We start from the raw sequence: 144,179 nt of genomic DNA, 5'->3' as shown, positions 1-144,179 counted from the left end.
GTTCTGACAATCTGCAGATTTTGTTAAGAATCTTAACACATTAGATCATTTATTTTGGTACTGTCCATATGTAGCTTGTTTTTGGTCACAGGTCCAGGAATGGCTGAAGATTTGCAACATTTATCTGCATCTAACACTGCAGATAGCATTACTTGGTGATTTGAAAAGTCATAGCCAATCGATCAATAATATAATACTTTTAGCAAAAAAAATGTATCTTTAATTTACAATCAGTAAATATATTTTGATTTGTTAAACACTTTTTTGGTTACTACATGATTCCATATGTGTTATTTCATAGTTCTGATGTCTTTACTATTATATTATTCTACAATGTAGAAAATTGTAAAAACAAAGAAAAACCCTGTAATGAGTGTGTCCAAACTTTTGACTGTGTATATAAATATATACATTAAATTGGAATGGAAATGATGCAGACAATTACACTGATGGAAGCTACAATCTGCAATATTAAAGCTGATCTACCCCCTAAAAAAATGACTGGAATGTATTTCTCCCAGAAGGAAAGGGTGTGGGTCTCATTACTCCAAACATGACTCTGTATCGCTCTGAAAACACTCATTATGGCTGACCTATTTGGACTGTACACGTGGGGGCAGGAGCCCAGGGTGATGTGGATCACTAGTTAATAGCAATGCTCCTACTGTATCTTGCAGAGGTGTTATGACTTTTCTGTCACTCTCCAGAGATGATTTCCCTTTCTTTTTTCAGGATAGTCTATCTCGATCTCGTTCTGGCCTCACTAGTCTCTCTTGCTCTCTGCATATCTCTCCCTCTCCACTCTCGCTGTGTTTTCCTGTCTGTCTGTCTGTCTGCCCGTCCGTCCGTCCTCCGGCAGTGTTCCTTACACTCAATCTTTCTCATTTCATTCTCTCGTTTTGACCCCTCTTACACTGCATTTTTCTCTCTGAATCCCTCTCTCTTTCCTCTACACTTCTGCACCCACATGATGCCCAGCCAGCTCCAACTTTCTGCTTCTCCCTCTGTTTATCTCTCAGCTCTCTCGATCTCTCTACACTTTCTTCTGCTGACTATAAACATGCAGAGCACCCACTATGTACCAAGTGAGTGCACTGTTTTGCTGTCTGAACTTCACCACACATTCCAGCCCACTGAGCTTATGTGTCTGTCACCCAGACTGGACAGACATACAGACAGGGCCTGTGGGACAGGGAGGGGCCGAATGAGGGGGTAGGGGTAGAGGACAAATACAACTCCCTGACAGGACGTCCTTTCAACACCAGCCAGAGAGGGCGAGAGAGAGGGAGGCAGAGAGAGGGAGGGAGAGAAGGGGAAGATAGGAAATCACAACTGCACAACACCCTGTTGGGAAAGAGATGGTGACTGTAGCTCTTTGCCAACATCCAGAGAGGGAAACTGACTGGGGCAACACTAGCAGGCAGCCAGAACATTATAACGTTGCAACTCGTCAGGGTGGGGAAAGACAACTGTGGCTGTCTGGTGTCTGAATTCCATATAAGCCTCTCAAACCTTATGTGTTGACTGAGACCGCAGCAATCACGACGATTGTTCGCCATTCCATGCTAGCTGTTCATGTTGTTTTGACAAAAGACCCAGATAGCTAATTAGCATGTTACTGGCTACCACGGCTAGCCCAGCTAGGTCAGACCTTCCCAGAGTGCGGATAAGGTATTACAGGAATGTGTGTGTACATGCATGTGTGTGTCTGAGTGTGCGCATGTGTGTGTTTGTGTGTAGGAGTGAGAAAGAGAGAGCTCTGCTTAATAGAGTATGTTGGTCTCGTTGACAAGCCTCCTAACCTAATGACAGCCCAGGCTGTTAGCGCAGATCTCTCTCTCTCTCTCTCTCTCTAGTGAGTCTGGTTCTTAGCTTCACAGAGAGCTCAGCAGTTCAGAAACGGATAGAATTTAGACCAGCTACTAAAGCCTACACGGGCAATTTTTGTTAATGTATAGAGTACAATTCTTAGTAGCACTTAATTTTTTACAATGCAGTCAGTATGCACATTGGGCATGTGTAGACATAACTCCTATGGGTCCATATCCTCCCCTCCAACTTCTGCTAGATTCCAACAGGAATCAAATATTCATCAAGAAAAAGCTAATTGAAGTATTAAAACAACCCGGGAGAGTGTACAGCCAGAACTCAATCATGGGCACTTCCACCATATCCAATACAAAATACAAAATACACCATATCCAATACAAAATACAAAATACACCATATCCAATACAAAATACACCATATCCAATACAAAATACACCATATCCAATACAAAATACACCATATCCAATACAAAATACAAAATACACCATATCCAATACAAAATACAAAATACACCATATCCAATACAAAATACACCATATCCAATACAAAATACAAAATACACCATATCCAATACAAAATACAAAATACACCATATCCAATACAAAATACAAAATACACCATATCCAATACAAAATACAAAATACACCATATCCAATACAAAATACACCATATCCAATACAAAATACAAAATACACCATATCCAATACAAAATACAAAATACACCATATCCAATACAAAATACAAAATACACCATATCCAATACAAAATACAAAATACACCATATCCAATACAAAATACAAAATACACCATATCCAATACAAAATACACCATATCCAATACAAAATACAAAATACACCATATCCAATACAAAATACAAAATACACCATATCCAATACAAAATACAAAATACACCATATCCAATACAAAATACAAAATACACCATATCCAATACAAAATACAAAATACACCATATCCAATACAAAATACAAAATACACCATATCCAATACAAAATACAAAATACACCATATCCAATACAAAATACAAAATACACCATATCCAATACAAAATACACCATATCCAATACAAAATACAAAATACACCATATCCAATACAAAATACAAAATACACCATATCCAATACAAAATACAAAATACACCATATCCAATACAAAATACAAAATACACCATATCCAATACAAAATACAAAATACACCATATCCAATACAAAATACACCATATCCAATACAAAATACAAAATACACCATATCCAATACAAAATACAAAATACACCATATCCAATACAAAATACACCATATCCAATACAAAATACACCATATCCAATACAAAATACACCATATCCAATACAAAATACACCATATCCAATACAAAATACAAAATACACCATATCCAATACAAAATACAAAATACACCATATCCAATACAAAATACAAAATACACCATATCCAATACAAAATACACCATATCCAATACAAAATACACCATATCCAATACAAAATACACCATATCCAATACAAAATACACCATATCCAATACAAAAATGCCACAGTCATTTTGGGCGCGCACACAAACACATGCACACAAACACATTATCCCAATATCATGAAACAGTGTTTACATGAAGCCAGAAAGAGTATAGCCTGGCCCTGTAAAGATCAGAGTCGGGTGTTTCTGTCAAGGACACATTACATACTGTATAATAATACATTACAGGACTGGCATAAAGCAGAAGTCTACTGTTAATGTTACTATAGTCACTGTAGTGTCCGCAGAGTGTCCAACAGTGTCCACCCTGAGATTTGAAAGTTGGGAGTTTGATCCCCCTGCCAAGGCTCGTTGCTACAGGAAACAGGAAATGGGCTCCTATGAGCCCTTCCAGCTCGCACAAGCCAAGGCTCGTGCAAGGCTACTTACTTACAGTGACAGAGCCCAAACTCATAAACTCTCTGAGAAACAGACACAGGACGGAATCATGTGCAAGCAAGCCCCCACACACACAGAAACATGCATAGAGAGACACATAGACACACACACACAAATGTGTGAACACAGTCAACTCCAATTTCTTCAACTCCAGAACCTTCCCGCAATCAGCCAAGTACAATGCCACATGGCCAGAAGGAGTTGCTATAGAAACACCTTTCGGTATGAGTCCTACTGTGTGCTTTGTGGTTACCATTCAGGCTTGTGAAATCCAGCCTTGCATTGTAGCGTTGGGACACAACCGGCCGTGCAACTTCAACCCAGTCTCCAGCTGAAAACGTAGGCGAGAGAAAACGTCCTGTCTGACCTTGAGCAACATGATGGCACACAGTCAATCATGAAAAGATCCCTGCATAGTACTTGCTCAATCAGCAACTTGCGGGAACCATTGACAACGTTCGAAATGTTCACGAGCGCGGTATCAGGGTTACGGGAGCATTGAGGGAGGGAATGTTTTTCCTGAGGCCCCTCCATTCAGCTGACTCAGCCCACATGGGCCATGTATGACTGGCTGATTGGTTGCCTGAGAATGCTATCATCTCCCACATAGGTCGTGTGGTTAAAGAGCAACCCTTTTGCTAATGCATTGGTCGCTGTGGGAAGCCTGTCATTTGGAGGTCTGAGCACTTTATGGCGTCGGATCTGATTATGGCTTTCGCAGGAGCTCTAGGGCTGGGAGGAATGCCTCATGCTTTTTGATGACAATCAAAAAGTCAGATCGTTTTCAGTCTCCACGCTATTATAAAAGTTGTTTTCTTTGCATTGGGTGCGATTGTGTGCCCCATGTTCCACAGAGCAATGTTCTGCTTTCATGTTCATGTCTGTCTGTCTGTTTGTCTGTCGGCCTCTCTCTCTGGCAATTTAATTCAATTCAAGGGGCTTTATCAGCATGGGAAACATGCTGACATTGCCAAAGTGAAATGGATAAACAATAAAAAGTGAACAGTAAATATTACTCATTCAAGTTCCAAAATAATAGATATTTCAAGTGTCATTATGTCTGTATACAGCATTGTAATGATGTGCAAATTGTTTGAGTGCCAAAGGGAAAATAAACAAGCATACAGTTGCAGTCGGTAGTTTACATACACCTTAGCCAAATACATTTAAACTCAGTTTTTCACAATTTAATCATAGTAAAAATTAATTGCCTTAGGATCACCACTTTATTTTAAGAATGTGAAATGTCAGAATAATAATAGAGAAAATGATTTCATTAGGCTTTTATTTCTTTCATCACATTCCCAGTAGGTCATAAGTTTACATACACTCAATTGTATTTGGTAGCATTGCCTTTAAATAGTTTAACTTGGGTCAAATGTGTCAGGTAGAGTTCCACAAGCTTCCCATCATAAGTTGGGGTGAATTTTGGCCCTCCTGACAGAGCTGGTGTAACTGAGTCAGGTTTGTAGGCCTGAAAAGCACACGCTTTTTCAGTTCTGCCCACACATTTTCTATAGGATTGAGGTCAGGGCTTCGTGATGGCCACTCCAATACCTTGACTTTGTTGTCCTTAAGCCATTTTGCCAGAACTTTGGAAGAAGGCTTGGGGTCATTGTCCATTTGGAAGACCCATTTGCGACCAAGCTTTAACTTGCTTTAACAGCTCTGATGTCTTGAGATGTTGCTTCAATATATCCACATAATTTTCCTACCTCATGATGCCATCTATTTTGTGAAGTGCACCAGTCCCTCCTGCAGCAAAGCACCCCCACAACATGATGCTGACACCCCAGTGCTTCACGGCTGGGATGGTGATCTTCGGCTGGTGATCTTCGGCTTGCAATCCTCCCCCTTTTTCCTCTGAACATAATGATGGTCATTTTGGCCAAACAGTTCTATTTTTGTTTCATCAGACAAGAGGAGGATTCCCCAAAAAGTACGATCTTTGTCCCCATGTGCAGTTGCAAACCGCAGTCTGGCTTTTTTATGGCGGTTTTGGCGCAGTGGCTTCTTCCTTGCTGAGCGGCCTTTCAGGTTATGTCGATATAGAACTTGTTTTACTGTGGATATATATACTTTTGCAACTGTTTCCTCCAGCATCTTCACAAGGTCCTTTGCTGCTGTTCTGGGATTGATTTGCACTTTTCACACCAAAGTACGCTCATCTCTAGGAGACAGAACGCGTCTCCTCCCTGATGGCTGCATGGTCCCATGGTGTTGATACTTGCATACTATTGTTTGTACGGATGAACATGATACCTTCCAGCATTTGGAAGTTGCTCCCAAGAATGAACCAGACTTGTGAATGTCTACAATTTATTCTTGGCTGGTCTTGGCTGATTTCTTTAGATTTTCCCATGATGTCAAGAAAAGAGGCACTGAGTTTGAAGGTAGACCTTGAAATACATCCACACATACACTCCAAATTGACTCAAATTATGTCAATTAGCCTATCAGAAGCTTCTAAAGCCATGACATAATTTTCTGGAATTGTCCAAGCTGTATAGAGGCACAGTCAACTTAGCGTATGTAAACTTCTGATCAACTGGAATTGTGATACAGTGAATAATAAGTGAAATAATCTGTCTAAACAATTGTTGTAAAAAATACTTTTGTCATGCACAGGATAGATGTCCTAACTATCTTGCCAAAACTATAGTTTGTTAACAAGAATTTTGTGGAGTGGTTGAAAACTTCTTCAACTGTAGATCTTCTTATAATTCTTCTGAAGATTTTTGTTGCTAGGCAACTGTTTTATCTAGCTAGCAATAGCAATCATGTTAGCATATTTACTGAGAGTAGTATTCTAAAAAATAATCAATACTGAAAGTTTCAGATGAAGTTTGTGAGTCAATTACACATGTTCAATTGCTTTCATGAGCTATTTCTCTCACTGTCCTGAGTTTAAGACAAGGGTTTAGCTATCTTGGACTTAAGAACATTTCCAATAACTATATTTTCAAGAATCTAACTTCTTAACTTTTTGCTTAAGGAGAAACATAATTTCCAATTACCTTTTTGAGGAATAGCAACTTTGCTTAACTTTCTTATTGAGTCTATAGTTAAGGAAAAAATAGCAGTTAAGAAGAAATGTCTTATTAATAAGACGTTTTTGTGAATCTGGACCACTCTTGTCTAGGGGACTCTTCTCCAGGTTCATCTCTCGGTAGCTGATGGCTTTGTTATGGAAGGTTTGGGAATCACTTCCTTTTAGGTGGGTGTAGAATTTAACATTTATTTTCTATTTTGATAATTAGCGAGTTTAGGCAGAGGTATACATTTTTTTGTGCTCTAGGGCAACGCTGTATATATGCAATTTGTATTTGTGGTCCTGGAAACTGGACCTTTTTTTGGAACACCATTATTTTTGTCTTACTGAGATTTGCTGTCAGGGCCCAGGTCTGACTGAATCTGTGCAGAAGGTCTAGGTGCTGCTGTAGTCCCACCTTGGTTGGGGACAGAAGCGCCAGATCATCAGCAAACAGTAGACATTTGACTTCAGATTCTTGTAGGACTAGGCTGGGTGCTGTAGACTATTCAAGTGCCGTTAGCCAATTAATTGCTATATATGTTGAAGAGGGTGGGGCTTAAATTGCATCCCTGTCTCACCCCAGGGCCCTGTGTAAAGAAATGTCTGTTTTTTGCCAATATTAGCTGCACACATGTTGTTTGTGTTCATGGTTTTTATAATGTCATATTTGTTTCCCCCAACACCACTTTCCATCAATTTGTATAGTAGGCCCTCATGCCAAATTGAGTCAAAAGCTTTTTTGAAGTCAACAAAGTATGAGAAGACTTTTCCTTTGTTTTGGTTTGTTTGTTTGTCAATTAGGGTGTGCAAGGTGAATACGTGGTCTGTCGTATGGTAATTTGGTAAAAAGCCAATTTGACATTTGCTCAGTACAGTGTTTTCACTGAGGAAATGTACAAGTCTGCTAATGATAGGATTTTCTCAATGTTGCTGTTGATGCAAATCCCACGGTAGTTATTGGGATCAAATTTGTCTCCACTTTTGTGGATTGGGGTTATCAGTCCTTGGTTCTAAATATTGGTTAAGATTCCAGAGCTGAGGATGATGTTAAAGAGTTTAACTGTTGGCAATTGGAATTTGTGGTCTGTATATTTGATCATTTTATGTAGGATACCATCAACACCACAGGCCTTTTTGGGTTGGAGAGTTTGTATTTTGTCCTATTGTTCATTCAATGAAATTGAGAATCCAGCTGGTTCTGGTAGTCTTAAATAGCTGATTCTAATATTTGTAAATGATCATGTACAGTATATGTTTTTGCTTTTTCTTCTTTGTTATAGAGCCAAAAAGATTAGAGAAGTGGTTTCTCTACAAATCTTAGTTTTGGATAGATAACTATTCGTGTTGTCTTTGTGTGTTCCCATTTTTCCAGTAGTGGTTATATTCTATGGATTATTCAATTACATTGATCTGATTTCTGAAATGCTGCGCTCTCTCTCTCTCTCTCTCTCTCTCTCTCTCTCTCTCTCTCTCTCTCACACACACTCTCTCTGACATAGCCTCTCTCTAGTGGTGGTCGGCGGACAAAGCCTCGCCTTGTAGGCCAATATCTGTCTGTCTCTCTGCCAGGGGGTCTCTGTACATCTGACCTCGATGCTAGTGCCCAGCAGGCAAGTACTTGAGAACCACTCGAAGAGGGGGATTCTAAAGGAAGCATGCCAGGATAAGAAACAAACCATCCCTTCAGTAAGCAACTGAAGCACTCAAAGCACCTATTGTGTTGAAGTTAATATGACTGGTGTTGTTCTCATTCACTGGCGGTGATGACGAATAAACAACGTCTATGATGGGGGATAAAGCACATTGCCCCACAGTGATGTTTCTCACTTGTTTGGGGTGAAGTCATCACTGAATGATGACGATCAGTTTGCTGCAATTGATCTTGTCTCCATCCCAAATGGTACCCTATCCCCTTTATACTGCAGTACTTTTAAACAAGGCCCATAGGTTTCTGGTCAAAAGTAGTATACTTTGTAGGAAATAAGGTGCCATTAGGGATGGAGACAAGATCATTTACAGCCAACCCTTGTCGTCATGGCACACTCCGGGTTGTTAAGTGTTGATGGGCCTTGTCACTGCTGGCAATAGTGACAGAGTGTGTGTGTGTGTGTGTGTGTGTGTGTGTGTGTGTGTGTGTGTGTGTGTGTGTGTGTGTGTGTGTGTGTGTGTGTGTGTGTACCCATTATAATCATCAGGCTAACAGGGTCAGAGGAACTTTTAGTCAGAGGGTGTAACATAGACCTGGCATAATGTCCACTATATACCATCATCCATCTCTGTTAAACACTGCATTGATTGGAGCTGTGTTTACAGTATCTATAGAGCACAAGTTGATATCGACTGACTGTTAAACACAATCATATGTAATTTTACATTGTGAAGCAGCATTGACAGCCTGGTAACAGATTTCCATTTACATGGAGTCATGGACAATAAAGTTGTATTTATTCAACACAAAGTGTAGTTTTACCGCTCAGAAAGTTTCAGTTTTTTTTAAAGGATTCCCAAAAAACGAAAATTAACTATTTTAAAGACACACATAGCATTATCGCTAACGAACGACATCCCTGTGCTATTTCCTCGCTAATCAAAGTGGTTTGGGGACTTTTTTCCTCTTTTGGTGAAAAAGATCATTGATATGCCCCCGGTTTCATTTTGCACCCAATTGTAAACAGCTGTTGTCGTAAATATATTAAAGGGGCATATAAATCCAAACTTGCAGAGCACTCGACTCAGGTAATAACTTCCTTATGTTTTACATCGGGTTCCACACAGAAATAGCATAAACAAGAAAGAAACAAATTTTAGCTAGTTTCACTCAAAAGCACGTTTGACGCAAACCATGCATGCATTCAGCACACAATGGAGTCCTTCGGTGTGTGTCCTTGTAGCCTAGTTTCCTGGTATGTAGGGGGAAAACCCACTGTGCCACGGTAAATAGTAATGACTGGCCCGGCTGGAGGGGCTTCACAAGTGTAGCACACCTCACATGACATCAGAGCTGTCTGCTGAGCATCTGCTGTGTTTCACTGCCCTGTTCTGTCTATTACATTACATTACACTACATGAATGCTTTTGGCTCCTCTTCAGCCAAGTGAGTCAGTGGCCCTATCCAGAAGCCCTTAGCCCTTAGCCACTAGCCCCTAGCCCTCTTTGTGCTTGTGTAGTTCTGAAAGAATGGGATTGGTATAAGCAATAACACCCATCCCTCTGATTTAGATCTAACTCGATGGAATTTGACTGGATGGAATTTTCGCCATATTGCTTAAGCCTAGCGACACAAGTGCTTATAGGGCGTAGCAGCTAGTTACAAGTATGTAAGCTACTGAGTATCAGGGTTGGGGTCAAGTCAATTTCAGTTCTAGTCAATTTAGAAAGTAAATGAAACTCCAATTCCACATTTTCCTCATTAAAATGCATTGAAGAGAATTGAAATTGGAATTTCAGTGTACTTCCTCAGATGACTAATTGAAATTGAGTTGACACCAACCCTATGGTGCTATGGGGAGTGTGTATGGGGTCCACATTAAACAGTCGGGTTACAGAGAGAGGCCGGGAATGTCCATGATGGGATCGGGGACAGGAAGCCATACACATGTGTTCTTGGTTCCTCCCCAGCCCTCCTGTAACATGCTTCTTAGAAAGAAGGCTGCGGCCAGGGGTCCTCAAGCTCTGTTTATTGTGTTACAGGGCCTGTATGAAGGGCCTGTAAACAGCTTGTAGTGCGACACATACGGTACTGACAGACACATACGCATTGTTTCATCAAAAACTCACAGGAACACACACATAGAGACCTACGTTAACATACATAACAGACCTACTGGATGAAGTACATTGTTTCTACTGTGCACACACACACACACACACACACACACTTACACATATACACACACACACACACACACACAAATGCAAGACCTCTTGAGACATTGAGTAGGCCCAGCAAATGGAAGTGCACACCCTAAACCAAAACACTGCTGGACGACCGAGAGAATAAAAAAAGAGAAGAACTTTAGAGGGTTAAAAGACGTTCACAGTCTGTCTTCAGATCAGCTGTCTTGAACACACAAAGGCAAGATATACTGTAGCCTATTTCATGATGACTTGTCCTTTGTCCTGCAAACAATATCAATCATAAGTCAGTGACGTGTCACACAAAGATGAGGTCAAGATTCCCCCTTCCACTTGTCATAACTGGACACCGGAGACATAACAAAGGTCAGAGTTCACATGCACCACCCTTGGTAAACCCCATAAAGAGAGGGACTGGTTACTTTGGCAGAAGACATTTTTCAGTGTGTAAATGTACAAGAATGTGTGATGAAGTGCTACATTTGGAATTCATTTAATTTTCACACTCCACCCAGTTCTTATATAAGAAGCCCTCGTAACTGCAGCGAGGGTTCACTGGATAGAACCAAAAACATCTCGGGTTCAGGCCTACTCGAGTTTTCCACTGGCATAAAATGGTTGCAAGCAGTTCGTCTTGCTTTGCTCAGATGTGACATGGGCCAGTCGACATATCTAGCCTTTGTAATCCTTATGTCAAATGTACACAATTGTAAGAGCATGGTTTGTTATTGCTTCAAGGCACAAGTAGTATTGTTTTTTTTTTGTATTCTGAGCCTCAGTACAAAAGTGTCCAATGTGCAAATGAAGCCACTAGAGGATTTCATCACACAGTATGTCCATGGGTTTCCTTAATTATGATTATTTTATTTAAGGGCGGGGGTAGATCCGCTTTGGTGGGGGTAGATCCGCTTTAATACTGCAGATAGATTGTAGCTTCCATCAATGTAATTGTCTGCATCATTTCCAATCCCACCATATATGTTTTTGTCAATTATACAGTGTCTTAAAGTATTCAGTCCCCTTGACATTTTCCACATTTTGTTACTTTACAGACTTATTCTAAAATTGATCAAATAAAAAAAAATCCTCAACAATCTACCAAAATACCACATAATGACAAAGAGAAAACAGGTTTTTAGAAATATTTTAAAATGTATTAAACATTCAAAAAAAACAGTATTCAGATCCTTTGCTTATGAGACTCAAAATTGAGCTCACGTGCATCCTGTTCCATTGATCATCCTCAAGATTTTTCTACATCATGATTGGAGTCCACCTGTGGTAAATTAAATTGATTGGGCATGATTTGGAAAGGCACACACCTGTCTATAGGTCCCACAGTTAACAGTGCATGTCAGAGCAAAAACCAAGCCATGAGGTCGAAGGATTTGTCCGTAGAGCTCCGAGACAGGGTTGTGTGAAGGCACAGCTCTGGGGAAGGGAACCAAAAAATGTTTGCAGCATTGAAAGCCCCCAAGAACACAGTGGCCTCCATCATTCTTAAATGGAAGAAGCTTGGAACCACCAAGACTCTTCCTGAACTGAGCAATCAGGGGAGAAGGGCCTTGGTCAGGGAGGTGACTAAAAACCCGATGGTCACTCTGACAGAACTCTAGAGTTCCTCTGTGGAGATGGGAGAACCTTCCAGAAGGACAACCATCTCTGCAGCACTCCACCAATCAGGGCTTTATGGTAGAGTGGCCAGATGGAATCCACTTCTCAGTAAAAAGCACATGACAGCCCACTTGGAGTTTGACAAAGTCAACTAAAGACTCTCAGACCATGAGAAACAAGATTCTCTGGTCTGATGAAACCAAGATTGAACACTTTGGCCTGAATGCCAAGCTTCACGTCTGGAGGGTCCCTGGCACAATCCCTATGGTGAAGCATGATGGAGGCTGCATCATGCTGTGGGGAAGTTTGTCAGTGGCAGGAACTGGGAGACTAGTCAGGATTGAGGGAAAGATGAACAGAGCAAAGTACAGAGAGATCCTTGATGAAAACCTGCTCCAGAGCGCTCAGGACCTCAGACTGGGGCGAAGGTTTAACTTCCAACAGGAGAATGACCCTAAGCACACAGCCAAGACAACGCAGGAGTGGCTTCTGAATGTCCTTGAGTGGCTCATCCAGAGCCCGGGCTTTAACCCGATCGAACATGTCTGGAGAGACCTGAAAATAGCTGTGCTGCAACGCTCCCCCATCCAACCTGACAGCATTTGAAAGGATCTGCAGAGAAGAATGGGAGAAACTCCTCAAATACAGGTGTGCCAAGCTTTTAGTGTCATATCCAAGAAGACTCGAGGCTGTAATCGCTCCAAAGGTGCTTCAACAAAGTAATGAGTAAAGGGTTTGAATACTTATGTAAATGTCATATTTCATGTTTCCATATAAATTTGCAAACATTTCTAAAAAAACAGTTTTTGCTTTGTCATTATTACACATTATTGTGTGTAGATTGAGGAGAGAAAAAATCTATTTAATCCATTTTAGAATAAGGCTGTAACATAACAAAATGTGTTAAAAGTCAAAAGGTCTGAATACTTTCCGAATGCACTGTATATACATATATTTTCTTAAATATATTTTCCCCGAACCCTTACACCCCTCCTCTAATTGGAGTAAAATAATGGACAACAACACTTAGGATTCTACTTCCAGCTTATACATACTATATACAGTTAACGGACACTATGCATTTTACAATAGTTATCTTTTGTTTGCTTCAAATTCCATCCTTCAGCTACCATCAACCACTCCCATCTATCTCTTAAAACCAAAATGTTTTTATTTCTATTTGCCATATATTTTACAACTGTGATGTTTCATAGAAGTTCTGAACTTCAGATTGTAAATAAAAAAGAAACACTGTTGCTAAAAGTATTATTGTGGTACTGATCGATTGACTATGACTTTTCAAATCACCCAGTAGTGCTACAGTATCTGCAGAGGTATCTCCAGGTAAATGTTCCACTTCTTCAACTATTCCTTGAACTGCGACCAAAACAGAGCTACAGCACTAAAACAAAAATAATTTACATGTTTCATTTAACCTTTATTTAACTAGGCAGGTCAGTTAAGAACACGTTCCTATTTACAATGACGGCCTAGGAACAATGGGTTAACTGCCTTGTTCAGGGGCAGAACGACAGATTTTTACCTTGTCATGATCTAGTGATTCGGTGTCTTCGCAGCAAAAGAGACCTCTAGATGCACTGCTCCAAAAAATAAAGGGAACACTAAAATATCCCATCCTAGATCTGAATGAATGAAATATTTTTTTTTCTTTACATAGTTGAATGTGCTGACAGCAAAATCACACAAATATTATCAATGGAAATCAAATTTATCAACCCATGGAGGTCTGGATTTGGAGTCACACTCAAAATTAAAGTGGAAAACCACACTACAGGCTGATCCAACTTTGATGTAATGTCCTTAAAACAAGTCGAAATGAGGCTCAGTAGTGTGTGTGGCCTCCACGTGCCTGTATGACCTCCCTACAACGCCTGGGCATGCTCCTGATGAGGTGGCGGATGGTCTCCTGAGGGATCTCCTCCCAGACCTGGACTAAAGCATCCGCCAACTTCTGGACAGTCTGTGGTGCAACGTGGCATTGGTGGATGGAGCGAGACATGATGTCCCAGATGTGCTCAATTGGATTCAGGTCTGGGGAACGGGCGGGCCAGTCCATAGCATCAATGCCTTCCTCTTGCAGGAACTGCTGACACACTCCAGTCACATGGTCTAGCATTGTCTTGCATTAGGAGGAACCCAGGGCCAACGCACCAGCATATGGTCTCACAAGGGGTCTGAGGATCTCATCTCGGTAACTAATGGCAGTCAGGCTACCTCTGGCGAGCACATGGAGGGCTGTGCGGCCCCCCAAAGAAATGCCACCCCACACTATGACTGACCCACCGCCAAATCGGTCATGCTGGAGGATGTTGCAGGCAGCAGAACGTTCTCCACGGCTTCTCCAGACTGTCACGTCTGTCACATGTGCTCAGTGTGAGCCTGCTTTCATCTGTGAAGAGCACAGGGCGCCAGTGGCGAATTTGCCAATCTTGTGGTTCTCTGGCAAATGCAAAACGTCCTGCACGGTGTTGGGCTGTGAGCACAACCCCCACCTGTGGACGTCGTGCCCTCATACCATCCTCATGGAGTCTGTTTCTGACCGTTTGAGCAGACCCATGCACATGTGGCCTGCTGGAGGTCATTTTGCAGGGCTCTGGCAGTGCTCCTCCTGCTCCTCCTTGCACAAAGGCGGAGGTAGCGGTCCTGCTGCTGGGTTGTTGCCCCCCTACGGCCTCCTCCACGTCTCCTGATGTACTGGCCTGTCTCCTGGTAGCGCCTCCATGCTCTGGACACTACGCTGACAGACACAGCAAACCTTCTTGCCACAGCTCGCATTGATGTAACATCCTGGATGAGCTGCACTACCTGGGCCACTTGTGTGGGTTGTAGACTCCGTCTCATGCTACCACTAGAGTGAAAGCACCGCCAGCATTCAAAAGTGACCAAAACATCAGCCAGGAAGCATAGGAACTGAGAAGTGGTCTGTGGTCACCACCTGCAGAACCACTCCTTTATTGGGGGTGTCTTGCTAATTGCCTATAATTTCCACCTGTTGTCTATTCCATTTGCACAACAGCATATGAAATGTATTGTCAATCATTGTTGCTTCCTAAGTGGACAGTTTGATTTCACAGAAGTGTGATTGACTTGGAGTTACATTGTGTTGTTTAATTGTTCCCTTTATTTTTTTGAGCAGTGTATAACATTCTATTGGTTGCAAGAATTTTGTATAATAATTTTAAAAGAAAAAGTTTTGAATCCGGTCTTGATTTGTGTATCAGTTCATAAACCATGTGCCATGGAACCGGAACAGTGGCTTGCGAAAGTATTCACCCCCTTGGCATTTTCTATTTTGTTGCCTTACAACCTGGAATTCAAATTGATTTTTTTTTTTTTGGGGGGGGGGTTGTATCATTTGATTTACACAACATACCTACCACTTTGAAGATGCAAAATATTTTTGGGGGTGAAAAAAAAAGAAATAAGGCACAAAAAAAATGAGAACTTGAACTTGCATAACTATTCACCCCCCTAAAGTCAATACTTTGTAGAGCCACTTATTGCAGCAATACTACAGTTGCATGTCTTTTGGGGTATGTCTCTATGAGCTAGGCACATTTAGCCACTGGGATTTTTGCCCATTCTTTAATCTTTAAGTCATACCACAGATTCTCAATTAGACTGAGGTCTGGGCTATGACTAGGCCATTCCAAGACATTTAAATGTTTCCCCTTCAACCAGTTGAGTGTTGCTTTAGCAGTATGCTTAGGGTCATTGTCCTGCTGGAAGGTGAACCTCTGTCCCAGTCCCAAATCTCTGGAAGACTGAAACAGGTTTCCCTTGAGAATTTCCCTGTATTTAGTGCCATCCATCATTCCTTCCATTCTGACCAGTTTCCCAATCCCTGCCGATGAAAAACATCCCCAAAATATGATACTGCCACCACTGTGCTTCACTGTGGGGAAGGTGTTCTCGGGGTGATGAGAGGTGTTGGGTTTGCGCCAGACATAGCGTTTTCCTTGATGGTCAAAAAGCAACATTTTAGTCTCATCTGACCAGAGTACCTTCTTCCACATGTGTGAGGAGTCTCCACCATGCCTTTTGGCGAACACTAAACGTGTTTGCTTATTTTTTTCTTTAATCAGTGGCCAGAAAAATCTGGCCACTCTTCCGTAAAGCCCAGCTCTGTAGAGTGTACAGCTTAAAGTGGTCCTATGGACAGATACTCCCATCTCCGCTGTCGACCTCCTTCAGGTTTATCTTTGGTCTGTTTGTTGCCTCTGATTAATGCCCTCCTTGCCTGGTACATGAGTTTGGGGGGCAGCCCTCTCTTGGCAGGTTTGTTGTTGTGCCATATTCTTTCACATTTTTAGGATGGATTTAATTGTGCTCTGTGGGATGTTCAAAGTTTCTGATATATTTTTCGAACCCAACCCTGATCTGTACTTTGTCCTTGACCTGTTTGGAGACTTCCTTGGTCTTCATGGTGCCACTTGCTTGGTGGTGCCCCTTGCTTAGTGGTTGCAGACTCTGGGGTCTTTCAGAACATGTGTATATATACTGAGATGAGTGACAGATCATGTGATACTTAGATTGCACACAGATGGACTTCATTCAACTAATTATGTGACTTCTGAAGGTAATTGGTTGCACCAGATCTTATTTAGGGGTTTCATAGCATAGGGGATGAATACATATGCACACACCACTCCCTCCATTTGACACTTTTTTGAATTTTTTAAACAATTAAGTGTAATATATATATATTTTTAATAAAGCGAACTGGATGGAATATGGGTAAATATTTGCTAAATAATTTCTTAATTTTCAACTTAACAAAAATAATTGACTGAAACTTGTCACAAATGATGGAGTCACCCATGATTCACCAAGCGATATTTTGAAAGAGGAAGCAAAGGATGTGTTTTCATTTCAGTCTCCTCCATCTCCAATAACCAAAGATAATTGTATGGATTTTTTTCTATTAATAATGTAAAATTAACAGCTGTACAGAAAGTCATGTTAATTCAGGATTGGTGGGTTATCCGGCGGGACGGTTGAGCTAACGTAGGCTATTGCGATTAGTATGACGTTATAAGTAACAAGAACATTTACCAGGACATAGACATATCTGATATTGGCAAAAAGCTTAAATTCTTGTTAATCTAACTGCACTGTCCCATTTAGAGTAGCTATTACAGTGAAATAATACCATGCTATTGTTTGAGGAGAGTGCACAGTTTTGAACATGAAAAGTTATTAATAAGCAAATTAGGCCTATTTGGGCAGTCTTGATGCAAACTTTTGAACAGGAATGCAATAGTTCATTTGATTAGACTAAAATTTACCTAAATTGCACCTGGGCTGGAATAATTCATTATTGCCTTTCTCTTGCAAACGGTTGTTTTTTCTTTGTATTATCTTTTACCAGATCTAATGTGTTATATTCTCCTACATTCCTTTGACATTTCCACAAACTTCAAAATGTTTCCTTTCAAATGGTACCAAGAATATGTATATCCTTGCTTCAGGGCCTGAGCTACAGGCAGTTAGATTTGGGTATGTCATTTTAGGTGGAAAAGGGGCCGATCCTTAAGAGGATTTAATTTGCACTCTTTTGACCTAAATTGCTTTTGTTTTAGAGTTGAGTACTGAATTGCATGGCCTCTAAAGGCATGAGTTTTCTTTACAGTTTGCAATGTTCTCTGCAAATTTGTCACTCTGCATGAGGCAAATGGTGGTCACACCAGATACTGACTGGTTTTCTTATCCACGTTGATTTTCCTATCCACAACGTGGATGGCCGACAGGCGGATACAGTCGATTGGGACGCAGCTTAAACTGACAGATTTTTATGGGGATTTTTTTATTATGCCATTATGTTACTTAGATTGATGCACGGGTGCGTCAATAGACTCTTACTTTTTCTGATGTTCACAAGGATGTTCCCAGAGGGTTTCCCACAGGCAGTAAAGCTGTCACGAATGGCTGATTGCACATAGGCCTTTTTTACTGTACAACTACTTAATGTATATCAGCTTTACCATTTACTTGCTAGTTGTTGTATATTGTGTATTTCTTGCTGTTTGTATGCTGTTTGTATTATCAGAGCTCTGCTGAGTAATATAGAGCTCTGGTGACTTCCAATATATTTATTTATTACACATGAACCCTTTGCTCCAACACCATAAAAACGCAGTGAACTTAGATATCCAAGATGGCTGGAACCTCAAGTTGGGAAAATGTTGCGCTGACAATTGAATACAAAAAAAATTACAAATAATTCTGCTCAGTGTGAGTTGAACTTGAAAAACAATGTTATGTGAAATGAAATATGATTTGCCTTTGCAACACAAATATCTGAGTTATGGATGTCTGGTCCGTTAATTGGACCATGACTGAAACTGGAAAGGAGTCAAATGGGACTCTAAGTACAACATTAACATTATTGGTCTCAAGCAAAATAAAAAAAACTATGGCAACCATCTTAAAAAACAAAACAATTTCCATAGTTAAAACATCTAACAAAGGGATAACGTGACATTTTGGCATCTGAGACTTTTTTTCTACTTACCCATAGTCAGATGAACTCATGGAGGCCATTTTTATGTCTGAGTGCAGTTTTGAAGGACGTTGGCACTAGCACTGGCATTAGCACAATGACTGGAAGTCTACAGGAACAGTTAGCATGTTAGTTGTTCCTTTAGACTTCCAGTCATTGCGTTAGTTGAATAAAAGATTTATAATAATAATCCTAGTTGACTCAACAAATCTTTTTTTACAGTGCACTGGGAGCTGAAAGGAGTAAGTCAACACATGGCAAATGAACTTTAAACTTGATGATGGACTCTATAAAAAAAAAAAACAGTTTGATAAGCTTTAATTATGAACTTGCCCAAAGTAATTGACAACCACACCTTGTAGCTGACTTCAGTAAAAGTGAAAAAGATGTGGCAGGCACTTTATTAAATCTGCACCCTACCCAGTGTAGCTCAGTTGGTACAGCATGGTTAGATTCCCATGGGGGAACAGAATAAAAAAAGTATAAAAATATATGCACGCATTACTGTAAATTGTTCTGATTAAGAGTGTCTGCTAAATGAAAATACCCCAAAAATACATGGGGCCAAACAGTAGCTATTAGCCCACAAAAAAATACAAAAAAAACTGAAATGATACTTACAGAGAGAGTGTGAATTTCAGATACTTTCTTGTCTTATGACATCACAGGAAAGTCCGTGAATTATACAGTTGAAGTCGGAAGTTGACATACACCTTAGCCAAATACATTTAAACTCCTTTGCAGTCACGTTCTCCTGCAGCAGGGTTCTCAAACTAAGATCCTACATCTTTATGGAGCATAAGCATGTTTTGATATTTGGATAAGAAGACAGTGCTGTTGTCGAGGAAATTATAATGTGTCACGTTCTGACCTTAGTTCCTTTGATATGACTTTGTTTTAGTTTAGTCGGGGCGTGAGTTGGGGTGGGTAGTCTATGTTCTTTTTTCTATGTTGTGGTTTTGTGTTTGGCCTGGTATGGTTCTCAATCAGAGGCAGGTGTCGTTCGTTGTCTCTGATTGAGAATCATACTTAGGTAGCCTTTTCCCACCTGTGTTTTGTGGGAGATTATTTCCTGTTTAGTGTTTTTTCCATTCACCTTACGGGACTGTTCGTTTGTCGGTTATTGTTTTGTTCAGTTATTTTATAAAAAATATGAACATTTAATTTCACAGGTTAAAAAAAGAATGATTTAAATTCTATAAACCGGTAGTTGTTTTGGGTTCGAACCGGCTCAGAGCTGGTCGATTGGGGGGAAAAAATGTGGTTCCAACCCCTGACCCATACACACGCATACTGAGAGACCACAGAATGTCAGTGAGGCAGGGGCCCCGTAAGGCTGTGGCTTTTTTACTGGAAAAACAAATGTCAGTCGAGGGAGAGTTGGATTGGACCACCGTGGACCTTATTTGATCCCCCAGCATATGACCACCCATCTTATCTAGCCTTATCTTGGGGCTTGACAATCTCCAGATACAACACATCAGAAGCATAGGATTTTTTTTGTCACACACAAAGACACAGACACACACACACACGCTCCTTTCATCACTGTCTGGCCAAATGAGGCCCTTGAACTTGAGGAGTGAGGTGTATTGTATAGCATGTAGTATCGGAGTCTGACAGCCATGTCTCTAAGACGTCTTATCTTGGGCCTTGTGAAACCGAATTACCAGAGGGACGTCAAATGGCTGAGTCATTACCTGGCACCTCAGCGACCGTTTTGGCTCCAGTTCAGCCCAGTGTGAGATGAATGATGAGGAGATCCCAAGCTCTCTACTGTCTCTGGCCTAGCGTGTGGCTCAAGTCTCGTTCCACCTCATTGGGGCGGCAGGTAGCCTAGTGGCTAGAGCGTTGGACTAGTAACCGAAAGGTTGCAAGATCGAATCCCTGAGCTGACATGGTAAAGAATCCCTGAGCTGACAAGGTAAAAAAAAATCTGTTGTTCTGCCCCTGAACAAGGCACTGTTCCTGGGCCGTCATTGAAAACAAAAATGTCTTAATAACTGACTTGCCTAGTTAAATATAGGTAATTGAAGTTGTGTATCTTAGAAAGGGAAACATGATATCTAGATTATATTCCTTTCTCTATACGTTTAACATTTTACCAATGGATTGTCTGTAGGGAGACAGCTTGGGGGACAAAAGGTGGTAAGTAATGTATAATGTATGCTTAATGTATGTGAAACAAATCAATGTTTTTCCTGCCCTTGTAGAGTGTGTGGTGTTCAAAACGTTCAACCTTAGCCTTAGTAAGGGTAAGAAAAAACACTAGAGTGGTACTGGTTTAAGGCATAGAACGAAATGTAATATAATCATGAATACGGGCTGTAACCACAAGCATGGCCGCGGGAACATGTTTTGGGTTGGGGAGGGATGTTGATGGTGGGGCTGAGTAGTATTCTTCTCCACTCTGCTAAGGAGTATTTTTCACCGCTCATAGAGGAGTACTAAAGGCCTAGTTCACACATTTTGTGGAAGAAAAAGGTGTTGCGGCACCCTCAGCACCCCTACTTCTCGCGGCTACGATCACAAGCTGGCGTTCCCAACAGTGACCTATGGCTGCTTGCCTATTCCAAATGGCCAATTACCATACACAATACATGTGCATTACACATAAAATCGAATGACTGCATGGATGTGCCAAAGCAGCATTTTCACCCCCCCCCCCCCCTCCTTCCTCACAGTGCTATTACACGGTGACATAATTTTGTCTTACAGCATGTGTGTTTTATTTGTGGTCCTATTTAAGTTTTCTGAGCCAGGATCGAGAACCAACCACGGATGTTTGGTTAGAGTGACTTTCCATTGGGTTTTCTTTCTTCTCTTTCTTCTTCTCTTTCTTAAACCCATACTGCTGATGCAGCTCTTTGGCTTTTGCAGTCACATGCTCCGTGTTGGCTAACTTTGCTATTTAGTGGCCTAGTGTAGTGGGACCCTGGCCAGCAGTGGGCAAGATGCCTCTTGAAACGTTCTCTTTGAGCGTTTATGGCTGAATCGTAAAGTAATAACTGAAAGCGATGGAAGCTGAGACCTTCAGCTAAAAAAATCTGGTCTCCTGTTTGGAAGTGCAACCAGAATGGAAGGGAGGACAATGAATGCGTAGATCTTTTGGAGGCAGAGGGTTCCCTTGGGGACAATGTTGAGTCAAATGCTGGAGCTATTTTCAACTTCTATCCTTCCTACTGAATTCAATGGTAACGATATTATTATGGTTTGGCTGCCTTGAGGGTCATGAACTCAGCAAAAAAAGAAACGTCCCTTTTTCAGGACCCTGCCTTTCAAAGATGATTCGTAAAAATCCCAACAACTTCACAGATCGTCATTGTAAAGGGTCAAAAACACTGTTTCCCATGGTTGTTCAATGAACCATAAACAATTAATGAACATGTACCTGTGGAACGGTCGTAAAGGCACTAACAGCTTACAGACGGTAGGCAATTAATGTCACAGTTATGAAAACTTAGGACACTAAAGAGGCCTTTCTACTGACTCTGAAAAACACCAAAAGAAATATGCCCAGGGTCCCTGCTCATCTGTGTGAATGTGCCTTAGAAATGCTGCAAGGAGGCATGAGGACTGCAGATGTGGCTAGAGCAATAAATTGTAATGTCCGTACTGTGGGACGCCTAAGACAGCGCTACAGGGAAACTGGACTGACGGCTGATCGTCCTTGCAGTGGCAGACCACGTGTAACAACACCGGCACAGGATCAGTACATCCGAAAATCACACCAGCGGGACAGGTACAGGACGGCAACAACTGCCCGAGTTACACCAGGAACGCACAATCCCTCCATCAGTGCTCAGACTGTCCACAATAGGCTGAGAGAGGCTGGACTGGGGGATTTTAGGCCTGTTGTAAGGCAGGTTCTCACCAGACATCACCGGAAACAACGTCGCCTATGGGCACAAACCCACCGTCGCTGGACCAGACAGGACTGGCAAAAAGTGCTCTTCACTGACGAGTCACGGTTATGTCTCACTAGGTGTGATGGTCGGATTCGTGTTCATTGTCGAAGGAATGAGGGTTACACTGAGGACTGTACTCTGGAGCGGAATTTGGAGGTGGAGGGTCCGTCATGGTCTGGGGCGGTGTGTCACAGCATCATCGGACTGAGCTTGTTGTCATTGCAGGCAATCAACGCTGTGCGTTACAAGGAGACATCCTCCTCCCTCATGTGGTACCCTTCCTGCAGGCTCATCCTGACATTACCCTCCAGCATGACAATGCCACCAGCCATACTGCTCGTTCTGTGCGTGATTTCTTGCAAGACAGGAATGTCAGTGTTCTGCCATGGCCAGCGAAGAGCCCGGATCTCAATCCCATTGAGCACATCTGGGACCTGTTGGATCGGAGGGTGAGGGCTAGGGCCATTCCCCCCAGAAATGTCCAGGTACTTGCACATGCCTTGGTGGAAGAGTGGGGTAACATCTCACAACAAGAACTGGCAAATCTGGTGCAGTCCATGAGGAGGGGATGCACTGCAGCACTTAGTATCTGGTGTGGCCACCAGCTGCATTGACTGTTACTTTTGATTTTGACCCCCCCCCCCCCCCCCCTTTGTTCAGGGACACATTATTCCATTTCTGTCACATCTGTGGAACTTGTTCAGTTTATGTCTCAGTTGTTGAATCTTGTTATGTTCATACAAATATGTTTAAGTTTGCTGAAAATGAACACAGTTCACAGTGAAAGGACGTTTATGAGGTTGTGTCTTGTTGCTTTAGACAATATGTTTATTTTAGGGTTAAGGTTAGGGTTAAGTTTAGGAGTTAGGTTAAGGTGAGGGTTAGGGGAAGGGTTAGCTAACATTCTAAGTAGTTGCAAAGTAGCTAAAGAAGTAGTAAGTAGTTCAAAAGTTTCTAATTGGCTAAAATGCTAAAGTTGTCAGTGATTAGATTCAAACTCTCTACCTTTTGGGTTTATAGACGTTTGCATTTAAGGCTAACCCATTCACCTCGACCAACCACCCTACTTTAGCTTTTGACTTAAGTAACCATCTGTCTTGTGTAACCATACCAAACGTAACATATCATATTCATTTGAGTGTCCCAGATGTTCATTTACTATGTTACGCCTAGTCTATGAGACCAGGCTGCTGGCCCAGCTCCAACTCTGAAGCCGGCTCTGCTTTCACTCCTGGATTGTTTTTGTTTGTACATTGGGCCGGAGGACGTGTTATTGTATGGCAAGTAAGAAATCTTCTAACGAGACCCAAGTTCTCCAACCCAGCTTGGAATAACAGACAAATCCCAATTCCTTGTCGTCTCCCACCGCCTTTCCATGACCCCCCTACCTGGTTCCTTTATCCTAGGCCTTAAGCCTCGGGCCTGACACGCTGCTCCATTCACCTCCACTTCCTGGCCCCAACAACAAGGTCTTGTTCGTGTTTTTCTGTCTGGAGGGAGAACTGAGAGTGAAGACATTTTATGTCAGACCCAGGTGTGACTCTCATGAAATCCTAACCCTAACCCTCCATTCTCTTTCCAAGAAAAGTAATATACTATACGCAGGGTTATTCAACTCTGACCCTACGAGGTCCGGAGCCTGCTGGTTTTCTGTTCTACATGATAATTAATTGCACCTACCTGGTGTCCAAGTCTAAATCAGTTCCTGATTAGAGGGGAACAATGAACGAAAGGAGTGGAACTGGCTTTGAGGTCCAGAGTTGAGTTTGAGGGTACTATTGGGTGATCACATGGGCAATAATAGTGGAAAGCTCAGGAGGTACGATCATATACTGCAGGCAGGCTTATGGCCACACAATGTTTTGATGTTTTGTTTGCTCTCTAAATCACATGAAGGACCCCCCCCCCCCCCCCCCCCCAACACGCACACTGGACTGGGTTGCACACACACACACACACATTTGACCAGAGGCCATGACTCAGCCTTTAGCTTTTTTAACAGTCTAAGTGCCCCAACCTCAGTGAACCTCTCAACCTCTGATGAGAGAATGTTATTGTTTCAGCCCCTAGTCAACAAGGCCACAGGGGCTCTCCAAAAAAAAAAGAAAAAAAAACATAACTCAATGGGGCGACTCGCCAAAAGCCCTTGACCAAGGTGCTTAGCCTTAGTATCCAGGCATATCAATAGGCTCTGTCTGTGGAATGTTAAAACCAAGGCGAACCTGCAAAGCGAGCCGGAGACGATAGCCACGCAATAATGCAATAACACACTAACGCAGGGTTTCTTAAACTATGGGTCGGGAAAGGTGGGTCACGAATTATAAGAATACTTGGGGGGCAATTTGGATCATGGGAGGAGCCGTCAATTTCTCATTTGGGTCTTGAAGAAAAAATAATAATAAATAACCTACTCTAATGAAAGCCAAGTGACGATGATGAAACTTATTTATTATATAGTAACCCCCCACATCATGTTCACAGTATGGAAACGCGCGGGCCAACAATAGTTCTTGCCGAATTAGAAGGACGTTAATAGTATGCAGGTTACCAAACGTTTCTTTGGGAATGGGGTGCTGGTCTGGTTGAACATTGTAGACTCAAATTGGTTGCCCTAACACTGGTTCTCACTGCGTCGGTGTTGGCACAATCAGAAGGCTTTATATACTCTCCCTGTTCACCCAGTATGAGTGACAAACAAACTCTATTCACTAGAGGCGGTGGAAGCTGGCCGAGAAAGGGATTATTGTTTAATTACTCGAGATAATCAAATTGCGCTCGGAGGACTAGTTCTGCATTCCTTACCATACCTCCAGACCTAACCTCAAGATCTCTTACAAACCATCATCGAGACCTCCAGCAGGCCTGCACCACATCTTCTGACCCATTCCTAAACAGGTGTTTGGGGGGGGGGGGGGGGGGGGGGGGGGGCTTTGTTGAGGCTGTGTGGGTGAATACTGCTAGAGGGATACTGTAACGGCTGTTGGAAGGAGTGGAGGACCAAGGTGCTGCATTGTACATGTTCATCTTTATTATTTGAACTGAACACTGATTAACAACAAACAAAACCGAAACAGTTCTGTCTGGTGCAGAAAGACACAAAACAACTACCCACAAAACACATGTCAGCAAGAGCTTCCTAAGTATGGTTCTCAATCAGAGACAACGATAGACAGCTGCCTCTGATTGAGAACCACACCCGGCCAAACACACAGAAATAGAAACACATAGAAAAAGAACATAGAATGCCCACCCAAATCACACCCTGACCAAACCAAAATAGAGACATAAAAAGCTCTCTACGGTCAGGGCGTGACAGATACAAAATGTATTTGGGTGAAACATTCATATTAGCATTAGCAAATGGGCTTGGGACACGTGTGATGTGTTTTTATTGAGGACACAATGTATCTGGTGGTCGGTTGCGTTGTACAGCAAGTGTGTACTGGTGCAGTGAAAGGATATTGGCTGGTCATGTGTAGTAGTATTAGTTCATGGTTGATTTGTATTTGTGTGAAGGGATTATGTGGTTTTATGCACCTGTTGCTTAGTCTTGTGGGCAACAACGGGGAGTTGTGCATTGCTAAACCAAGATACTTGGCTGTGTGTGTTTGGTTTACAAAGAGCAGCCCTCGTTCAGTTTTATTTGTCAAGTACAGTGAAATGCTTAACTTTCAAGCAGTATTCGATATCAAAATAGTATAACTAATAAAATCTAAAAATATAACATGAGAAATAAGAAATTAAAGAGGAAGCTATATTCAGGGTCAGTGCAAGTACCACAATTACAGTGTGCAGGGATACTGGAGTATCTGAGGTAGATATGTAAACAGTATGGCATGAGCAAAAGTAATGGGTGGGTGTATGGTGGTGGTGGTGGTGAGTGTGTGTATGTAAGTGTGTGGGTGTTAGTCTAAGTGTGTGGAAGTGAGTGTGTGGGTGTATGTGTGTGTCAGTGTAAGTGTAAGTGTGTGGGTGTTAGTGTGAGCGTGTGGGTGTGGGTGTGTGGGTGTCAGTGTCCGTGTAGGTATGATAGGCGGATATACACTGAACAAAAATATAAATTCAACATGTAAAGTGTTTATTTATTTATTTACCCTTTATTTAACTAGGCAAGTCAGTTAAGAACACATTCATATTTACAATGACGGCCTACCAAAAATCAAAAGGCCTCCTGCGGGAACGGGGGCTGGGATTAAAAATAAAAATAAATAGAAATATAGGACAAAACACACATCACGACAAGAGACAACACTACATAAAGAGAGACTTAAGATAACAACATAGCATGGCAGAAACACATGACAACAAAATGGTAGCAACACAACATGGTAGCAGCACAAAAGAAGGTACAATAATTATTGCGTACAGACAACAACACAAAGGGAAAGAAGGTAGAGGCAACAATACATCACGCAAAGCAGCCACAACTGTCAGTAAGTGTCCATGAATGAGTGTTTTGAATTAAGAAAATTAGATAAAACTGTCCAGTTTGAGTGTTTGTTGCAGCTCGTTCCAGTCGCTAGCTGCAGCGAACTGAAAAGACGAGCAACTCATGGATGTGTGTGCTTTGGGGACCTTTAACAGGATGTGACTGGTTTAGATCCCTATTAGTGAGCATTTCTCCTTTGGCAAGATAATCCATCCACCTGACAGGTGTGGGATATCAAAAATCTAATTAAACAGCAAGATCATTACACATGTGCACCTTGTGCTGGGGGCAATAAAAGGCCAATCTAAAATGTGTAGTTTTGTTACACAACACAATGTCACAGATGTCTCATGTTTTGAAGGAACGTGCAATTGGAATGCTGACTGCAGGAATGTCTACCAGAGCTGTTGCCAGAGAATTGAATGTTCATTTCTCTACCATAAGCCACCGCCAACGTCATTTTAGAGAATTTGGCAGTTCGTCCAACAGGCTCACAACCGCAGACCACTTGTTTGACGTTGTGAGCGGTTTGCTGATGTCAATGTTATCAACAGAGTATCCCATGGTGGAGATGGGGTTATAGTGTGGGCAGGCACAAGCTACAGACAACAAACACAATTGCGTTTTATCAATGGCAATTTGAATACACAGAGATACTGTGACAAGATCCGGACACCCATTGACTTGCAATTCATCCGCCGCCATCACCTCATGTTTCAGCATGATAATGCACAGGCCCATGTCGCAAGGATCTGTACACAATTCCTGGAAGCTGTAAATGTCCCAGTTCTTTCATGGCCTGCATACTCACCAGACATGCCACCCATTGACCTTGTTTGGGATGCTCTGCATCGACGTGTATGACAGCGTGTTCCAGTTCCCACCAATATCCAGAAACTTCACACAGCCATTGTTGAGGAGTGGGACAACATTCCACACGGCCAAAATCAACAGCCTGATCAACTCTATGTGTTGGAGATGTGTCGTGCTGCATGAGGAAAATGATGGTCACACCAGATACTGACTGGTTTCCTGATCCACGCCCCTACCTTTTTTAGTAAGGTATCTGTGACCAACAGATGCATATCTGTATTCCCATTCATGTGAAATCTGTAGGTTAGGGCCTAATGAATTGATTTAAATTGACTAATGTTCTTTTCTGAACTGTAAAATAGTTTAATGTTGCATTTTATATATTGTTTTCAGTAAACATGTAAACAGGGTTGAAAAGTGACTGGTAGCAGGAATGTATGAACACTTATGGTAATATATTAATGGTAATACACACTGAGTGTACAAAACATTAAGAACACCTGCTCTTTCCATGACAGACTGACTAGGTGAATCCAGGTGAAAGCTATGATCCCTTATTGATGTCACTTCAATCAGTGTAGATGAAGGGGACGAGACAGGTTAAAGAAGGATTTTACATGTAAACTGGAGTAATAGTGACCAGCACCAGGATAAATAGATAGATAATCAATGAACAGCAGCGCAGTGGTAGTAATACATCTAATCAATCGTTATTTTAGCAGTATCGTACACTGTAAAAACCATGAAACACGTGACACATTTATAAGCTAAACATCTTTCAAATTTAAACATTTGGCATGTAGATTGGCAAATAAGTGCTCTCGTCTTAAACTCAGTGTTTAGAATGTAAGAATAAAACATACTAGTCAGCTTTTTCCTGTCCGTTTCAAAGCAGGAGAGCACCTACGGTATACAGTATCTCCTACGTTTTCAGATTTTAAAACCAGTGTTGACTTTCCCATCATCCTGTTGAGAGTGTATTTAGTCGTTACAACTGGATGTGACTTCCCTTACCTTTGATTCAGATCAGTGTTAGGTATGTCTGTCACATTACCAACATTTCAGCACAACTGAACAGGACATTTGATTCAAGAAATATTTTCAATCGTGTAGTGTTGTTGTTGCTCCCAAGTGGCGCAGCGGTCTAAGGCACTGCATTTTAGTGCTAGAGGTGTCACCACAGACCCTGGTTCAATCCCAGGCTGTATCACAACTGGCTGTGATCTGGAGTCCCGGTAGGGCGGGGCACAATTGGCCCAGCATCCTCCGGGTTAGGTGAGGGTCATTGTAAAATATGAATTTGTTCTTAACTGATGTGCCTAGTTAAATAAAGGTTCAATAAAAATTAAATACTAATTTCTGTTAACTCAGAGTCAAAACGAAGTGGGAGGGGGAACATTATCATATTTCCCAGCATGCTTTGTTGCAGGTTGCTATTTAGAATAGTTTGTTATAATACAGTATCTACATTTCCTCGTGCTCCTTGATCAGTGGTGTAAAGTACTTAAGTAAAAATACTTTAAAGTACTACTTAAAGCAGTTTTTGGGGGTATCTGTACTTTACTATTTATATTTTTGACAATTTTTACTTCACTACATTCCTAAAGAAAATAATGTACTTTTTACTCCATACATTTTCCTTGACACCCAAAAGTACTTGTTACAATTTGAATGCTTAGCAGGACAGGAAAAGGGTCCAATTCACGGACTTATCAAGAGAACGTCCCTGGTCATCCCTACTGCATCTGATCTGGCAGACTCACTAAACACTAATGCTTAGTTTGTAAATTATGTCTGAGTGGTGGAGTATGCCCCTGGCTGTCAAATAATAATAATAATAATAATAATAATAATAATAATAAGGAAACCGTGCCGTCTGGTTTGCTACATATATCGAATTTGACTTATAGCTTTTACTTTTTACTTTCACTCAAGTATGACATTTAGTACATTTTCCACCAATGTACTTAAGTTAATTTAAAACCAGATACTTTTAGACTTTTACTCAAGTAGTATTTTACTGGGTGACTTTTACTTTTACGTTTTCTATTTTCTATTAAGGTATCTGTCACGCCCTGACCTTAGTTCCTTTTTATGTCTCTATTTTGGTTTGGTCGGGTGTGAATTGTGTTGTTTTCTATGTGTTTGGCCGGGTATGGTTCCCAATCAGAGGCAGCTGTCTATCGTTGTCTCTGATTGAGAACCATACTTCGGTTGCCTGTTCCCACCTGGTGTTTGTGGGTAGTTGTTTCCTGTTTTGTGTTGTGTCACCTTTCAGGACTGTTTTGATTTTCGTTGTTTCACTTTGTTATTCAGTTACATTCAATTTAACATGGACACTTACCACGCTGCATTTTGGTCCGATCTTTTCTGTTCCTCAGATGAAGAAGATCGTTACAGTACCTTTACTTTTACTCAAGTATGATAATTTAGTACTTTTTCACCTCTGACTTTGATTAATTGATCTTATACTATAGAAAGAAAGAAATGCAGATAAATAACTTTATAAACGAATCCAATCTGTAAGATGTTGGCTTTATTACACTCATTACTGAGATGGTTGTTCCAGTTTAGGTGGTTTAGGTAGTCTTGGTTGTTAAGTCCTTCACCTTAGCAGTCATTCTGAGTGCACGTTGTGGGTGGTAACATTTAAACATTGATGGATATCTTCCCTCTGGCTTGATTCTGATAGGAATTACTATCAGAAATCATTTAAAATTCCTTATATAAAGCAAACTAGACGGCACCATTGTCTTGTTTTTAAAATGTACGGATAGCCAGGGGTACACTCCAACAGACATCATTTGCAAACAATGCATTTGTGTTCAGTAAGTCTACCAGACCAGAGGCAGTAGGGATGAACACATGTTCTCTTGATAATGCGTGAATTGGCCAGGACCATTTTCCTGTCCTGCTAAGCACTCGACATGTAACGAGTCCTTTGGGTGTCAGGGAAAATGAATGGAGTAAAAAGTACATTATTTTCTTTAGGAATGTAGTGAAGTAAAATAAAAAATTGTTTCAGCCTCCTGAAGGAGAAAAGGCACTGCCATGCCTTCTTCACGACTGTGCAGGTGGGAGAGGACCATGTTAAGCCCTCAGTGATGTGGACACCGAGGAACTTTGTGTGTGCGTGTGTGTGTGTGTGTGTGTGTGTGTGTGTGTGCTTGCGCGCATACCTGTGTATGTGTACATGCTTGCGTGCATGCATGTGTACGTGTGTGCACGCATGTGATGTGTATGTGTGTGCTCGCATATGTGTGTGTGTCGGTTCGTAGCCTGGTCTCGTGGTTAGACCGTTTAGACCTAGGCTCCAGGATCAGTGAGCAGTAGGAATCTGTGTTTGTTTGGCTTGTCTGGATCCGTCTCTTCCCAGCTCGGATCACTGGAGCATGGGATGGGAATTTGACCACCAGGTGGGTCTGTGGTCTGTACATGTTGCCCCATCCATGGTCTTCCTGATCACTAGCGTTCCTGAGAATCCTATAGGGTTCCATATAATGGGAACTGGGAATGCTGACTCTTGTCCTCATCCATCTTGCTTGTGCAGTGTGTCGACACAAAGTGTCAACACAAACACACTTATGTACACACAGACTCATGTACACTAACACGCAAACACATACTGTACACAAATACACACTACACTCATGTACATAGACGTACACACACATATACACAGACACACATGTACACACTAAAACAAACACACACATACCTCCATCATCCATGTTGATGTTTTTGTGTATGGCCCCATTGACTGTGTCAGTATTTGCACTGTGCAATGTATGGTCTTGCTGAAAGCTGTGGCCTTGTGTGCTACAGAAGAGAGTGGAAGAGATGAGAAGAGATGTTGACAGGACTGTACTCCTTGCTTTGACTCTTAGAAGCAACTGGAACCTAAGAGATCAACACCCGTAACTCTTAACTTGAGATCAACACCTGTGACTCCTAAATTGAGTCTGACACTCATGATTCAGACTGTAAATCATGCTTTATGTCAATGGAAGATTTGCATGGACATTTGAATAATGCACACAGATTTAAAAAAAAGTTAACATCTGGTCCTCTCTCTGTCCCTACCCTATGTACTTCCATAGAGAGAGAGTGCATCATTATTTCCTACTTGCATGTCTCCAGCCTATAGGCCAGCCTGCTTAGTCTGGCCTCATTAAACTAGCTCCTAACCCCAATTAGCCCTCTTGGATGGAGGATGGGGTGTGGGAGTGGGTTTGTCCACTCTAATTCAAGGAGAGAGAGAGAGAGAGAGACCATTGTTTCAGAGGGACTCCAGACTGGGAGTAGTAGTCAGTCCCCCTCCTTCTCAGCCCAGAGCACATAAAATCCCCAGGAAGGATTATTAGCATTAAAGCGCCATTCACAATAACTACAACATTAAATGGCCTCCCTCGATCGCCTCAGGGGAGCCCTGCCCAACGGCAAATTTTTAGGGCAAAATGCAAAACATGGAGGTCAGGGGGGTTGAGGGTAAGCCGTATTGGCCACATCCGAGAAAGAGGAAATGTGTGAAGGGGGTCGTAGACAGGGGCGCAGTGGTGAGGGGAAGAGCACGTTCCTGTATCCACAAAGCATCTCAGAAAAGGTCTTAGGAATCCTGTTTTAAGACTATAAACACTCCCAGGCTCAAGAGTATGTTTTAGAGTGACGTTAAGACACTGCCCAGACAAACTCTGAGCCGGGAGTAAAATCAACACATAAAAGTTTATCTCGGCTGGTAATCACAACAGTTTGAGATACCGCAAAGGAAAGATAGTTTTAACAACTCTAAATCGCCTGCAACTCTAAGTCACTTGCCGATAATGTTGCATACAACCTTGCGTACAATGTTGGAAAGGCAGAGAAGCGGGAAGTATGGGTGCTGCAGTATCACTTGAAAAATCTGAAAAGAAAATACATTGAAATGTTTGATTGTTTCAGAAAAGCGGACCGATATCCTTACCAAAACAGTTTTTCTTGCCCACACCCTGTTGGTGATAAAATCGCATCAGCCCCACCCCCCAAAACATCTTCCTGCAGCTATGTTGAAAGGTCTATAATTTGAACACAATCAAAGTCAACATAAGCCCTTAGATGCCTTTTCAATTGTCCAATTTATAGGCATGCCCAATTTAGACATCGTTTTTAACCACGCGATGTTGCGCTCCAAACGGATGTCTTCAAATAACATGATAATTAAATCATCAAAAGAAAAATGTGTTTATTTATTCGCCGAGTGGTTATAAGTATTCATGCATATCATGTGAAATGGGCCTAATGTGAAGTCATTGTCCAAAGGCGCAAGAGATACTTTTTTGCGTGTAGGTCTAGATCATATATGGATTGATCATAGGCCTATAGAAATATCAAAACATGATTTGAACAACTCCAAAACAATTGAATGTGGAGCAAGGGACCCCATGACTTGCTGCATTTTTCTAATATCAGGACACCTGCTGGTAACTCTTAGACTGGTTAGGACAGCTCATGAGCATGGCCGCTTGAAGTAGGGTTGCCCGAGAGTGCTGCAGCACCCCCTGAAAAATCCAAATCAAAACAAAAGTAGTGGACTGGGCCTCTTCTAGTCCTGTGTCAGCGGAACCGATATAGTCATCTGTAGCGCGGTCCAAAGGAAAATCAGCATCGGCCATGATTACTTCAAGGTTTAAATGGTTGGCTAAAATAACTACCAATCTAAAAATTGTTAGCTGACATGGCTAATTTAGTCCTGTCAGTGACTGACATAACAAGAGGAAAACTGTTGAATAATGGACAACCAAACATCAAAATGGAGTATTCTAGTGTTTTTACTGTCAATAGTAAGTTGAGACCCCGACTGAGTTCCCCCACAAAATCAATCAGATTATGTCACTTATGCGTGGAGCCGGCCCAGCATGGTACTCTGCTAATGTCAGTCGTGTCTGGGTAGATCTCAGACCACAAGTACAGTGCCTTCGGAAAGTATTCAGACCTCTTGACTTTTTCCACATTTTGATACGTTACAGCCTTATTCTAAAATGGATTAAATTAAACATTTTCCTCAGCAATCTACACACAATACCCCATGAAGACAAATGTATTAAAAATGAAAAACAGACACCTTATATACATAAGTATTCAGACCCTTTGCTAAGAGACTCGAAATTGAGCACAGGTGCATCCTGTTTCCATTGATCATCCTTGAGATGTTTCAACAACTTGATTGGAGTCCACCTGTGGTAAATTCAATTTATTAGATATTATTTGGAAAGGCTCACACCGGTCTATATAAGGTCCCACAGTTGACAGTGCATGTCAGAGCAAAAACCAAGCCATGAGGTCGAAGGAATTGTCCGTAGAGCTCCGAGAAATGACTCTGTTGAGTCACAGATCTGGGGAAGGGTACCAAAACATTTCTGCAGCATTGAAAGCCCCCAAGAACACATTGGCCTCCATCATTCTTAAATGGAAGTTTGCAACCACCAAAATTCTTCCTAGAACTGGCCGCCCGGCCAAACTGAGCAATCAGAGGAGAAGGGCCTTGGTTAAGGAGGTGACCAAGAACCCGATGGTCACTCTGACAGAGCTACAGAGTTCCTCTGTGGAGATGTGAGAACCTTCCAGAAAGGCAACCATCTTTGCAGCACTCCACCAATCAGGCCTTTGTGGTAAAGTGGCCAGACAGAAGCCACTTCTCAGTAAAATGCACAACAGCCCGATGAAACCAAAATGTAACTCTTTGGCCTGAATGCCAAGCGTCACATCTGGAGGAAACTTAGCACCATCCCTAAAGCATGGTGGTGGCAGCATCATGTTGTGGGGATGTTTTTCAGCGGCAGGGACTGGGAGACTAGTCAGGATCAAGGGAAAGATTAACGGAGCAAAGTACAGAGAGATCCTTGATGAAAACCTGCTCCAGAGCGAAGGTTCACCTTCCAACAGGACAACGACCCTAAGGTCACAGCCATGACAACGCAGGAGTGGCTTCGGGACAAGTCTCTGAATGTCCTTGAGTAGCCCAGCCGAGCTCGGATTTGAACCAGATCGAACATCTCTAGAGAGACCTGAAAATAGCTGTGCAGCAACGCTCCCCATCCAACCGTACAGAGCTTGAGACGATCTGCAGAGAAGAATGGGAGAAACTCCCCAAATACAGGTGTGCCAAGCTTGTAGCGTCATACCCAAGAAGACTTGAGGCTGTAATCGCTGCCAAAGGTGCTTCAATAAATTAGCAAAAAAAATGTTTTTGCACTGTCATTATGGGGTGTTGTGTGTAGATTGACGAGGGGGGGAAAAAACAATTTAAGGCTGTACATAAAATGTGGAAAAAGTCAAGAGGATCCGTATGCACTGTATGTAGCAAATGTAGCTTAAGCAGATACAGTGGCTCAGTGGGTTGGACAGAACATAGTGCTAGCATCACATGTTGAATCGGGACCAACAAAGAGCAAATACACTATGTCCAGCTGTGACCAACTGTATTCAGTATTTTTGTTGTTATTATACTTTGTTTGTTAGCTTGAGTCTGCCTGGAGTACCAGATGGGCAGGCATTTGCACTTTTAGGACTATTCCATTGGTTCAATTCATCCAAGCAAACTCAATCGAGCACTGCTACAGTTCGCGCAAAGATTTCAGATACATTTTTTCAGGTCTAGTATTAACACGAAAATCCCTCATACACAGCTACCCCTACCGACCCCAAAATACCGCAATACCCCAATGACTAGACCTCTGTGGTGATAGGGCTGAATCCAGGCGAGTGGTGAGTGGTGTATAAGTGAGTGATGCTGGGGGTCTAGTAGTGTCAACATGGGGAATGTGTGAACCAGTGCCCTGCCTGCCAGACATCAGTTAAAGGCACCATAAAGCATGCTACTGGATACCCACGTCAGTTCAACGTCTAGTTTTGATTTACATTTGGTTGAGTTGTTAACTAATGTGAATTCAACATAAAATCAACAAATAAATTCATCATGTTATTAGATTTAGGTTAAAAGAGAACATTCCTTTGTTGATGACTTTTTGCAAATCCAATTAGTTTTCCACATTGATTCAACATCATCACATTGAATATATTGGTTGAAATTACTTGGAAACAACGTTGATTCAACCAGTTTCTGCCCAGTGGGATGCTAGTAGGCTGGGATGAATCCTGCCACTAATTTACAGGGACTCCAGGTCTGTTCTGCACAGAACAATGGCCACTGTGTGAAAACGCAGTGTATTTGATTTGTCCCAAGTAGCTGAATGGAGTCTGGAGTTGGGTTTGGAATGTGGATATGAAAAAGTGTGTGGGTCTGTGTGTGTTGGGGGGGGGGGATTTATGTGTGTGTGTGTGTGTGTGTGTGTGTGGTGTCTTTCTGTCAAACAAACGTTTAACAGGTACATAACTATTAACTAAAAAGATACAAAGTCCCTTCTTTCACTCGCCAACGGAGTCTGAAGAGGATCTTGAATTACCAACCTGTGTGTAAGTGTGTGTTGATTTTTAGACTTTCTTACTCTTGACCGTCAGTGACCAGCCCAGTGCAGACCAGCCTGTGTAGGTCGGTAGTTAGCTTTACTGTGGATGAATAGCATTACCACTGAGTCGTGTTATGGTAGTAGTGTTGTGATTTGTGGGTTGACTCACAACTGAGGAGCGGGCAGGTTTAGGGTAATTAAATATTGTGGGGATGAGGGGCGGGTGGGTTGAATAAAGAGAAAACAATACCTTACAAAATCTTGTAAATAAGAATTTGTTCTTAACTGACTTGCCTAGTTAAATAAAGGTTAAATAAAAATAAATAAATGTATAATTGTTGTACAATTTATATCTATAGGCTACATTGAGGTTTTTATTTCATTATTTTAAGCTATCTGGCATTAGAGCGTAAGTCTAAGCTTCAAGGCCTAACTGTACATGCACCAAATAGCCTACACGGCAATCGCCAAATGCTTTGGGGAACAGGCAGAAAAATGTATCCATGGAGGCAAAAAGGACACTGTCAGAGTTGAATTCAATAAGAGAAAAGCTGCGAAATGGATTTGAAAATAAAGAGATAGGAGGGACTGAAAAGTAATATTTGGGAAAGATTTGGTGAAGAGGTAATAGAGGATGATAACAGTGCCTAATATGTTAGTTTAGTTTATTAGGATCCCCATTAGCTACTGCACATGCAGCAGCTACTCTTTCTGGGTTCCACATAAAACGTACAAATACATGACAAAGTACAGAACAGTAATAGATAAGAACAACATAAGATATAACATTAAATTCAAAAGTTGTACGTATATGGGAAGGACACCAAGACACAACAAAAATACTATTGGCACACTATTCATATATACATATTCATATATCCAGTACAGTTCAATTTGATCTTTAGAAAGAGGAGAGGTTCTGCGATACTGTAATGTGGTCTGTGTGTAGCTTGTGTAGAGGAGTCAGGCGCAGGACAGCAGATATGAGTAAATAAACGTAATTTACGCAAAATAGACAAATATAATACAATAAAGAGAGCCCACATAACAGACCGTATTACATACAAACAATTATTCACAAACAAATATGGGGGAACAGAGGGTTAAATAATGAACAAGTAATTGGGGAATTGAAACCAGGTGTGTAAGACAAAGACAAAACAAATGGAAAATGAAAAGTGGATCGGCGATGGCTAGAAGGCCAGTGACATCGACCGCCGAACGCCGCCCGAACAAGGAGAGGGACCGACTTCGGAGGAAGTCGTGACAGATACAATATGTTTTTAAAAGCTACACTTGCTTTTTGCCTGAGTAACCTCTGGTGGCAGAGCATTCCACCATGACATGACTGTATAAATAACTGAGCGACGCATTAAATCTGTTTTTGGTTTGGGTACCCTGAAGAAACCCATAGTGGTGTGTCTGGTGGGGTATGTATGTCTGTTTGAAGTGTATGCAAAAAGATTATACAAGTGGTTAGGCATTTTTAACACACAAATGTTTCTTTAAAAAAATAGAAGAGAAGTAGTGAATTTTTCCTCAACCCTCAACTATGAAAGACTATGGTGCATGTTGTTGATGTTGGTTCTGTGTGTGCAGTTAACGGCAAGGCGTTCTGCTTTGTTTTGAGCCAGCTGCAGCTTTGCTAGGTCTTTCTTTGCTGCACCTGACCATATTACCGGACAGTAATCCAGATGAGACCATATCAAAGCCTGAACATTTAGTACAGTTGATCTTTGTGTCAAAACTGCTCTCGTTGCAAGCGATAGAACCCTTTCTGGTTCTACAAGGATTTGTTTCTTCTAAGAATGTAGTGTAAACTAACCTGGCCCAGCTCAACCTCAGGAATGTAAATTTCTGAATGGAGACTTGGGAGCAGATTATGGGCGGGAGTCTTGGTTTTACGGTGCCTATAAAAAGCAGGCTGAATGAGCACAGACAATGACACAGCGTGTTACCTTTTTGAGAATTGCCTGGGATGGCCTAAATGGCAAAGAAGCCATTTATAGAACGACAGACTCCACAATAGCCAAAACTAAGAGCAACGTATTATTTATATTTAGTTTATAGCTAGCTTTGTCTTCCCAGATGGATGACTCTTTATTCTCAACCCATCAGATTGGAGATGGTGTTCCTCGCTCATCAATTTGGCTTCTCTGCTGTCCTATTATTTTGCTTTTTAATAATTAAATTTTGGGGCTCCCGAGTGGCGCAGCGGTCTAAGGCACTGCATCTCAATGCTAGAGGGGTCACTACATACCCTGGATCGATTCCAGACTGTATCACAACTGGCTGTGATTGGGAGTCCCATAAGGCGGCGCACAATTGGCCCAGCTTCGTCCAGGTTAGGGTTTGGCCGGGGTAGGCTGTCATTGTAAATAAGAATTTGTTCTTAACTGACTTGCCCAGTTAAATAAAAATAAATAGGAATGGAGACAGTTTTAGCACTGAGGCAAGCAATTAGCATCCCAGGCAAACTGAAAGCTTGGGATGGTGAGACGATAACAGCTCAGAATGTTGAGGGTCCCATATGACAGATCCCTGTTGTAAACAGCCAATGATCTAACCGAGTATTAAAGAGTAGATGACAGACTTGTACCAAGAAGCCGATGACTGATCAGAATAGTGATGCGTTAATGACAGAATGATGGTGTAACACATCTAAGGTGGTCAGTGTCTTGTCTGTGGGTGCATGTGTACATGTGTGTGTGCATGCGTGGTTTACAAGCAAGTCTACCCTCACACTACAAGCAAGTCCACAGGCCTGCGCTTTGTAAGAGCAGGCAGATGGAATTTATGAAAATATGTGTGCTTTTCCAAAACAAAACCAACTGACATGGAAATAACAACTTCAGTCGAAGGTGGAAGTGCATTTCGGTACATTGGTTCTCACTCTCTCTTATGTTCTTTCAGTCGCAGGAGGAAGGAGGCCAGTGTTGACATTGGGGATGGCGGTAGCAGGAGGCCGTGGCAGCAGCTGTCACCTGTATGTAGCTGTGGCATGTTATGCTAGGTGCACTAGGGATGGAATGTGAGATCACACTGAAGCTAGTATACTGAACACCAGACATGACTCAGCTTAGAATCATCATCAGCCAAAAGCACTTGACAAATTCAGTAGAGAAAGTGTGAATGTGAACTTGGAAAGGCAGATATTTATGTTGTTAAAAACAAAGTTGCTTGTTCTACTCAAATGGGTAATGGGTGTCTCGGAAGTCTTACACACGACTGGAGACACCTGGAGGAATGCCGGTGACACTAAAAATGTCTACCCACTAGCTAACCTACAACACTATAGTCTAGTCAGAGCCTTATGTTCATTTCCTATGCAGGTGCCCAAAGTGGCAAGAACGGGATAAAGCTACAGGTGGCAGCGACCTCACTTCCTTTTAGCCTAAACACTTCGTTCAGCTGTTGCTCAACCTACATCCATCCACCAACAATCTTGTACTTTTTTGATGGCTTTTGGGTGGGCGATGATTTATTCTGAATCAATAGAGCGGTTGTCGTATCCTGTTACTTTAATATTGAAGAAACACACTAGATTACATGTGGACTTTGAGTCAAGAAACTAAGTATTCCATTTAAGGTCTTCATCTTGGAGGAATGAAATAGTTAAGCTATGCACTGGTCAATACATTTTAGAGCCTGCAAGGCTATAAGCTTTGCCTGCTTGGACAATGAGGAGGGAGTGCAAACACAGAAATGTTTGAAAGGCTTAGAGTTCAATCCACTCAGTGCACAGTTATTCAGGCCTTTTCACACTGCATTGTTCTTAGCCCTTGGCTAAGACTGACCATGGGCTAGCTTAGCATGTGTTCACATAAGCAGGGCTAACTGAAACCGACTGTCACTTTTCTGGAGTAGAATATTCAAATTAGGGGACTGTGATTGGCTCACCCTGTGCTAAGGTTGGCGCTATCCTACATTTAATATGTGCAAGTGTAAGCAGTTGCTTAGCCCTGGGCTAAAAGCTATCTTAGTCCAGGGCTAAGGAGGGCTAAGCCCTAGGCTAAGTGCAGTGTGAACACTATTGACAATTGCATGACAACTAGAAAAAAAGGGGGAAAATAAGAAAATAATATTATTATTTTATTTTTTTTACATTTTGATTACTGGCCAAATACTTTTAACCACTAGGCTGCCTGCCTCCCCCTGTAAAAAATAAATAAAAAATAATAAAAAAATAAAAAATTAGGTTAACAATACCCTATACAAGTCCCTTCTTTCACGGAACAATGCCTCATTTGGATTGCGAAGAGGATCGTGAATTGCCAAAGTACATATTAGGCGACTTAGAGAAGCCTGGAGACGAGAAGGACATTAAAGAGGAGGTAGAGTCCCAGTTCCAACAGGGGTTTGATTATAGGGGGGTTCGGTTTTACCAAGAGTAGAGTGATCATAATCTACTTTTGGCATTACAGTGGCTTTAAACAAGTTCATGCTCAGTCTTGTATCTATTGGGGGTATTATTAATTGTGTGTGTGTGTGTGTGTGTGTGTGTGTTCATGTCTACAATAATAGTATCAGACTAGTTGTGTATTCACTTATGGTCCATAGAAGATCACCTGTGCTGTCTACTGCAGTACGTTTGCAAGTCAACTGTACTTCAACTGTGGTCATTTTGCAGATAGACTGCAATACTACTGTAGTCATATTCTGTTACTGTAACTTCATAACTACAATATTTTTTATTTTAGAGGAGAATTTAAAATATAAAAAATATACCAGGCAAAAGGAACCCCAGCAAGACGCATTATTTCCTGTGTAACACTCATGCCTTTCGCCTTGAAGGGTTTCTAGCATTGGCGACTGTTCTTTGTGACGGAGGTGTAAGTGCTGTAGGACCCGCTACTGGTGAACGTCTTTCGGCTTCTAATGCTGCGTTCAAGGGCTCGTCGGAAACTTAAACTCAGACAAACCCGGAATTGTTACTGATTGAACGCGGCACGCGTATAACTACAACCAGTTAGCAAGTCGGACATTTAAGTGTTTCCTAGTTCCGAATAGCACGTGAACGCAGCAAATGTATAGGCTGCTCTTCGGAATTAGGTAGGCTAAAATAACCGCGGTCGTAATCCTTGTGAAATGCTAAATGTTGACCACGAAAAACGCATTGTTTTTAGGCTATTTATTTGCGTGGTTTCATCTGCGCTGTTGTATGGCGTATGAAAGTTTTCGATAACCGTACCAAATTAAACCTGATTATTATAAATGATTAACCCAGTAATTCTAAAGTTCACCGTTTTACATTCGTTCTCATATGCTCACAACTATTTGTGTTGCCCGTGAGGTGTGTTATGAAAGGCGCAAGGAAGGCATGTTGTGGAGATCCGTCTCTACATCCATTGTAAGCTATCATACCAGGTACAAGTACGTTTTTTTTTTCACTAACTACTTTTGCACTTGATAGGAAAGCTAAGCAAATGTTCTCGTTGTGTATCGTTAATGGCCAAATGCGAACTGTTACAGATATTAATAGTGTAGCAACAGCGGCCACACTAGTCCAAAAATCATTGCAAACTACGCCTCTAGCCTAATAGTGTAGCTACAGCGACTACACTGTAGCCCAAAAATCATTGCAAGCTACGCCTCTATCTAGCTCTGTGTCTTGATTGTATAAAAGGATGCAAAAATGGGACCTGTGTCTTCTGACTAGGCTATTGCATATCCGTTGTAAACGGTGACATTCCTCCTAGTGTTGAACATGTGCCTTTGCTCTCTCTGTCCCTCAATCTATATGCATCCTGGAAAGGTTATATCGGAGACCGTAAAAAGCAGGGTTATATAGATACTTGACTATCATCACTATCTCACTAGACACACGTAACAACCAAAGGCAGTGGTAACATGACAGTTGCAGTTTGAGTAACCCAGCTGACAATAGAAAAAGCAATGTAATGTCCAAATCAAATTTATTTATATAGCCCTTCGTACATCAGCTGATATCTCAAAGTGCTGTACAGAAACCCCAAACAGCAAGCAATGCAGGTGTAGAAGCACGGTGTCTTTTCCTAGGCACTAAGTCTAGGCAGTAAATCGGGGAGGCAGATAGCCTAGTGGATCGAATCCTGGAGCTGACGAGCAGTGTTGCCAACTCCACAGTAAGGAAAGTAGCTATTGGTTGTCCTAAAAGTCGCTCGAAGTCGCCAAATGACGTCATTGCCTAATTTGCATAATTGGCCATGTGCATGTAATTGTGATGGAGGCTGTAGGAGAGACAAAAGGTGAGTAAAAAACATGCTAAATAGTTTATTTGTAGTTCTAAACATTTCTTCTGTTGATTCTTGATTTTTTTTTATGTCACAATTCCAGCCCTCCTCTTTATCCGGGCAAGAGACACTGATGGAGTTACTTCGTTTTTTATTTTTATTTTATTTATAATTTTTTTTTAAAAGTACATTTACATTCAGGGCGGTATCAGCCAACGGTGGCTTCCCGCATGCGCGATTCATTTGCAGTCTGGATGTGGAGGGGTGAACATCTCCTGCTCTGACTGCAGCTGGGAGGGACTGGTGCGAGAGGACTGGGTCGCCTGTGAGTGCTTTGGGACCCCCGGTAGAACCGCTGCTCGTTAAGAAGAGTAAAAACGATACGTGCTTTCACGCCAGAGTCCCAATAACACCAGAAAAAGTCGCTAGATCTGTCGCTAGTCTCTTTTTTGAAAATGTGTTGCTAGAGGGGTCTGAATACTCGCTAAATATAGTGACAAAGTCGCTAAGTTGGCAACACTGCTGACAAGGTACAAATCTGTCGTTCTGCCATTGAACAAGGCAGTTAACCCACTGTTCCCCGGTAGGCCGTCATTATAAATAATAATTTGTTCTTAACCTTTATTGAACTAGGCAAGCCAGTTAAGTAAATATTTTTTTTTTTAAGTATGCCATGGTTCGTTAGACAAAGCCTATTGGAAAATGAAGGGCTTTATAATTATTAAAGATCATGTTCTGACTGATATTTTCTCATAAGAACTTATAGGCCTGTGTTAATATTATAATATTTGCCATTTAGCAGACGCTTTTATCAAAAAAGGGACTTACAGTCACAGTTGCATACATTTTATGCATGGGTGTTCCCAGGAATCCAACCCACTGCCCTAGCATTACACACATCGTGCTCTACCAACTGAGCTACAAAGGACCTCAAACCTTATTTTTTGGGGTTTGAGGTCCGGGGGGGGGGGGGGGGGGGGGGGGGTGGTGAGTACTTATGATACCCACTGTACATTGAGAAAGGAAGCTGAGCTGAGTTGCTATAGGGGGGAGGGGGGTTAGTAGATATTCAAATTCAATCTCTGTGTGTCTTTCTTTTCCCATTCATTTTGCCCATAGTAATGGCTGAATCAGTTCTGCATTTTTGGACTACAAGCTGGTGAGCTCTATGGTGTGGGGTGGGGTGGGATAGGAGGAGGGGGGGTGGGGTTTAGGAATGGAGTTGCTCACGTTTACATGCAAACAGACTGCAGAATTGATGCGTGGCACAGGAGCGTATGTGGTGCCAGTCTATGACTTGGACATGTATTTAAATCACGATTTACAGTTAGTTGTTGACAGCCCTCCCGAAACACCAAACACACATGTACAAACACCTTCTAGACCTTGTCTGCGTCCCAAATGGCACCTTATTTCCTACGTAGTGCGCCACTTTTGAATAGGGTGCCATTTGGAACGTAGACCTTGTGTAGCCTGAGGAAGTCAGATAGCAGACACACACCCGACACAGGGCGGGCCATGAGAAGGGAGGTACAGATAAGTTACGCAGGCAGGCCCAACCGTCAGAGAAGCGCCCTACTAAGGTTGTTGGTCTCTCCATCGCAGGCGGCAGAGATGTAAGCACTCATGTTAACCCTCTCTCTCTCTCCCATTCTGTAGCCAAATTTGTATTTTTACTTTGTTTTTCCCACTAATGGCTCCTCAATGGTCATTCATCTTCGCTGTTAGAGATGCAAGCTCCCTGCCATCTCTTTCTCTATCTCACTAACTAGCCTAATTCATATTTTTCCCATATGGCTGCCTTATTCTCATCCATCCCCTCTCTTTCTGTAGGGGTGTGTGTGTATCTCTACCGGATCCCGTCATGTCGACCCAGCCTGCTCCGGAGCAGGGAGGTGTGTTGCTGAACAGTGGCCTGTACATGAAGAGCAAGAAGGGTTTGGAGGCCGGGAAAGTGGAAGGCCTGCAGGCCCGGGGCCAGTGGGCCAGCAAGGCAGAGTTCCTGCTGGCTGTGGCGGGACAGATCATAGGCCTGGGCAACGTGTGGAGATTCCCCTACCTGTGCTACAAGAACGGAGGAGGTGAGAAACTAAGTTTTGAAGGAAAGACGTTACCAGAGATGTCAGTGCTAACTGTACTCTTTTTAATCATAACATCAACGGAACAATATCGGAAAGTGGGCGCCGTAAAATAACCCTAGGGTCAACCACTGTAACAATAACATCTCACGTGACTTCCTACTGTACAGACATAACACTATGTAGGCCTCATCTTGGAACCCAGAGTTAAATGTTAGGGTAAGAGTCTGTCACGAGACTAAAGTAGGCCTACATGTACAGTTGGTATGATAAGTGTTCACCCTCCTTGGATTTTTTCACATTATGTTGCGTTACAAAGTGGGATGGAAATAGATTTAATTGTGATTTTATTTTTTGCAATTGATCGACACAAAATATTCCACAATGTTAGTGGAAATAAAATTCCATAGATTTTTTTTTACAAATGAATACTAATTAAATAACTAAAATATAGTTGTTGCATAAGTATTCACCCTCTTTTGTTTAGGCAAACCTAAATTAGTTCAGGAGTAAAATTTGACTTAAGAAATCACATAATAAGTTCCATGGACTCACTCTGTGTGAAATAATAGGTGTTGACATTACGTTTTTATGACTACCCCTTCCTTCCTCTGTCTCCCATACTGTGGGGCAAAAAAGTATTTAGTCAGCCACCAATTGCGCAAGTTCTCCCACTTAAAAAGATGAGAGGCCTGTAATTTTCATCATAGGTACACTTCAACTATGACAGACAAAATGAGAAAAAAAATCCAGAAAATCACATTGTAGGATTTTTAATGAATTTATTTGCAAATTATGGTGGAAAATAAGTATTTGGTCAATAACAAAAGTTTCTCAATACTTTGTTATATACCCTTTGTTGACAATGACAGAGGTCAAATGTTTTCTGTAAGTCTTCACACGGTTTTCACACACTGTTGCTGGTATTTTGGCCCATTCCTCCATGCAGATCTCCTCTAGAGCAGTGATGTTTTGGGGCTGTTGCTGGGCAACACAGACTTTCAACTCCCTCCAAAGATTTTCTATGTGGTTGAGATCTGGAGACTGGATAGGCCACTCCAGGACCTTAATGCTTCTTACGAAGCCACTCCTTCGTTGCCCGGGCGGTGTGTTTGGGATCATTGTCATGCCGAAAGACCAAGGCACGTTTCATCTTCAATGCCCTTGCTGATGGAGGAGGTTTTCACTCAAAATCTCACGATACATGGCCCCATTCATTCTTTCCTTCACACGGATCAGTCGTCCTGGTCCCTTTGCAGAAAAACAGCCCCAAAGCATGATGTTTCCACCCCCATGCTTCACAGTAGGTATGGTGTTCTTTGGATGCAACTCAGCATTCTTTGTCCTCCAAACACGACGAGTTGAGTTACCAAAAAGTTATATTTTGGTTTCATCTGACCATATGACATTCTCCCAATCTTCTTCTGGATCATCCAAATGTTCTCTAGCAAACTTCAGACAGGCCTGGACATGTACTGGCTTAAGCAGGGGGACACGTCTGGCACTGCAGGATTTGAGTCCCTGGCGGCGTAGTGTGTTACTGATGGTAGGCTTTGTTACTTTGGTCCCAGCTCTCTGCAGGTCATTCACTAGGTCCCCCCCGTGTGGTTCTGGGATTTTTGCTCACCGTTCTTGTGATCATTTTGACCCCACGGGGTGAGATCTTGCGTGGAGCCCCAGATCGAGGGAGATTATCAGTGGTCTTGTATGTCTTCCATTTCCTAATAATTGCTCCCACAGTTGATTTCTTCAAACCAAGCTGCTTACCTATTTCAGATTCAGTCTTCCCAGCCTGGTGCAGGTCTACAATTTTGTTTCTGGTGTCCTTTGACAACTCTTTGGTCTTGGCCATAGTGGAGTTTGGTGTGTGACTGTTTTGAGGTTGTGGACAGGTGTCTCTTATACTGATAACAAGTTCAAACAGGTGCCATTAATACAGGTAACGAGTGGAGGACAGAGGAGCCTCTTAAAGAAGAAGTTACAGGTCTGTGAGAGCCAGAAATCTTGCTTGTTTGTAGGTGACCAAATACTTATTTTCCACCATAATTTGCAAATCAATTAATAAAAAAATCCTACAATGTGATTTTCTGGATTTTTATTCTCATTTTGTCTGTCATAGTTGAAGTGTACCTATGATGAAAATTACAGGCCTCTCTCATATTTTTAAGTGGGAGAACTTGCACAATTGGTGGCTGACTAAATCCTTTTTTCTCACTGTATATTATACGTCTCTTTATCTGTGTTCATACATCCCCCTCTCTCTCTCAGGTGTGTTCTTTGTGCCCTACCTGTTGTTTCTGGTTCTGTGTGGTGTTCCGCTCTTCCTGATGGAGACCTCTCTGGGTCAGTATACCAGCCTGGGAGGGGTCAGTGCCTGGAGGAGCATCTGCCCACTGTTCGGAGGTACAAACACACACCACCCCAAGGTATACATCCACGCACAAATAGGGCTGTTGCGGTGACCGTATTACCGCCACAACAGCGGACACGAATCACGACGGCAGTCAAACTCCATGTGACCATTTAGTCACTGTAATTAGGCTTCTCCAAGCTCTGATGCTGCTGATGGTCATTAGTAACCTACCAAAGTTGCTAACTGCTGGGTATTCAGCACTCTATTGTCCCTCTAATCACTCTGACAGCAATGCAAATGTCATTGCAAATCGAATCAAACATAATGAGAGCCCATGAGCTGATGTTGCGCAACATTTTTATAGGCTATGCAATTGCGTGAGAAAACAGAGTGATGGCCTCTATTAAAAAGAGGAGGCTCCCATCAGCTTTCTAATGGCTAGGCCTACTATATTTATTTCTCAACTTTCCTAATATTAAGCACATTGAAGAGAAGCACAACAGGAGTATAGCCTACCTGTTTAGCATGAACATGAACCATGGGAAATGCATCCTCCATTCACTATTTAATTGGATAGATGACATATATTTTTTTCCCCTGCCCCTGTTTCAAGACAGGTGGATGATAATGGTCCATTCTAAATAAAAAGCGTATATTATTTAGTATATGTAAAGATAAGATTAAATCAGGAATAGTCTGATGGGTGACAATATTAGCCTATCACTTGTGAATGATGCCCAGCTTGTGTGCAGTAAGGCAAGAAACAGCGCATTCCTTTTAATTTGTGACGTTTTGTTCAAATCATAGTCACACACCTCATGTAGCCCATATGCCTATATATTTTAATAAGGTTTGTATCACAACTAAAGTGGCCAAATAACTTCTTAAAATTAAGCACATTAATGCAATTTACAAGGGGTGTAGAGTAGAGGTCGACCGATTATGATTTTTCAACGCTAATACCGATTATTGGAGGGCCAGAAAAAGGCGATACTGATTAATCTGACGATTTAAAAAAAAATTACAAATAAAAATAAAAAAACATTTTTTTATATATTTATTTGTAATAATGACAATTCCAACAATACTGAATTAACACTTATTTTAACTTAATATAATACATCAAAAAAATCAATTTAGCCTCAAATAAATAATGAAACATGTTCAATTTGGTTTAAATAATGCAAAAACAAAGTGTTGGAGAAGTAAAAGTGCAATATGTGCCATGTAAAAAAAAAAGCTAACGTTTAAGTTCCTTGCTCAGAACATGAGAACATATGAAAGCTGGTGGTTCCTTTTAACATGATACTTCAATATTCCAAGGTAAGAGGTTTTAGGTTGTCGTTAATATAGTATTTATAGGACTATTTCTCTCTATACCATTTGTACTTCATATACCTTTTGACTATTGGATGTTCTTATAGGCACTTTAGTATTGCCAGTGTAACAGTATAACTTCCGTCCCTCTCCTCACCCCTACCTGGGCTCGAACCAGGAACACATCGACAACAGCCACCCTCGAGAAGCAGCGTTACCCATCGCTCCACAAAAGCCGAGGCCCTTGCAGAGCTAGGGGAATAACTACTCCAAGACTCAGAGCGAGTGAAGTTTGAAACGCTATTAGCGCGCACCCCGCTAACTAGCCAGCCATTTCACATCGGTTACACCAGCCATTAGGCTGATAGGCTTGAAGTCATAAACAGCACTGTGCTTGCGAAGAGCTGCTGGAAAAACGCACGAAAGTGCTGTTTGAATGAATGCTTACGAGCCTGCTGCTGCCTACCATCACTCAGTCAGACTGCTCTATCAAATATCAAATCATAGACTTAATTATAACATAATAACACAGAAATACGAGCCGTTGGTCATTAATATGGTGGAATCCGGAAACTATCATTTCGAAAAAAACAAAACATTTATTATTTCAGTGAAATACAGAACCGTTCAATATTTTATCTAACGGGTGGCATCCCTAAGTCTAAATATTCTTGTTACATTGTACAACCTTCAATGTTATGTCATAATTAGGTAAAATTCTGTCAATTTAGTTCGCAATGAGCCAGGCTGCCCAAACTGTTGCATATAACCTGACTCTGCTTGCAATGAACGCAAGAGAAGTGACACAATTTCACCTGGTTAATATTGCTTGCTAACCTGGATTTCTTTTAGCTAAATATGGAGGTTTAAAAATATATACTTCTGTGTATTGATTTTAAGAAAGGCATTGGTGTTAATGGTTAGGTACAGTCGTGCAACGATTGTGCTTTTTTAACAAATGCGCTTTTGTTAAATCACCCCCCAGCGTTGCATCGATTATATCCAACGCAGGACACGCTAGATAAACTAGTAATATCATCAACCATTTGTAGTTAACTAGTGATTGTTTGTTTTTTAAAAGATAAGTTTAATGCTAGCTAGCAACTTATCTTGGGTTCTACTGCATTCGCATAACAGGCAGGATCCACGTGGAGTGCATTGAGAGGCAGGTGGTTAGAGCGTTGAACTAGTTAACCGTAAGATTGCAAGATTGAATCCCAGAGCTGAAAAGGTGAAAATCTGTCATTCTGCCCCTGAACAAGGCAGTTAACCCACCGTTCCTAGGCCGTCATTGAAAATAAGAATGTGTTCTTAACTGACTTGCCTAGTTAAACAAAGGTGTAAAAAAAAAAAAATTAAATACAGATTTCCGATTGTTATGAACTTGAAATCGGCCCTAATTAATCAGCAATTCCGATTAATCGGTCAACCTCTAGTGTAGAGCCTAACTGGCATACATATGCAGCACGTGAGTTTCATGTTTGGGGAAGATCATTTTCACCATAAAAATGCACAATCACATTTCACTGTCACTTTTGAGAATGGTGTTTTCCAGCTAATTGATTGCATTTTGGAACATTCATGCTGATATCCTACTGCTGTGTGCGCATTGCTGCACTTATAATGTGAAGAAATAGGCTAATAGTTTACCAACAATTTAAGCTAAACATTCTGTTCTGTTACGTCAACCTCATTGCTTACAAAATGTTTTGCTGTTGTGTCAACCTCATTGCTTACAACTGTCCCAGATTATGTTTGGAATATTTGTTTCTGGCACAGAATAGAAAAGGTCAACTTTGGTACTATGGGGGATAGTAGATTGAGATAGGCTAGTGCTTTTGCTGTTCATTAGGCCTACTCATCTTGTTGGCTGACAAAAAGTAAATATGGACAGTTCTTCCAATATCTCCAATATGCGCCTCGGAATTGGATAAGGACGATGTGTCCGTCTTCACTTGTAGCCTGTGAGAAAGATCATTGGCTAATCGTAGTGTACCTTTCAGTGGCAGCCACAGGCGACCGGTGGCACTAATTGGGGAGGACTGGCTCATAGAACGAAGTAGATGGAATGGTATCATAACATTCTATTCACTCCATTTCAGTCATTGGAAGCTTTGCTCTTCTGTTCTAATCTATGTGGAATATTTTTGTTGTTGTTGCTAAATTTGCTCCTTGGTGGCTTTCCACAGAAACCTTTTAACCAAAACTGAAGTCAGACCCTTACTTAATGAGACTTGAATCATCCCAAATTATCAGGATTATTATTTCAAAAGGCATTTTTTGATTTGTCAACACAGCTCCTTCCTGTTCACTTCCTAAGCACTGGGATGACACACATAACAAGTCATAAATTTACTCTGCTAAATTTGTTTCAGCGGGAAAAAGCACACTAAAATCTTTGCAGAAATATCCACGTGTTTTTGCAAACTTTGAATAGTCTACATCTGGCTAACCAATGAAGTAATCCAAAAATCCAATGGATTATGTAACTCAAGTTATACGCACGTACACACACGTATACACACACACACACACACACACGCACCTTTTATACATGCCGTACTTGATGAATAAAATTTGAATTGATTCGAATGCAGTGTCATGCTGACAACCTGTAATGCTTCCACACGACCTGATTAGATCGATGTGTTACACACATTGACCATTCCCTGGAGTGGAGACACTTCTCTTTCCCTTAATGTCATGCAAAACAGGCTCTACCCCCACCTGCCCTGAATGAGGGGTCGCCACTGCCTTAATGACTTACACACACACACTCTCACTCATCTGTGATGCCATGTGTTATTGTTTGTTTTGAAAAACAGTGAGAGGGTTTAAATTATGTTTAGTTGGATTGGACAGACTGAAATGAATGAGTTAAAGCCAGACTTGATGATGATGATAATAGCTACATCTCTAGATTGAACTGTTCAGGTGACGCAGAGGCATAGGTAAACTAAGCTACACTCAACCCTCTCGTTTGATCTTATTCTCAAATGGTCTCCTCGTCTCCCTTAGACGTTTTTAGAAGTAGATGAGTCTAGGAACTACTTTTCAGTCTCGCTGTATCCTACTACTCCCAACTGCATTGTCTAAACCAGGCACGGTCATTGCGTGTCTCGCGAGACGCCTGCGTCTCTTGGCGACTTAATTGGTGACTCGTGACAATAGTCTGAAAGAATGTGTTTTCCTCAGTCAGCCGAATACGCCGTTTAGTTCATAGAATCGTGGTATCAGTGTCTGTTTCTAATGCCTCTGGCGCATCTTGAAATAGTTTTTTTCCAAGAATTTGGCTCTAGATTTTCAACGGTTGGAGCTATTACCATCCCTGAAAGCTAAGACTTTCAGGAACAAGTATGTGTCTTCTGTTTCCATCTAAGACACAAGCTGTGCAGGACTTTTTTAGAAGGGAGAGTGATGGATTTGGGAAATGAATAGATTCTCCATAAACAAACATACATAAGATTGTTTGATGACCATCCCTGATGTTTTCCTGAACATTACAATAACTTTCTGATGCATTTCAACCATTCCAAGGCCTGCTTCCTTCAGACTGAAATTTGCCATTACCTGATTTAACATATCTTGTGCTAGATAATATTATTGAGAGTATGGCGATAAGGTCAGATTCTAACAATTCATCACATTTGTTTCTGATATCCCCAAATGTCCTAAAGTAGAGAATCAGGTAATCATATAGCTTGAAGGTCCATGTTAATACGTGCAAGTATTATGTATAAATTAGTTTAATATCATCAATTAATCCATTTTAGTTTGTGACCCCCTCCAACTCCCGTTCTCCAATGGGTATGGCGCCTCACCAAGTGATTTTGTTTGACAAAAGTTGTTCCCTCTGAAATATTAGTGACTAACACTGGTCTAAACTGTTCAACCTGGGACATGTTCATGAGGGAACACCATAGTGAAACATTTTACAACAGAAAACAAAAACACGCATATCTTATTAAGTTCAGATATTGCCTCGTTTTCTCTTTTTTTTGTGCCGTTCTGTCCCGTTTCGTAACCTGGGTACAAGTCTGTTTGTGCCATCATGCCATGCCTTGCCACTCCTTGTCATGTCAAACATGTTTTGCATGACAAGGAGGGGCATGATGGCTCAAATAGACTGGTACCCCGGCTCTGCCTGCTGAACACAACCTGGGTGTGGTACTTTCTACAGGTGCAGCCAGATGACTAACTTCTTAGCAAAGCCACCTGGTCGACACATTGTAAACGTAGTCTATCTTGTAAACAAGCTGGTGTTAGAACTCTGCCTCTGGATAGCTTTCCGGTTCACGTAAACATGCCTCTTCCTCCTCCTCCTCCCCTCATACAGACAGCTGCTGTTCTCTGTCCATATGGCCAACAGCTGCACAGACACACTTACATGCTTGTACACACACACACATACAGTGCATTCGGAAAGTTTTCACACCCCTTCCCTTTTTCCACATTTTGTTACAGCCTTATTCTAAAATGTATTAAATAAATAATCCTCATCAATCTACACACAATACCTCATAATGATGAAGCGAAAACAGGTTTTTAGACATTTTTTACTAATGTATGAAAAAACAAACAATAATACTTTATTTACATAAGTATTCAGACCCTTTGCTATGAGACTCGAAATTGAGCCCAGGTGCATCCTGTTTCCATTGATCATCCTAGAGATGTTTCTACAACTTGATTGGAGTCCACCAGTGGTACATTTAGTTGAATGGACATGATGTGGAAAGGCACACACCTCTCTATATAAGGTCCCACAGTTGACAGTGCATGTCAGAGCAAAAACCAAGCCATGAGGTCGAAGCAACTGTCCGTTGAGCTCAGAGACAGGATTGTGTCAAGGAACACATCTGGGGAAGGGTACCAAAACATTTCTGCAGCATTGAAGGTCCCCAATAACACAGTGGCCTCCATCATTCTTAAATGGAAGAAGTGTGGAACCACCAAGACTCTTCCTAGAGCTGGCCGCCCGGCCAAACTGAGCAATCAGGGGAGAAGGGCCTTGATCATGGAGGTGACCAAGAACCAGATGCTGTGCAGTGATGCTCTCCATCCAACCTGAACTCCCCAAATACAGGTGTGCCAAGCTGGTAGCGTCATACCCAAGAAGACTCAAGGTTGTAATCACTGCCAAAGTTGCTTCAACAAAGTACTGAGTAAAGGGTCGAAGTACTGATGTAAATGTAATATTTTTTTAAATTATACATTTGCTAAAACCTGCTTTGGGGGTATTGTGTGTAGATTAATGAGGGGCGGGGGGGTGGGGCAGTTCGTCAAATTTTAGAAGAAGGCTGTAATTGTAACAAAATGTGGAAAAAGTCAAAATACTTTCCCGAATGCACTGTACACGCTCGCACAGACACACAGAGCCCAGATAAGACAGCAGGCGTGGAATGTTTACAGCGAGTTGTGTGATGGCCAACAGAGCCATGTGTTAGCAGAGGGACAAACACTGCTGCAGCATCTGTGTTTTGGTACATTTAGTACTAGCAGATTGTTTTTAGACTTGTCTGCCTGTGCACGTGTTCATGCTCTTTTAGTGTGTCCTAAATATTAAGGGTGAAATCTTATCTTAAAAGCTATGCAAATGTATGTGCACGTTTACCTGTACCCTTGTTAATCCATGATCTACATGGGAGTTAAAGTTTTGTGTGTCTGTTTTTAGCGTTTTTATCAAGCGGTTAGTAACGACCAGTCAAGGTGATTGGTTAAAAGCCAAGTTGTGCGTTGTTCACGAAATGGCACAGGGAATGCACACTAACAGTTTTATTTGAATCATAGCTGTGTATCCATTAGAATGTATCAGTGTTTGTTTTTTTCCCCTGTGCCTGCGTGTTTGTCTGTGTGCCTCTGCCCGTGTTTGAGTGTGTAGGTTTTGTCTGTGTGTGTGTGTGTGCGTGCGTGTGTGTGTTGTCTCAGTGCCTGTGCGTGTGGGTGTGTAACTAAAGTTATTCATGCAGTAAAGGTCTGACAAAGTTTTAGACACTTTTGGTACTTTTGTATCCATGAGAGTCCATGTGACTTAAAAAAAAAAAGTTTTAATCCTTGATTGTAATGTTTTTATTCATTTATTTAACCAGGTTAGTTTCAAGAGAGACCTGGATCTGGAATGTGATTTGTAGATATAAATAAAGTATTTGGAATGTGTTTCCACAGGTCTGGGCTTTGCCAGTCAGGTGATGATCCTCCACGGGTGTGTGTATTACATTGTGGTCCTGGCCTGGGCTCTCTTCTACCTGGTCCACAGCTTCCAGTCAGAGCTGCCCTGGGCCCACTGCAACAACACCTGGAACACAGGTACAGCATGTACTGATACCATTTTCACACTGAGTCAAACTGAGCCAAGCTGTACTCAGCTGGCCTGTTTATGCATCCACAATATTTGCTGGAACCATACTGGAAGTTGGGGATGTTGATGGGTTATCTTATTTTCAAAGAGGTAACGTCAAATAGGTCTACATATGTCAACTAGTGTCAAATATTTGAACGCATTGGAGATGTGTTTGATTAGGTTGGAGTTTGCATTTTTGGGACGATTCCATTGTACCAGAACCTAAATCAAGTGCAGCTCAATTATCCGGTCCAAGTATTTCACCTACAGGTGCCTATGTACCTATTTGACCCAGGTCTGTGAAATATTTATCTTTATCTTCCAAAGACAGTTGACACGTGTTTTTCGGCAGTTACTATTGCAGTTTTTCCCAATTGTTAACGCACGTTTGCTGAAACTACATCCAAGATACACAAAACAATTTCCCCAAAAACCACAGACGTCTTGCAAAATGAAACATAGCAATCAAAATCATGTACTCCCTGCTCAAAGTGAAACTCTGTAAACAAATCAATGTATACACATCAAATGAAACGAACAACCAAGGTCACACTAAAATGGCATATTCAAAACACTACTATCAGAAACTATTTCAGTGTAAAGACTAAGATTTTGTTGATATACTGTATATTGTTTGTGTGTACTCAAACAAGAAAGGAACACAAATGCAAAAATTGAAGTTTTATATTTCAACATGACTCAATACATGTCAAACAGAATACTGTAAAAATGCAAAAATACAGTAAATATACAGTTGGAAGTCGTAAATTTACGTGCACCTTAGGCAAATACATTTAAACTCAGTTTTTCACAATTCCTGACATTTAATCCTAGTAAAAATTCCCTGTCTTAGGTCAGTTAGGATCACCACTTTATTTTAAGAATGTGAAATGTCAGAATAATAGTAGAGTGATTTATTTCAGCTTTTATTTCTTTCATCACATTCCCAGTGAGTCAGAAGTTTACATACACTCAATTAGTATTTGGTAGCATTGCCTTCAAATTGTTTAACTTGGGTCAAACATTTTGGGTAGCCTTCCACAAGCTTCCCAGAATAAGTTGGGTGAATTTTGGCCCATTTCTCCTAACAGAGCTGTTGTAACTGAGTCAGGTTTCTGGGCCTCCTTGCTCGCACACGCTTTTTCAGATTTGCCCACTAATGTTCTATGGCATTGAGGTCAGGGCTTTGTGATGGCCACTCCAATACCTTGACTTTGTTGTCCTTAGGCCATTTTGCCAGAACTTTGGAAGTATGCTTGGGGTCATTGCCCATTTGGAATACCCATTTGCGACCAAGCTTTAACTTCCTGACTGATGTCTTGAGATGTTGCTTCAATATATCCACATAATTTTCCTACCTCATGATGCCATCTATTTTGTGAAGGGCACCAGGCTCTCCTGCAGCAAAGCACCCCCACAACATGATGCTGCAAGCCTCCCCCTTTTTCTTCCAATCATAAAGATGGTCATTATGGCCAAACAGTTCTATTCTTGTTTGGACATTTCTCCAAAAAGTGCGGTCTTTGTCCCCATGTGCAGTTGCCAACCGTAATCTGGCTTTTTTATGGTGGTTTTGGAGCAGTGGCTTCTTCCTTTCAGGTTATGTCGACATAGGACTTGTTTTACTGTGGATATAGATACAGTGAGGGAAAAAAGTATTTGATCCCCTGCTTATTTTGTACGTTTTCCCACTGAAAAAGAAATGATCAGTCTAATTTTAATGGTAGGTTTATTTGAACAGTGAGAGACAGAATAACAACAACAAAAATCCAGAAAAAATTGTAGAAATTGATTTGCATTTTAATGAGGGAAATAAGTGTTTGACCACCTCTCAATTAGAAAGATTTCTGGCTCCCAGGTGTCTTATACAGGTAACAAACTGAGATTAGGAGCACACTCTTAAAGGGAGTGCTCCTAATCTCAGCTTGATACCTGTATAAAAGACACCTGTCCACAGAAGCAAGCAATCAATCAATCAGACTCCAAACTCTCCACCATGGCCAAGACTAGAGAGCTCTCCCATGATGTCAGGGACAAGATTGTAGACCTACACAAGGTTGGAATGGGCTTTGCTGCAAGAGGGCCTGGTGCCCTTCACAAATAGGGAAAAACTGTAAACCAGTTTCTTTCTTTCTTTTTAAGAGAAAGAGGTATGGGATGATTGAGTCGAGTTGAGCTAAGGTGAGTTTAGTTGAGCCTCTAGTGACTCCCCATCCCGCACGCGGGAGCGTAATCATCGCCTGACACTAATTAGCATAACGCAACGGACATAAATATCCCTAGAAAATATTCCTATTCCTGAAAATCACAACTGAAATATATTGAGACACAGCCTTAGCCTTTTGTTAATCACCCTGTCATCTCAGATTTTCAAAATATGCTTTACAGCCAAAGCTAGACAAGCATTTGTAAGTTTATCGATAGCCTAGCATAGCATTTTGTCCAGCTAGCAGCAGTTAACTTGGTCACGGAAATCGGAAAAGCAATCCAATTAAATCGTTTACCTTTGAGCTTCGGATATTTTCACTCACGAGACTCCCAGTTAGATAGCAAATGTTACTTTTTTTCCCCAAATATAATTTTTGTAGGCGAAATGGCGCCGTTTGTTCTTCACGTTTGGGTGAGAAATCGCCCGGAAATTGCAGTCACGAAAACGGCGAAAAATATTCCAAATTGGCTCCATAATCTCGACAGAAACATGGAAACGTTGTTTATAATCAATCCTCAAGGTGCTTTTCAAATATCTATTCGTTAATATATCTATCGGGACAATTAGTGTTTCAGTAGGACCGATTGGAGTAATGGCTACCTCTGTATTTTACGCGAGAATCTCTCTGGCAGCATCAGGTGACCACTTGCGCAATGTAGCCACTTACGGGTATTCTTCACCATAAATGCGTAAAACTACGTCACAATGCTGTAGACACCTTCGGGAATACGGAGAAAGAGTAATCTGGTTGATAGCCCATTCATTGCTCAATAGGGACTCATTGGAACACAGCGATTTCAAAACATGGGGCACTTCCGGATTGGATTTTTGTCAAGCTTTCGCCTGCAACATCAGTTCTGTTATACTCAGACAATATTTTTACAGTTTTGGAAACGTTAGTGTTTTCTATCCTAAGCTGTCAATTATATGCATATTCTAGCATCTTGTCCTGACAAAATATCCCGTTTACTACGGGATTTTTTTTTTCTCCAAAAATTAAAATACTGCCCCCTAGTCACAACATTAAGGTGATCGTGTGTTGATGTTCCGTCTGTCTTGTAGATACCTGTGTGTTGTTTGACTGTCAGAACCTAACCTCTGGGACCGGCCTACCAGAGAACGCTACCTCGCCTGTCATCGAGTTCTGGGAGTGAGTCTCGCCCACGTTCCTTACAACACGACTGCATTTTGTTTCCTTAGAAATGAAGTAAAGGGGCATTATATGCAGCTTTTTGGCTGGCATTTTAAAATGTGAGGTATTAACAATGTCGTGTCCGTGAATTGCCAAAGTTCGTTTTAGGGGACATAGAGAAGACTGGAGACATTGTAGACGAGGTAGGGTCACATTTCCAACAGGGGTTTGGGTTTAAGGGGGTTCAGTTTTACCAAGAGTAGAGTGATCATAATCTACCTTTGGCATTACAGTGGCTTTAAACAGGTTCATGTTTAGCCTTGTATCTATTTGGGGGTATTATTAATTGTGTGTGTGTGTGTGTGTGTCCGTCCAGGCGGGAGGTCCTGCAGCTGTCCAGTGGACCAGATGAGCTGGGGCCAGTCAGCTGGAGGCTGGCTCTGTGTCTACTGCTAGTCTGGGTCGTCTGCTACTTCTGTGTGTGGAAGGGGGTCAAATCCACTGGCAAGGTGAGCACAAATACACATACATACAGTGGGGTCTGAAATTATTGACACCCTTGACAGAGATTAGCAAAAAAAATGATAGATATAGAATAAATAATTCAAATACTGAGCTATATTGTATTACATTTTTTGGGGGGGAAATTCTAATATTTTATACTAACTTAATTGCTGAGAGGAAAACTATTTTGTTTACCAAGTGATATTTTCTCCGCAAAAAGGTAGGAAAACCTTTCACTACCTCACCTGGCGAGGATACCGTCACTGGGGCTTTTTCTAAAATGTTTTATGAGATTGGAGAACACATTGGGAGGGATCTGAGACCATTCCTTCATACAGAATCTTTCCAGACACTTGATGTCCTTTGCGTGCTCTTATTGACTGCCGTCTTCCATTGAAACCACAGGTATTCAATGGTGTTCAAGTCCGGAGACCATTGCAAAATGTTAATTTTGTGGTCAATGAACCATTTCTTCGTGGATTTTGATGTGTGCTTATATATACAGTACCAGTCAAAAGTTTAGACACACCTACTCATTCAAGGGTTTTTCTTTATGTGTACTATTTTCTACATTGTAGAATAATAGTGAAGACATCAAAACTATGAAATAACACATATGGAATCATGTAGTATGTGGATTTATTTGCAAATTATGGTGGGAAATAAGTATTTGGTCACCTACAAACAAGCAAGATTTCTGGCTCTCACAGACCTGTAACTTCTTCTTTAAGAGGCTCCTCTGTCCTCCACTCGTTACCTGTATTAATGGCACCTGTTTGAACTTGTTATCAGTATAAAAGACACCTGTCCACAACCTCAAACAGTCACACTCCAAACTCCACTATGGCAAAGACCAAAGAGCTGTCAAAGGACACCAGAAACAAAATTGTAGACCTGCACCAGGCTGGGAAGACTGAATCTGCAATAGGTAAGCAGCTTGGTTTGAAGAAATCAACTGTGGGAGCAATTATTAGGAAATGGAAGACATACAAGACCACTGATAATCTCCCTCGATCTGGGGCTCCACGCAAGATCTCACCCCTTGGGGTCAAAATTATCATAAGAACGGTGAGCAAAAATCCCAGAAGCACACGGGGGTCCTAGTGAATGACCTGCAGAGAGCTGGGACCAAAGTAACAAAGCCTACCATCAGTAACACACTACGCCGCCAGGGACACATCCTGCCGTGTCAGACGTGTCCCCATGCTTAAACCAGTACATGTCCAGGCCCGTCTGAAGTTTGCTAGAGAGCATTTGGATGATCCAGAAGAAGATTGGGAGAATGTCATATGGTCAAAATATAACTTTTTGGTAAAAATTCAACTTGTCGTGTTTGGAGGACAAAGAATGCTGAGTTGCATCCAAAGAACACCATATCTACTGTGAAGCATGGGGGTAGAAATGGGGCTGTTTTTCTGCAAAGGGACCAGGACGACTGATCCGTGTAAAGGAAAGAATGAATGGGGCCATGTATCGTGAGATTTTGAAGGCATTGAAGATGAAACGTGCCTTGGTCTTTCAGCATGACAATGATCCCAAACACACCGCCCGGGCAACAAAGGAGTGGTTTCGTAAGAAGCATTTCAAGGTCCTGGAGTGGCCTAGCCAGTCTCCAGATCTCAACCCCATAGAAAATCTTTGGACGGAGTTGAAAGTCTGTGTTGCCCAGCAACAGCTCCAAAACATCACTGCTCTAGAGGAGATCTGCATGGAGGAATGGGCCAAAATACCAGCAACCGTGTGTGAAAACCTTGTGAAGACTTACAGAAAACGTTTGACCTCTGTCATTGCCAACAAAGGGTATATAACAAAGTATTGAGAAACTTTTGTTATTGACCAAATACTTATTTTCCACCATAATTTGCAAATTCATTAAAAATCCTACAATGTGATTTTCTGGATTTTTTTTCTAATTTTGTCTGTCATAGTTGAAGTGTACCTATGATGAAAATTACAGGCCTCTCATCTTTTTAAGTGGGAGAAATTGCGCAATTGGTGGCTGACTAAATACTTTTTTGCCCCACTGTATGTATGTATGTATGTATGTATGTATGTATGCATGTATGTATGTATGTATGTATGTAATGTAATGTAATGTAATGTTATGTAGGGTATGTATGTATATATGCCTCCCACACCAACCCTCAAACACACCCCTGAGCAATTCCAGACTCAGATACCGCATAGAAAGGCTTGAGCAAACTGATTTTCAGCAACCACCTCAAGAAAACACTCACCAATGAGCTTGACCAAAAGCCTAAATTGTATGGTTTTCATCAGGGACTGATTCAGACCTGGAACACCAGGTGAGTGCAATTAACTACCAGGTAGAAACCAAAATTAGAAGTGTTTCAGCCCTCCAGAACCGAAATTGAACAACCCTGCTATCGACCAACAGTAATCATACCTCCTTTGCTATGGGAGTACTGTACATGAAGGATTCCACTTAAACCTTCATGGCCAATGGATTGGAGATGGACAGTATAGATCTGGTTGTTATAGAAGGTATCATAGATGTACAGTTGAACAGATGTGATTGATATAGAACAGTGGTTCCCAAACTTTTTATAGTCCCGTACCCCTTCAAACATTCAACCTCCAGTTGCATACCCCCTCTAGCACCAGGGTCAGCGCACTCTCAAATGTTGTGTTTTGTCATCATTTGAAGCCTGCCACACACACATTACACAATACATTCATTAAACATAAGAATGAGTGTGAGTTTTTGTCACATCTCGGTTAGTGGGAAGTGACAAAGCGCTCTTATTGTACCAGAGCACAAATAATAATAATCAATAATTTTCGTCTTGATTTAGCCATCTTATATATAAAACCTAATGAGCGCTGCCCTATCCAGAAAACTGCCAGTGGCTTTTGATTAAATTGCATTTTCACAGAACTGCTTGTTGCAATTTGTGTTCAGATATCGGTAAGTGGACTGGAGGCAGGGCATGAAAGGAATAAGGAATCCAGTTGTTTGTGTCGTCCGTTTCAGGAAAGTACCTGCGTAATTGCACACCCATCTCACTCAGGTGCTTCGCTATATGACATTTGATATTGTCCGTAAGCTTGAGTTCATTTGCATGCAAAAATCATACAATGATGGAAAGACCTGTGTCTTCTTAATCATAGCCTCAATTTTGAATATAGTTGCAGAGAGACCCTGTAACCCAGATCATTCAGGTGAGAAAAAATATCACCCAGATAGGCCAGTCATGTGAGAAACTTGTCATCATGCAAGAGGTCAGACAAGTGAAAATTATGATCAGTAAAGAAAACGTTAAGCTCGTCTCACAATTCAAAATAACGTGTCAATACTTTGCCCCTTGATAACCAGCGCACTTCTTTATGTTGTAAAAGTGTTACATGGTCGCTGCCCATATCATTGCATAGTGCAGAAAATACACGAGAGTTCAGGGGCCTGGCTTAAACAAAGTTAGTCATTTTCACTGTAGTGTCCAAAACGTCTTTCAAGCTGTCAGGCATTCCCTTGTCAGCAAGAGCCTTTCGGTGGATGCTGCAGTGTACCCAAGTGGCGTCGGGAGCAACTGCTTGCATGCTCATTACCACTCCACTGTGTCTCCATGTCATGGCTTTTGCACCATCAGTACAGATACCAACATGTCTTGACCACCGAAGTCCATTTGATGTCACAAAGCTGTCCAGTACTTAGAAATATCCTCCGTTGTCCTGGTTTCCAGTGGTTTGCAGAAGAGGATGTCTTCCTTAATTGACCCCCCCATAAACGTAATGGACATATACCAGAAGCTGTGCCAGGCCCGCCACGTCTGACTCATTCAGCAGTAGTGCATATAATTCACTGGCTTGTATGCGAAGCAATAATAGTTTCAAAACATCTCCTACCATGTTACTGATGCATTTTGAAAAAGGTGTTTGATGAAATCATTGTCTGTATAATTTTTTGGGCCTTTTCCCCCAGCATTGTCCCAGCCATATCCGCAGCAGCAGGAAGAATTAAGTTCTCCACAACAGGGCTTGCCTGTCCTAGCCACTCGTTAGCGCAACATATAAGACTCTTCTAGCCCCTTCTTATTAATGGTATCTGTTGCTTTAATACATGTCTTACTATTCGAAAGTCGTCTTTATTCTCGCTCAAAAAACTCCAGTGGCTTATTTTTTGAAATTGTCATGTTTAATTTCTAAACGTCTTCGCAAGAGTGAACGTTTCCCTTGAGAGGGTTAATGTGATTGGATGTTAATTATTTGACTAGGCTACCTGTATTTGACATTGTTGTTATTTCACTGAACACTAGATGGTTTAATTTTATATTTGGCAGTGCAACGAGGCTACTCAGGCGAGAAAAAATCCTCACCCAAAATGTATAGCCCCGTTGGAAGAAATGTACTGTTTGAAAATGTGAATCACATTTTTATTTGGCGTACCCCCGACGGCATTGCGCGTGCCCCTGGGGGTACCCCAGTTTGGGAATAGCTGGGTATACCCCAGTTTGGGAATACCTGATATAGAATATGAACTCGGCAAAAAAATAAACGTCATCTCACTGTCAACTGCATTTATTTTCAGCAAACTTAACATGTTTTAATATTTGTATGAACATAACAAGATTCAACAACTGAGAGACAAACTGAACAAGTTCCACAGACATGTGACGATCAGAAATTGAATAATGTGTCCCTGAGCAAAGGGGGGTCAGAATTAAAAGTAACAGTCAGTATCTGGTGTGGCCACCAGCTGCATTAAGTACTGCAGTGCATCTCCTCATGGACTGCACCAGATTTGCCAGTTCTTGCTGTGAGATGTTACCCCACTCTTCCACCAAGGCACCTGCAAGTTCCCGGACATTTCTGCGGGAATGGCCCAAGCCCTCACCCTCCGATCCAACAGGTCCCAGACGTGCTCAATGGGATTGAGATCCGGGCTCTTCACTGGCCATGGCAGAACACTGACATTCCTGTCTTGCAGGAAATCACACACAGAACGAGCAGTATGGCTGGTGACATTGTCATGCTGGAGGGTCATGTCAGGATGAGCCTGCAGGAAGGGTACCACATGAGGGAGGAGGATGTCTCCTTGTAACGCACAGCGTTGATTGCCTGCAATGACAACAAGTCCGATGATGCTGTGACACACTGCCCCAGACCAGGACGAACCCTCCACCTACAAATCAATCCCGGTCCAGAGTACAGACCTCGGTGTAACCTTCATTCCTTCAACGATGGACGCAAATCCCGCCATCACCATTGAGAGAAAACCGCCACTCGTCAGTAAAGAGCACTTTTTGCCAGTCCTGTCTGGTCCGGCGACGGTGGGTTTGTGCCCATAGGCAATGTTGTTGCCGGTGATGTCTGGTGAGTACCTGCCTTACAACAGGCCTACAAGCCCTCAGTCCAGCCTCTCTCAGCCTATTGAGGACAGTCTGGGCACTGATGGCGGGATTGTGCGTTCCTGTTGTAACTCAGGCAGTTGTTGTTGCCATCCTGTACCTGTCCTGCTGGTGTGATGTTCGGATGTACCGATCCGCAGGTGTTGATACACGTGGTCTGCCACTGCGAGGACGATCAGCTGTCTGTTTTGTCTCCTTGTAGCGCTGTCTTCGGTGTCTCACTGTACAGACAATACAATTTATTGCCCTGGTCACATCTGCAGTCCTCATGCCTCCTTGCAGCATGCCTAAGGCACATTCACACAGATGAGCAGGGATCCTGGGCATCTTTCTTTTGGTGTTTTTCAGTCAGTAAAAGACCTCTTTTTAGTTTCCTAAGTTTTAATAACTGTGACCTTAATTGCCTACCGTCTGTAAGCTGTTAGGGTCTTAACGACCGTTCCACAGATGCATGTTCATTAACTGTTTATGGTTCATTGAACAAGCATGGGAAACAATGTTTAAACCCTTTACAATGTAAATGTTTGAAGTTATTTGGATTTTTACGAATTATCTTTGAAAGACAGGGTCCCGAAAATGGGACATTTTATTTATTTTTGCTGAGTTTAGAAGGTATTATAGCATTTTCGAATGGAATTGAAATGTACAGTATACAGTGCCTTGCGAAATTATTCGGCCCCCTTGAACTTTGCGACCTTTTGCCACATTTCAGGCTTCAAACATAAAGATATAAAACTGTATTTTTTTGTGAAGAATCAACAACAAGTGGGACACAATCATGAAGTGGAACGGCATTTATTGGATATTTCAAACTTTTTTTTAACAAATCAAAAACTGAGAAATTGGGCGTGCAAAATTATTCAGCCCCTTTACTTTCAGTGCAGCAAACTCTCTCCAGAAGTTCAGTGAGGATCTCTGAATGATCCAATGTTGACCTAAATGACTAATGATGATAAATACAATCCACCTGTGTGTAATCAAGTCTCCGTATAAATGCACCTGCACTGTGATAGTCTCAGAGGTCCGTTAAAAGCGCAGAGAGCATCATGAAGAACAAGGAACACACCAGGCAGGTCCGAGATACTGTTGTGAAGAAGTTTAAAGCCGGATTTGGATACAAAAAGATTTCCCAAGCTTTAAACATCCCAAGGAGCACTGTGCAAGCGATAATATTGAAATGGAAGGAGTATCAGACCACTGCAAATCTACCAAGACCTGGCCGTCCTTCTAAACTTTCAGCTCATACAAGGAGAAGACTGATCAGAGATGCAGCCAAGAAGCCCATGATCACTCTGGATGAACTGCAGAGATCTACAGCTGAGGTGGGAGACTCTGTCCATAGGACAACAATCAGTCGTATATTGCACAAATCTGGCCTATGGAAGAGTGGCAAGAAGAAAGCCATTTCTTAAAGATATCCACAAAAGTGTTGTTTAAAGTTTGCCACAAGCCACCTGGGAGACACACCAAACATGTGGAAGAAGGTGCTCTGGTCAGATGAAACCAAAATTGAACTTTTTGGCAACAATGCAAAACGTTATGTTTGGCGTAAAAGCAACACAGCTGAAGACACCATCCCCACTGTCAAACATGGTGGTGGCAGCATCATGGTTTGGGCCTGCTTTTCTTCAGCAGGGACAGGGAAGATGGTTAAAATTGATGGGAAGATGGATGGAGCCAAATACAGGACCATTCTGGAAGAAAACCTGATGGAGTCTGCAAAAGACCTGAGACTGGGACGGAGATTTGTCTTCCAACAAGACAATGATCCAAAACATAAATCAAAATCTACAATGGAATGGTTCAAAAATAAACATATCCAGGTGTTAGAATGGCCAAGTCAAAGTCCAGACCTGAATCCAATCGAGAATCTGTGGAAAGAACTGAAAACTGCTGTTCACAAATGCTCTCCATCCAACCTCACTGAGCTCGAGCTGTTTTGCAAGGAGGAATGGGAAAAAATGTCAGTCTCTCGATGTGCAAAACTGATAGAGACATACCCCAAGCGACTTACAGCTGTAATCGCAGCAAAAGGTGGCTCTACAAAGTATTAACTTAAGGGGGCTGAATAATTTTGCACGCCCAATTTTTCAGTTTTTGATTTGTTAAAAAAGTTTGAAATATCCAATAAATGTCATTCCACTTCATGATTGTGTCCCACTTGTTGTTGATTCTTCACAAAAAAATACAGTTTTATATCTTTATGTTTGAAGCCTGAAATGTGGCAAAAGGTCGCAAAGTTCAAGGGGGCCTAATACTTTCGCAAGGCACTGTAGATGTGGTTGACATAAGGTATCATAGATGTACAGTTACATATATGTGATTGATATAGAATCTAGATTCTAGAACTTATCATGCCATTTTCAGTTGGATTTCAGATATTATTGATCTAGAAGCTATCCTACTGTTGTTCCAGGTGGTCTACCTTACCACCACGTTCCCCTACTTGATGCTGGCCATCCTGCTGGTACGTGGCATCACCCTGCCTGGAGCTGCCCAGGGCATCGTCTACTATCTCAATCCCAACATCACCCGCCTGGCAGACCCACAGGTACCTGCGACCCACCCTCATACCCGCCCACTACCCAAACCCATACCCGCCAACATACTGTGTCTTTTTTTGATTAGGCACAAAACTGAAGAAAACTGACAAACAGGGAGAGACTACCAGAACATGTCTCATAAGAAAAGCTGACATTGTGAAACCTTTTAGAGCGTTTTTCAATGTGTTCCCTAATAAACACGACCCTGGTAATTTCTGAGAGGATACTGATTGGACTGGCTGCTTTTTAGCCAGTCCCAAGTGCCCCTCTATTGGAGTAGGTCTAGTCTGAATCAGTCTGTAGGGTGTCAACCCACTCGACCTAGAGTGATTGAAAACCACTTTGGTGTTGACATTTCATTTCCTTATGTTATAAACACATTTTACGAAGACAAATATGATTATTCGGCTTGGGCAACATACCATATAATACCAGTGGCAGTCGGTGCCGTGTAAGATTAGGGAGGACGATTTAGTTCTTCTTTGAGCTTGGCCTTATTTCTATTACAGCATATTGGATGACTGATATTCCATTTACCCAGCTCAATGTAACATAGGTTTAGGCTACTACGTAATACTTAAATTTGCGCTATACCCATCATGAGGTTGCTACAACCTAGCCTACAAGTGAAAGTTTATAACGTAGGTGCACAGGTAGAGAGTAATTGGAGTAATCAAGGTGACAGTCACATTCAATACCATCTTGCACCCTCTTGCCTGCATCAAGCTGATCTTGTGTGTAATCATTTGTCCAAACGGTTGCAAAACCTTCCGCTTTGCAACTGAAACAAATTCAGCTCGGTTCATCCCTGTTTCATTGCGTTTGCTTCCATTTAGGAAACATTTTGCCACAGAATCTGCGGAATAAGTATACCCCTGATCACCCGCGCAAACAGTTCACTTTCTTAGCAGCCATATACAGCATTATCACTTTCCTCATTGGAAAAAAATCCTTCTTGCATCAATGCGCTCTCCTCCTCTCACTTTTTCCCTTTGCTAGTGGACTTCAGTGCACAACACAACAGCTGTCTGTGACCAAGTGAAAAAACCTCTCCAAGCCAAACCTTCATACCATAACCATTAACCACTACACTGCCTACATCGCTGTCACCATATTATCTAATGTCATAGTCAACATAGCTACTAGAACTGACTTATTAGTAAACCCACAATCCAATCCATATGTACAATCACACAGTACAGCAAGCTGTTTAGCAGTTACACTGGCCAGCTCCGTTGGCAATAAATGAATATGACTAAAAGCTTACTTTCACTTGGAAGAGTTGCAGTGTTGGATAGCCTTAGCCAGTTAGCTAACATAAATTGCATTCGTCTCACTGTTTGATTCAGGTTGTTGAGTATGCTAAATTAGCTGCATTAGCTAGCTAAGTAAGTGAAAGGTAAACTAAAGAGAAAACAATACAACAAAATATAGCTAGCTCCCTCTGCTGCGTCTCCTTTTAAATATTGGGGAAAAAGTGTTTTTTTTAAAACTGTACAACTATTGTCGTTCTCTCTTTGAGTCAACTACTCTCCACACACTATGTACAGTAGTGCTAGCTAGCTGTGGTTTATGCTTTCGGTACTAGATTCGTTCTCTGATTCTTTGAGTGGATGGACAACATGTCAGTTCATGCTGCAAGAGCTCTGATAAGTTGAAGGACGTCCTCATAATTAGATCCATGTAAAATAGCCTAAACCTTCACAATAAATCCATTATTTATTTTTAGACAGGTCTAAAGAAACATGATATGAAGAAAACGTTGTCTATTTCAGAAGAAAAGAATAGCACACTTGTCCATATGTTAGGTCCTGATTTTTTTTTAAATGTATTTAACTACGCAAGTCAAATAAGAACAAATTCTTATTTACAATGTTGGCCAAGGAACAGTGGGTTAACTGCCTTGTTCAGGGGCAGAACAACAGATGTTTACCTTGTCAGCTCGGGGATTCGATCTAGCAACCTTTCGGTTACCGGCCCAACGCTCTAACCACTAGGCTACCTTCCTCCCCCTGATCGGGCTATGCCATATGGCTGTGGGCTACACTAGTTCATTTAGCAGACAAGATTTGGTTAGAATTCCATGCCATTATTTTATACTATGAAGAATACAATTGAACATAGCTGAATAAAATAGAAATGATATTTTCTCCAAATGATTTGAGGGAGTGCGCACATGCGGCTATTCTGTGTTGTGCGGTTAGCAAAGAAACAGGTACTCCTATATGCTTAATTTAAGTTATCAATGTAACTTTAGTTGTTCTACAAACACTGGGCTCTATGTTTGGATTTTTAATACATTGTAAGGCTACATGAAGCGTCTCTAATGATGATTTGAAAAAAGTAGCTTGAAGGCATGAGCTCTGCTTTGTTGTTTTTTTGCGCCGGCTGTACACACTTCATCTGTCTCTCATTTTCAATTTGACAAGCACTTGATAATGTCTCGAATTTCCCGGCGGCAATTTTCCTATGAGAAAGGTTCAGAACTTTTTGTGAAACAGCACAGTTGAGAAATATATGGCAAGTGTAAAACTGGATTGTGTTAAGAGGTAGATGGGAGGGGTTGAGGGTAGCTGAACGATGGGATTAAACCAGATAACTATTGTAAAATACATAGTGTTTGTAAAATTCATATAGTATGTATAAGCTGGAAGTAGAATCCTAAGTGTTGTCCATTAGTTTACTCCAATTAGGGGAGGGGTGTAAGGGTTAGGGGAATATAATAAAGGAACATATATTTTTTAAAGATATATATATATATATACACACAGTACCAGTCACGAGTTTGAGTAGGTGTCCATTCAACAGTTTTCTTTATTTGTATTATATTCTACATTGTAGAATAATAGGGAAGACATACACTACCGTTCAAAAGTTTGGGGTCACTTAGAAATGTCCTTGTTTTCCATGAAAACATACATGAAATTTAGTTGCAAAATGAGTAGGGCATATAGTCGTTGAAAAGGTTCTAAATAATGATTTTTAATTGAAATAGTAATTGTTTCCTTCAAACTTTTGCTTTTGTCAAATAATCCTCCATTTGCAGCAATTACAGCCTTGCAGACTGTCTAGTTGTCAATTTGTTGAGGTAATCTGAAGAGATTTCACCCCATGCTTCCTGAAGCACCTCCCACAAGTTGGATTGGCTTGATGGGCACTTATGTACCATACGGTCAAGCTGCTCCCACAACAGCTCGATAGGGTTGAGATCCTGTGACTGTGCTGTCCATTTCATTATAGACAGAATACCAGCTACCTGCTTCTTCCCTAAATAGTTATTGCATAGTTTGGATCTGTGCTTTGGGTCATTGTCCTGTTGTAGGAGGAAATTGGATCCAATTAAGTGCATTGCGTTGCAAAATGGAGTGATAGCCTTACTTCTTCAAGATCCCTTTTACCCTGTACAAATCTCCCACTTTACCACCACCAAAGCAGATGGCGTCAAGCACTCCTCCCGCATCTTTTCATTTTTTTCTGCGTCTCACAAATGTTCTTCTTGTGATCCGAGCACCTCAAACTTAGATTTGTCTGTCCATAACACTTTTTTCCAATCTTTCTCTGTCCAGTGTCTGTGTTCTTTTGCCCATGTTAATTATTTAATTTTTATTAGCCAGCCATGTAGCTTTTTCTTTGCAACTCTGCCTAGAAGGGCAGCATCCCGGAGTCGCCTCTTCACTGTTGACGTTGAGACGGGTAGTTTGTGGGTACAATTTAATAAAGCTGCCAGTTGAAGACTTGTGAGGCATCTGTTTCTCAAGCTAGAAACTCTATTGTACTTGTCCTCTTGCTCAGGGCCTCCCACTCCTCTTTCTATTCTGGTTAGTGCCAGTTTGCGATGTTCTGTGAAGGGCGTAGTACACAGCGTTGTACGAGATCTAAAGTTTCTTGGCAATTTCTCGCATGGAATAGCCTTCATTTCTCACAACAAGAATAGACTGACGAGTTTCACAAGAAAGGTCTTTGTTTCTGGCCATTTTGAGCCTGTAATCGAACCCACAAATGCTGTTGCTCCAGATACTCAACTAGACTAAAGAAGGCCAGTTTTATTGCTTCTTTAGTCAGGACAACAGTTTTCAGCTGTGCTAACATAATTGCAAAAGGGTTTTCTAATGATCAATTAGCGTTTTTAAAATTATAAACTTGGATTAGCTAACACAACGTGCCATAGGGACACAGGAGTGATGGTTGCTGATAATGGGCTTCTGTACACCTATGTAGATATTCCATAAAAATCTGCCGTTTCCAGCTACAATAGTAATTTACAACATTAATGTCTACACTGTATTTCTGATCAATTTGATGTTATTTTAAGGGACAAAACAATGTGCTTTTCTTTCAAAAACAAGGACATTTCTAAGTGACCCCAAACTTTTGAACGGTAGTGTGTGTTCATTTGTTTAACACTTATTTGATTACTACATGATTCCATATATGTTATTTCATAGTTTTGATGTATTCCCTATTATTCTACAATGAAGAACATAGTAAAAATAAAGAAAAACTCTGGAATGAGTAGGTGTCCAAACTTTTGACTAGTACTATACAGTTGAAGTCGGAAGTGTACATACACCTTAGCCAAATACAATAAAACTCCGTTTTTCACAATTCCTGAGATGTTTATCCCAGTAAAAATTCCCTGTCTTAGGTCAGTTAGGATCACCACTTTATTTTAAGAATGTGACATGTCAGAATAATAGTAGAGGGAATGATTTATTTCAGCTTTTATTTCTTTCATCACATTCCCAGTGTGTCAGAAGTTTACATACACTAAATTAGTATTTGGTAGCATTGCCTTTTAAATTGTTTAACTTGGATCAAACATTTTGGGTAGCCTTCCACAAGCTTCCCACAATAAGTTGGGTGAATTTTGGCCCATTCCTCCTGACAGAGCTGGTGTAACTGAGTCAGGTTTGTAGGCCTCCTTGCTCGCACACGCCTTTTCTGTTCTGCCCACACATTTTTGATAGTCTTGAGGTCAGGGCTTTGATGGCCACTCCAATACCTTGACTTTGTTGTCCTTAAGCCACTTTGCCAGAACTTTGGAAGTATGCTTGGGGTCATTGTCCAATTGGAAGACCCATTTGCGACCAAGCTTTAACTTCCCGACCGATGTCTTGAGATGTTGATGCTGCCACCGCTGTGCTTCACGGTTGGGATGGTGTTCTTCGGCTTGCAAGCCTCCCCCTTTTTCCTCCAAACATAACGATTGTCATTATGGGCAAGCAGTTCTATTTTTGTTTCATCAGACCAGAGGACATTTCTCCAAAAAGTACGATCTTTGTCCCCATGCGCAGTTGCAAACCGTAGTCTGGCTTTTTTATGGCGTTTTTGGAGCAGTGGCTTCTTCCTTGCTGAGCGGCCTTTCAGGTTATGTCGATATAGGACTTGTTTTACTGTGGATATAGATACTTTTGTACCTGTTTCCTCCAGCATCTTCGCACCAAAGTACGTTCATTTCTAGGAAACAGAACGCATCTCCTTTCTGATCGGTATGACTGCTGAGTGGTCCCATGATGTTTATACTTGCGTACTATTGTTTGTACAGATGAACGTGGTACCTTCAGGCGTTTGGAAATTGCTCCCAAGGATGAACCAGACCTGTGGAGGTCTACAATTTTTCTTCTTAGATCTTGGCTGATTTCTTTTGCTTTTCCCATAATGTCAAGCAAAGAGGCACTGAGTTTGAAGGTAGGCCTTAAAATTCATCCACAGGTACACTTCCAATTGACTCAAATAATGTCAATTAGCCTATCAGAAGCTTCTAATGCCATGACATAATTTTATGGCATTTTCCAAGCTGTTTAAAGGCACAGTCAACTTACTGTATGGACATTTCTAACCCACTGGAATTGTGATAGGTTTATTATTTCACTTATGATTCACTGTGTCTGTAAACAATTGTTGGAAAAATTACTTGTGTCATGCACAAAGTAGATGTCCTAACTGACTTGCCAAAACTATAGTTTGTTAACAAGAAATTTGTGGAGTGGTTGAAAAGAGTTTTAATGAGTGTATGTAAACTAAGTGTATGTAAACTTCCGACTTCGTGTGTGTATATATATTACACACACACACACACATATATATATATATATATATATATATATATATATATATATATATATATATATATCAGTGCCTTGCAAAAGTATTCACCGCCTTGATGTTTTTCCTATTTTGTTGCATTACAACCTGTAATTTAAATAGATTTTTATTTGGATTTCATGTCCAAATAAAAAGCACCATTAAATCCATTATAAAAAATGGAAAGAATATGGCACAAACACAAACCGCCCACCAAAACTCATGGACCAGGCAAAGAGAGCTGCAAAGCTCCACAGTGGAGATTGGAGGATCTGTCCATAAGACCACTTTAAGCCGTACACTCCACAGAGCTGGGCTTTACGGAATAGTGGACAGAAAAAAATAAGCAAACACGTTTGCTGTTCGCCAGAAGGCATGTGGGAGACTCCCCAAACATATGGAAGAAGGTACTTTGGTCAGCTTTTTGGCCATCAAGGAAAACGCTATGTCTGGCGCAAACCCAACACCTCTCATCTCCCTGAGAACACCATCTCCACAGTGAAGCATGGTGGCAGCATCATGCTGTGGGGATGTTTTTCATCGACAGGAAATGGGAAACTGGTCAGGATTGATGGATGGCACTAAATACAGGGAAATTCTTGAGGGGTAACCTGTTTCAGTCTTCCAGAGATTTGAGACTGGGACAGAGGTTCACCTTCTAGCAGGACAATGACCCTAAGCATACTGCTAAAGCAACACTCGAGTGGTTTAAGGGGAAATGTTTAAATATCTTGGAATGGCCAAGTCAAAGCCCAGACCTCAATCCAATTGAGAATCTGTAGCATGACTTAAAGATTGCTGTACACCAGCGGAACCCATCCAACTTGAAGGAGCTGGAGCAGTTTTGCCTTGAAGAATGGGCAGAAATCCCAGTTTCTAGATGTGCAAAGCTTATAGAGACATACTCGAATAGACTTACAGCTGCAAAAGTTGGCTCTACAAAGTATTGACTTTGGGAGGGTGAATAGTTATGCACGCTGAAGTTTTCTGTTTTTAGTCTTATTTCTTGTTTGTTTCACAAGAAAAAATATTTTGCATCTTCAAAATGGTAGGCATGTTGTGTAAATCAAATGATACAACCTGGAATAATGCATACATACATACATACACACACACACAGACACACACACACACACAGTGGAAGTCGGAAGTTTACATACACTTAGTTTAGGATTTTGTTTTAGATTCCGTCTCTCACAGTTGAAGTGTACCTATGATTCAAAATGACAGACCTCTACATGCTTTGTAAGTAGGAAAACCTGCAAAATCGGCAGTGTATCAAATACTTGTTCTCCCCACTGTACATACATACAATATGTGTGTGTATTTACAAAAATTATATATGGGGGATTGGAAATTATGCAGACAATTACATTTATGGAAGCTACAATCTATCTGCAATATTAAAGTTGATCTTCCCCCTAAATAAAGAAATATCATGTTACCCATTGGTAAAAATATGCATTTTTGATTCGACACCCTAGTCTATGCAGCCAAGTCTATCTACGCAGCCATGCTCTCTCTGTCTTTGTCTTTCTTCTCTTTCTTTCTCTCTTTTTGACTTGCGTGCTCTCTCTCTTTTCCCTTTCTCTTTCCCTCATTTGTACTTTTTCTCTCTCCATCCTTCCTTCCGTCCCTCTCTATCTGTCCATCTCTGTTTAGGTATGGATGGATGCGGGGACTCAGATCTTCTTCTCTTATGGCATCTGTCTGGGGAGCCTTACCGCCCTGGGCAGCTACAACAAATACAACAACGACTGCTATAAGTGAGCCTCATACACACAGTAGATGATAGAAACCAAATACACACAAAGTGGTACTAATTTCATCAACTTAGCTCACCAAGAAAAATAAAGCAAAGGGAGAATTTCACCTTTCAGTTTTCATCTCATGAATTGGCAGATTTATCCGTAGAACTTTTGCTTTCTTAAGGTACTCCCTGCCTTTGTTCCAAATGGCACCCAATTCCCTATGTAGTGCACTACTTTTGACCCGGGGAATAGGTAATAGGGATTCATTTAGGATGCATCCCCCAACTCCCAGTCCCCAGATATTTTACAAAAAGAATGCCAGGAATGACAGGGAAAACACTGACACCGTACCCCACCTAGAACAAAATACCACACTGTCTGTTTCCCACACTGACATGCAGGTCCTGGCAATTACAAACCCACGGTCGTGTTCATTAGCAAACATAATGGAAACGTTTTAAAGCACTTTGCAAAGGAAAAACAAAAATGTGCGTTTCTTATTGGACAGGGCCAAGTAGTCCCTCCCTGTTTGTCTTTTGGGGGGGGGGGGGGGGGGGGGGGGGGGGGTTGGTGCGCAATAAACATGACCCAGGCTCCTTTTGTAGCTGGACAGCTCTTTGAAAGTTGAAGCTGGCGCCAGACCATAAAGATAATTGATTACTGTTTTGAACATGATCCCTTCTTTTTATGCCACTATGGAATGATTAATGTTTTGATTTGATTGATCTGTCTTGATTGATTGGGTTGATCAATTGTATGAGGCTGTATAGTATTGTTTGAAAGATTAATTTATTCAGATCTATTGACTGACGGACAGTCTTCTTGCCATTGTGTGCTTTTTAACATTGTCTCGTTAATCAATTTATCGATTTGATTTAGCAGATCAGATATTTGATTCATTGATTAACTGACGGATTGTGTTTCATTTATTTATTGATTGTTTTATTGATTAATTGTTCTTTTTTTATACGTAGTTTGAAGTCAGTGATTGATTGAGATTGTCTGTTCCCTATATTTACTCAGTGATTGATTGTGATTGTCTGTGTGGTTTGCCAGGGACTGTTTTTCCCTGTGCCTGCTGAACAGTTGCACCAGCTTCCTGGCAGGCTTTGCCATCTTCTCTGTGCTAGGCTTCATGGCTCAGGAGCAGGGCGTGGACATTGCAGATGTGGCCCAGTCAGGTACATTACGCATCTGTATTTGTCTGTCGCTGACTGTGTGTAACATATACAGTTGTATACATAGCTGCTTCAGAAAGTATTCACACCTCTTTACTTTTTCCACATTTTGTTGTTACAGCCTGAATTTAAAATGGATTCAAATAAGATATATTTTTTTTAAAAATGCCACTGATTTACACACAATACCCCATAACGTCAGTGGAATTTAGATGTATTTATTTGTTTTTTAATTAAAAATGAAAAGCTAAGAGATCTTGGGTCAATACGTATTCAACCCTTTTGTTGTGGAAGCTTAAGGAGTAAATATGTGCTTAATGAGTCACATAAGTTGCATGGACTCATTCTGTGTTCAATAATAGTGGTTAACATGATTTTTAATGACTGCCCCATCTCTGTACCCCACACATACAATGTGTAAGGTCCCTCAATCGAGTAATGAATTTAAAGCACAGATTCAACCATAAAGACCAGGGAGGTTTTCCAATGCCTTCCAAAGAAGGGCATCGATTGGTAGATGTGTAAAAAAAAAATATATATATATATATATATATATATATATATTTTTTTTAAAGCAAATGCTGAATATCCCTTTGAGCATGGTGAAGTTATTAATTACACTTTGGATGGTGTATCAATAAACCCAGTCCCTACAAAGATACAGGCGTATTTCCTGACTCAGTTGCCGGAGAGGAAGGAAACCACTCTGGGATTTCACCATGAGTTCGATGGTGAAAACAGTTTGAGTTTAATGGTTGTGATTAGGGCTGTGGCGGTCACGGAATTTCGTCAGCCGGTGATTGTCAAGCAAATAACTGCCTGTCTCACGGTAATTGACCGTTAATTAACAAACACATTTAGCATCTCTTTGCTTCCATTTTAAAACATCCAATAAATCCATGTAATATAGCCCACACCTTCACAATAAATCCATTTATTTATTTTAGACAGGTCTAAATAAACATGATATGAAGAAAATGTTTTCTATTTCAGAAGAACAGAATAACATACTCGGAGTGGTCCTTATGTTAGGTCCTGATCTGGCCATGCCAAATGGCTGTGGGCTACACTAGTTAGTGTAGCATTATTTTATATTATTTTATAGTATGAAGAATACAATTGAACTAAGCTGAATAAAATAAAGGATATTTTCTCCAAATTATTTGAGGGAGTGCGCACATGCGGCTATTCTGTGTTGAGCGGTTAACAAAGAAATAGATACTCCTATATGCTTAATTTAGAGTTATTGATGTAAGTTTAGTTGTTCTACAAACATTGGGCTATACAGTTGAAGGCGGAGGTTTACATACACCTTAGGCAAAGATATTTTAAACTAATTTTTTCTCAATTCCTGACATTTAATCCTAGTAAACATTCCCTGTCTTAGGTCAGTTAGGATCACCACTTATTTTAAGAATGTGAAATGTCAGAATAATAGTAGAGGGATTTATTTCAGCTTTTATTTATTTCGTCGCATTCCCAGTGGGTCAGAAGTTTACATACACTCAATTAATATTTGGTAGCATTGACTTTAAATTGCTTAACTTGGGTCAAACATTTCGGGTAGCCTTCCACAAGCTTCCCACAATAAGTTGGGTGAATTTTGGCCCATTCCTCCTGACAGAGCTGGTGTAACTGAGTCAGGTTTGTAGGCCTCCTAGCTGGAAAATGCTTTTTCAGTTCTGCCCACAAATGTTCTATATGATTGAGGTCAGGGCTTTGTGATGGCCATTCCAATACCTTGACTTTGTTGTCCTTAAGCCATTTTGCCAGAACTTTGGAAGTATGCTTGGGGTCATTGTCCATTTGGAAGACCCATTTACGACCAAGCTTTAACTTCCTGACTGATGTCTTGAGATGTTGCTTCAATATATAAACACAATTTTGCTTCCTCTTGAAGCCATCTATTTTGTGAAGTGCACCATTCTCTCCTGCAGCAAAGCACCCCCACAACACAATGCTGCCACCCCTGTGCTTCACGGTTGGGATGGTGTTCTTCGGCTTGCAAGCCTCTCCCTTTTTCCTCCAAACATAACGATTTATTAAGACCCATTATGGCCAAACAGTTCTATTTTTGTTTCATCAGACCATTGGACATTTCTCCAAAAAGTACAATCTTAATCCCCATGTGCAATTGCAAATCGTAGTCTGGCTTTTTTATGGCCATTTTGGAGCAGTGGCTTCTTCCTTGCTTAGCGGCCTTTCAGGTTATGTCGATTATAGGACTGGTTTTACTGTGGATATAGATACTTTTGTACCTGTTTCCTCCAGCATCTTCACAAGGTCCTTGTCTTTACGTATACTAAATAATGTGTGACATTTGTTTGATTTAGAATGACCAGTATCATGCACCTGTATTGAACCAGGGGCAGCGGAACAAATACATGTCATCTATGCACTTATATAGCGAATGGAGGATGCTTTTCCACGTGGTTTATTTTCATGCCAGCCAGGTAGGCTATACTCCTGTTGTAAATATAAGCTATGTGCTTAATATTAGGAAAGTTGAGAAATAAATATATTAGGCCTAGCTGGTGGGGGCGATTTTAATACGGTCACCTCAACATCCCTAGTTGTGATATGAGAATTGAAGATGGATCAACAACATTGTAGTTATCCTACAATACTAACCTAAATGGCAGTGTGGATGAAGGAAGCCTGTACAGGATAACAAATATTCAAAAGAATGCATGCTGTTTGCAACAAGGTACTTGTAGCAAAGAAATGTACTTTTTGTCCTGAATACAAAGCATTATGTTTGGGGAAAATTCAACACTACACATCACTGAGTTGATCACATTTCTTCAAATTTTCAAGCATGGTGGTGGCTGCATCATGTTATGGGTACAGCTAAGTACAGGCAAAATCCTATAGGAAACCCTGTTTCTGTCTGCTTTCCAACAGACACTGGGAGATTTAATTCACATTTCAGCAGGAGAATAACCTAAATCACAAGACCAAATCTTCACTGGAGTTGCTAACCAAGGTGACATTGAATGTTCCTGAGTGGCCGAGTTACAGTTTTGACTTAAATCGTCTTGAAAATATTTTGCAAGACTTGAAAGTGGCTGTTTAGCAATGATCAACAACCAACTTGACAGAGCTTGAAGAATTTTAGAAAGAATAATAGGCAGATATTGTACAATCCAGGTGTGCAAAGCTCTTAGAGACTTACCCCAAAAGACTCACAGCTGTAATTGCTGCCAAAGGTGTTTATAACATGTATTGACTCAGGGGGTTGAATACTTATATTATCAAGATATAGTAGTGTTTTATTTTTTATAATTGTTTTATAAATGTTTTTTTTAATACTTCCACTTTGACATTAGAGTATTTTTGTGACAAAAAATACAATTAAATCCATTTTAATCCCACTTTGTAACAGAACAAAATGTGGAAAAAGTCTCGGTTTGAATACTTTCTATATGTGTATGACTCGGTGTTGTATGGCTGTGTTTGTCTGACTGTGTGTGTTTCTCTCCAGGCCCTGGGCTGGCCTTTATAGCTTACCCTCGGGCCGTAGCCATGATGCCTCTCCCTCAGCTCTGGGCTGTGTGCTTCTTCCTCATGATCATCATGCTGGGGCTGGACACACAGGTGTGTGTATGGCACACACACACACACAAACACACAGGGTCTCTTCCACACATGCATCCAGGGTATAACAAATAAGAATTACACTGTAACAAGAATCGTATCCACATGCACACACAGACAACACCCACACAGTATGCAACAGACAAGCATTGCAATGTAACAGCCATCTTACACACACCAACCTACCCCGTTCCCCTTCCACCCCCTGTCCAGTTTGTGAGCTTGGAGGCCCTGATGACCTCTGTGACTGACCTCTACCCTATGGTGATCCGGCGAGGTTATCGACGAGAGCTGCTGCTGCTGATGGTGTGTGTCGTCTGCTTCCTGGTTGGCCTGGTCATGGTCACCCCGGTGAGTCTGGTTGGATGGATGTATGGGTAGATGATTTCTTGGCTCCCCAGACTCCTTGCTCCGGCCAAGTGCTACCCCACGCCCTTGGACGTTAGTTTCTTCTCATGGAGTCTGAATCTTGAGTGCCTCCCCAACCCTTCACCAAATGCGAACACATTCAGGGCCGTCTGATTGGTCAAGAATCTGATGGGTTGGGCCACAGCCAAAGCACACGTGGGTAAAGTGGCAGTTTGAAAATTCATCTTTGGCTTTGATACCCCAATTGGTTAGAGACGCTCCAATCGCTGATTACTTTGTTTTATAAAGTGCCCCTTGTGCCCCTAGAGTCTGTAGCGAGTGACAGCAGCAGAAGAATTTAGTGTGAGTTGTCAGGCTAGATGGATGGATGGATGGTTGTCTGTTTTACTGGCCACATGACTGGTTGGTTAGCTTGGGTGGCTGTCTACGTGACTGGCTACATGGCTGGCAAGCTGACTGTCTGTCTGTCTCAGTCTGCTTGCCTGTCTGTCTACATGATTGGTTGTCTGTCTGTCTATTTGACCTAATGCCCGACTAGTTGACATATCCACCTACTGTTAGACACTCTGTTACAATTAGTACATTACCCAAATGTCTTCTCCCAATTAAATGATCTCCCTCTGTCTTTTCAATTGTGTAGATCTATGATGTGGTGATACATCTGTGATGTCATGTTCTCTCAATCTCTTTGGATAGGGTGGTCTCTATGTGTTCCAGATCTATGACCACTACTCCTGTAGTGGGGCCAGTCTGCTGCTCCTGTCCATCTTCCAGTCAGTGGCCGTGGGCTGGGTTTACGGTGAGTCCAGAGCACAATTAAATACCTTATCACAACCTTAACACAACATCTTTCAACCTAATGTAGACTTAACAATGTACACTGAACACACGTGTGCCTCGAAACACTGTACTTTCTGTTAGCCATAGCAAGATGTATAGATATCTCTCAATTGTGCAAATATGCACAAAGTGAGCTAACAGTGGTGTTTAACTATGCACAAATCTTGTATGTCCTCTCACCGTACCTTTCACATTCCTATTCAGGTCAACACTATATGAATCTGGAGTAGTCTATTGCGGGCAGAAGACATTCAGTGTGAGCTGTAGTGTAGTGGAGACCGAGCCAGCGCCAGATCTATTCATGAGTCACTGTCTCCCCAGACCCTAAATCTTCCCGCTGAATGTGTCGCCACACAGTCTCAGCCATGGGGCCCTGGGGAGCCCACAGTAGCTGCCTCGGATACTAACACACAAAAAGCATAGGCAAAGAAAAGCTCAGGCATGAATCTCCCTTAGATGATAACATGCTAGCGCTAAGTCGCTAACACAGGAAAACTCCGGTGATAGAAAAACCTGAGCATAAATCTTCTTCGAAACGCTAACATCCCAAAAAGTTTCAGACACAGAAAAGCTTGGGCATAGATCTGCCTCAAATGCTAACACGAAGTCTCTAACATAGACAGGCTCAGACACAGAAAAGCCAGAGTGAAAATCTGCAGAGTCTACAGTGGAACTGCAGAGGGATTTTGGGTGATCTACTTTAATTTGTTTCCATGTAAGTTGAGAGTGTAAGATAGGATTGTTGTTTTACGCTAAGAGCCCTAGCCAGAAGGTAGAGACACGGGCTGTAGATAGGAATGCTGATGGGGACTGGAGCAGTCTGTGTGAGGTGGGAACCTCTCTGCTCTGGTGAATTCCTAAGTTGTGTGTTTAACTTCATACATGCATGCCTACAGTGCATTTGGAAAGTATTCAGACCTCTTCACTATTTTTGTTATGTTTTTTTCACATCTCCACACAATACCACATAGTGGCAAAGTAAAAACCGATTTTTAGAACATTTTGCTAATGTATTAAACATGTTAAACTGAAAAATTACATTTAAGTATTCAGACCCTTTACTCAGTACTTTGTTTGGCAGCGATTACAGCCTACAGCAATTACGCTACAAGCTTGGCACACCTGTATTATGAGAGTTTCTCCCATTCTTCTCTGCAGATCCTCTCAAGCTCTGTCAGGTTGGATGGGGAGCGTGTCTGCACAGTTATTTTCAGGTCTTTTTATTACATTTTTATTTAACCTTTATAAGTAGGCAAGTCAGTTAAGAACAATGACGGCCTACCCCGGCCAAACCCTGACGACGCTGAGCCCATTGTGCGGCACCCAATGGGTCTCCCAATCACGGCCGGATGTGAAACAGCCCAGGATCGAACCAGAGTCTGTAGTGACACCTCTAGCACTGAAATGCAGTACATTAGACCGCTGCGCCATTCGGGAGTCCGGTCTCTCCAGAGGTGTTCGATGGGGTTCAAGTCAGGGCTTTGGCTGGGCCACTCAAGGACATTCAGAGACTTGTCCCGAAGCTTCTCCTGAGTTGTCTTGGCTGTGTGCTTAGGGTCGTTGTCCTGTTGGAAGGTGAACCTTCGCCCCAGTCTGAGGTCCTGAGCGCTCTGGAGCAGGTTTTCATCAAGGATCTCTGTCTACTTTTCTCTATTCATCTTCCCTTGATCCTGACTAGTCTTCCAGTCCCTGCCACTGAAAAACATCCCCGCAGCATGATGCTGCCACCACCATGCTTCACCGTAGGGATGGTGCCAAGTTTCCTCCAGGCGTGACGCTTGGCATTCAGGCCAAATCTTGGTTCATCAGACCAGAGAATCTTGTTTCTCATGGTATGAGAGTTCATTCGTTGCCTTTTGGCAAACTCTAAGCGGGCTGTCATGTGCCATTTACTGAGGAGTGGCTTCCTTCTGGCCATTCTTCCATAAAGGCCTGATTGGTGGAGTGCTGCAGAGATGGTTGTCCTTCTGGAAGGTTCTCCCATCTCCACAGACTAACTCTGGAGCTCTGTCAGTGACCATTGGGTTGTTGGTCACCACCCTGACCAAAGCCCTTCTCCCCCTGATTGCTCAGTTTGGCCGGGCGGCCAGCTCTAAGAAGAGTCTTGGTGGTTCCAAGCTTTTTCCATTTAAGAATGATGGAGGCCACTGTGTTCTTGGGGACCTTCAATGCTACAGACATTTTTTGGTACCGTTCCCCAGATCTGTGCCTCGACACAATCCTGTCTCTGTGCTCTACGGACATTTCTTTCGACCTCATGGCTTGGTTTTTGCTCTGACATGCATTGTCAACTGTACGACCTTATATAGACAAGTGTGTGCCATTTCCAAATCATGTCCAATCAATTGAATTTATCACAGGTGGACTCCAATCAAGTTGTAGAAGCGTCTCAAGGATGATCAATGGTAACAGGATTCACCTGAGCTCAATTTCGAGTCTCATAGCAAAGGATCTGAATACTTATGTAAATGTAGAATGTTTGTCATTATTGTGTGTAGATTGATGAGAACAAAAAAATGAATTTAATCCATTTTAGAATTAGGCTGTAACGTAACAAAATGTGGAAAAGGGGGAAGGGGTCTGAATACTGAATACTTTCTGAATGCACTTGGGAGAGTTGCGGTAGCCATGCTTTACTACTCTCTGAGCATCCCCGTGGAGATGGAATTTGTCCGTGGTCGTTTAGACTGCGGTCAGGTATCCAGTAGTTCCTCTATGGTCATTACGACCATGGGATTTAAAGGTGGTCTGTTCAGGACCTTAGACAATATCCTGTGCTATAGTTCTACCGTCTTATATGGGTGTCCGATTTAAGTGGTTTGGGGCCTCGGAGACCATTTTCTAGTTTTCAATTACTGGTCTTTACAATTGTGCCTGGACTTCAGATTGACCTGGTTTGGTCCTTACAATTCAGAACCATGGTTAAACCACTGTTGTGGTCAGAACCCAGCCTTGACCACAGAACCATGTAATAACCGCTGACCCCTCGCCCTGTTCCTTAGGGCCTGACAGGTTCAATGACAACATTAAGCACATGATTGGCTACAGCCCGCTGCCCTTCTTCAAGCTGTGCTGGCGCTACCTGACGCCAGCCATGTGCACGGTGAGTGACCTTTAACCCTTGACCCCTGTGTGTGGGAAGAGCCCTGTGATCTTCATATATCCCAATTGTGTCTGTCATTCTATCTATGTACACATTTGAGTAATTATGTGAATTATTTGGTTACCGTTTTTTGCAGAATCTAGTTAGGACTTTTCTCTGTACATTTCTTACCCTACAAAGGGATCAGACTGATACACTGGTTCAAGATGAATCCATTGGGTCCTATTCAGACAAGCAATGTGTGTGCAACTCTTTCTCTCTCTCTCTCTCTCCAGGCGACGTTTGTGTTCTCCTTGGTGTGCTGGTCCCCTCTGTCCCTGGGCAAGGGCATAGTAGCCCCGGGGTGGGCCACAGCTCTGGGATGGCTCCTCACCCTCTCCTCTGTCTCCCTGCTGCCCCTCTGTGCACTTTACGCCCTTGCCACCACCCCCGGCAGCCTAACACAGGTCAGTCACACATTTGTACACCAACAGCCAACTACTACACTTGGCCCTACCATAACCCTGACTCCCACATTAACTGTTACTCTTACCCCTACCGTCCAACACTGCACTATGTGGACTGACTCCACACTTAATTACCGCCATTTCCCCTGTGACTTACCCTCATGGTTACACAAGACATTAGTGTGTCTTGAAAATAACTTGTACCTTCCCATCATGCTATAGTGAATAGGTTGGCCAGTAATTCTGTGCACAAGACTGTACTAAGCATATAAGACATACTGTACAGTGCATTAAGGCATAGGTTGTGTGTGACTAACATCTCGTCCATCTCTCCTGTTGACCCGTAGCGTTTCCGCCGGCTGTGTCGTCCTGCCCCCGACTCCAATTTGGCCATGGACCACCGGAACCACCTCTCACCTTTGAACCCTGTCTGGCTCTCACCGCCAGAAATCCAATGAGCCAATCGCAGACGTGCTCTAGGGACGACCACCCTGGGTTTAGCCAATGATACGGTTTCTGCGCACCAATGGGACAGATCAGAATTGGGGGTCATGGGATGTTTCTGTGGAGATGGGAAGGCCTCTGCCCCTCTGTTGTGTTCTCACTGGTAAATGGAGACAGGATGGTGGTTGAAACTGTGATGGGCCTGGGATATGTGGACCGGACTTAGTGACATGCCCATGAAGGAGGGGGGAGGGGGAAATGACCTCATCAATTCAGTCAGACTAGTCAATGGTTTCTGACTGGACTATTTTGATCAGACTGATTGGGTCTGAAATGGTACCCTATTCCCTCCCTATATAGCACACTATTACCTTTAACCAGGGCGCTAGGGCTCTGGTCAAAAGTAGTGCACTATGTAGGAAATATGGTGCCATTTCAGTCTGTAATTGGCTGATTGGATTAAGGCATTAAGTGAAACTGTTTACAGAAAATGAGAAATCTCATCTGGGATTGGAAGTAGTGAAGAAAATCAGACCGTAAAATATATATTTCTCCTTTTTGCTATTTATTGTGTTGAATAATGAATCGAGTATGCAGTACCATGTTGAAAACAGAAGTAATAATCAGAGACATACCATACACTGAGTGTACGAAACGTTAGGAACACCTGCTCTTTCCATGACACAGACTGACCAGGTGAACGCTATGCTCCCTTATTGATGTCACTTCTTAAGTCATTGTACCTAAACTGTATGTGTAAACATGTATACGCAGGGCCCAGCTGTAAAATAGACCTTGGTCTCAGTCTGTGTTCCTTGTTGAAATAAAGGTATTATTATTATTATTATTATTATTATTATTATTATTATTATTATAACAGTAAGTTCACGTCAATCAGTGTAGATGAAGGGGAGGAGACAGGTTAAAGAAGGATTTTTAAGCCTTGAGACATGGATTTGTGTATTTGTGCCATTCAGAAGGTGAGTGGGCAAGACAAAATATTTAAGTACCTATGTACTGGGTAGGGTAGTAGTAGGTGCCAGACACACCGGTTTGAGTCTGTCAAGAACTGCAACGCTGCTGGGTTTTTCACGCTCAATAGTTTCTCGAGTGTATCAAGAATTGTCCACCACCCAAAGGACATCCAGCCGATGACACAACTACGGGAAGCATTTGAGTCAACATAGGCCAGCATCCATGTGCCATGCTTTTGACACCTTGTAGAGTTCATGCCCTGGCGATTTTTGACTGTTCTGAGGGCAAAAGGGGGTGCAACTCAATATTAGGAAGGTATTTTGTACTCTCAGTGTATAGTAGGAACTCCGACATACGAACATGTCTGGACTGGAGGTCCTTCAGAACACTGAAATGTCCGTAACTTTGAAATTCACTTTAAAAACTCATCAAACCTTTATCGAATATATTGATTAAATATATTTTTATATATAAATTATTTGTTATAGAAAATATATACATATATATTTATTGTTTTACATGTGTTCTCTAATCATTTATCTAGATACTGTAATAATATCTGATTTTGTTTTTAAGACCATGTAAACAACATTTTACATTTTACAGAAGTTCTGTTTCATATTGCCCGTTCGGTTGACTGGTCAATCTGTAACTCTCTCTTTTTACAGAAGTTCTGTTTCATATTGCCCGTTCGGTTGACTGGTCAATCTGTAACTCTTGAGGCTCGCATCTTTGAGGTTCTACTTTATACAATCTAATGGCATGTTGTAAGGTTTTCAATCATGTGACAATCCCTGTAACTATTTTCTTGTTCTATAGTATGTGAAAACTGTGGCTAATCATGATCCAATGTGTTCAATTTTACTTCTCAAAACTGCTGGAAATGTACACTGTCATCTCGGTTTACAAATTGCGAGCCATGGATGTGACTCTTTATATTCTTTGATTACTTTCTCATTGAACTCATGATAAAAAAACAAACATGCTTGTGTTGTATTGAACAAGTGTGTGCATATGTATGTGTCTGCGTGTGTTCCTGTCTGCGTGTGTGTGTGTGTGCAGAGGACTGTGTTCGTCCACAGTTTCCATTTTTAATGTCATAAATAGCATAAGGTAGAACATAAACAGGGTCAGTCAGTTCCAGTACCATATGTACAATGTGCAGAGATACTGGAGGGGTAGATATGTATAGGGAAAGAGAAAGGGGGATACCTAGTCAGTTGTACAACTGAATGCATTCAAGTGGAATGTGTCTTCCGCATTTAACCCTACCTCTCTGAATCAGAGGTGCTGGAGGCTCAGGATATATGATAAACAGAAAATATGATAATTATATGTGTGTGTGAGCAAATTATGAAGTGTGTGTTGGAGTGTCGGTGAGTGTGTAGGGCCATCTGAGTTTGTATAGAGACTGCAAAAAAGGGTCAACTCAGTGTGTGTAATTATTTTGTTAGCTATTTAGCAGTGTTATGTCTTGGAGATAGAAGCTGTTCAGGAGACATGGTGTCAGATTTGATGCACCGGTTCCATTTGAAATGCGGAAGCGGAGAGAACCGTCAATGGCTTGGGTGGCTGGAGTCTATAACGATTTTCCGGGCCTTCCGTTCACACCACCTGATATAGAGGTCCTGGATGGAGGAAGGGAGCAAGGGCCCCAGTGAGTCCTATTTTGCTGGCGTAGGTACGTTACCTCTGTGACCTAGGTCCTAGGGGACACCCTGTACTTGTCACCTAACCCCCCCTGGCTGCCACGGCAACGGATGACAGAAGAGAGAACGCCTCTGAACAGGCACACCACACTTTAGAGCGAGAGATAGCGATGGATGGAGGACAGATGAAGAGAGGGAGGGGCCTCTTTAGGATCAAAGCCAACTTGTCATCCATCACTCAAGAACAAATGTTGTGATTCTCGTTATTATGCCAATGCTCTTTATCGGATGCATTTCTATCCCAGCGGGCATTTAGTGGCCGGTTATGGGTGAGGGAGGGAGAGCATGTGAGTGAAAGAGCGTGTTGTGCATCCCAAATGGTGCCCTATTCCCTACATAGTGCACTGTATAGGGTGCCATTTGGGACACAGACGAAAGTCGTTGAGATTCATTCTGGAACCTTCCACCATAACTGAGCCAGTTGGTTGTGTAAAAGGGTCCGGTGTCAATTAGCTGTGTTAGATTCCCATCCACAGCGGATGACTATAGAACCGGGTTGTCCCTGCTCCAAACGTGTCTGTGCACGCGTGGTTATGCACACTTTGTTTTGGTGATGAGTATTTTAGATACTATGGGACTCCTTTGCAGAACGTGCAATCTATCATTGTACTGTGTATGTGGAGATGAGGGGGTGGTTAGTTCAGGCCCATATGGTTCCCTGGCATACATCCTCTGTTTCAGTGGAACAGGATTAGAAATGATGCCGTGTGTGTGAGAGAGAGGGGGAATGAAAGACAGAAACGTATTGGAGGATGTGTTGGCAGATGCAGTTTGTCCATGCCCAAGCTCTACACCGTATGATTGGTTAGGTTGTCTGTAGCCCACCCACCTCCTTTTCCTCTTTCTATGCCATCTAGGCTACTCTTTCTATCCCTTTCCTACCCTCTCTCCCCTTTCTATATAGTTTTTTTTTTTGCCATCACCATTTGCTTTATAAGTTGTTCTTTGTGTAGCAAATCGCATAATTTGGTGTAAGCAAACACAAAATGTACCTGCTGTAGCATTGATTGTCATTGGTTTACATGTAGATGTAAAATTCACATGTATTCTGAATTCACCTCAGTGGTTTACAATGTATTTATACTTTTTTTTTTGTCTTTTTTTGGTCAAATGTGTTGCTTGTGAAATTGACTGAAATATTTTAGTAATTTAGCAGACACTCTTATCCAGAGTGAGCAATTAGGGAAAGTACATTGCTCAAGGGCACATCAGCAGATTTTTCTCCTGCTCGGCTCTGGGATTCAAGCCAACAGCCTTTCGATGTTACTTGCCCAACGCTCTTAACCGCTAGAGTACCTGCCGGAATCCAGGGTTTATACACATCATTGGGTCTGACACAAACCTCCGCTATCAGGGGAGGAGAAAGTTACGATTAACTCAGGAAATGCATTGTTCATAGAATTGAAATTCATATATTTAAAAAAGTGACCTATTACCATGCATTTATTTTTGTTTGTTTATCATCGAGAGGGGCATCATGAAACAATGGACCCTTTAGTTTCCCCTGTAATGTGGCAGGTAGACGTTTATTGGTCTTGTCCTTGAGGCAGAACGGAGCGATTTCCGCTAGATGGGCCAGCTGCAAAGTCAAAATTTGTACAAATTCATGAAAACAAACATTTTATTTTTATTTAAGGTTAGGGTTATGCATTAGGGTTTAGCAGTGGTTAAGGTTAGGTTTAAAATCAGATTTGATGACTTTGTGACTGTGCCAGCTAGTGACCACTCCGCAGAGCTGCCTCCAGAACAAGATTCATGAGGAAGAAACGCTAACCTGCTGTAATGTGGGGGGCATTGGTTGTGTGGGTCATGCATGTGGAGCTGTGAGAGGTGGAGAGTCTTAGGGTGGCAGTCAGCACATGGTGTTCTGTTGAATGTTTTGGCCATGCTAAGAAGTCCACCCACACACACCCTCTTTCTCTCTCTCCCTCTCTCATACTAGGCCACAATATTACTGGATTAGTACGACAAGGGACATCTCAGGGTTTTAGAGGGGGAGGATGTGCGCTCGGTAGAGGAGAGTAGGGTTCACCCACACAAAATAATGCACATTTATCGATAACCTAATGTTTTAGCTAGGCATTTCTCAAGGGGACAAATTGGGACTGGTGGGTTGGAAGGAGGGTGGTTGTGTGCGTGCATGTGTGTGTGTGTGTGGACGTGTTTAACTATACTTGTGGGGACCAGAAGTCCACACAAGAATAGTAAACAAACAACAATTTGACCAACGGGACATTTTGTTGGTCTCCACAAGCAGTGGTGTAAAGTACTTAAGTAGTACTTTAAAGTATTTTTACTTAAGTAGTTTTGGGGGGTATCTGTACTTTACTATTTCTATTTTTGCCAAATTATACTTTTACATTCCTAAAGAAAATAATGAACTTTTTACTCCGTACATTTTCCCTGACACCCAAAAGTACTCGTTACATTTTGACAGGAAAATGGTCCAATTCAGACACTTATCAAGAGAACATCCCTGGTCATTCCTACTGCCTCTGATCTGACGGACTCACTAAACACAAATGCCACATTTTGTAAATTATGTCTGAGTGTTGGAGTGTGCCCCTGGCAAAAATAAAATGATGCCGTCTGGTTGTTTAATATAAGGAATTTGAAATGGTTTATAGTTTTACTTTTGATACTTAAGTACATTTTAGAAATTTAACTTACTTTTGATACTTAAGTACATTGAAAACCAAAGACTTTTAGACTTTTACTCAAGTAGTATTTTACTGGATGACTTTCATTTTACTTGAGTCATTTTTTATTATTAAGGTATCTTTACTTTTACTCAAGTATGACAAAAAAAAAATGTTTTTTAATTATTGGGATAACATCTCTTTTTCAAGAGAGACCTGGTCCAATAGCAGCAGGGGGAACAACGTTTCAGGAAAACCAACTTATATACACTAACACAACATTAAACAAAACTATAGACGCACATACAGTACAACAATTACATGTTACTAAAAAAAAAACACTGTCACGACTAAAAAACAGCTGTCCTAAAGACAATTACACTCTTCTATGATATTTACATTGATCAAGTGTTTAAACTCCACCAACGTGACTTGATCATCAAATTCGGAAATGTTCAGGAGAGAAATCCAGGACCATGGAGCTGAGTAACTAAAACTATTTCTACCATGATCTGTTCTAATTGTTGGGACTGTTAAAAACAAATGAGAATGGGACCATCATTTATATTTATTTACCGACCTGATTAAAAAAAGAGTGACATTTTACCACTTCATTTCAACCACTCCACACATTTCTTGTTAACAAACTATAGTTTTGGCAAGTCGGTTATTACATCTACTTTGTGCATGCTTTCCAACAATTGTTTACAGACAGATTATTTCACTTATAATTCACTGTATCACAATTCCAGTGGGTCAGAAAGTTACATACACTAAGTTGACTGTGCCTTTAAACAGCTTGGAAAATTCCAGGAAATTATGTCATGGCTTTAGAAGCTTCTGACAAATGATGTCAATTAGCCTGAGTCCATTGGAGGTGTATGTATTTCAAGACTTACCTTCAAACTCAGTGCCTCTTTGCTTGACATCATGGGAAAATCAAAAGAAATCAGCCAAGACCTCAGAAAAACAATTGTAGACCTCCACAAGTCTGGTTCATCAATTTCCAAACGCCTGAAGGTACCATGTTCATCTATACAAACAAAAGTACGTAAGTATAAACACCATGGGACCACGCAGCCGTCATACCGCTCACGAAGGAGACACGTTCTGTCTCCTAGAGATGAACGTACTTTGGTGCGAAAAGTGCAAATCAATCCCAGAACAGCAGCAAAGGACCCTGTGAAGATGCTGGAGGAAACCGGTACAAAAGTATCTATATCCACAGTCAAACGAGTCCTATATCAACATAACCTGAAAGTGTAAAGTGTGTGTAATCGGTGGCAGGGAAGTCAGACGCAGGAGAGCAGAACCTGGTAATAGCCGGAGCAGTTTAATAGCAAAACCCACGGCATAAAAATAACAAGACATTTGGGTACCAAAACCCATCGCGCACCAATCAACACGTGCCACTTACAATAAACAATCCCGCACAAAGACATTGGGGGAACAGAGGGTTAAATACACAACAACTGATTGAGGGAATTGAAACCAGGTGTGAGGAAAAACAAGACAAAACACATGGAAAATGAAAAGTGGATCGATGATGGCTAGAAGACCGGCGACGCCGAACACCGAGCGCCGCCTGAACAAGGAGAGGACCCGACTTCAGCGGAAGTCGTGACAGAAAGGCTGCTCAGCAAGGAAGAAGCCACTGCTCCAAAACCACAATTTTAAAAAAAGCCAGACTACGGTTTGCAACGGCACATGGGAACAAAGATCGCACTTCTTGGAGAAATGTCCTCTGGTCTGATGAAACAAAAATAGAACTCTTTGGTCATAATGACCATCATTATGTTTGGAGGAAAAAGGGGGAAGCTTTCAAGCTGAAGAACACCATCACAACCGTGAAGCACAGGGGTGGCAGCATCATGTTGTGGTGGTGCTTTGCTGCAGGATGGACTGGTGCACTTCACAAAATAGATGGCATGATAGATGGCATTTTACTTCATGAGGAAGTAAAATTGTGTGGATATATTGAAGCAACATCTCAAGACATCTGTCAGAAAGTTCAAGCTTGGTTGCAAATGGGTCTTCCAAATGGACAATAACCCCAAACATACTTCAAAATGGAAGCAGATTTCAATAAATTGGGGGATTTCCTTAACGTCAAGCGTAAGGTTAAAAATGCATGTTAAGGGGGAGCAATGATGTCTGCAACTAGGTGTAGAAAGCGGGGGTCTAGTTCATCAGGGCCAGGAGATTTTTTTCCTATACATTTCTTTCAGGGTTTTATGCACTTCTGAAACAGAGAAGGTTGAAAAGGAGAACCTAGTGAAGGAGTGCACAGGGGTGTCAGGTAAATTCATAGGGGGTTCATTTATACCTTTGACCTTTTCAAATAATCTTCCTGCATCTAAAATGCCGATTTAAGGCTTTCAGAATGGAGGTTCTCTCAGTTACAATCTGTGTGTCGACCAACAATTGTTTGGGAAGCTGTGTATCTTTTTTTACACTCCAAAACTTTCACTACTTGACAAAACTTGGAAGGATTATTTAAATTAGACGAAGTAGATTTCAATTTTCAGATCATAGCCACACCCATATTTCAAAGACGTTTAAAAGCCATCCAATCATCCGCCGAACCAGACCCTATTGAACCAGTACTTTTTCCACCAATGCCCACAAGGTCAAATGCTATTTCTAGGGGGTTTAGGGTTAAGGTTAGAATGAATGTTAACGTTAGAATTAGGTTTAGTGTTAGGAACTAGGGTTAGGAGCTAGGGTTATGATTAGGATTAAGGTTAGGGTTAAGTTTAAGGTTAGGAGTTAGGGGAAAATTGGATTTTGAATGGGACTGAATTGTGTGTCCCCACAAGGTTAGTTGTACAACACTGTGTGTGCGTGTGTGTGTATGGGTGCATGTGTGTATGGGTGCGTGCTTGCGTGGGTGTTTACAGCAAAACAGAAGGAAGTTTCCATATCTCCCTCCCTCTCTGTGTATTTTGATGGCTCCTATGGGAAAACACTGTTCTGTGACTCAGCCACCAGTAAACTAGCAAATAAACACAGTGCTGGAGACGCATGAAGAGTCACACTTCCCCTCTGAGAGTTTGGCCCTAGACTGCTATGTATGCCTCAGCTCTCTCCAAACACACAGGCATGACACCGCTGGCACACACACACTTCCCTGAAGACACAATCAATTGCCAAGACACACACACTGACAGTCCCAAAACAGTCCCTCCTCACAGACCTGGGACTGAACTCCTCCCTATGCAACTGGGTCCTAGACTTCATGAAGGGCCGCTCCCAGATGGTGAAGGTAAGCAACATAATCTCTTCAACCTTTCCTTAGCTGTCAGGCCTAGACCCACTTCAATTCGCTTACTGCACCAATAGGTCCACAGACGATACAATCGCCATCACACTGCCCTATCCCATCTGGACAAGAGGAATACCTTTGTAAGAATGCAGTTTATTGACTATAGCTCAGCATTCAACACCATAGTACCCTCCAAGCTCATCATTAAGCTCGAGGCCCTGGGTCTGAACCCCGCCCTGTGCAACTGGGTCCTGGACATTCTGACGTGTCGCCCCCAGATGGTGAAGGTAGGAAACAACACCTCCACTTCGCTGATCCTCAACACTTTGGCCCACAAGGGTGTGTGCTCAGCCCCTTCCTGTTCTCCCTGTTCACCCATGACTGCGTGGTCAAGCACGCCTCCAACTCAATCATCAAGTTTGAAGATGACACAACAGCAGTAGGCTTGATTACCAACATCGACGAGACAGCCTACAGAGAGGAGGTGAGGGCTCAGGGGGTGTGGTACCAGGAAAATAACCTCTGACTCAACGTCAACAAAGCAAAGGCGATAATCGTGGACTTCAGGAAACAGCAGAGGGAGCACCCTCCGATCCACATCATCGGGACAGCAGTGGAGAAGGTGGAAAGTTTTAAGTTCCTCAGCGTACACATTGCTGACAAACTGAAATGTTCCACCCACACAGACAGTTTGGTTTAGAAGGCACAACAGCCCATCTTCAACCTCAGGAGGCTGAAGAAATTTGGCTTATTACATAAAACCCTCACAAACTTTTACAGATGCACAATTGAGAGCATCCTGTCGGGCTGTATCACCGCCTGGTACGGCAACTGCACCGCCCACACCCGCAGGGCTCTCCAGAAGGTGGTGCAGTCTGCATAACGCAAACTACCTGCCCTCCAGGACACCAACAGCACCAGATGTCACAGGAAGGCCATAAAGATCATCAAGGACCACAACCACCCGAGCCACTGCCTGTTCTCACCGTTATCATACAGAAGGTGAGGTCAGTACAGGTGAGTCAAAGCTGGGACCGAGAGACTGAAAAACAGCTTCTCAAGGCCATCAGACTGTTCAACAGCCATCACTAGCACAGAGAGACTGCTGTCTATATACACAGACTTGAAATCATTGGCCACTTTAATAAATGAACCCTAGTCACTTTAATAATTTTGCTTTAATAATGTTTACATATCTTGCATTACTCATCTCATATGTATATACTGTATTCTATACTCTTCCTCTGTATTTTAGTCTATGCCGCTCTGACATTGTTCGTCCATATATTTAGATATTCTTAATTCCATTCCTTTACTTAGATTTGTGTGTATAGGATATATGTTGTGAAATTGCTAGATATTACATGTTAGATATTGCTGCACTGTCGGAACTAGAAGCACAAGCATTTCGCTACACCCGCAATAACATCTGCTAAACACGTGTATGTGACCAATACAATTTGATCTGATTTTGACTCTGATTCTCAACAAGGGTGCCCCACAAGAGTGCATCTTCAGTCCCTTCCTGTACTCCCTGTATACTCACGACTGCGTGGCCTCACACAGTTCCCACTCCATTATTAAGTTTGCGACGACATGATAGTAGTAGGCCTGATTAACAAAAAAACGACGAGACGGCCTACAGGGAGGAGGTAGGCATTTTGATGGCGTGGTGCCAGGTAAACCCCCTCTCCCTCAACATCCAGTAAAACAAAGGAACTGATTGTGGACTTCAGGAAGGAACCAAGCTGGCCACGCCCCCCCATCCTCATCAACGGGGCTGCCTTGGAGGCGGTCAAAAACATCAAGTTCCTCAGTGTAAACATCTCGGAGGAGTGGAAATGGTCAAGCCACATGGACACCGTGGTGAAGAAGACACGACAGCGACTATTCAACATCAGGATGCTGAAGGAATTCCTCCCGCACACAAAGAGAAAGACGTGTTCTCAGCACTGTGAATACAGGACACACCACACACACGCTTTTTGAGACAGTTGAACTGTGAGAACTTCTATTCTGAAAATGCCATAAATTATCCATCTCTACAGTTGTACAATTAAGACTTCAAACACTCTCCAGCCCACTGTTACAGTTGCCCCTTCAATTATTAAAAGAGCCACACTTAGGAAGTTTAAAAATAACAGACAAGTGTTAAATACACCCATTCGAATGCTGAGCTAAAGAGTGCTGCTTTCTATTTGGCCTACTGTAAAAAATAAAAAATAAATGTAACCTTTTATTTAACTATAACAAGAGCGGAAGCTTATGAGTTGTGGTGGTGGCTGGTGTTGTTGTTATTGTTGACGTTGTGTGACTGCTAGTAGTGATGATGTCACGCTTGAGTGAAATGAGCTCCAACAGAGCCACACATCACCAGAGTGAATGCCCCTGCTCCCAGCACACAATAGCCGTTATTCTGTACAGAGTAGGCTAAACCCGCGGGCGACTGGGGTAGCTGGAGCGTTGTAGCACAGCGCTGGTTTTCCATAGCAGTCCATAGAGTGACTGCAAATGACATAGCACTCCATGTGACTGTAAATGACGGCACGTTTTGTTATATCTCCCTCCAAAACACGAGTGTCTTTTTTTTATCTCACAAAGGAAGAAGATTTTGAGGGATGACCCCTTCGAATTGAACCCTTGCGCGCGCTCATATTTAGACTACACACACGCTCGCGCGCTTAAAAACGCACACAGACAGACTGCCACGCTCTTTCTGTCCCAACTAGTGGGAATACTGAAGATATGGGTGACTATTGAAAAATGCATTGTTCTAGTTCTCCTTTACTCTCCTGTTTGCGTCTCGGCGCCGGGGACAGGACCAAAAAGGGGAGTTGGGTGGGGCGGCAGACTCGGAAGCCTCCAGCACTTGACTTTGCTTTGATTTCGGCAGACACGAGAACACAGCAGGGAGAGAGACGAGGGGGGTGGAGTGGCGAGTGAGTGCAAAGGGGCAGGACTTTTTCTCTCTCCTCTATTAAGAGGAAACTTTTGTGTTTTGTTCTCCAAGTTCAGCTCGGTCCTCAAGCCGTGTTCTCCGCTGCGCTTTTCTCCAATCTTCGCTCTTTTCTTCCATTCCCTCCGATGCCTTCATTTTTCTGCGTTTTTTTTCACTTTTCATTGCAATTCTGGATATCGAGATCATGCGCATTCAAACGGGACCTGTTCTGAAAATTGTTTGTTCTTCGTTTCCATTACTGTTTTAGTTGGAATATAAATGTTTCGCCGTGCACTGCTTGTTTTGGGGTAAAGATGACCCGTGTCTTTTGCGCTTTTGCTGGAGTCATGATGGTGTTTCGCATTATTTTGCTGTGCATCATGGAGTTGCATACTGGCTGCGATGCGGTGCTCGCCGCCGGTCTCACCACTTTCAGGGCTTTCGCTCCACCTGCACAAGAGGGTGTTGTGCGGACCGTCGATCGGATTTACCATGGTGGTGGGAAGGTTGGTTACCTACTCTACATGGATGGGAGAAAGTTTCAGTTAGATATGGAGAGGGATGAGTCAATTTTGTCACATCACTTCAGTCCGAAATATGTGATGGCCCTGATGGGGGCGGGAGAAGACGCCGCGCCTCTGCACCGGGAGTGTGTTTACCGGGGAACCGTGGACTCCAACCCCGAGTCCCTGGCGGTTTTCAGCCTCTGTGGTGGGGGTCTAGAGGGATTTTTCGCTTTGAAACACGCACGCTACACAATCACACTTCTCATCCGAACCAAGGGACACGATAATGACGTGCGCTCGCTGGATGACAAGGATGCGAAGAGCGCGCTCCACTACTTCACGCGGGAGCGCTTCAGCTTCGAAGCCATGCCTGTGAGCGAGAGCTGTGGGACCAAGGAAGGGCGCGGGCGCATGGATGCATCGAGGAAACACCGGCGTAAGGGTCGAGGGAACGGGAAACGCGACCGGCATGGTGTCACCCTGGACAGGGGCGAGGAGCGCAGCAGAGCGCACGGCAGAAGATGGTGGACGCAGTTGTCCAAACCTGCCTCTCCACCCTCACTGGGAAGTCGGCGCAAGAGATCGGTTTCGCGCGCCAGGCACGTGGAGCTCCTGCTGGTCGCAGATGAGTCCATGTCCAAGAAGTATGGCAAGGACCTGCACCACTACCTGCTCACGCTGGCCTCCATCGCTTCCAAGTTGTACGGCCATGCCAGCATCGAGAACCCCATCCGTCTGTCCGTTGTGAAGGTGACCATGGTCACGGAGAAGGAGAAGGGGCTGGATGTGTCCAAGAACGCAGCCGCCACGCTCAAGAGCTTCTGCAAGTGGCAGAACCAGCAGAACCCACTGGACGACGACAACCAGCACCACCACGACGCCGCCATCCTCTTCACCAGGCAGGTAAACAAACAAACAGAACCAGAGTCCGACTCTCACTCCCCCCCCCCCCCCCCCCCCCCCCCATCGCCTGGCCGAGAAAACACATACCATTGCGCGCCAGGTCAATCCCTTCCCACTCACTGGACTAGAGCGCATTTTACACTGAGGTGTTACCCCAAGCATGACGCCAGTGTTTGTTGTTGTTATGGTACTGCTTGCGTGACAGACCGTTTCTGTACTCGTACCTGTTATTCGGGGGAGTCATTTGGCCCTAAATATGTTATTTACATTTTTGTTATCAAGCAGAAATCTGCTTCGGTTTAGTGTTTCCAATTTGAGTGATTTTGCGTCACTCTCTCTCTATTTCTCTCTGTCTGTCTTGCACAGCCTCCCTCCTCTGTGTGGGCTCCTGCGCGTGTCTTATAACAACCCTAAAAAATAGCGTTTCCTCCGCTGGTGTTTTTATGGGCAGCCTCCTCCGTCTGACTCTCCCAGTCCCCTGACAACCAATGTCTCGAGCCTGTGTGATCTATCGCACCCGCTGCGCACGCACATTCTTCCACGGTTGAAGGGATGTAGTTGAAATCAGCTGCTGGTTAGAGTTCAGAATGTTACTCTCAACCAGAAACCGCAGCCAGCCTTCAGCCTTAAGTTTTTTTTCCCTTAATTTTTTCCTTCCAGTTTTCTTTTTCTTTTTTTCCCCCTCCTACATTTTTTTCTCTGAGCAGAGCTGGGACTGGCAAAAAAGCAAACACATGCACCACCATTCAAAAGTTTGGGGTCACTTAGAAAGGTCCTTGTTTTTTTAAAGAAAAGCATTTTTTGTCCATTAAAAAAGTCAAATTGATCAGAAATACAGTGTAGACATTGTTAATGTTGTAAATGACTATTGTAGCTGGAAATGGCTGATTTATTTTATGGAATATCTACGTAGGCGTACAGAGGTGCATTATCAGCAACCGTCAATTGCCTTCAAATCCAATTACATTGGAGTGTCTAGTTTGAGAAACGGACTCCTCACAAGTCCTCAACTGGCAGCTTCATTACATAGTACCCACAACACACCGGTCTAAACATCAACAGTGAAGAGGCGACTCCGGGAGGCAGGCCTTCTAGGCAGAGTTCCTCTGTCCAGTGTCTGTTATTTTGCCCATCTTAATCTTTTCTTTTTATTGGCCAGTCTGAGATATGGCTTTTTCTTTGCAACTACCTAGAAGGCCAGCATCCCAGAGTCGCCTCTTCACTGTTGATGTTGAGACTGGTGTTTAGTGGGTACTATTTAATGAAGATGCCAGTTGAGGACTTGTGAGGTGTCTTCTCAAACTAGACACTCCAATGTGATTGTCCTCTTGCTCAATTGTGCACCGGGGCCTCCCACTCCTCTTTTTATTCTGGTTAGAGACAGTTTGCACTGTTCTGTGAAGGGAGTAGTACACAGCGTTGTACGAGATCTTCAGTTTCTTGGCAATTTCTCGCATGGAATAGCCTTCATTTCTCAGAACAAGAATAGACTGACGAGTTTCAGAAGAAAGTTCTTTGTTTCTGACCATTTTGAGCCCGTAATCGAACCCACAAATGCTGATGCTCCAGATACTCAACTAGTCTAAAGAAGGCCAGTTTTATTGCGTCTTTAATCAGAACAACAGTTTTCAGCTGTGCTAACATAATTGCAAAATAGATTTCTAATGATCAATTAGCCTTTTAAAATGATATACTTGGATTAGCTAACACTACGTGCCATTGGAACGCAGGAGTGACGGTTGCTGATAATGGGCTTCTGTACACCTATGTAGATATTCCATTAAAAATCAACCGTTTCCAGCTACAATAGTACCTGCCAGCTGTATGTTGATAATGTCGTCGTTCAGCCAGCATAAGATATTACAGTTTTTAATGTCCCGTTGAGAGTTTAATCTTCCTCGTAGGTCATCAATTTTATTTTCCAATGATTGCACTTTAGCTAGTAGAACGGAACGCAGGGGGGTGTTTATTCGATCGCCTACGAATTCTCAGAAGGCAGCCCAACCTCCGTCCTCTTTTTCTCCAACGTCTCTTCACGCAAATGACGGGGATTTAGGCCTGTTCCCGGGAAAGCAATATGTCGTTCACGTCAGGCTCGTCGGACTCGTTAAAGGAAAAAAAAAAGGCTTCTGCCAGTTCGTGGTGAGTAATTGCTGTTCTGATGTCCAGAGGTTATTTTCGATGATAAGAGACGGAACAACACAACAACAAAAAAAAACATAAAAACACAATTGGTTAGGAGAATGTCAAATGTCAGACATCTTCTCCAGCGCCGTCTTCTCGACATTTTTATGTTACCCCTCTGAAAACCAATAGCCTACATTGACCAAGACCACACTCGTTTACACAAGATCTCATGGTTTTGCCAATTTGACTTCAGATTCTGACCTATATTCTCATTTCTCCAAACATCACATTTCGAAGTTGTCCAAATGTCAAATTTCGAATTGTTTTTGGCACACTGGGTTGACTCCTCCCGCTCAGCATCTTTCCATTTCTGCAAACATAAAATTTGAAGTTAAGGGTTAAGGTTTTGGATAGGGTTAAAACATAAAGTTTAGGCCTATATTCCGAATGGTTATGGGTTAAAAGTAAATTAAATTAAATAAAAAAATTAAAAAACGAGTGTCTACCACAGGGATTGAATATATGACCTACGGATCCAAATCATGGTATTATGATGGTAATAGTGCTCACTGTTACCCCTAGTGGCCGGTTGTGAAGGTATTTACGGATGTCCTCAGGACATGGACAGACCTCCAATTTCTAAGTCAATCTTGAGCGATCTGCCTGCGTTTAACACACACACACACACATCTCAAACCCACTAAACTCTCTGCATTTTTCACCCCTCTGCTGTGGTTTCTTGGTCCGTCGGCTGTGGTTGAGGTGCCAGGTATCTTTTTTGCCTCAGGATTGTGGTACGCGTAACTAAGTCATGCAAGTTTTTTTTTGTGCTGGAGACGGCTCCCACTACAAGGGAATACCAAGGTAACTTTTTTTGGCTCCGGTGCCCGGGTGAATCCTGTTGGCAGTGCCACGTGAGCATACCTGGGCTTGGTAGGTTGGCAGAGCAACGGTGCGCCAACTATTACCAACACCACCTGCATGGGTATGGACTTCCCACCCACTTGGCAGTGCTTTCCCTCTGTGTCACCTGCAGGGGGTAGGGTGGCATGGCTGGCACAGTGGCTGGCACAACGGGCACGGAGATACTTGGCGCTGGCACTACCCAGGAGCAAGTGACAGGTCATAACAACAGTAACAACTCTATAGCATAACAACATGATAACACCTGCAAGGTGTTTGGAGTGGGTCATGACTTATCAAAAGGTTAAAGGTCAGTGAACCCCCTCAGCCGATAGGATTTGAACTCTGATTTTATGATTGGCTGTAGTGTCAGATCACTGGCTGTAGTGTCAGATCACTGTATCTTTAACCCTTCCATTCATTTGTCTCTTATTGCTGTAGCTTGTCATCAAGGAAGTTAATGTCGTAGCTTGGGTGAGTCGCGCTCATTCAATGGAAGTCAAATCCATCAGCAGACTGCATTCTCACAGTCAGAGACGAGACCCATCCATTCTTTGGCGATGTAGAGGGGGAGAGTTTATTGGAACATGGGGTTATTCATGCATGGGTCCAAATACTCCGGTCCCAACACCCCCGTGTCCTGAGTGAGCTGACCCATGTGCCAGTGTCACTGGGCTCTGTGCATGCAGCACCGCGACAGAACAAGAGACACATTGAGGGGACTCCGTGTGTGTATGCATTTTGTCATTTGTATGTGTGTGCAGTTGTGGGTGTGTGCATGCGCGTGTGTATGTGCGTGCCTGTGTGTGATTATTAGGTGTTACGTCACAGTGTGACCGGACGCATGACTGCTCTCGCCAGGAGACCGGGACATTAAACAAAGCCTCACTGTGAGGAGAAGAGCTCTCTACTGACAGAACATAGAGCAGGGATCGTGGACTAGATTCAGCCGCGGGCCTATTTTCTTCTGGAGCAGATGTTCAGGGGGCCGGGACATAATTACAAATCATTTGTGGAATGCAAATTAGCCGCAAGAAGCCCAAACATATATAATAATATTTGACTAAAACATAATCATTTCCAACCTTGCTCAGATTTGTACACGATCACATAGGTTTCTCTGTTATGTGTGAGAATACTTCGAAACAGATTTCCAAAATTGAAATCACTTGGAGTTGATTTGCTGGTGTTTTTACAGTCTATGTCCAACAATTTACAAAAGTTTTTTTTTTTTTTTTGAAACACTAAGAGTTTTTTTGCTCAGATAACTTGGGAGGCCAAATAAAAATTGTCCCATGGGCCTCCAGTTGAAGGAGCCCTGACATAATGAGAGACTGACAGAGCCCAGAAATAATCAACTTGAAATAGCCAAGAAAACATCATTAATGACATGAATATGCAGCATGGAAATATTCACCATAAATATTACATCCTTTGGGATGATCATGTTTATTGTAGCCTCTTACTTTGATTGTTCCCTCGTGCACTAGGACATACGTGTTTTACGGTTTCCTTGTTGCCAGAGAGAGAGGTAGAGAGGGGGGGGGGGGGGGGGGTGGTAGAGCGATAGAGAGAGGACACAGAGAAAGAGAGAGAGAGGGAGCAAGATTGTGTGTTTACTCTGAGAAAGAGACAGGGAGAGCTACATCTCCGTTTTTGTTGAAGGTTACGCATCTGTTTGAAGGTTAAGGGCACGTATTCGCCACACGTCCCAAAGTAGGACTACTGATCTAGGATCAGATCCGCCCTCTTATTCATAATGAGAAGTTCAATTATTGTTGTCTCTATGTTAAAGTACAGTGCCCTGCAGATGTCCCTGTCAGTTTCACCAGACAAACAGACCGACCAGTGGTGCGCAGCTCAGTGACTTTGCTCAAACCAATAACACCTAGGTCATTTTCACTTTATACACAAAACACACAATCACCTTATGCAGTTGCTGGGTCTGAAAAGTGAATTCATAATCTGTGAGGCAGAGTAGCCTATCACACACTCTTACTAGGCAGCTATGGCATGTAACAAGATGTTCCTTACCAGTCACGTGGACCGAGTGATGGGTCGAAAGTTGAATGGCAGAGTTTATACAGGCATGAAATACAGGACCTGTGAAATACCCCAGTCTTATAACAAATAGAGGAGATATAGTCCTACCTATGGGAGGAGAGGACCGGGAAACACACACCTTAAACACATGCACACATACACACACACACACACACACACGCCCTTTAAGCAGACACGCACCGTACACACAGTGCACACACACACACACACACTGTAAGCAGAAACACTGTAAGCAGACACACACGCACGCACACATACTGTGAACACACACACACATACACACAACAAACATGAGCGAGGAGAAGAAGCGACGGGAGAGCACATAGGACATACACTGCTCAAATCAAATAAAACACGTGCGTACATACTCAGTACTCCACGGCACACGATAGAATGTGCGCATGTGCACTGGAGTTGGAATGATAAGAGTATGGACATATGGACGTTTTGGTCTGTTGCTGTCTGGGGTTCGTTTTAGTAGACAAAACAACGCCATGAACTGAAATGATCAGCTAGCAGTTAAGGTCTGGGATGATATTCACCAAGCATCTCAGTGTAGAATTGCTGCTCTTAGGATCAAACCTTTTTTTTTTAAATTCTACCCCTGGAATGACGATCACCGTCTCTCTGATAGGCTGATATGGTTGAATATGAAGGATACCACCAGGTTATTGGATGAAAGTAGCCTCTTAGATGTGTGACACAGGTCACAGGAGTTTTGTCAGGGCCTGACCAGGAAAAAACTTTTAGGGGTGGGCTCTAGCCTAGTACGATTGCCATTTAATAGGCTAATGTCACTCTCACCGATGATTGGCAAGCCATTCATTTCACGGTTAGTTGACACTTACATTGTTGACACTGATTTTTGAGTGACAAGTTGTTGTGGTTAGTCTCTCTGGACTCTCTCCACGATACAGTAATTGCGGTTTTTGGTGTGTGTGTGTGCATGCGCGCTAATGCCACAAACTGACAGTGTGTGTGTCTGTGATTGACGCGCTCCTTTACTCAGAGTGGCAGTGTGTTTTTCGAACGCAGCTAGGGTGTGTTCCCCGGTTGACCCGAGACACGCACAAACACACATACACATGTACATGTACACGCGAACACAAACACACCCTGGCTCTCTTTCTCACACACACACACACACACACACACTCAGTCTTCTTATATGATCGTCTACTGACCTAAATACCTTACCACCGGCGCTGAGGTTGTTTTTCTCAATATTTCCATAACGGCCCATTCCCTCCCTTCTTTCCTCCTCTTTTTTTCATTTCCTCCATCCTCCCGTCCCCTTTCCCCAGGTGTCTGATTCCATAACTTTATTTCTTTTGCTCTCTCTTTCTCACCCGCCCGCTTTCTTTCTCTCGCTCACCCTCTCATATGATCTGTGAAAGCCCCTTGGGATAAAAGGAAAATACCAAGCTGGAAACAGACTGGAGAGCGGGAGGGAGGGGAGAAAAAAGAGAGTCGGACAGAGAGTGAAAGTGAGAGAGAGACGCAGAGGGAACATGAGAGGGACAGGGACAAGTGTAAGGGGCAGTGGGAGGCAGAGAGAGTCGGGGACAACAAGTTCAAGTGAACAAAAGAGAGTGAAGGTGAGAGAGAAAGAGAAACCGGGACAGCTAGTAAGTAAGAAATAGGAAAACCAACACATCTATGGTGAACATGTTGGTTTCTACAATGTCCCTCCCGATTGGCTAGGGAGATTAGCCCTTTCTTCATTGTCCCTCCCGATTGGCTCGTTCATCTGATAGTGACAACAGGGAGTTGAAAACATGTCATGTCTATTCTCTCCATCTACACACACATCAGGGGGCAAAATCTTAACAATGACCAACACAATGCATTTAGTGGAATGGAATCAGACTGGACTGCATTTGACTTTGTTTTTATCTCTCCTTTAGAATGTAGGGGACTTTCTCTTTGAGAGAGTCTCTGTCTAAAGAAAAAGGGTGTCCAAAATGGCACCCTATTCCCTACATAGTGCATTATTTTTGACCAGAGCCCTAAGTAGTTCACTATATAGGGTAAATCGGGTACCACACTAGGGCTACGGCCGAAATGGCACTGATGGCCCTATGGACCCTGGTCAAAAGTAGTGCACTATGTAGGGAATAGGGTGTCATTTCGGACACTGCCAGAGTTTGTGTCTGGAGTGAGTGCATGAGGCGTTCCCCCCTGTTGGTCATGTGTTGGAGAGCCCAGAACAGAACATAGACGGGTTTGTTCCTAAAGTGTTTCATCCGAGACGAGTAAATACACACCCCAGAGAGTCTCTCACACACGGCACAGCGGGCCTGTCAACACCACTTAACAAGGAATTCATCCTGTCCCCAGGGTTTTTATTTTTTATTTCACCTTTATTTAACCAGGTAGGCTAGTTGAGAACAACTTCTCATTTACAACTGAGACCTGGCCAAGGTAAAGCATAGCAGTGTGAACAGACAACAACACAGAGTTACACATGGAGTAAACAATAAACAAGTCAATAACATAGTAGAAAAAAAAGTCTATATACATTGTGTGCAAAAGGCATGAGGAGGTAGGCGAATAATTACAATTTAGCAGATCAACACTGGAGTGATAAAAGATCAGATGGTCATGTTCAGATGGAGATACTGGTGTGCAAAAGAGCAGAAAAGTAAATAAATAAATGGGGATAAGGTAGGTAAATTGGGTGGGCTATTTACCGATGGACTATGTACAGCTGCAGCGATCGGTTAGCTGCTCAGATAGCAGATGTTTAAAGTTGGCGAGGGAGATAAAAGTCTCCAACTTCAGCGATTTTTGCAATTCGTTCCAGTCACTGGCAGCAGAGAACTGGAAGGAAAGGCGGCCAAATGAGGTGTTGGCTTTAGGGATGATCAGTGAGATGCACCTGCTGGAGTGCATGCTACGGGTGTGTGTGGGATTGGAGCCTGGGGTGGTGGGTGGAGTGGAGAGGAGTGTGTGTGTGTGTGCCCTTATCTCATTCATAGATGACACGTGCACTTTTACAGTTAATAACGTACACACTGTATGTATACTGTGAGAGTGTGTGTGTTTGTGTGTGCATGCTTGCATGCCTATGTGTGCCTGTGTGTGCGTGCATGCTTGTGTCTCCGTGTATGCGTGTGTGCGTTTCGGAGAACGAGACAGTCGATGGCATAGGGACACAGTGTTTGATAGACTGATTGATTCCTTTACACAGCAGAGTAGCTTCAAGGCCTCTGGGCATCATCTGTATAGATCTGCGTGGGAGCTGGAACACTGGTCAATACACAGTGCTGTATCTAAGAGAGAGAGAAACAAGGATTGGCGAGAGAAAGAGAACGGAGAGAGGAAAAAGAGGGCAGAAATAGAGAACTCAATAGCATCGACAAAATATGGGTCAAATAATGTCTGATCTTCTCTCATTTCTCATCTCTAAACTATCCGGCTTGTCATTGCATTGTCTGTGTTTTGATGTGTATGTGTGAGTTCTACAGCATATGTGTGTGCTCTAACTTGACACTAACTTAAAATCAACATTTAACATGATGCATACATTCAATCTCAGGCGATGGGCAAAGTAAAGCAATATTTATAATGTGCAGGCAGGTAATTTTTATGTCATTTCACCCTTTCCACCAACCCGTTTGCTTGTGCCCCCTGTATAGGACCTGTGTGGGCACCACTCGTGTGACACACTGGGCATGGCCGACGTTGGCACCATCTGTTCACCAGAGAGGAGCTGTGCCGTCATAGAGGACGACGGACTCCATGCCGCCTTCACCGTGGCACACGAGATAGGTGGGCACCGCTCACACACCTGCATACAAACACACACACACACACACTCGATTACCTGCCAATACATGCATACACACTCACATTCCCACACATTTGTTTTATGTACTTAAGCACATGCAAACACACATCCAAACTCTATTGCTATCACTGTCACCTGAGGTCTCTTCATAGTCCCCAAATCCAGAGCATACTCTGGAAAACACACAGTACTACATAGACCCATGGCTACATGGAACTCTATTCCAGTAAGATCTGATTTTAAAAAACAGATACAACTACAGGTTAAGGAACGAAGCTGACTGAAGAGACACAAACACAGGCACACACTAACACACGTACATTGTAATGTTGTAACATTGTTGTATTGTGGGATGATACATTTTGTATTGTAGATATGTAATGGTAGAGTAGTGGTGTCACAATGTGTTGTATGTTGTACTTGCCTTGGCAGCAGCTAATGGGGATTCTTCATAAATACACATATACACTCAAGAACACAATACTCACTGTGTAACAGCCCCCCCCAAAAAAAAAAAATGTGTATTTCTGTCTGCCTACCTGTCCGTCTCTCTGTCTGTGAACCAAAGGTCACTTGCTGGGCCTGTCTCACGACGACTCCAAGTTCTGCGAAGAGCGTTTCGGCGCCAGCGCGGACAAGCGTCTCATGTCGTCCATCCTGACCTCCATCGACGCCTCCAAACCCTGGAGCCGCTGCACCTCAGCTACCATCACGGACTTCTTTGACGATGGCAACGGTAAGACATGAAGAGGGGGAGGAAAGCCGGGAGGAGAGCAGGGAAGAATGGCAGGGTAGGATTGAGGGGGATGAGAAGAGGAGAGTGGAAGAGGAGAGAATGAAATCCAGAAGTATTTTGGCACTCCAGGCCAACCAGGTAACCAAGTCTTTATTGTAAAAGTCAGGAGAATAACCTCAATGACTTACTTGGTTGAACAATGAGGGTTGGGCTCACCTACTGTGCATAGTTAATGTGCTGTTGTCTTTGTCCAAATTGAATCCAATGTCCCTTCACACCTATCGAGTGGCAGATTAGAATGATCGAAGGATTGACAAACCAGACAGACAAACAGCCTTTGGCATTGGCCCACGTCCACCCCTCTCCCCCTCTACAGCCGAGTGTCTCCTGGACTCCCCCCGCCAGCCCCTGCTCGGCTCAGAGGAGCTGCCCGGCCAGAGCTACGACGCTGTGCGCCAATGCCGCCTGGCGTTTGGACCCGAGTACACGGTCTGCCCGGGCATGGATGTGTGCGCCCGCCTGTGGTGCGCAGTGATACGCCAGGGGCAGATGGTGTGCCTGACCAAGAAGCTGCCCGCCGTGGAGGGCACGCCGTGTGGCAAGGGTCGCATCTGCCTCCAGGGAAAGTGTGTGGACAAGACCCGCAAGAGACACTACTCGGTAAGGACAGGGGACAGGGAGGGAGGGGAGGAGAGGGAATGGGAAGCAACAACGCAATAGGCTGACAGTATAGACAGAGTGGAAGACAGAGTACGACTTTATTATTATGTATTATTCTCTAGAGATGGGAAGGCGGGAGGAAAAACAGAAATAAATATATATAATAATAATAAATATGCAAAAAATAGAAATAAATATAATGTATTGTCACAAACACAGGATAGGTGCAGGGAAATGTGTTCAGCCATAGTAGTACTGCACCCCTGGAGCACATTAGCGTTAAGTAGCTTGCTCAAGGGCACATCGACAGATTTTTCACTTTGTCGGCTCAGGTATTCAAACCAGCGACCTTTCGGTTACTCACCCAACGCTATAACCACTAGGCTACCTCCTGCCCAATAGGGTGACAACATAGACAAGTCTCTCAAATTATACTACTTGGTGAGAGAGGAATGGTGGGAGAGAGGTAGTAGGGGGGGGGGGGGGGACTGTGGAGTAGGGTGAGTACAGTGAGAGAGCCAGGGTGAACTGCATGTAATGCAACTCGTAATTTAACCAGATTTTAAAGTAGCTTGTTAGTGTTTTCAGGAGTTAATTACCTTTTTTGCCATGTAGTGGTGTAGCTAACTACTGGAAATATACACTACTTTTAAAAAATTATATGGTTGTTGGCAAGAATTTATTTCCTTTTTCAGGAGCAGACCTGCCTAATTCTCATTTGAAACAAAGTTTTTGTGTTTAATAGGCGATATTACACACTCTGTTAAAGTATGACTCCAGAGTGATCTGTTCTTGCAGTTTCAGATTTAATAACTTGAGTTAAGTAAACTATATTTTTTATTAAGGGTAGATTTAGTGTATCTTAACTTCTTCCAGTGTGCAGTTATTTGGTAGCTTGGTAAACTATATCTTCAGAGTAGACTCCCAAACACTGTCTATATTGTATATCTAGACCAACTTACTTACTAGAATATACAGTAGATCTTGTCTAGACCAACCATCTATTTCAAAGTAATTGCAAACAAAATGTTCAATGAAAATATGCATGTTTATTTTAGATGGGGAGAGGGGAGGGGATGGGAGGAGGGGATGGGAGGATAGGTGAAGAGAGCATAGGAGAGGACAGGAGGTTTCACACCTGCTGGAGGGGGGCCCCCCTAGGGGTCCTAAGGGTACAACGACCCATTGAGAGCTGCAACAAAATAAAAACAGGACATAAGGGGGTTAGGTTAATCCTAGGATCAAAGGTGAGGGGTTACAGTCCATTGTTCGTTTATTGGTTATGTGTTGGGTTAGGGCTATACAATGTTCTACTCCTCACCTTAATGCTACATAGCAACTTCCCCTGTGGGATTTAATCTCTCTTTCATTCTCGACCATCCTACTCACCAGCCTCTTGTCTCTCATTCACCAATGCCTCTTGCTCCTCCTTCCTCCTCTCCAACTCCTTCCTCCATCCACTCCTTGTCTGCGATGTCATTTGCTCTCTTCTCTATCTCTCTGTTCTTTATGTCCAGGAGTTTGGCTTGACTCCTACCCCAGTCTATTCATTTCCATCCTCTCTCTCTCTCTCTCTCTCTCTCTCTCTCTCTCTCTCTCTCTCTCTCTCTCTCTCTCTCTCTCTCTCTCTCTCTCTCTCTCTCTCTCTCTCCATCCGCACTCTTTCTTTCCACCTCTTCTCTCTCCTTCCTCAGCCTCTCCTTCTCCATCTTCCTTACCTTTCCCTTTGTCAACTCTTTCTCTTTTGCCAGCTGCGCTCTCACCCTCTCTACCTCCTCTCCCCTTCACCTTCACTTCATCTGCCCAGTTCTGAACATTCTCCCTCTCCTCCCTGACAGCCATCCTCTCTTCCGTCAGTCACTCGCTTATCAGAACCATCTGCCGCCTCTCTCTTCTCAGAATCGTCCCTTCTCTCCCTGCAGTCTTCTCCACCTTCTCCACCCGCACCTCCCTCTTCTCCACTTCCCTCCTTGCCACCTCCTTCCTCTCCTCTGCCACCTCCTTCCGCTCCTCCCCCACCTTCTTCCTCTCCTCCTTCACCCCCTTTTTTCTCCTCCCTCCTTTCCACCATCACCTGCTCCTCTCACTTCACCTGCAGCTCCCTCTTCTCCACCTCCTTCCTCTCCACCTGCTCCTCCCTTTTCTCCGTTACCTCCTCTTAAACTCCTCCATCCCCCTTAACTCCTCCTCCTTCTTCTGGTTGGACTCTGCCCTTTTCTTACCCTCCTCCATGGCTTTGAGCTGAAGGACAGTCTGTAAGAATGACAGTAAGAGAGGACATGTTCATTTTACAGCCTATCTCAGCCCAACTGTCAGTCGCTGGTCATGATGACCCACTCAGACCTGGGTTCAAATACTATTGAACCCAGATCTACTAACAACATTATACCTTTCCGTGATGAGGGACTTGTTACCATTAGTCTAATAATTTCATGGATGTTTATAAACTGTCAAATACACAAAGTACATAAAATACATGAAGTAAAATACAGAAACTTGACACTCACTTTAGAGACTGCCAGCCTCCGTGACCTCCCCTTCATCGTCAAGACCAAAAACAATACAAAATACTGTACAAACAATATATAGAAAAAAAGTAAGAAATCAACAAAGTCAAAGCAACAAATAAAACAAAAAGGAAATATATGATGTACAAAAACTAGAGTACAATAAAATAGAAATAGAGTAGGCTAAATAGTAGGTTGAATATTTCGCAGGTGTTTGCAGCTAGTTGCAGATAGTGTTGGTAGCAGTCCAAAAATAAATGGAATCTGATTTGTGCCTGGATGGCATAACATTGGAATGTTTACACCATCCGTTGCCATGGCAAATGGTCATGTCATAGAGGTAAATCAGGATAGATGTATCTTTGTGATGTCATCACAAATATCAACGTTCTAGATGATGTAATAATTATATCAACATCTGTGGCCTCTACAATGATAGTAGGCCCAGTAATTAAGACAAAATAATAATGCAAATGAAAAATAAAAAACAGAACAAATAAACAAAGACGAATAGAGACAATACGTAAAAAAATCAAGACAGTTCAGATCAGCTTTCTCTCACCCAATCCTAACCTTAACCATTAGTTGGGAAAATGCTAAAATGATCCAAGATCAGCATCTAGGGACAACTTGTTGTAGGCTAGCATAGCACATTGCTACAGTCTGACTTTGCCTTGATGTACTGGGTTGCCTTTGAACATTACTTTCATTTCTATCATCATGCCGCCCCACACCCCTCTCAATGTATTCCACTTGCACAGACAACCACATGCATGCAGATACACAAATGGATCAAACACACACACACACATAAACACATGCATCACACACACACAGACAACTGCATCACACACACAGACACACACACACACACATAAACACATGCATCACACACACACAGACAACTGCATCACACACACATAAACACATGCATCACACACACAGACAACTGCATCACACACACAGACACACACACACACATAAACACATGCATCACACACACACACAGACAACTGCATCACACACACAGACACACACACACACACACACATAAACACATGCATCACACACACACAGACAACTGCATCACACACACAGACACACACACACACACACATAAACACATGCATCACACACACACAGACAAATGCATCACACACACAGACACACACACACATTTTACACGTGGCTTGGCTGCCGGCCAATCCAACTTTTAACGTGCTCACTAGGCAACTTTAACAGTACTCTCTTATCTCTCCCCTTCCTCTATCCCTCTCCTCCTCTGATCTCTCTATCTCTCTCTCTCAATCTCTTTCATATCGCCTCCCGCTCTCCTATCTCCTCTTTCTCTTTCATCTTCCCGCTCTCCTCATTCTCCTCATTCTCCTCTCCAAGGCATCTAACCATGGTAGTTGGAGTTCATGGGGTCCGTGGGGGGCATGTTCGAGGACGTGTGGTGGAGGGGTGCAGTTTGCCCAGCGTCTGTGTAACAACCCGCCGCCCCGAAACAATGGGCGCTACTGCACCGGCAAGAGGGCCATCTACAAGTCCTGCAGTGTCATCCCGTGCCCCTCGCCCAGTGAGTGTAGTACTGCAGATTGACTGGCTGACGCGTGTGATCACATAGTGCTATAGACACACATAAGCACACACAAGTATACATTTGCTCATGCAAATACACAGGCTTACAGTAGATCAATGAATGGTAAATATTTTGACTCTCTCTCTCTTGCTCTCTCTCTCTCTCTCACAAACACACACACACACACACACACACACAGTCTGAAATTCTAATATTCCCACTCTAACATGTGGTGGAACTTACCTCCCGCAGGTAAGAGTTTCCGCCAGGAGCAGTGTGAGTTGCGGAACGGCCCCCAGACAGACCCTAAGGGGGTGAAGACCTTTGTGGAGTGGGTACCCAAGTTCGCAGGGGTGCTACCTAAAGATGTGTGCAAGCTGACCTGCCGGGCCAAGGGCACAGGCTACTATGTGGTGTTCTCGCAGAGGGTGAGTGAATAAGAGACTGGCACTGGGGAGTGAAAGAGTGCGAGTGAGGGTACAGTACTTTGGAGTGCTGTCTTCCACTACCACTCGTCCACGACCTTTGGTTTGCACGACTTGTAGTGTCCGGTCTGCTAGTATGATAATGATAAAGATGATGATGATGATATTGATATACCCATGATAATGATATATACAGGGCCTTCAGAACGTATTCGCGCCCCTTGACTTTTCCCATATTTTGTTGTGTTACAAAGTGGGATTCAAATGGATTAAATTGTCATTTTTGGTCAAAATAGTCAGTAATATCAAAGTGGAAGAGAAATTTGAACATGTATAAAACAAAAACACTAATATATCGTGATTAGATACGTTTTCACCCCCTCGAGACAAAACATGTTAGAAACACCTTTGGCAGCATTTACAGCTGTGAGTCTTTTTGGGTAAGTCTCTAAGAGCTTTGCACACCTGAATTGTACAGTATTTGCCAATTTTTCTTATTCTGTAACAGGAACATTCAATGTCGTCTTGGAAAGCAACTCCAGTGTATATTTGGCCTTGTGTGTTAGGTTATTGTTCTGCTGAAAGGTGAATTCATCTCTGTCTGTTGGAAAAAAGACTGAACCAGGATTTCCGCTAGGATTTTGCCTGTGCTTAGCTGTATTCTGTTTCTTTTTATCCCCCCCAAAAAAACTCCCATGTCCTTGCCAATGACAAGCATACCCATAACATGATGCAGCCACAACCATGCTTGAAAATATGAAGAGTGGTACTAAGTGATGTGTTGTGTTGGATTTACCCCATACATAACACTTTGTATTCAGGACAAAAAGTACATTTCTTTGCCACATTATTTGCAGTATTACTTAAGTGCCTTGTTGCAAACAGGATGCATGTTTTGGAATATTTTTTATTCTGTACATGCTTGGTATACAGAAATCCTTCCTCTCCGGACAACTGAGTTGGGAAGGATGCCTGTATCTTTGTAGTGACCGGGTGCAATTGATACACCATCCAAAGTGTAATTAATAACTTCACCATGCTCGAAAGGCTATTCAACATCTGTTTTTTTGTTTTGTTACACATCTACCAATCGGTGCCTTTTCTTTTGCTTGAAATTCTTTACTCGATTGAAGGACCTTAACAGACAATTGTATTAGTGGGTTACAGAGATGGGGTCGTGTTAACCACTAATTATCGAACACAGAGTGAGTCCATGCAAACTCATTATGTGTTTTAAGCAGATGTTTTACTCCGGAACTTATTTAAGCAAGCCGTAACAAAGGGGTTGAATACTTGTTGACTCAAGACATTTCAGCTTTTCCTTTTTATTCATTTCAACAACAGAAAATCCACAAACCAAATTCCACTTTGACATTTATGGGGGAGGAGAGGAAGGGGTAGAGGGATGCCTGGTAGAGGATGTGAAAAAGTCAAGCGGTGTGAATACTTTCTGAAGGCACTGTACATGATAATATACCCATGATGACTGTGAGAATACTGATGATGATGATGATAGATTTATTTTATATACGGTTATTCATACGGGAATCTCACAGTTACTTTAAAAAATATGTATTTCAGGGAGATGGTCTTCCACAGATAAATGATGATGCAGTTCAGTAAAGTGGAGTTGAGTGCAGGTGGCGTCGATAGTTCATCATACAGCCAGTGAGGGAAACAAATACCAGTCAGACAGTCAGGCAGCTCTTCATCAGGCACCTCTGTCTTTGAAGTTCACGAATACTCTTCCTTTGTGTATGTAAGGCGAGAACATCTACCACCGGCTCTGTAGCACCCACCTGGGTAATGCTTCGGCAGCTATAAGCTACCTGGGAGACGGCCACAGCTCGGCAGCAATCGGCAACCATCTCCTACGAGGCGAGCCTCTACGATGAGGACGACGGAGACTGCAACCACAGCAAAGATGATAATATCTCCTTATGTCTCTGTCTCCAGGTGGCGGACGGGACAGAATGTCGGCCTTACAGCAGCTCAGTGTGTGTGAAGGGCAAGTGTGTGCGTACCGGCTGTGACGGCATCATCGGCTCCAAGCTGCAGTTTGACAAGTGTGGCATCTGTGGAGGGGACAGCACCGGCTGCATCCGGGTGATAGGGAACTTCACCAAGAAGAGGTAAGGAAACCCACATACACATAGACACGCCTGCAATTGAAAGAACATTTGGTGTTTCCATGTGTATTTTGTCCCGTGCACAGCACCAAGAAAAGACTAAACTGAAATTGAGATTTTTCACTTCAAAGTCAAAAAAATGGGCTTCGCTTAATTATTCAAAATTCTAAATATTTGCTTGGAGGCCAATTCTTGTTTTGTGTCATTTATCTCACATGTAGTAAGTTGCAGGTGCCAAATGGGAAAAATAGCCGTTAAAACTATTTTGAAAAATACAAATGGAACCTTCTGCTCTGTTGCACTCGATTGTAAATTGAAAGGGTGCGAGTAAACGGAATTTTCACGTATATGTACATCTTGAGTGCATTTGAAGGAATGGTCTATAGATTGTCTTCCTCTCCATCTTTCATTCAACACATTGACACATTCTTCTTTAAGATATCAATTTCTCACTCTTTCACTCCCTCTAACATCCACCCTTCTCCCTCATCTCTAAATAGATCATGAGTTTGTAATTCTAAATCACACCTTATAATGGTGAAGATAGACATACACTATATACTGTATGCCCCTTCAAATTAGTGAATTCTGCTATTTCAACCACACCCGTTGCTGACAAATGTATAAAATCGAGCACACAGTCATGCAATCTCCATAGACAAACATTGGCCGTAGAATGGCCTTACTAAAGAGCTCAGTGACTTTCAACGTGGCACCGTCATAGGATGCCACCTTTCCAACAAGTCAGTTTGTCAAATTTCTCCCCTGCTAGAGCTGCCCCGCTCAACTGTAAGTTCTGTTATCGTGAAGTGGAAACGTCTAGGAGCAACAACGGCTCAGCCGCGAAGTGGTAGTCCACACAAGCTCACAGAACGGGACGGCCGAGTGCTGAAGTGCGTAGTACGCAAAAATTGTCCGTCTTCGGTTGCAACACTCACCACCTTGTTCCAAAATGTCTCTGGAAGCAGCGTCAGCACAAGAACTGTTTGTCGGGAGCTTCATGACATGGGTTTCTATGGCTGAGCAGCCGCACACAAGCCTAAGATCCCCATGTGAATTGTCAAGCGTTGGCCGGAGTGGTGTAAAGCTCGCCGCCATTGGACTCTGGAGCAGTGGAAACGCGTTCTCTGGAGTGATCACGCTTTCACATCTGGCAGTCCAACGGACAAATCTGGGTTTGGCGGATGCCAGGAGAACAATAGGAAGAATCATGGTCTGGGGCTGTTTTTCATGGTTCGGGCTAGGCCCCTTAGTTCCAGTGAAGGGAAATCTTAACGCTACAGCATACAATCACATTCTAGACAATTCTGTGCTTCCAACAAGTTTGGGGAAGGCCCTTTCCTGTTTCAGCATGATAATTCCCCCATGCGCAAAGCGAAGTCCGTACAGAAATGGTTTGTCGAGATTGGTGTGGAAGAACTTGACTGGCCTGCAAAGAGCCCTGACCTCAAACCCATCTAACACCTTTGGGATGAATTGGAAAGCCGATTGCGAGCCAGGCCTAATCGCCCAATATCAGTGCCCGATCTCACTAATGCTCTTGTGGCTTAATGGAAGCAATTCCACGCAGCAATGTTCCAACATCTAGTGGAAAGCCTTCACAAAAGAGTGGAGTCTGTTATAGCAGTAAAGGGAAGACCAACTCCATATTAATGCCCATGATTTTGGAATGAGATGTTTGACAGGCAGGTGTCCACGTACTTTTGGCCATGTAGTTTACAACATACCGGGGAACATACAGTGCCTTGCGAAAGTATTCGCCCCCCTTGAACTTTGCGACCTTTTGCCACATTTCAGGCTTCAAACATAAAGATATAAAACTGTATTTTTTTGTGAAGAATCAACAACAAGTGGGACACAATCATGAAGTGGAACGACATTTATTGGATATTTCAAACTTTTTTAACAAATCAAAAACTGAAAAATTGGGCGTGCAAAATTATTCAGCCCCTTTACTTTCAGTGCAGCAAACTCTCTCCAGAAGTTCAGTGAGGATCTCTGAATGATCCAATGTTGACCTAAATGACTAATGATGATAAATACAATCCACCTGTGTGTAATCAAGTCTCCGTATAAATGCACCTGCACTGTGATAGTCTCAGAGGTCCGTTAAAAGCGCAGAGAGCATCATGAAGAACAAGGAACACACCAGGCAGGTCCGAGATACTGTTGTGAAGAAGTTTAAAGCCGGATTTGGATACAAAAAGATTTCCCAAGCTTTAAACATCCCAAGGAGCACTGTGCAAGCAATAATATTGAAATGGAAAGAGTATCAGACCACTGCAAATCTACCAAGACCTGGCCGTCCTTCTAAACTTTCAGCTCATACAAGGAGAAGACTGATCAGAGATGCAGCCAAGAGGCCCATGATCACTCTGGATGAAATGCAGAAATCTACAGCTGAGGTGGGAGACTCTGTCCATAGGACAACAATCAGTCGTATATTGCACAAATCTGGCCTTTATGGAAGAGTGACAAGAAGAAAGCCATTTCTTAAAGATATCCATAAAAAGTGTCGTTTAAAGTTTGCCACAAGCCACCTGGGAGACACACCAAACATGTGGAAGAAGGTCAGATGAAACCAAAATTGAACTTTTTGGCAACAATGCAAAACGTTATGTTTGGCGTAAAAGCAACACAGCTCATCACCCTGAACACACCATCCCCACTGTCAAACATGGTGGTGGCAGCATCATAGTTTGGGCCTGCTTTTCTTCAGCAGGGACAGGGAAGATGGTTAAAATTGATGGGAAGATGGATGGAGCCAAATACAGGACCATTCTGGAAGAAAAGCTGATGGAGTCTGCAAAAGACCTGAGACTGGGACGGAGATTTGTCTTCCAACAAGACAATGATATAAAGCAAAATCTACAATGGAATGGTTCAATAATAAACATATCCAGGTGTTAGAATGGCCAAGTCAAAGTCCAGACCTGAATCCAATCGAGAATCTGTGGAAAGAACTGAAAACTGCTGTTCACAAATGCTCTCCATCCAACCTCACTGAGCTCGAGCTGTTTTGCAAGGAGGAATGGGAAAAAAATTCAGTCTCTCGATGTGCAAAACTGATAGAGACATACCCCAAGCGACTTACAGCTGTAATCGCAGCAAAAGGTGGCGCTACAAAGTATTAACTTAAGGGGGCTGAATAATTTTGCACGCCCAATTTTTCAGTTTTTGCTTTGTTAAAAAAGTTTGAAATATCCAATAAATGTCGTTCCACTTCATGATTGTGTCCCACTTGTTGTTGATTCTTCACAAAAAAATACAGTTTTATATCTTTATGTTTAAAGCCTGAAATGTGGCAAAAGGTCGCAAAGTTCAAGGGGGGCGAATACTTTCGCAAGGCACTGTACACACACACTCCTCACTCTCCTGTAACTGCTTCCTCCCCTCTCTCCCTCCCCCATGCAGTAAGGGCTACACAGACGTCGTGAAGATCCCAGCGGGCTCCACCCACATCAAGGTCCGCCAGCACAAGCCCAAGGACCATCCCCGCTACACAGCCTACCTGGCCCTGCGTCGTCCCAGTGGCGACTACCTTCTCAACGGCAAGTTCATGATCTCTACCTCAGAGACGGTCATCCCCCTCAACGGCTCGGTGCTCAACTACAGTGGCTGGAGCCAGCGGGACGAGTGGCTACACAGCATGGGCCCTGGGGCCCTCAGAGAGGCCCTTACAGTTCAGATTCTGGCCACGGACGCCAAGAGGCCCCTGGATATCCGCTACAGCTTCTTCATGCCCCGTCGTGTTTCGGCTCCACCGCCACCACCTCCCCCGCACACCTCCACAACTACACCCACCACTACTACTACTACAACAACCACCTCTACTAGATCAAGCAGTAGAACCATATCGGCTCCGTTTTTGGCCCTGGCTCTCTCTACAGCCCCAGGGGTGTCGACGGCGGCGGCCTCTGGGCCCCAGTGGGTGACTGGCCCCTGGATGATCTGCTCCAGGACTTGTGACACAGGCTGGCAGAGCCGCACGGTGCAGTGCAAGGACCCGCAGGCCAAGCTGGCCAAGGGCTGCCCTCTGGGCGACCGCCTCTCCGCCTTCAAACAATGCCTGGTGAAAAAGTGTTGAGAGGACCAGAAACTAGACTCCCCTGAAAGTAGGGGGTACACACAGACAGAGAGACTGGCTATTGACAGTCAACCCCTCCTCTTCCCTACCCCTCCCACCCTACTATGCCAGGCCCTGCTTGGCACAGCTACAGACATACGACGGACACATGTGAACACTTCCGAATAGTGCAGCCGCCCAATCAGCAACCACCCACTTGTCACATCCCTCCTCTATCGGAAGGTTTTGTTTGTATTCCCCTGTTAATTACATGTTTTGTTTGCCTTCCTGTATGTTCTTGCTACTGTGGGTTTTTCATGATTTGTCCGCTTTGTCTCTTTGTCTTGCGTGACTGCACACCTCCGGACAATGGGCCTCCGTTCTGTCGAGGGGCAGTTTTTCTCCACTTCCTTTCGGGGTACCCCGTTTTTCTTCTTGCTCTACCCACTGACGATTCTCCACATACGTTTGGTCTATCCAACTTCCTGTTTGGATTGCGGACCAGGAAGTAGGCTGGGGGCACAACCAAGAGCAAACGATCCGTACTGTAACCAGTCCAGAAATGGGGTTGAACCGCACTGCAAACATCCCAGGTCAGAAAATGGACATGCAGTGATAGACTGAGTTGGGGCAGAGTTGTGCCCAACAGCTAGTGCTGAGCGATTTTAAACCTTCATTTTGTTTATTATTTTGGTTTTTAAACAACTAATTGACAGACTTTGTTTCAATTATTTGGATCCCATGTAGTTATGTTTTATTCTGTGAACTCAATGTGCACATGGGGCAGTTTCTCTAGAAATAAATCAGATCAAGCCCAAACTATGCGATGGAGTTGGGAGTTGTAGTTTACATCAGGCCAATATTCTAAATAGTTTAGTGCAGAAAACATGCTAATTAACTACAATGATCATAATGGATTGCGTGCGTACTTGTCCGATCTGTGTGTTTCTTTTATGCCTGCTACATCAGGTTAGTACAGAAGAAGGCGCATTCGAGAGGGAAAGAGAGCAGTTACATTGCGAAGTATCTCTACCTGAAAATGCATAGTCTAAGGGGTTGATAGTTGGTATTCAGTAGTCATAAAAGTATGCCTTATTTACTTTGAAGAACTACTAAAATACTGATTTTGTCAGACCGCATAGGCAGCAGCTCTACAGGAAGGACTTGGAATTAAATAATAAAGTCGTCAAATTAAACAAGTGTAATATAAACAACTGAAATATTTGAGTAATTGATAAGTAGTACTGGGCAGTCGCTATCATTATTACTTGTTTTATTCTGTGTTACAGCATTCAACCCACATAATGCATAGTGCATTTAATATTTTCAGAAATGGTTTGAAATCGAAAACCATGATTTATATTTTAATAATCGAACCGAAACCGAACCGACCTCAAAAAGCACTAATCGCTCAGCACTACCAACTGCCAATGCCCAGTGACACCTATAGAGTGACACTGGGCCAAGAGACCATGGTGAACCTTCAACTCTGACCTTTGTGGAGGTTAAAGGTTGTAATTATATAGGATTACATAATGTGTGGGGCTAAGCTTGACATTTGAGTGTTTGTCTTTGTGTGTATGGGTTTGTTTATATTGTGAACATACACGTGTGAACATACAGTGTTTTTGTCATACTCAGTGTCCTAAACTCTTTTAATGGACTTTAACCCTCAGTTCCATTTGTATCACTATGCGGGTGCTAGAGGGTCGCTACCATTTTGTCACTATGTTTATTTGGCTCTACACGTCCGTCTGTCTTTCTGTCTGTTTGTCTGATTAGGAAAAAAGCAATTCTTGCTAGTATGACAATGTGTGCACTGGATACTCGCAAATACAGCAAGAGGGAAACTAACCCAGTCATACCTGACCAAATACACTTCTACAGCTCTCTCTCTCTCAACATATTGACACATTCTTGTTTAAGCTATCCATTTCTCTCACTCTGACATCCACTACCATCCATTCTCTGTCATCCCTCTATCCCTCATGAGCTTGTAATGCGAAACCACACACCCTTTGACGGGTGGTGATAGACATGCAATATACTGGATACATATGGGATCTTGCAACATAGGCACAACTCACTGTTTGTCATACACAGGCACAGACACACATTGACATAAAGAATACACAACACCCCCAAATGACTTAATTAAGAGTATTTTCACTGTATTAGGCCCACATTAACGCATAATACACACATATTTTACACACACATTTTAACTCGCACAATACATGTTTAGATAGAAGCAACAGTATCACATATGTACAGAATACATTTTGCACACACACATATGTTTAAAAAATTCCACCGCACGCATGCAAACACACACACACACCAATATAGTGTATCTGTATTACTGTTTGACACTTCCCATGGGAAAAGACCCTTTCGTTGAACGACAGAAACACAGCACTGAACTTGTAATTTATTGTTTGTACAACTGGTATGTGAAAAAAAGAACCATGTGATGAATTTATTTATTATTATGGTAATGTTGTATCATGTTTACTATTTAACTAATAATATGACTGTGCAGAATAATTCATTTTGAAGAAAATTGTGCTTTCTAGTCATCTACATGAATATATGTACATAAAATGTATATATTTAAAAGCTCTGTGTCGGTTTCATTCATTTATTGGACGTGTTCAGAACTTTGTATTTTATTTTATTTTACATTTTACTAGGAAAGACCCTTGGGGTACGAAACCTCTTTTGAAAGGGCGACTTGAACTAACGTAGCAAAGTATCCTCACTGTCTCTCTCTCGCTCTCTCTCTCTCTCACTCACTCAGACTTTTTACCTTACGTACAAGAGGTTAAAGCTTAGTTCCCAGATCTTGTCAGATGATGGCATACGGTCCTGCAACCACGCATACAGCGGCTACAGTGGAAGTTGTGCCCCGTCACCATGTGGTCAGAACTACTCCTGTTCGATCGTGTGACAATGCACTCATGTCAAATGAAACATACGGTAATCAGTCCCTTCGTGGACTGATATAAAATCCCAGTTCAATCATTTAAAAAATCATTATTGACAATGAATGGCGTTTTTGGTTTTGTCAATCAGAATTCCGAGCACGATGGCGACGGACAGCCAGACTACACCGGTCTACAGCAGTATAACAGCCAGGAGAGAAGAACGCAAAGACCATTTCCACTCTTTATGAAGAAGAGCGCAAACAACTGATAGGGGATTAAATGTATAACCATTATGAATCACAGCATAAGTCACAGTTAAGAAAGGCAACATAAAAACCTAGTTGGCTGCTGTTTAGTGTCACGCTCACCTCATGGAGTTCAGGGAAGACCATACACTTGCTCTTCCCTTCACTCTATTCAATGGCTGTACCTCATATACAGTGGCAAGAAAAAGTATGTGAACCCCCTTGGAATTACCTGGATTTCGGCATAAATGTGATCTCAAATTTGATCTGATCTTCATCCAAGTCGCAACACTAGACAAACACAGTGTGCTTAAACTAATAACACAAATGATTGTATTTTTCTTGTCTATATTGAATACATCATTTAAACATTCACATTGTAGGTTGGGAAAAGTACGTGAACCCCCTAGTCTAATGACTTCTCCAAAAGAAGTCATTAGATTTTGGTTAGAGCTGCCCTGCCCCATAAAAAACACTCACAAAATCTGAGTTTGCTATTCACAAGAAGCATTGCCTGATGTGAACCATACCTCGAACAAAATAGATCTCAGAAGACCTAAGATTAAGAATTGTTGCCTTGCATAAAGCTGGAAAGGGTTACAAAAGTATCTCTAAAAGTCAGTCCATGGTAAGTCAAATGCAGACATTTCAGCATTGTTGCTATTCTCCTTAGGAGTGGCCGTCCTACAAAGATGACTGCAAGAGCACAGTGCAGAATGCTCAATGAGGTTAAGAAGAATCCTAGAGTCTCAGCTAAAGACTAACAGAAATCTCTGGAAGATTCTAACATCTCTGTTGACGAGTCTATGATACGTAAAACATTAAACAAGAAAGGTGTTCATGGGAGGACACCACGGAAGAAGCCACTGCTGTCCAAAAAAAACATTGCTACACGTCTGAAGTTTGCAAAAGAGGACCTGGATGTTCCACAACGCTACTGGCAAAATATTCTGTGCACAGATTAAACTAAAGCTGTGTTGTTTGGAAGGAACACACAACACTATGTGTGGAGAATAAAAGGCACAGCACACCAACATCAAAACCTAATCTCAACCGGCTGCTTTGATGCCTCTGCTTGCTATCATCGACGGAAAAATGTATTCCCAAGTTTATCAAGACATTTTGCAGGAGAATGTAAGGCTATCTGTCCGCCAATTGAAGTTGGGTGATGCAACAGGACAACAACCCAAAAGACAGAAGTAAATCAACAACAGAATGGCTTCAACAGAAGAAAATATGCCTTCTGGAGTGACCCAGTCAGTCCTGACCTCAACCTGATTGAGATGCTGTGGCATGACCTCAAGAGAGCAGTTCAAACCAGACATCCCAAGAATATTGCGGAACTGAAACAGTTTTGTAAAGAGGAATGGTCCAAAATTCCTCCTGACCGTTGTACAGGTCTGATCCGCAACCACAGAAAACATTTGGTTGAGGTTATTGCTGCCAAAGGTGGGTCAACCTGTTATTAAATCCAAGGGTTCACATACTTTTCCCACCCTACACTGTGAATGTTTACACGGTGTGTTCAATAAAGACATACAAAATTATAATTGTTTGTGTGTTATTAGTTTAAGCAGACTGTGTTTGTCTATTGTTGTGACTGAGATGAAGATCATATCAAATGTTGTGACCAATTTTTTGCAGAAATCCAGGTAATTCTAAAGGGTTCACATGCTTTTTCTTCCCACTGTACCTGCATTTAGGTGTTGTCTTTCACTACAAGATTGATGACGATGATGATAGATAATTTTACCACAATCCCATGTCAGATTGAGAGTAGAAGTGTGTGCGTGTGTGCAGTGCTGGCATGCGTGCGTGCGTTTTCCCTGTTGCTATTTAAAAATACATTGAAAGAGCATAGGGCATACGGTATGATCCACTCCATGATGAGAAGGGGCGGATGGAGTGTGGTATGCCAAAGTGCAGACGCCACATTAGACAGACACGCACACACACACACGCCTACACACACCCACACACACTCTAGAATGTGGTCACATTCATTCTTTTTTTTATAGCCAATGGGGATGGAGTGTACTTATTAACCTTCACGCCCTCATGTAAATTAATATGTGTGATAAATGTGGTGTAGTGGACTCCATCTCTCCGTATGACACGTCCACGAAGGTAGCGCAATAACTGTTACTCCCTTAAGAAACTGACGTGTGTACAAGAGTCAGGGTGTAGCTGCATATGATTATTATAGAATAGCCCTGACTCCCTTTACAGAGGCACTATGGGGTTCAGTGATCGCTCATTTCAAAGTTTACAAAATGGATGTAGCAATCCCAGATTGATATGTTCGTGTTGCTCCTCTCTAGGGACTAGCAAGAATGCTGTGGAGTCACCGTACGTCCCTATGGGGCCCTTGTAGAGTGTACGAATTGATGGAAGTTCCAGTCCCGGTGGTACTGAGGTCTGAGAACACTGAGGTCAAATGTGATGTTGTGCTGCCATCTGCAGGCTATTGGGCTTTTGTAACCAATGAATGATCCTCACCAACACAATAATACTACATGACTTACGCCTTGCAAACTCTTTTCTGTGCCTAAATGAAACGCCCAATACAAACAAGGCAACAACAACAGCCTATGGCCTTCACTTGTGTTCCCAAAATGCCATTGGCCCTCAGTACAAGTCATTTAGAGCTCGCAGAGGTGCCAGATCCATTGAAGTATATGCCATCGAGCAGACTGCTTCATCCAACGCGACTTAGAGTTATGTATGCATACATTTTTCGTATGGGTGGCCCCAGGAATTTAACCCAAAATCCCGCCGTTGCATGTGCAATGCTCTACCAACTGAGCCATACAGGACAAGATGTCATTCATAATATAGAATGAATTCAAAGATAATGGATTTTGGCAATCAAAGACCCCTCAAACAAAAATTGGGACTAAATGCCCCTCTATGCCACAGAGAGGTGTACAGTTGAGGCTGGCATCATTATCACCCTGTTCATTTTATAACCCTATTTTTGATTTACAATCCCTAATGCCTCCATACCAGGGTTAATAAAGATAGAAATGATGGTCTTCCATACAACCAATTCATATTTTTTCCCCCTTACATGTGTGACATGCAAATGCTGAGCCAAAGGAGTCTAGTCTTACGTGGGACTAGCATGTGCCATGTATTGGATTTATGGCAGTAGTAGAGCCTTTGTTACTTTTTTCCACGGCCCACGTCTGACACCTGTTGGACTACTATGTCACTACAACTATTCCCTCTCCCCGACCTGTTGCGCTTAAGGTGGCCCATCACGAGTCTCCCCTCGAAACGGTAAATTAAATGCATACGATGGGCTCCAGCTAACGCGTTAAAAACGCATTTAGTGAATTGATTAGAAATGTTTCCCTCGTATACTTTACTTGCCAGGCCATACTCATAACAGACTCGCAGTTCACTAAGAGGCTGAGACCACCGTGTATGGCACTTTATCCATCTTATCTCTTGATCTTTATCTCTTGGCTATTGGTGTTCCTGCACTGTACCTGTGACGTCTCGTTTTGTTCCCGTACGGTATGTACCACTTGTCTGTCCTGTCATCTGGGTGAATAGACTAACATGCACATGTAAATAGACTTACCATACATAGACACGGTTGGGTTTAGTCTTTTATTGGTGTGTCATGTATCATTATTCAAACGTGATCTATAATACCTAGCAAATATTTACTCGGTCACTGGGAGGGGGCGAGTAATCCGGGGATAATTCGTTTGGAAAGGTTCCAGAGTACTGGATTTACACAAGTGATGAGGTTTGCACCATATGTTTGAGAAGGGGAGCTGGGAAGACGAGCGCTGGGAGGGGAGGGGGTGTCCGTCCACGGAGAGGGGCCCTAGCCTCGGAGGATTGAGTGGCGAAGGAGATACGTCCAAGAGACTATTCCACCTTAAGAACCCACCGGCCCCTCTGAGCTCCCTCTCCCCGAAGAGCTACGGAAACCCGCCAGGCCGCCACCGCGCACAGCTCGCTTGGCACTGAGGCTATGCAAACGTCGTTTGACTCCTCGCTCCCCGTATCGAGCCCCGGTGCGATGGTTGCCATGTCTGACCTGCTATCCCCACATCTCCAGTTTCACAGACACCACAACACTGCCACAGATAAACCACTGCCACCTTCATGAAGTGTAATTTACGTTCAACGTGTGGGTATAGCCTATAGGATATATGAGCACAGCGTAAAAGTAGCAGGGGAGAAAAGTATGAGAGTTTTTAGTGTAAATTATGAGAACGTTTAGGGGGAGGACGGGGGTATGGGGAGAGGAGTGAGGGCTGTAGTCCCGCCTACAAGCAGAGCAGGGGAAAAAAAATGTTCTGGGCCAAACGCGTCCCACTCCACATTGATTGATTATTATGGCACGTCTCTATGTCTGCGTTTTGTTGCGCACGAGATTTCGTCTCTAAAAGATCAAAGGGGCTTCAGGAAGGGGTGGTCCTGAGTAGGGGGATATATAGGGAGCCGGGGTCTGTCCGTCTTTAAGGCAAAATCAGAGCAGAAACTAGACGGCACAGTAGAAAAAAACCTTCGCCCGAAGTCACATAGAAACTCAAACAGCTGTTGAGTATTCAAGAGAGGGCTGAAAGAAACACCAACGTCCCGAAGAGTTGGAATTTATCTACTGCTGAGCTTTTTTCGACCAAGAGAATATAAGACTCGAGCTTGAAGCAACAAGACATGAAGTCTGAGCTGTAGACTATTTTGAATTGGTTTTGCACTGGATTTGTTTCCGTTTTAGTTTTTTTTACACTTACACAATTTCTGGAGGTGTTTTAGTTCTTGGACTGATATTTTTTAGTAATAAGTGGAGTCTTTTACGGATTTTACTTGCTTCCGCCAGACACTTCAATATAATTTTATCTTTCAGTTTGAAGGGTTTGACGCGGAATATGATGTGGTTCGTTTGCGTCTCGTTCTGTTTGATTACCGCTCTGTGCGTGAGCGCGGCGCACGGCACATGGGAGGAAAGTACAGTTGTACCGGTCAGACTCGACCCGGTTCGGCCGGAGAGGGAAGCCGAGCAGGGCCGGACCCTTTCGGTAGAGGAGCGAGAGAAGGAGTCGGAGATGCGGGTCTACCGGTTGGACGTATTTGGCAAACGGGTGGTCTTGGAGCTAGAGCCGGACCAGACCTTCCTGGCACCTGGGTTTGTGTTCCATGTGGTGGGGAGCCCGGAGTTGCAGGCGCAGCGGGAATCTGACAGCAGCACAGCCGAGACTCAGTGCTTCTTCTCGGGCACGGTGAACGGGGAGGAGGACTCCGCAGCTGCGCTCAACCTGTGCCACGGACTACGGGGCGGCTTCTACCTCCAAGGTGAAGAGTACTTCATCTATCCCAATAATTCGACTGATGCACAGCCTATTGATGGGGACCTCCACCTCATTCGCCGGAGAGGTCAGGCATCTTTTGCAGAGGAGAGCAGCTCAAAGTGTGGGGTCAACGAGGACGAGGACAGGTTGCCAGAGAATCAGGAGACAAAAGTAGACCATGGAACCACTAACTCAGACCACACAGGTATGCATTAACACTTATAAAACATTTGCCGTGGGTCCATTTAGGAATATGCTGACTTTAAATCATATTCATAGGCCTACATCTTTTAGTAAGAAAAAAACATAAGCCAAGCTGTTGCAGATAGTCACTTAGTTGTGTTGTGTGTCTACATCATGTATGGCAAACGAAAGGGACTCTGGCCGGATTCCTGTACCAGCCGTGTCCTGGGGCTTCAATTTCTGGAACGGGCAGAATTTAGCCTTGAGGATTTGTCTATCCAACTACCTCATCTTCTGTCTTGGAGTGATGCGTAAAATACTACTTTTACGCAAACATCTGAGCCTCTAATAATTGCACACAGCGAAGGCTATATATTTAAAAGTTGAGGTAAGGGTGGATAAGTCGATACTTTGACCGGTGCACAGCTAGGGTTAACGGGGAATGGGCTCAGCTTTGACAGTATACGCAGGCAAGGGGAGAAGGGGGAGGGTAAGGCTCGGAGGAAGTGAGCGGGGAGTGACCGAGGGAGGGAGGAACGGGCCGGGCACGGGGGCTGGTGGAAACTAGTCTCGCCGCTTCCTGGTACTGCACGTTGCAGGTCAGCACTGTCAGACATTTTCCCAGATTTTTTTTCCTCCCCTCTCACATATAATTTCCGCCCAGTGAAGGTAAATTTGGGAATGTAGTCCTCACGAAGAGACGCCAATACAGAGAAAACGATTTCACGTGAAATTTCACAGATGAACTCATGTAAAAACGTGTTTGTTGTTACAACTCAAATAAAATCACTTGTGACCACTCAGATATTTGCCATAAGCAATTTGACATTTCATCTTCAAGTCTCTCATCTCTAATCAGACTGTTTACAGACTAACAGTTCATCATCATCTGTCTTAAATGTCTGACTCTAGGCCAGTTTGTCTCACCTCTCTCGATTCTTCTCTCTTTCCATCCAGCCCACCACCAGCGGTCCAAGCGCTTCGTGTCCACGCCCCGCTTCGTGGAGATCATGATAGTGGCCGATCAGTCCATGGCCGAGTTCCACGGTGCCGGGCTCAAGCCCTACCTGCTCACCATCATGGCGGTGGCATCGCGCCTCTACCGCCACCCCACCATCCACAACTCCATCAGCCTAGCCGTGGTCAAGCTCTTGGTTGTCTACGAGGAGGAGAGCGGCCCCCAGGTGTCGTCTAACGCTGCCCTGACCCTCCGCAACTTCTGCCAGTGGCAGCGGCAGCACAACCCGCCCAGCGACCGCCACCCAGAGCACTACGACACGGCCGTGCTCTTCACCCGAACGGTATGTTGCTTTTGTGTTTTAACACTATTTTCACAATGTTTTTACACCGATGTTTACTGTGGTAACAGGCAACGCCTTCACAACTACTTGGTTGCTTTCCAAATGGCACCCATTTTGCTATATAGCTCACTACTTTTGATTTGAAACAGGGTTCTGCTTTATGGTATGGGTTCTGTGTCTGTGTGTGTATGTGGGAAAGCAGTGAGTTTGACAGATGTATTTTGTCCCTTCTCACCCCCTATAGGACCTGTGCGGCGCCCACTCCTGTGACACGCTAGGCATGGCGGATGTGGGCACGGTGTGCGACCCGGAGAGGAGCTGCTCCATCATCGAGGACGACGGGTTGCAGGCGGCATTCACCGTGGCACACGAACTCGGTAAGATGCCACCCTGATGACAAGCTGACACATATGCACCACACATTCACATCTCTGTCACTAGCCACACACAGTACACATCTCGTCTCTCAGTCCCAAACCAACCCCTTGTCTCCCCTCTCTCCATTCCTCCCTCTCTTTTGTGCCTTAGGCCACGTGTTCAACATGCCCCACGATGATTCCAAGCAGTGTGCCAGCGTCAACGGTGACCATTGGGGCTCGCACATGATGGCATCCACCCTGTCCAACCTGGACCAACTCCAGCCCTGGTCGCCTTGCTCCGCCCTCATGGTCACCTCCTTCATGGACAACGGACACGGCCAGTGCCTCTTGGACAAGCCCCAAAAGTCCCAGCCGCTGCCTGCCACGCTACCCGGAACCGTGTACGACGCTGACCGCCAATGTCGCCTGACCTTCGGGGAGGAGTCACAGCACTGTCCCGACCTGAGTACCACATGTGTGGCACTCTGGTGCACAGTGACCACAACCAACGGACTGCTGGTCTGTCAGACCAAGAACTTCCCGTGGGCTGATGGGACGCTGTGTGGCCATGACAGCTTCTGCCTGGCGGGACATTGTCTGAGCAAGACGGAGGCCGCTCGTCACCAGGTGGGTGTTAACACTGTTATAACACAGCCCTATGACAAAGTCTTAAAGTCTATGGGAGTGATGGAATTGGTCCATTGGGGGGAAAGGAAGTATAATGCAGCTTTGGGATTGGCTAGTTTGAGCTACATTGGATTAGGTCCAATGTTATGTCTTTTGTTTTACATATCAGGCTAGCTATAGGAGTGTTGAAATGTTATAGGACACTCAAACTCAAATCTGGACCTTGAAGCCAGTTCCACTGCCTTATTATCAGAGACTGATTTTGACCAAGGACATCAGGTGTGTGCAATTAATTATGAGGTAGAACAGAAAACCAGCAGGCTCCGGACTTCATAGGGTAAGAGTTGAGTACCCCTTATAGGGGCTAAAGTGTGTGTAACTATTAGCTTTTTAGCTATTGGACTACCTATAGGACGATTGAAGTGTTATATGGGCTAGTGTGTGACTATGAATGACGATGATGTCGTCTCCTGTTGCAGACTCCAGTCAACGGTGCCTGGGGAGTATGGGGACCATGGGGAGACTGTTCCCGTACCTGCGACGGAGGGGTGCAGTACTCCTTCAGGGACTGTGATAACCCTCTGCCCAAAAACGGGGGCAAGTACTGTGAGGGCAAGAGGATCCAATATCGCTCCTGTAACACAGAAATCTGCCCTGGTAGCAATGGTAAGAGCCTCTACTAGCCACACTTATGACATACTTAGTTCATGCTTATTACATAGCTGATACACTAATTACCCTCATTACCCATACATATTCATATATTTATACTTTGAAATTATACAACCTTATTTAGACACATAGGCCACTGACTTGCATATTGTACCCATACTTATACTTTCGACACGTTCGAGAATAGCCATATTTGAATTTCACGGCCTACTGTAAAGTTAACATAAGGCTCAAACTAATCTAACAGTGAATATCACACCTCTCTCGCTCTTCATCCCTCTTTCTCTGTAGGTGTGTCGTTCCGCGAGGAGCAGTGTCTGGCCCACAACGATATTTCATCACAGGTCTCATTCGGTTCGGGAGAGGGCGTGGAGTGGGTTCCCAAATATGCCGGCGTCTCGCCCAAAGACCGCTGCAAGCTGGTGTGCCGGGCCAAGGGCACAGGCTACTTCTTCATTCTGAAACCCAAGGTAAGTGAGGTCACACCACAGATACTTTTGCAAAAATGTAGACAAACACTGTCTATGCTAGCTAGACTAGCTAACACGGCCTAGGCTAACTAGGCTAATATTGTCTAGGCTAACACTGTCTCTAGGCTAACTAGGCTAAGCTAATGCTGTCTAGGCAAACTAGCCTAACACTTTCTAGGCTAACTAGGCTAACACTGTCTCTAGGCTAACTAGACTAACACTGTCTCTAGGCTGACTAGACTAACACTGTCTCTAGGCTAAGTAGGCTAACACTGTCTCTAGGCTAACTAGGCTAATACTGTCTAGGCTAACACTGTCTCTAGGCTAACTAGGCTAAGCTAATGCTGTCTAGGCAAACTAGCCTAACACTGTCTCTAGGCTAAGTAGGCTAACACTGTCTCTAGGCTAACTAGACTAAGCTAATGCTGTCTGGGATAACTAGGCTAACATTTGTTTCTCTGCAACCGTCAGGTGGCTGACGGTACTCCCTGCAGCCCGGACTCCACCTCAGTGTGTGTGCAGGGTCAGTGTGTGAAGGCGGGCTGTGACCGAATCATCGGGTCCAGCCGTCGCTTCGACAAGTGCGGCGTGTGTGGAGGCAACGGCTCAACCTGCAAGAAAGTGTCGGGTGCCCTGGAGCGTGCCAGGTGAGAACATTGACCTATGACCTCAAAACAGCCATCTTTGACTAGAAATTACTGTTTTCTAGTTGAACCCATTTACTAACTTTTACTACAGTCTGTAGAATCCTATTTTTCTCTAATTAATCTATCTCTATCACTCTAAACCTCTTAGCCCTGCCATCTCTTTTTAACCCAGTCTCTTACTCTTACAATTAACTTAACTCTTACACTTATGCATAACTTTTTATCATTGGCTATGTTTGACCCTTGTGTTTTTCTGCCCCTCAGGCCTGGTTACCAGAACGTCGTGACCATCCCCGCTGGCGCCACTCACCTGGACGTGAAGCAACGTGCCCCCGGTGGTGGTCGCCATGACAACAGCTACCTGGCAGTATTGCGCCAGGACGGCACCTACCTCTTGAACGGCGACTACAAGCTGATGACTCTCGAAACAGACATCGCCCTCAAGGGGGCGTTGCTACGATACAGCGGTAGCTCCGCCTCCCTGGAGCGTCTACGCAGCTTCTCGCCCCTCCCCGAGGCCCTGACCATCCAGGTATTGTCTGTAGGCGACTCGCCCCGTCCCCGTGTCAAATACAGCTACTTTGCCCCGAGGCCCGCTTTGGCGCCACCTAGTGGTGGAACGGTGGCACGCCGCCAGTCCATCAATGCCATCCGGGAGCTGGGGGACGCTGAGTGGACCCTGCGGGAGTGGGGCCCATGCTCGCAGAGCTGTGGGGGCGGTACTCAACAGAGGGAGGTGCTGTGTCTGGATCCCCAGGGGCGGCCATCGCGGGAGTGCCCGGAGGAGCTGCGCCCGTTGGCTTCACGCCCTTGTGCCACACAACCCTGTCCTTCATGGTTCCTGGGGGAGTGGTCGGCGTGCTCCAAGAGCTGTGGCCGTGGGTTCCGCAAGCGCCCGCTACGCTGCGTGGGACACAACGGGCGTACGCTCGCCGACGAGAGCTGCGACCCCAAAGACAGGCCTCGACCTCTGCTGGACTTGTGCAACCAGAGCACCTGCTAAGACTGTCGGGACTCACCTCATTATTACGTCCCTGAAGAACAGCTCATGGAAGAAAGAAAGAAAGAAAGAAAGAAAGAAAGAAAGAAAGAAAGAAAGAAAGAAAGAAAGAAAGAAAGAAAGAAAGAAAGAAAGAAAGAAAGAAAGAAAGAAAGAATGAAAAGGACTAAAACAACCATATCATCATGAACTTTGCGCCTGATAATACATTGACCAATCATGAGAATGTTTACATCCCAAGCAGAGTGCTTTCGGGGGTGTTTTCGGGGGGTCCAATGTGGCCGACTGATTGACTGACACTGCAGAGCCAACAACCTCTCTCTCAACTCCCTCCAGCTACTTTGAGGGTAGACTTTAGTATTGTTTGGGTCTGCTCCGTGCTACTGCCACCCCTAGAACACCACACAGACTTGGTGCAGCTGCCCACTGGGCTGGCATGGGGGCACAATGCAGGCACACTGGGACCTTCTCCCTCTCTCTACACCCATGTCAGTGGAGCTGAGATGGAGGAAGAGTTTAAGTGGACACTTCTCTTTCGAAAAAGCATGCTGCTTTAGGTGCCAATGACATGCTTTTGTTTGTGTGTGCGGTGGTGTGTGTGTGTGTGTGTGTGTGTGTGTGTGTGTGTGTGTGTGTGTGTGTGTGTGTGTGTGTGTGTGTGTGTGTGTGTGTGTGTGTGTGTGTGTGTGTGTGTGTGTGTGCGTGTGTGTGTGCGTGCGTGTGTGCGTGTGTGGGCTGTCTGTCCTAGCTGGACTGGACAGACATCTTGGGGGGACTATATATGCCAGATGTATCACTGTACAGAATTGGCTACCTTGGGGTGAGGATGTATGTATATGTATTAGAAACAAATGAATGGTCTCACTGCCACACATTCCACTCCCTGTATCGGTTGGAGGCACTCCCTGTTTCAAAGGTTGCAGAACAAAAGACAATCTGAATTGTCCCTCCTAATCCATACAACTTTGTACGCAACCAAACTAACTCAATACAGTTCATTTCAATCAACTTTGGGTCATTCCTGAACAAGTTGGTATGTGCTGCTAACATTCCAGTAGAATCTCCCAATAGACTCGTTCCAATAGACGTATTATTCAAAATGCATCCCGGACTGAACAAAACCAATTTCAAAGCCATATCACTCGGCCCCGCCCCAGACCAAAGAGGTGTGTGAGCAAGCGAACACGCGTGTGTGTGGCTTCTCTCCTGCTACTACTTCATAAGTAAGTCTCTCCTGCCTTCCGAGAAGGTTTCTTTTTTTTTGATGATGATGACGTTTTGTACAGAATATCCAAACATAATTTATTTTTGTTAAATATAATCTTGTTGCTTTTTTATTATTATTGTTGTATTTTTTATTTGTTATTATATTGAAATAACAGAAGGATGTAGAGTATATAGAGTATTTATACAGTATTATATATATGGTCCTAGGTTTATGAATAAAGTATCACGTTGACCTATACACTGTTGTCACGAGTGTGGTGTGTCTTGGTATTCTTACGCATCCCTACACACACACAGCTCAATAGATTCGACTCTATACATACACCTCAATCTATTCCACTCTATGCGCGTGCACACACACACTCACACACGCACAAACATACTCACAAACATGGCCCTCATCAGCAAATATATGGTGGGATTTGTGTAATAAACATAATCCCCTTATATACTCATATGTCTGATCATGTCTCTCTTGTGGACAATGTGTAATAAACATATTTTCCACTGGGTGGCAGTGTTTCAGTGGCCCCTCCGGACTTCCTCTGGGTCTCAGGATAGGAATGCTGATCTCAAATCAGTACCCCCTGTCCATGTAATCTTATGCATTATGATCTCAGCACTCCTATACAGGCTCTGATGTATTATCAGTTTAGCCTTTTAGTCAATAATGAATTAATAGATAACATAGACAGCAGGAACCTGATCCTAGATCAGTACACTTATTCTGAGAAGCTTTATGAATACGGCCCCTGATGTAGGATTTGCAAAATAAATTGTCCATAATGAATAAGATTCTATAGACAGCAGAGACCAGATCCTAGATCAGCACTCCTACTTTGAGACGTTTTGTGATTGCGGGCCAAGACTCAAAGGAAGTCATTACGCTGTAATTATGGGAGAAGAAGACTCCAACATCACTGTCATTTGGGTAACACCATAATGGTCTAATTTAAAATGGCACCCTATTCCCTATGTAGTGCCCTACTTTTGACTGACCAGGGCCCACATGGCTCCGGTCAATAGTAGTGCACTGTAAAGGGAAGAGGGTGCCATTTGGGACGCACATAATGTGGCAGCAGATTCTGTAAACAACAGGTTTGCAGAACAGAAAAAGAATATCCTGAATCTGTATTACCTCTAAGTTTAGCTTATGTTGATTATAAGAAAAAAAGAGCCAAAGAAGGGAAAGGAAAAGAGGTGCCCAAACCGTTAAAGCTCAATGCTAACTTGTCCGCATTACAGTGATAAATGTTTCAACCCCTGAAAAGACAGACTTGCAATTTATCTAAAGAGCATTTCAAATCTACTACCACAGAGTCTCTGTATAGGATTAGATATATTCAATGCTGTGCTCTTCCCATAAGCACTGTGGAGTTGCCACTAAGGTAGCCTACCACATTTGTGTTGCTGTCTGTTGTTGCCAATGGAAAATGTTTATTTCCTTGGGAACTGGGACTTTATAGAATACAATTACACTATTGTTGGTACTTATGTTAAGTTTTCCCATCTCTGCCTGCTGGTGCAAGACAAAAGGCAAAAACTCCCACCAACAACACCCAATTAATTAACTGCCTAAAACCCCTGACATCTGTGAGCAATTATGAATGGGTGGCATTTCTGTAAAAGGTCACGGTTCCCTATGAAATGAAATATGATCCAACAGAATAGTAACGTGGGAGTTGAAGATTGCACTTCCTGCAATAAAGCTGTCATAAGAATGACACGATGCCACTCTGAGGTGTAGGGTGAAGTTGCCCCTAGTCTACGGTCGTGGGTCAGTTTAGCATTTCCCCCACTAACGGTTAAGGTTATGATTGGGGATGGGGAAGCTGATCCTAGATCTGCACCTAGAGGAAACTTCAACTAGAACTCATGCATTACATTTTTAGAATGAATCTATCTATATCTCCAAGCTCCTCTTTCATGCATCATGGCAAAGCCAAACCTGCGATTCACGCTTATTCCGTCTTTATTAGCATTGGAATATATATTCGTAATAAAGAGATACTGGACTGTTCTCGCCGAAAACAATTAGTATTTTATGCAGAATGAGTGGCAATATATGAAGGCATAACCATGTTTGACTGTCACACAAGGTAAATAGGGATAGGCTGATTAAAGATTGTGTTTGAGAGGGGGGGGGGGGGGGGGGGGGGGGGGGGGGGGGGGGGGGGGGGGGGTCATTCAATCCTACACACTTGAGAAACCCATTTAGCCTACATTTTACAAGATGAAGAAGTTTAGTTCAAAATTATATCCAACAAACTCCGTGCTTCTTGAACATTTAAAATAGAGGTTAATGGATGTTTTGTAGAGAGGGGATGGGTGGACATGTTGAGGGGCAGAGTGGATATTGTTTGGTTTCTGACTAGGGTCGTTGGTAAACAATGTTTTTAAAAAAAGTATATTTCCTCTCAAAATGATCGTGTACACGACATAGACCTATATATATATATTTTTCATTTTCAAAGTGGTCGTGATGATGGGGGCGGCGGCATCTTTTATGCCGGAGAGATGCGAATGTTATTGAGGTACTTCCATCCCTTTCCCCACCCAGTCAACAGAGTCATTTGAGAAAATAGCTTGCTGCGGGGGAGGGGAAGCGCTAGGACCCACTCCAGGGGGAAAGGGGAACAGAAGAAAACAGCGAGGAAAGAGTGAAGGAAACACTATCAGGGATACGAACACATGGAAGAAGAAACGAATTAGACTTTTCATTCTGATTTGAACAATTTTATGACTGGAGCAAAGATCCATTCATGTGCGTTCATGTCTCTCTTCGATTGTACTTTTTAGAGAACTCCGTTTAATTGCGCATATCAGCGAGGTTTCGGCGAGCGACTGTGTCCCATAGTCTTTTTAGGCGCATGTCGATGGAAAACGCGGACGTCGTCGTTTGGGAATAACTGTGAGCAACATTTAGAACAAGTAGGCCTATGCTATCAGTCGATATGGAAAGAACAGAGGCAGCGGGGTGGAAATTCATACGGGACTCTCTCCTACTTTGTCTTTTTACCGGTAAGAGTTCGTTCATTTGTCCCTGGTTCTCTAGGATGCTTTATCGTCTTCAACGTGCGCAAATGTTTTATTCTCAGCAAAAGTGTTCCTTTAACAACGGTTTACTTTTTTTATTAGGCAAATTGTGAATGTGAACTCCTCAACCCAATACATGGATGATTTCACAACGTAAACGAACGGTAGCTATATCGCAAAAATACGTGCTTTTAAGTAGCCGGTCACTAACTTAGACATACTACGGTTAATTTACTCAATGGTAAAAGAGTCCCTGGGTAAATAAAACTACCGTAGTTTAATGTACGTGTCGCCACTTCTACAATGACAAAAGGCTCAATTGAGTTTTAATCTCGCAAATGTAACCCAACAATTCACATAACACTTTACATCAAATACATCGAAGAAAAAAGTGTGTGCGAGCGTGTGTGTGTGGGGGGTACAAGCCTTGCTCGGCGCTAGTCGCAGAACTATACTGTCATTGTCCCCAGCGTAAAAAGCGACAGGACGTGGAGGCAAGGAGCTAGACCTCAAGGGACCACCCATATAGACTCCCATCGTTGGATGACATGCACATTAAAGTAGTTACACTTCACAGGGAGAAATATGTTTGCAGCCCGAATGGCGCCCTATTCCCTACACAGTGCACTACTTTTGACCAGAGCCCCATGGTCAAGGCTGCTATTATAGGCCCACACAGCCTTTTCAGGGTTGGAAAATACAATCTGCCATCAGTTTGGAGGGATGTGTTGAAAATACACCAGCTTTTGAACAAAGTGAGAATAAGGCTGGAATGAAGATGGAAATCCTTGAACACACACACAAACACACACCAGTAATTTGTGGCAGTATGCTTGAAGGTTGAGAAACAGCAGGGCTGTGTCTGGGTTAAATTATCTGGGGGTTGAGGAGGGCAAAAACCTAGATATAGGACACACGTCCTTTAGACAGACCGTGTGCGTTCACCTACTCTATAAATAATAATCAAATTCAAAAACCACAAGGAGTGTTTCCAAATGTCCTTTAGGCCACTCTCCCAAAGCCACCCCCTTCATTTCAAGTTGTCACGTATCCATGTGTCTCCACTGAAGGACTCTCACCACCAGAGGCCGGATTCACAAAACATTACTTACGAGAAAAACGTAAGAGATTTCTTCTTAAGAAGGTTTTGTGAATCCGGCCCCAGCTCTCCAGAGCCTCAGAGTGCCTGTAACCTTCAGTGCTTCATCTTTGTCGTGCTCACATACACACACAGGTTTACACATTTTTAGATTCCATTTAAGTAATTTAGCAGATGCTCTTATCCAGAGCAACTTACAATGAGTGCATTTATCTTAAGATACTGTAGCTAGGAGAGACAACGCATCACAATCGTGTCAGGTACAGTTTCCCCCAACAAAGTATTTATCAGAAAAGTCAGTTCAAGTGAGAAAAGAGGAGTGCCTTTTTTTATATACTCACTCACTCACTCACACACACACACACACACACACTTCCCCACCCAACCAAGGCTAACAGGGTATACAAAGGGAAAATCTTTGGTGAGAGAGAGGTAACGGCAGGTTCAGACTAGTGCAGAGAGAAAGAACACAGAGGTGAAGTTAGTGAATAGTGCAGTTGACTAAAAGTATACGCTTTCACAAAAAAAATACATATATATTTTCAGAAATTTCTTGGATGATCTCCATTCACATAGCCCTGTTGTCACACAACTCATCTTATTGTTATCACCCTTTTTGATGTGTTGTGTTGTGTGCTTATTGGTTTATGTTTAGCTCCCACTCTACAGGATGGACACCTTTTAAGGCTTAATAAACCCTCTATAAGGACTATATGTTTCCACTTATCAAATACCTTAGTTCTTGTTTTTTGAGTTTAAGTGCAATTACTCTAGTGAAAAAAAACTCTTAAGTTAAATCCTTGATCTTAGTGACATTTCCATGTTTAGAAAAGGTTCAATTAAGCAAAAGACAAAGTTTTAAGTGTATCTACCGATGTTACTCTCCATTATGTTTTGAACCTTTTGTAATATGAAAACAGCATTGTGATTTTGGCCTTTAAAGGGTTTTGGAAAATCTTGATTCCAAAGAGCACACTCTACCTTTCTCTCAGCATATTAGATGCAGGGTGTGTGTGAGTGTGTGCATGTGTCCGTAGTAGAGGTAGGTGTGTGTGTGTGTGTGTGTGTATGTGTGTGTATGCGTATGCGTCTCCATATAATGTATTGCATCTCTCCAGCAGGTCACAGTGAGGCCCAGTGTGATGGCTGTGTGGAGTACTGCTGTGAAGGCTCTCCGCCTTTCTGCTGCTCCTACTACGCCTTTATGGGAGATGTCCTCTCGTAAGTATACACACATATGCTCACACACAATGTCACCTTCTATACATACGCACATACTCAGTCACCCTCAGTCGATAAACACACACTCACCAACTACACACACACACACACACACACACACACACACACACACACACACACACACACACACAAAATCACTTCTCTACCACTTCACCACCTGCCCTTTCCACATGCAGTGTATGGCCCCTTTGAGAGATTTGACCTTCGTCATTTGGCTCAAGACAGCTGGCCTCTCGCTTTCTCAGTCCTCCTCTCCAGTCCACCTATGGAGTATAACACATGCTACCTGCTACAGTCCACCAATGAAGAGGATAATGGTATTAAAGTGTTGTGTAAGCATGGAACATGAATTAATGCCACAGTTAAAATTCCCAAATTCACAATTTTCACACCATAAAGTTCATGCTAAATAAGTGGGGAATCCACAAAAAAAGTGCTATTGAATAGGCCCATTGAATGTGGACTCATTTTATCTAGCCATATAATGTAGCTCTTTCAAGGCCATGGTTGTCATAAGGTAATGGAGAGGAATAATGGTTCCTTGTCTCAAGAGAGATATCTCATCTCATTCTACAGCTTCTCCACAGCCTTTTAAATGGATTTTTGACCACATACATACATACACAAAAGCACACGCACATGTACACACACACACACAGGTCTGAGTCATATAATCAGATGTTTGAGCAGATCTCCATGGTTGCACCACAGACATGTTTGGTCATTCATCTTAAAATAGATAGGTGAGACAACAACATATCACAATCTTACTGCACCGCTGCTTGGACTCCACCTGGCGATCTGTTCACCGTTTGACCTAGCCTGTCTCCCCCTGTCTGGTCTCCCCCTGTCTGATACCCCCCCCCCCCCCCCCCCCCCCCCCCCCCCCCCCCCCCCCCCCCCTTCTCCCAAGCTTTTGCTCGCCTCCAGCACACATGCACTGTTGGGGCGAGTGACTCTGAATTTACAATGGCTAGCCCCAGGTCGTTATATATTTAATTTTTTTCTTGTGCATTTTGCTATGCCGTGCCTTGATTGTATTACTGTTGATGATATCTGGAAATGGGCATGTACCCATCTACTGTTGCTAGCCCCAATTCTGACTTGGGCTCTGGGTTTTCTGCACGTTAACACTAGAAGCTTATTACGTAAAATGGATCAATTGAAAGTGTGGGTTCACAGCTCCAATCCAGATGTGTTGGTCATTACTGAGACATGGTTAAGGAAGAGTGTTTTGAATACTGATGGTAACCTTTCTGGTTATAACCTTTACAGGCAAGACAGATCTTCCAAAGGTGGGGGAGTGGCAATCTTTACCAAGGATCACCTTCAGTGCTCGGTTGTCTCCACCAAGTCTGTTCCCAAACAATTTGATTTGCTGGTTTTAAGTATTAAACTTTCAAATAGCTCTTTGTTGACTGTTGCTGGGTGATATCGTCCTCCATCAGCACCAGCTTGTACCCTACCTGCCCTAAGCTCTCTCCTGGCCCCTTACACCAAGTCTGAATTTGTCCTGCTAGGTGACCTAAACTGGGACATGCTTAAACCACCTGACCAAGTCCTAAAGCCATGGGACTCCCTAAATCTTTCTCAGATTATTACCAATCCCACAAGGTATGACTCCAAACACCCAGAAAAGGCTACAGTTCTCTCTGTAACAGTTCTCGCTCTGTGGGTCTAACCCTGTTACAGACCTGGAGAATAAACCCTCCTCCTCACAGCTGCCCGTGTTGATGGTGGGGTTGTTACTGACAAGAAGCACATGGCTGAGCTCTTTAATCACCACTTCATTAAGTCAGGATTCCTATTTGACTCAGCCATACCTTCTTGCCCATCCAACGTTTCCTCATCTCCCACCCCTTCTAATGCGACTATCCCCGATGCTTCTCCCTCTTTTTCCCCTGCCCCGCTACAAAGTTTCTCCTTGCAGGCAGTCACTGAGTCCGAGGTGCTAGAAGAGATCCTGAAACTTTACCCCCAAAAAACATCTGGGTCAGATGGTTTAGACCCTTTCTTCTTTAAGGTTGCTGCCCCTATCATCGCCAAGCCTATCTCCAACCTTTTTAAACTGTCTCTACTTTCTGGGGAGATTCCCATTGCTCGGAAGGCAGCCACGGTTCGCACTTTATTTAAAGGGGGAGATCAAGCTGATCCTAACTGTTATAGGCCTATTTCTATTTTGCCCTGTTTATCAACAGTGTTGGAAATACTTGTCAATAATCAATTGACTGGCTTTCTTGATGTCTATAGTATTCTCTCTGGTATGCAATATTATACCTGCTCAGGTTATGGATGTGTCACTGCAACCTTAAAGGTCCCCAATGATGTCACCATTGCCCTTGATTCTAAGCAATGTTGTGCTGCTATTTTTATTGACTTGGCCAAAGCTTTTGATACAGTAGACCATTCTATTCTTGTGGGCCGGCTAAGGAATAAGGCGTCTCTGACGGGTCTTTGGCTTGGTTTGCTAACTACCTCTCTCAAAGAGTGCAGTGTATAAAGTCAGAAAATCTGCTGTCTCAGCCACTGCCTGTCGCCAAGGGAGTACCCCAAGGCTCATTCCTAGGCCCCACGCTCTTCTCAATTTACATCAACAGCATAGTTCAGGCAGCATAGCTCAGAGTCTTATACTCAGTTGGTCCCTTCCCGAATTTTGCTTTCTTAGTGTCCAACAAGCTTTCTCTACCTTAACCCTGTTCTGAACACCTCCAAAATGAAGGTCATGTGGTTTTGTAAGAAGGATGCCCCTCTCCCCACAGGTATGATTACTACCTCTGAGGGTTTAGAGCTTGAGGTATTTCTTTAATTATTTTTTTTATCCTTGTCCCCATCCCCGCAGGAGGTCTTTTGCCTTATGCCTTTTTAGTTAAATAAAGGTTAAATAAACTTTAAAAAGCACGTTTTCCCGCAACAAAGTCGTTTTCAACAAAATAGCCTTTTTGTGGGAGGCGGTGTCTGTGGGATTTATTTAAGATACTCTTTAAGAGGTAGGGAGGTGAATTGAAATTCCATGCAGAATTGATTTGCGAGAAGATTCATTGGATGAGATGACTTACCAGCAGCCACGAACTAGAATGAAAAGGTGAGCATTCAGTCAAAGTGACAAACGTGTTTGTGTGTGTGCATGCATGTGTGTATGTGTGCGCTTTCTAGGGGCACGGCGATCTCAGGCATCGTGTTTGGTGTGGTGTTTCTGATGGGAGCGCTGGCGGCCTTCTTCCTGTGTGTGTGCATGTGTGTGAAGAACGGGCGAGGGGCCCAGGTGGACGTGTTCAACACCTCCTACATCAACACTGTGTCCCAGGGCTACCCAGGTAAGACTGATCTAGGATCAGGTCCCCTCTGTCCATATAATCTTATTCATTATGATCTAAAATGATAAACTGATCCTAGGTCATCTTTCAGGGTCCATATAGTTTACAGTTTTATTAGTCAAATGCACAAGTACAGTGAAATGCTTAAAGGTCCAATGCAGCCATTTTTATCTCAATATCAAATCATTTCCAGGTAACAACTAAGGTCCTTACTGTGATTGTTTTCCATTCAAATGGCAAAAAGGAAACAAAATGAGCTTCTTAGCAAAGAACAATTTCTTAAGCAAGAATTTTGCTAGGACTGTCTGGAATTGGTCTGAGTGGGGAGAGGAAAACTGAAAACGATCTGTTATTGTCAGAGAGATTTGGAACTCTCTTTCTTATTAGTCTTTTAACTACGCTGAACAAAAATATAAACACAACATGTAAAGTGTCGGTCTCATAGTTCTTGAGCTGAAATAAACTATCTCAGAAATGTTGCTCTAAATGGGCATTATCATCATTTTCACATTTTCACAGTATTATTCCATGTATATAAAACACAAGAAAATCACATTTTTTACTGCACTGGTCCTTTAACCCCTTACACTTGTGAAAATTGGCTGACAAATGTATATATATTTTTTTAAGAATAACTATACATAGCATATGCATGAGCATGGTAGAAATTGAAAGAGAACACTTTGGAGATTATGGGGAATTTATCAGGCCAAAGGTGAGGACAAAACCGTTCACCTTACACGAGACTGATTCCAAACATTACACTGTTGATTTTTACGTGTATCTTACATTTACTTTACTTTCCATTGAAATGGCATGGAAACATCAGTGTGTGCCCCGTCGTCAGCTAAGTTATAAAATACGATCTTACGGTGTCAGGCTTTCAAAAGGCACAGACAAATAGTCATTTTGATGCACATAGAAGGGAGGCATTAGTGCATTCAGGTGCATGTTTAAATAACACTAAAAATGGAACATTGTACATCAAATGCCTGTTTGCTTAAGACTGCTGCCATGCAAGCGCTTGGATGCGCGTACACATGCATACACACACTTGCATTGAAACGAACACGCCTGCACACACACGGAGACACACACATACACAGATGCAAATAGTGCCACACATGCACACAAACGCATACAGTTGGCCTTGCTGTCATTATTTTTGTTGTCTTTGATGTCTTTTGTCTTTGCGTTGCTTTTTTCTGTTGTTGTTTTCCTTTGTTTTTGTATTTTTTCTCTTTTGTTCTTTTTGTTGGTTGTTGGCGCTTTGGGTCTGTCGGTGGTGGTTTTGGTTGGGTTGGAGGAGGATGGTGACGGGTGTGGAGTGGGGGGTGGGGGGGGGGGGATCTTGGAAGGTTGGAGGCCTGGCGTTTGGGAGCTTGGGCCGGTGGCCGAGAGGTCGCTGGTTCGGGTCCCCGATCTGAATGGGGGACCTGAACCAGAGATCTGAATGCCAAGGGAGTTCAAAGCTGTCATCAAAGCAAAGAGTGGCTACTTTGAACAATCTAAAATATAAAATATCTTTTGATTTATTTAACACTGTTTTGGTTACTACATGATTCCATATGTGTTATTTCATAGTTTTGATGCCTTCACTATTATTCTTCTTCAATGTAGAAAATAGTAAAAATAAAGAAAAACCCTTGAATGAGTAGATGTGTCCACCAAACTTTTGACTGGTACTCTACAGTCAGTGCATATAGTCCTTGGTGGGGAGGGGCAGCTATGGTCTATCTGTATTGAAGTCCCATTGCTTGGAAGTCTCATAAGCTGCCTCGGAGCCTGTTGGTACGAGACCTGATACTCATGTACCGCCTGCCAGACGGAAGAAGAGAGAACAGGGGTGGCTGGAGTCTTTGGTATTTTTTAGGCCTTCCTCAGACACTGCTTGGTGTGTATGTCCTAATCTTATTCATTATGGTCTAAAAGGGCAAACTGATCCTAGCTCAGCACTCCTACTCTGAGACGCTTTATGAATACAGGCCGTAACAACTGCTCCTCCACTAACTTGCTGAACAGAAAATTACCGGCCACCAATTTACCCATTTCCCTGCAGTGCAATGATTCCACCAATAGAGGACATTGCTACTCCACCAATGACCAACACATACTGAAGTCTAGAACGTTTCTACCAGTGGAGGCTGCTGTGGGGAGAACGGCTCATAACAATGGCTGGAATGGAGACAATGGAATGGTATCGAACATGTGGTTTCCATTGGTTGATACCATTCCATTGACTCCAGTGGAGTCTGGTGGGAGGAGTTATAGGAGGACGTGCTCATTGTAATAGCTTGAATGGAATCAATGGAACGTGGTTTCCATATGTTCATTTTG

General features: G+C 42.9%; 4 protein-coding genes across 11 annotated transcripts in view; all 4 read left to right on the top strand.

Annotated features, from left to right (window-relative positions):
• The first annotated feature begins 41,219 nt into the window (after positions 1-41,219).
• LOC110527587 (sodium- and chloride-dependent GABA transporter 2) lies at positions 41,220-85,016 on the top strand. 6 transcript variants are annotated; one of them, XM_036983088.1, is made up of 15 exons: positions 41,223-41,761; positions 44,434-44,681; positions 46,947-47,081; positions 54,514-54,654; positions 57,960-58,047; positions 58,406-58,538; positions 66,316-66,450; positions 74,189-74,292; positions 75,334-75,458; positions 78,940-79,052; positions 79,266-79,403; positions 80,118-80,220; positions 83,264-83,364; positions 83,640-83,810; positions 84,158-85,016. In XM_036983088.1, exons 1-15 carry the CDS (start codon positions 41,652-41,654, stop codon positions 84,266-84,268), a joined length of 1,956 nt encoding a protein of 651 aa, XP_036838983.1. In that variant the 5' UTR covers positions 41,223-41,651; the 3' UTR covers positions 84,269-85,016. The 6 variants fall into 6 exon arrangements, with proteins under 6 accessions (XP_036838987.1, XP_036838983.1, XP_036838984.1 ...); XM_036983089.1 differs by having other exon boundaries at positions 41,225-41,755; XM_036983091.1 differs by lacking the exon at positions 41,223-41,761 and adding an exon at positions 41,814-42,615.
• Positions 85,017-95,538: 10,522 nt separating this feature from the next.
• Positions 95,539-120,800, top strand: LOC110527586 (A disintegrin and metalloproteinase with thrombospondin motifs 5). The gene is made up of 8 exons (XM_036983087.1): positions 95,539-97,189; positions 105,925-106,057; positions 106,645-106,812; positions 107,189-107,472; positions 111,375-111,558; positions 111,814-111,989; positions 113,943-114,118; positions 117,530-120,800. The coding sequence occupies exons 1-8, from the start codon at positions 96,095-96,097 to the stop codon at positions 118,200-118,202; spliced, it is 2,889 nt and encodes a 962-aa protein (XP_036838982.1). The 5' UTR covers positions 95,539-96,094; the 3' UTR covers positions 118,203-120,800.
• Positions 120,801-125,721: 4,921 nt separating this feature from the next.
• adamts1 (ADAM metallopeptidase with thrombospondin type 1 motif, 1) lies at positions 125,722-133,404 on the top strand. Of its 2 annotated transcripts, XM_036983086.1 has the most exons (9): positions 125,722-126,870; positions 127,806-128,149; positions 128,394-128,526; positions 128,678-129,135; positions 129,615-129,801; positions 130,099-130,277; positions 130,749-130,924; positions 131,189-131,976; positions 132,045-133,404. In XM_036983086.1, exons 1-8 carry the CDS (start codon positions 126,246-126,248, stop codon positions 131,925-131,927), a joined length of 2,841 nt encoding a protein of 946 aa, XP_036838981.1. In that variant the 5' UTR covers positions 125,722-126,245; the 3' UTR covers positions 131,928-131,976; positions 132,045-133,404. The 2 variants fall into 2 exon arrangements, with proteins under 2 accessions (XP_036838981.1, XP_021464641.2); XM_021608966.2 differs by having other exon boundaries at positions 131,189-133,404.
• A 2,306-nt stretch (positions 133,405-135,710) lies between these two features.
• The window catches only part of cyyr1 (cysteine/tyrosine-rich 1), a 9,812-nt gene continuing 1,343 nt past the window's right edge, over positions 135,711-144,179 (top strand). The window contains exons 1-3 of one of the 2 annotated variants that reach the window (XM_036983085.1): positions 135,711-136,172; positions 138,408-138,507; positions 141,682-141,842. In XM_036983085.1, the coding sequence (XP_036838980.1) occupies positions 136,091-136,172; positions 138,408-138,507; positions 141,682-141,842 (343 nt within the window). In that variant the 5' untranslated portion in view covers positions 135,711-136,090. Of the gene's footprint in view, positions 136,173-138,404; positions 138,508-141,681; positions 141,843-144,179 lie in introns of both variants that reach the window. The other variant, XM_036983084.1, reaches the window with a different exon arrangement.

This window comes from Oncorhynchus mykiss, chromosome 7 (assembly GCF_013265735.2).
Source record: "Oncorhynchus mykiss isolate Arlee chromosome 7, USDA_OmykA_1.1, whole genome shotgun sequence".
Lineage (NCBI taxonomy): Eukaryota > Metazoa > Chordata > Actinopteri > Salmoniformes > Salmonidae > Oncorhynchus > Oncorhynchus mykiss.
This window is presented reverse-complemented; position numbering and strand designations above follow the sequence as displayed.

Excerpts from the sequence above, each read along its gene's own strand:
- adamts1 (XM_036983086.1), top strand. The coding sequence starts at position 126,246 with ATGATGTGGTTCGTTTGCGTCTCGTTCTGTTTGATTACCGCTCTGTGC. Across the intron at positions 128,527-128,677 it reads CACCGTGGCACACGAACTCG|GCCACGTGTTCAACATGCCC; the intron begins GTAAGATGCCAC and ends TTTGTGCCTTAG. Across the intron at positions 129,802-130,098 it reads AATCTGCCCTGGTAGCAATG|GTGTGTCGTTCCGCGAGGAG; the intron begins GTAAGAGCCTCT and ends CTTTCTCTGTAG.
- LOC110527586 (XM_036983087.1), top strand. The coding sequence starts at position 96,095 with ATGACCCGTGTCTTTTGCGCTTTTGCTGGAGTCATGATGGTGTTTCGC. Across the intron at positions 97,190-105,924 it reads CCATCCTCTTCACCAGGCAG|GACCTGTGTGGGCACCACTC; the intron begins GTAAACAAACAA and ends CCCCCTGTATAG. Across the intron at positions 106,058-106,644 it reads CACCGTGGCACACGAGATAG|GTCACTTGCTGGGCCTGTCT; the intron begins GTGGGCACCGCT and ends TGTGAACCAAAG.
- LOC110527587 (XM_036983088.1), top strand. The coding sequence starts at position 41,652 with ATGCTCACAACTATTTGTGTTGCCCGTGAGGTGTGTTATGAAAGGCGC. Across the intron at positions 44,682-46,946 it reads GTGCTACAAGAACGGAGGAG|GTGTGTTCTTTGTGCCCTAC; the intron begins GTGAGAAACTAA and ends TCTCTCTCTCAG. Across the intron at positions 75,459-78,939 it reads TGCAGATGTGGCCCAGTCAG|GCCCTGGGCTGGCCTTTATA; the intron begins GTACATTACGCA and ends GTTTCTCTCCAG.